Source organism: Neofelis nebulosa, chromosome 3 (genome assembly GCF_028018385.1).
Source record: "Neofelis nebulosa isolate mNeoNeb1 chromosome 3, mNeoNeb1.pri, whole genome shotgun sequence".
Taxonomy (NCBI): domain Eukaryota; kingdom Metazoa; phylum Chordata; class Mammalia; order Carnivora; family Felidae; genus Neofelis; species Neofelis nebulosa.
Genome location: NC_080784.1, coordinates 195,473,012 through 195,581,750, shown reverse-complemented (window position 1 = coordinate 195,581,750; position 108,739 = coordinate 195,473,012). Strand labels below are relative to the sequence as shown.

At 44.1% G+C, this 108,739-nt stretch overlaps 1 protein-coding gene across 1 annotated transcript; it reads left to right on the top strand.

The window, feature by feature from the left end:
* Positions 1–38,878: 38,878 nt before the first annotated feature.
* Positions 38,879–97,367, top strand: CD38 (CD38 molecule). Its single transcript, XM_058723046.1, has 8 exons — positions 38,879–39,494; positions 78,372–78,501; positions 81,773–81,908; positions 87,329–87,414; positions 90,963–91,036; positions 93,079–93,171; positions 93,709–93,795; positions 97,049–97,367. Exons 1-8 carry the CDS (start codon positions 39,241–39,243, stop codon positions 97,110–97,112), a joined length of 924 nt encoding a protein of 307 aa, XP_058579029.1. The 5' UTR covers positions 38,879–39,240; the 3' UTR covers positions 97,113–97,367.
* The last annotated feature ends 11,372 nt before the right edge of the window (positions 97,368–108,739 follow it).

Below are 108,739 nucleotides of genomic sequence, written 5' to 3'. Positions count from 1 at the left end.
AAAAAAAGATTGTCCGAGGGAGGTAGAGCTGTTCCTCAAATGTGTAACCCTGAGCACAGGGCTCTTTCTCTCTTACCCCAGTGCCCCTCATCTCTAGGTGAGGCCCCCCTGGCAGTGTCTCTCCTCAGTTTTTGTGGACGCTTGACCAAATAGTCCCTATACAGTTGGAAAACTGAACAGCCTCATGATCACTGTGTATAACATAGACACACATAACAACCCCATGAATAGCTAAAAAGCATCTCAGGCTGCCCTGGGCTGGCCTCATCTCTCTCCCTGGGAATGACATCAAAGCCTCTTGACTAGTTCCCTCTGTCTCCCATCTCTTTCTCTCCTGTGTCCTTCTCTCCCACCGTTACCCCTCCCTCGTGGCATCCACCGGCTCATTGGCCCATTGCTGGTGATTTGGCAGGAGAGACCAGCTAACTTCCTTAACCACTGTCATCAGCTACCTTCATGATCATCACCATCATCATGACCATAGCTAGCATTTCATGAGTTCTTATCATCAGCCAGGCACTGTTGTAAATGCCTGATAAATGATTTAATCATTCACATAGTTATCATTACTATCTCATTTTGCAGACAAGAAAACTGAGGCTTGACACTTCCTCAAGGTCACAAGGCTAGTAAGTGGAAAGGAGTTTTTACAACTAGAGTTGGAGTGCTTGCCCATCTGCTGTACTAAATAAGATCCCACAAATGTTAAGGATCCCTAGATTCTGTTTCAGAACCATCTGAATGGACTCCTTTCTCAGTAGATTTCCAACCTTGCTATCCACGTATCGTCTTTGCTTTTGCTTTTCCCTTGCACTCTGACACAAAACAGTCTCTCTTTCTCCCAAACTGGACTTCTCTCCTGTCCATACTGGCACCTCTCTTGCTTGCCTTGGCATGTTTAACGACACCTGTCAGGGTAACATAATTTCTATCTCACTTCCAAGGGCTGATGTTGTCATATCCCTACTCAAACCGCCTGAGCATTGCAGGTGGAAATTAGACTTACAGTTACATGGAAACAAGAGTTTTCCATGCATATGAGCCTGGCTATTCCCAGTGCCAGATTTCTATTTTAGTAGCTGAGATCCCATGGGTTTTTTGAGAAACCTGGTGTGGGTGATTGAATTTGGGGGTGTTTTTTATTTTTATATAAAGGTTAGCCACTTGTAGCCTTCGGCATACAATATCAGACCACGGATATCTTCCTTTAGCTTCAAAGGGGGTTGGCCAAACATTTGGCCAAGGTTTATATAAGAAGGTGGGGTGGGGGGAGAGAAAGGAAGGAAGGAAAGAAGGAAGACAAGAAGGAAGAAAAGAAATCTCTGGAGTGTTTCAAAATCCTGCCCCAGTTCCTGCACCGTGACAACCCATATCCCATGACAGGCAGTAGGGCATTGTTACAAGATCAGGCAGGATGAACAAGCTTGCCAGAGCAACTTTTCTTCTCATTGAGGCCTTGGAGTTTCATGATTTCTTCTTCCTTGTGTAGATTCCAGCGTGACACTCCCAAAATGAACTCTAAGAGGTTTCCAGACCTTACTAGATACTGTGTTATCAAGAATATCATTTGAGTTCCCCTCTCTTCCCATTATGTCTAGCAACGCTAGATTAGACAAGGGTTCAAACAATACAATCCTACCGGCCACAGAGGAGGGAGGAAGCAGAACCAGCCTCAAAGGCATGTGATCTGTGCAGGGGCCCAGGGACTCCTCCTCAGAAGGGCCCAGCTTGGTCTAATGCTCTTCTGTTTCTGTCTTTTAAATTTTAAATTTTTGAGCAAGGAACCTAGCATTTGCGCTTTTCACTGGGCCCTGCAAATCATGTGGCCGGGCCTGAGTGGAAGTAAAGTATTGCCAGACAAAGGGGGTTTTATTTTGTCTTAGGTGGCTCTGTTTCATAGATAAGAAACAGGACAATGGAGGCTCTGGCTCTGTCCCCTCTTGGAAAACAATGCCTCCAGGCTTGACTACAGACCTCCAGCATAAAGGGTGAGGTCTAGCTCCTTTGGAGCACATTTCATACGCCTGGGGGCCTTCTCACCCTTTAAGTCCTATGTCTCCAAGAAAGAAGCTAGCCGTCTGCTTCCCCCTTTGCCCTTGAAGCCAGGATGCCGATACTTGATGTAAAGCTCACCAGTTGGGTGCACGTGCTTGAGGCTTCCTTTCAGGGGACTTGCGGCCAAGGAGTCAGACTGTCCAGAGGAAAGGACAGTGGTGGGCGGGGTCCTAATGGTGACACTGCTGTTTCCGTCCGAGGTGACTGTGCCGGTGGTGGGCTCAGGATCTCTGCTGGGCGGTCGGACATGGTTAATTGGGGCTTGGTTCCGAGTTGCACAGTCTGGAAGCTTCATCCCCTGGCTCTCCTGGAGATTCTATACTTGCTCTCTGCTTAAACTGGCTGGAGTGGATTCTGTTCCAAGTCCTGACTGATCAACTTGTAATTCTAATTAAAGGTCTCCCAGCCAAGGGCGAAGGGAGGAGATGACTTGGCTCAGCCATGTCTCCACATTTTCGTAGCTTATAGGGTTTTTCATTGGTGAAGAGGGGCATCCCCCATGTGAAATGGCAGTTTTTGCCCGTGTGCACAGAGCTGGATGGACTGCTTGTCTGGGCTTGTTCTGCTGGTCGTGAGGCCCTTTGCTGTGCACATTCTTTCTAAGCCCCGTGATGCACAGCAGTACTGAGGCTTCGGCAGTTAGCGGTTTGAGCCATCACCTCTTGTTATGTGAATCCTACCAGTCCCTCCTGCCCCACAGAAGAGGTGCTGTCATAGTCTGTTTGGGCTGCTATAACAAAATACAACAGGCTTGGGTAGCTTACCACGAGCAGAAGTTTCTTTTTCATTGTTCTGGAGGCTGGGAAGTCCTTGGTAAGTCCAAGGCACCATCGTGGTCGCGTTCTAGTGAGGACCCTCTTTCCAGATCCACAAGCTCAGGCCTTTCTGCTACATCTTCACATGGTGGGGCGCTAAGGAGCTTTCTGGAGCTCCTACATATGCACCAATTGCATTCACGAGGGCTCCACCTTCCTGGGGGCCTCCCAGAAGCCCCATCTACTAATGCCGTTACTTCAGGCAATAGGATTGCAACATGGGAATTTTGGGGGGACACAAACATTCAGACCGTAGCAGGGGCTGATGCCCGAACAAACTCAGAAGAGGCTTCACTGCTCTCAACTCTCCACCATTTCGCCTGAGAGGAGTCAAACAAACTCTATCCACGAAATGGTCTGACTCCCTATGGGTTCAGATGTGCTAATCTTCTGTTCCACCTTCTGTGTCCACCAAATAACTCCAGCCCATCATCTGGATCTCAGTTCAAGGGCCTCTCCCTCAGTGATGTTTTCCTTGACCAATCCTCCCAATCGAGGTCAGGTTCAGAGTTTTTTTTTTTCTTCCTTATTTCACTTTGTAATTACACGTGTGTTAAAAACAAAGGTGGGAATTGGAGGTGGCGTTAAGAAATATTTAACCATTGTGGTACAGCCTGGTCAGTCAGAGCAGACACCCAATGGCTTAAGCAGAAAAGCCACCAGCCTTAACAATTGGCCCACCATGTTGTGGGTACCAACAGCAGCCATGGCAGGGATGAACTAACTCTGCTCATGGCTGTATCTTCAGCCCCTGGCCTAGGGCTTAGCACTTAAAAGATGTTTAATAGATGTCCAGTGAATAAGTTATTGTTTTCCGTTGTTGACCTTTTTTTTTTTTAATGTTTATTTTTGAGAGACAGAGAGAGAGAGAGAGAGAGAGACGCAGAGTGCCAGCAGGGGAGGGACAGAGAGAGAGGGAGACAGAATCCAAAGCAGGCTCCAGGCTCTGAGCTGTCAGCACACAGCTCAATGTGGGGCTCAAAACTATGAACTGAGATCATGACCTGAGCAGAAGTTGGACGCTTAACTGACTGAGTTACCCAGGTGCCCCTTGACCCTTTTCTTTCCTTTTTTTTTCTCCTTTTTTAAGATTTTATTTTATTTTTTTAGTTTACATCCAAGATAGTTAGCATCTAGTGCAACAATGATTTCAGGAGTAGATTCCTTAATGCCCCTTACCCATTTAGCCCAGCCCCCCTCCCACACCCCTTTCAGTAACCCTCTGTTTGTTCTCGATATATGAGTCTCTTATATTTTCCCCCCTCCCTGTTTTTATATTATTTTTGCTTCCCTTCCCTTGTGTTCACCTGTTTTTGTGTCTTAAAGTCCTCATGAGTGAAGTCATATGATATTTGTCTTTCTCTGACTAATTTCACCTAGTATAATACCCTCTAGTTTCATCCACGTAGTTGCAAATGGAAAGATTTCACTCTGTTTGATTGCCGAGTAATACTCCATTGTATGTGTGTGTGTGTGTGTGTGTGTGTGTGTGTGTATGTGTGTGTATATATATATGTGTGTGTGTGTGTGTGTATATATATATATATATATATATATATATATATAATCTTCTTTATCCATTCATCCATCCATTGTTGGACATTTGGGCTCTTTTCATACTTTGGCTATTGTTGATAGTGTTGCTATAAACATTGGGGTGCATGTGCCTCTTTGAAACAGCATACCTGTACCCCTTGGATGAATTACCTAGTAGTGCAATTGCTGGGTCGTAGGATAGTTCTAGTTTTAGTTTTTTGAGGAACCTCCATACTGTTTTCCAGTGTGGCTGTACCAGTTTGCATTCCCACCAGCAGTGCAAAAGAGATCCTCTTTCTCCGCATCCTCGCCAACATCTGTTGTTGCCTGAGTTGTTAATGTTAGCCATTCTGGCAGATGTGAGGTGGTATCTCATTGTGGTTTTGATTTGTATTTCCCTGATGATGAGTGTTGTTGAGCATCTTTTCATGTGTTGGTTGGTGTCTATTCATGTCTTTTGCCCATTTCTTCACTGGATTCTTTGTTGTTTGGGTGTTGAGTTTGATAAGTTCTTTATAGATTTTGGATACTAACCCTTTATCTGATATGTCATTTGCAAATATCTTCTCCCATTCTGTCGGTTGCCTTTTAATTTTGCTGATTGTTTCCTTCGCTGTGCAGAAGATTTTAGTTTGATGAGGTCCCAGTAGTTCATTTTTGCTTTTGTTTCCCTTGCCTCTGGAGACGTGTTGAGTAAGAAGTTACTGCAGGCAAGGTCAAAGAGATTTTTTCCTCCTTTCTCCTCTAGGATTTTGATGGCTTCCTGTCTTACATTGAGGTCTTTCATCCATTTTGAGTTTGTTTTTGTGTATGGGGTAAGAAAGTGGTCCAGGTTCATTTTTCTGCATGTCGCTGTCCAGTTTTCCCAGCACCACTTGCTGAAGAGACTGTCTTTTTTCCATTGGATATTCTTTTCCTGCTTTGACAAAGATTAGTTGGCCATATGTTTGTGGGTCTGTTTCTGGGTTCTCTATTCTGTTCCACTGATCTGAGTGTCTGTTTTTGTGCCAGGCCCTTTTCTTTAAATTCCACTTTTGCTTCATGACTTTCTTGGACCTAGTATTTTGGACCTTCTGAGACTTCCTAGGGTATGGATACCAGTTAGCTTTGTTCCGTGAAGCTACTTGGCACCTCACTCAGGCACCTGATGGAACAGTAGATTCCTTCCTTCAAGCCAGGACACCCTGTGGCTCCCTGGGGGTACCACCTACACAGAGAGTGGGTGAGGTTGGAAACGAGATCAAGCTCAGAATAGGTTAAGTAAACAAACTATGGGAGAAAGAATGGAAGGGAATGAAACCCAAGAAGATCGGCATGTGGTGGAATGTTCGTTAGTGTGGCCACTGGGATGGTTTATGAGTGGTGTCAACTTCTTGGAGAAGTTGTACCCAGCTGGGTACCATCAGACCATGTACCTTGTCATGACCCACATGTGCCCTACTCTCTCAGCCCTAGGGGTCTTGAACATGCTGTCTCTCTGCACTGATTTTCCTTCCTGCTCTGCCATCCATTGGGCAGACTTTTTTAAAGATCTTCCTCCAGCATCATCTCCTCATTGAATCCTCTGGCACTCTCTCCTATCGGAGCCTTGGTTGTGATTTGCCTCTTTCTCCCCAGCCCCCTGCGAATTCCCCTAACATGGTCCATCTCCACTGTCTTGTCATTATTTGGGACTATGGCTTCTTTGAAGACTCACCCATCTTTGCATCTCCAGCCCAGCCATGCCTGGATGAAGTGTACATTCCACAAGTGGGTTTCATGAGAGAATGGAGATGTGGATGAACTGGGTGGGTGATTCTTTAATATTCTTTTAATGTAATTTTATTCATGTATTTATTTTAACTCAGCTCTACGTCCAACGTGGGGCTTGAACTCATGACCCTGAGATAAAGCCTCACATGCCCTGCTGACTGAGCCGGTCGGATGCTCTTTAACTTTCTTTCAGTGTAAGTTTTGTTGGAGGAAGTCAGGGATGGTACGAGAGGAGATTGAAAGCATCATAAGAAACAAAAAGCATCATGGGTCATACTTTTCTGTATTTATGCTCTACACCCATAAGTGTATATGACATATGATTAGTGGGGGCTAGGGAAGCAGAGCAGAGGGTGACAAGAGACACAAGAACTTGGAGTACCTAGAAAGGAAGAGAAAAGGCCCCAAGTGATTTCTAGTCCACAGTTTGTGTCGGGGCCAGCAGCTTCTCAGGCTAATCCCATGGAAGCCCCAGCCAAGGCATCTCTTGGGCCAGGCTTGGAGAACACAGTGTTCACTGCCTTTCAGTTGCCTGGGTTACTGGTTGGCCTGCACAGTCACTCACAGCACACCGGCCTGTGACTTATTTAGATGCTGCCAGTGATCTAGCAAGTAAATGGGTTTCTGTGGAAAAAAAATGCTTCATTTAGAAAATAATAATAACTTTCCTGCTTCCTGAATCTAAAGTTAATAACACCTGCTCACTTGAAAGATTTTCAACAATACCAACAAGGTGGTGTTTTGGTTGACATTAGGAATGGAATCGAGAGCAGAATCATTAAATGTCACATTCTAGGCTTTCTACACATTAAAATGCTGATTTCAGTCATAGAGTTGCCTCTTGACTGGTCTCCTGGCTTCTGATGCATTTTCCCTCCAGCCAAACTTCTATAACACTGCTTGAGCAATCATCCTGAGCAAGGGTCAGCCCTACTTCAAAATCATCAGTGCAAAATAAAACCATTTTTATTTTTTAAACATTTTTAATGTTTATTCATATTTTGAGAGAGAAAGGGAAAAAGAACATGAGCAGGGGGGTATAGAGAGAGATAGAGACTGAATCTGAAGCAGGCTCCAGGCTCTGAGTTGTCAGCACAGAGCCCGACGTGGGACTCGAACTCACCAGCCATGAGATCATGACCTGAGCCAAAGTCAGATACTTACCGACTGAGCCACCCAGATGCAGCTCTAAAAACCTGTTTTTAAAAGTAACATTCAAGATCTTTTCATTTGACCCCAAGCTGCCTTTCCAGCCTTGTGTCTCCAGGGACCCTTCATGTTCTCCAGGTGCCCTCTCTCAGCTCCCCATTCTCACTCAGAGCATCCACATCTGGTACCTTTGCTCACCTCCTCCTTGATGCCTCACTTTGTTCCAGTCTCAAATGCATTTGTTTTTATGTCTCTCTTGAGGACCGAGTCTTGCCCATTTGTCTTTGTGTCTGTCACCGTGCTTCACCCTGACCAACCATGACCCAGTGAGCACTTGCTATGTGAAGGATGTGAGAAATAGGTCCACCAACCCAATCAAAGGAGGGACATGGAGACTCAGAGCACAGTGAAGTGAGGCTTTAATCAATGTTCTTACATGAGTGGGTGTCTGATGGACAGGCACACCCAAGGCAGTTACAGCAGACAATTTATCTCCTAGCATGTAAGTCCCTCCCCTGGTTCCTCATTGGCTGAGCACTACAGAGGTACTGCCTTATCAGAGAGTCGCCTCTGCCCAGGTAAGGCAAAAAATAGTCTGATTGGAACAAATGTACATTCCCTGAGGTGATGCAGAGACTTTCAGTCCCTCCTACCTTAGTTCTTTGGTGCATGCTCATTACAAAGTCCAAGAAAATAAGCCCTTGAAATGGAGAGGAGAAGAACCAGGAAGTGAAGTGTCTAAAGGTTTGGGACTCCATTATGTGGGAGGACGGGTTTGTACATATTTCCCATAGGTTGTAAACCCATTGTTAACTAGACAGCACAGTTTTTATTTGGTATTTGTGAAAATGAATCATTTCCCTTACTTCTCACAAAGGAATCAATGTTGAATATTTAAAATTTAGTAAGATTATCAGGTTTGAGGAATGTAAAGAAAAAACCTCCTCCTGTGTTTCTCCTGTGTACACAGAACACTTCACTTCTGACATTCTGGTCACCAAACATGTGGGGTTTTTTCCACATTAACCAGTTTTCTGACACCAGTTGGGTGACCTTCAATTCGACTGAATTCTGACACTATCTACCTGGAGATACCTTCAGATTCTACACGTTAAGGGTTCAGTCCTACAAGACTGTGCCCCAAACCCTCTTTACACCAATCATGAATCCGGATTGTCACCTGTGCTTCTGATTGAATTGCTGTAGATCAGCGGTTCCCATGATTTTCTCCTTGGGTTAAATTAATTTACTAGAGTGACTCACAGAACTCAAGAAATCCATTTACTGGCTAGATCACTAGTTTCATACTCAGGATATAACTCAGGATATAACTCATACAGGATATAACTCAGGAACAGCCAGGTGAAAGAGACACATAGGTCGAGGTATGGTGAAAGGATCGGGGGCTCCATGCCCTCTCCAAGTGCTGTTTTCCCCCTCATCTTCATGTGTTCAGAAACCTGGAAGCTCTCTGAACCCCATCCTTTTGGGTTTTTATGGAGGCTTCATTTAATAGGCATGATTGATTAGGTCATTGCCATTGGTGACTGATTCAATCTCTATCCCTTTTCCCCTTCCTTGGAGTCAAGGGATGGGACTGAAAGTTCCAACCCTTCCCACACCTATTTGGCTCACTTGGTCAACCCCTAGGTGTGGTCCAATGTCACCTATTAAAATAACAAAAGACACCTTAACCCCTCTCAGGATATAGGAAATTCCAAAGGTTTTATAGTGGCTTTTTGCCAGGAATGGGAGGAAGACCAAATATTTATTTCTTACTATAAATCATGATAGCACTGGGAACCAAGTCAGGTGGCCGCCCAATATTGTGGCTGACAGCATGTGTTCTGGGGTCTCACAATCTGGCCCAAATCCTGCCTTTATGACTTGCTAGCTGTAAGACTTTGGGCAGATTGTCTATACCTCTGAGTCTTTCATTGTAAATAGTAATTACAAGTGCTTAAAACAAGGGGTGTCTGGCTGATTCAGTTAGTAGAGCTTCTGACTCTTGATCTTGGGAGATGTGAGTTTGAGCCTCACACTGGGTATAGAGATTACTTAAAAAATAAGTATGTAGGAGAGCATAGGTGGCTCAGTAGGTTAAGCATCCACTTCTTTGTTTCAGCTCAGGTCATGATTTCACGGTTCATGAGTTCGAGCCCTGCATAGGGCATGGAGCCTGCTTGGGATTCTCTCTCTTCCTCTCTTCCTCTGACCCTCCCATGCTCTCTCTCTCTCTCCAAATAAATAAATAAACTGAAAATATAAGTAAATAAATTTCTGAAAACAAACAAATGAAGTGCTCAGAATGAAATGAGTTTGTGTGTATAAAGAATCCAGAATGGTGTCTGGCAGGTAAGTGAGCACTGTGTAAAAATTCGTGGCTAGTACTGTTGTTATTCCTACTATGACCCTGTTTTACAGAGGAGAAAACGTGAACATAGGGAGCTTTCCTTTCTTGGCCAAGATCCCACAACTTCGGTGCCCCTGAGAGGTCCTCCTGGTCTGGATGGCAGTCAGCTTGAGCTGAAGCAGCAACGCCAGTCGGCTTTTTCATGAGCTGACACATCCACTGCCAGCACCACACCAGCACTCAGCGGGAACTTGATGCATGTCGGCTGAGTGAGTGATAAGTGATTTGACCATAGGAGAAATGCTCATGGAAGGCCCCAGAGCAGAAATAGGCAGGTCTGTGGGAGAACTGGGTTCTGATCTTCTTTGTTTTGTTCTGGGTCTCTGTGATAGCCACCCTAAAAGGTGGTCATTCCCTCTTGCACAATAGACTTGATAACAAGGGACTTTGGAACTTGAAGAGGAAATGGTAGAAACCATGATGGTCAAGACACTGCCCACTCAGCAAGTCTGAAGACACAAGTAGCTTTAACCTGCACAGCAAGGCAGGGCTCTCTGATGGGAGCTGACTCAAAGCCTACAAGCCCGCCTGGCTTATTCAGTCCATGTCAGTGTTTCCAAAAAGCTTCATAGGTAGCAGGATAAAATAGAAACCCAATCTGGAAAGGAATTGCAGACAAATTAGGAAAAACTATCGCCATCTATGTGAGGCCTTCTTTGCTAAGACATTCAATCTGCCTGGTGCATCCATCAAGGTAGTGGAGGGACATTCACAGAGACTGGAGAATGTGGGAATGTTAATCAGGGAGGACCCAGTTTTAAAGCAAATGATGATGCTGGTCAATAAAAAGGAAGAAAAAGAATGAGAAAAAAAATCCAAAAAAAAAAAAAAACCCTCCTGAATATTGGTGGATTTAAAATATATTTGGGAAAGCACAGGTCCTCAGTCAAAAAGCATGCCAACCCTTTTCCAATGGTCTTCAAGGATATGAAGTGGGAGTGATCATATCTTGGTTGTCTGATAGGTTACGTGTCTGAAATTCACCCTGGACACAATTATTATCGATTAACTTGCGTCTGCCTCAAACTCGTATTTTGTTAAGGCAGCCCCAGCAAACCATTAATGAATGTGTCAAAAGGAAGGTGTAGAAGCACACATGTGCTGAAGTGAAAACCATCATTCATGATTCCTTCTTTCATGAGATCATGAAAATCGAGGTTTGCAAATGGTGCCAGGTAGATGTGGGTGAATATACAGTGTCACTTGGAGAAGTGATCGTGGACCCCACTCCACAGGGGACTGTCCAAAGCAGAGCTGATCCTGCTCTTAGCGCTTATTCTTCTGTAATTCCTCAGTGCAGAAAGTGGAACTCATGGAAAGGAATCTTCATCGAAAACTTTGCAGTTGTTGGAAGCTAATTAACAGGCTTGTGAAATGCAGAACTCAGCTTCACACTACACAGGGGACTTTTGGCGCCAAGAGGAAGGGGGAACTGCAAGCCTGTGCTGGCCAGCAGGGCACCAGTATTGTTGAGACTGGGAAACTGCTTTTTTGAGACCTGGTGAGGATTCTGAATATTCACGTTAATAACCAATGAAGCAAGTTGTAGAATCTGAACTTTGCTAATTTCACTACAATTATTCATTACTTATAGCATTATGTTTTTGTGTTTTCTTGGTAGAGTCGATCTTAAGATATGTCCCAATAATAAGAAATGTATATGTACTAAATTACTTTACTTAGCATTCTAGGAATATAGTTCTTTCTTTCCCTCAAAGATATGGATTGCAGCAGGTTCTCTAAAGCATATTTATTCATTGTTATGATATTTTGGTACCTTGAAAGTCATATTGTCACATAGCTGTTAAAGGGTAGCAGTCAAGATTACTACCCAAAGTCTTCATTGAAATGACCTGTTTATTTGCGAAAAATGCACAATGCTGAAAAGCCAATCCAAGTGTGTGAATTTCCACCTTGTGCAGAAGTAGAAGGGATTTAATTTGGCTTGTACCAGCTGCATCTGCAGGATTTTGTGATACAAGTGTGACATGATTAACTCTAAGATGGTTCTTGTAAAATTGTACTGTTTGGGAAGAACTTGTACATAGTTAAAAGCTCTCAGAAGAACACATTAAACTTGGATTCTGAGCGACACAGCGATCTGTACAGAATTACAATCAGAATGAAGTTCTTTACTGCTGCTGCCGTTAAAAGAATTCAGGGGACATGGTGTGGTGGTTGGGGGTGGGGAGAAAAAGAGAGAGAGACTCTCCAGACCCTCACCAACTGATCACTAAATTGGTCATGGCTCTCTCTTTTTATGTGTGTGATGGAGACACAGGGTGTTTGGGGATTGCATGGTGGAGGACCTAATCTAGTCTAGTGTCAGGGAAGGAAGACTTTCCAGAAGGAGTGACCTATAAGTTGAGATGGGAAAGATAAGGGCTCTTTAGCCAGATGAGAAGTGTGAGGGGTGAGTTGGAAATATTTCCAGGTAGGGAGACTTACATGTGCAAAGGTTTATATCCTCAACTACTCAGTTTGTTTTAAATGTTTGCACTTTATTGATTTATAAACTTATATATGCAGCCAAAATTACTGATTATCTTAGGACTCTGGGAGAAGTAGGGACACATGTCTTACATCCAAGGACACAAGACTGTTTTGAGACTCTGCTGGTCCTCTCTCCTCTAATGGATTTGTCAAACAAGGCTGTCTTAGATGAGCACGAGCACCAATGGAAATTAGCTATCATTATTTAACCACTGGATTGTCAGGCTTCCCACTAGGGGCCACCCCTGTCTAACCAAAGGTGGATAAGCCCCCGAGGATGTCACACACATGATGTGGTAACCTTGCCCAGGAGTAAACATGGTCCAAGAATTCCTTGCTCTTAACACTTATATTACGAAGTTCTTCCTTTCTGAAAGAGGGTGACGGAGGTTGGGAGGTGGAAACAGGAGAGCCTAGTCTGATAAATAGGGAGAAATGCTGAGAAATTCTGTCCCTACCCCGGATAGCCTTCATGAAAAATCACAGTGAGAGGTTCTGGGAAGCTCTCAAGCTTCACAGGGGCTTACAATGTAGTGTGTATATGTGTTATGGTTGAAGGGGAGCCATAATCAACAGTATTTTTTTTTTTAAAGTTTTTTTTTGGGGGGGGGCACCTGGGTGGCTCAGTCGGTTATGCGTCCGACTTCAGCTCAGGTCACGATCTCGCGGTCCGTGAGTTCGAGCCCCGCGTCAGGCTCTGGGCTGATGGCTCAGAGCCTGGAGCCTGCTTCCGATTCTGTGCCTCCCTCTCTCTCTGCCCTCCCCTGTTCATGCTCTGTCTCTCTCTGTCTCAAAAATAAATAAAACGTTAAAAAAATTTAAAAAAAAATTAAAAAAAAAAAGATTTTTTTTTTTTTAATTTTTTGAGAGACATAGAGAGACAGAGCACAAATTGGGGAGGGGCAGAGAGAGAAGGAGACACAGAATCCAAAGCAGGATCCAGGTTCCGAGCTGTCAGCACAGAGCCCAAAGTGGGGCTCAAACTCACAAACCGTGAGATCATGACCTGAGCCAAAGTTGGACGCTTAACCGACTGAGCCACCCAGGCACCTCATAATCAACAATATTATTGATGGTATGTGTCGATGGTCCACAGCAGGGGCCAAATTTGGCCCATCATTTGCTTTTGTACAAAAAATCCACGAGGTGGTTTTGCCTTTTTAAATTGTTGGAAAAAAAAGCAAAAGAAGAACAATATTTCATGACATCTGGAAATTACATGATGTTCAAGCTTCAATGTTCATAAATAAAGTTTTGTTGGAACCTAGCCATGCTCCTATCTGTGGCTGCTTTCAGGTTACAGCGGCAGAGTTGAGTAGTTGTGACAGAGATTGTGTGGCCCTCAAAGCTGGAAGTATTTATTATCAGTCCCTTTACAGAAAATGTTCCCTGACCTATGGTCCGAAAGTCCAAGAAGGTCAGCAGTCCCTGACCCAGCTGCTACTCTGGGAGAATCACGGACAATCTGGTTGGTGCATGACGCCTCCACTTTCTACTTTCTTCTCTGATGCACGATACAGACAAATAATATTTTATTTTCTTATAACATCTTCAGCTCAGCTCTGTGGTCACACTGTGACAAGCCTGTGACAAGTTGTGAAAAGCAATTTCTCAGGGAAGAGGAGGAGGTCCTCCCTCCCACTGGCTTTTGCTGAACTTTTTTTTTTTTCTTGAGAACCTAAAAATCAAAGAATCCCTTTCATTACTTGAGGCAGATTTAAGTCTGTTGACTGATTTTAAGTTGTTGAATTTCCTCAAAAGTAGACCCTGTGACAGAGTAAATACTGGTGGTTGATTTGGAAGGTTGTTTCCAGAAAGCACTGGTGAAGGAGTGGAAGTGAGACTAGAAGGGCAGGAAGCCAATCCAGGGTTACCAAGGGAAGGCAACTGGAGTTTATTTCTGCAGGCAGCATAGGACATACTTCCGAGTGTTGTACCTGAGGCGGGAGGAGGTTGAGACATTTATTTACCAGACACCTGCTCCATGAGGACATCTAGCCTGCACTGTGGTTACAGCTGGCTGCCGCAGCAGAGATGCATCAGGGGAATCATCAAAAGACCATTGCGTAACTTTACATTTAAAACCATATTTGGGGCACCTGGGTGGCTCAGTTGGTTAAGCATCTGACTTTGGCTCAGGTCATGATCTCATGGTTTGTGAGTTCGAGCCCTACATCAGGCTCTGTGATAAAAGCTCAGAGCCAGGAGCCTGCTTCAGATTCTGTGTCTCCTTTTCTCTCTGATCCTGTCCCACTCCTGCTCTCTCTCTCTCTGTCTCTCAAAAATAAATAAAGGTTAAAAAAATTACAAAAAAACCCCCAAATTCAGGGGAGCCTGGGTGGCTCAGTTAAGCATCCAAATCTTGGTTTCCGCTCAGGTCATGATCTCACAACTTTGTGAGTTTGAGCCCAATGTCAGGCTCTGTGCTGGCAACATAGAGCCTGCTTGGGATTCTCTTTCTCTGTCTGTCTGTCTGTCTCTCTCTCTGCCACTCCCGCACTCGTTATCTCTCTCTCTCAAAATAAATAATTAAACTAACAAAACAAGGGGTGCCTGGGTGGCTCAGTCGGTTAAGCGTCCGACTTCAGCTCAGGTAATGATCTCGCGGTCCATGAGTTCGAGCCCCGCATCGGGCTCTGGGCTAATGGCTCAGAGCCTGGAGCCTGCTTCCGATTCTGTGTCTCCCTCTCTCTCTGCCCCTCCCCCATTCATGCTCTGTCTCTCTCTGTCTCGAAAATAAATAAACATTAAAAAAAAACCTAACAAAACAAAACAAACAGGGGTGCCTGGTTGGCTTTGTTGGAAGAGCATGTGACTCTTGATCTCGGGGTCATAAGTTTGAGACCCATGTTGGATGTAGAGACTAAAAAAAAAAAAACAAAAAACAAATTCAGACTTACACAGAATTGACTTGTACAAGAGTTAAATCTTTTTAGAAAACTGTTCTGCAAGTTATCTGTTCTAGGGGTACTATAATTTACATTATGAAATAATTTTTCTTATTTAGTTTAATGCTGTCAAAGCCTCTAAAATACAGGTTACAACTCTAGTAACAGCTGTATCAGCAGAAAATCCTTCTCAAAACTTAGATGATCAAAATTATTTGTGATACGGAATTTGCCAAGAGTGACTGACAAGCTTCAGTTAAATGGGTTGACAATGAAGTTGCTAAAAGTATGAACTTTGATGACCTGATAAGTGAATTTTCAGAGAGGTTGAGCCATGGCTGTGTTTTGGGTGTTGCAATTGTGCAACATCTGGTATTGATCTGAGATCTGAGTATTTCCATTCTTCCAATGTGCAGTAATTCAGATAAATGTCCAAAGGTCCCTTTGAGAAAGCTTTGGGGAAATCATGATTTTACATGCTTGCTGTGGCATTATAGGCACCTTCTTCCCCTAAAATGATTGGATGTGGGTCTGAGATTCCAGATACAAGTCTGGGAACTGGGTGGTAGGTTGTGACCTTCCACAGTAGTAGTTGACATCTGCCTTTGGCTCAGTTGATCAGTTTTGATGGTAAAGGTGGAATGCATCTTCACTGAGTGCCCATCTCTCTTGCTGTAAGGAACTATAGGATCTCATAGTCTCTGTCTCAGATTCCTGCCTGTCAGTTCCCCATTAGCCATGTTGACTTTGTTGCCATTATGGCGGTCATGTATGCCTTGCCTCTGCTGAGTGCTGCCTCCCAGGCTCTGCTATTTCTTCTTGGCTCTAGGAAGCCCTGTCTCATAACTACATCCCCACCATCATCCCTGGCCTTCAGCACACAGTCATTCCGAGCTTCTCCATGAGGCCAATATCCTCATTACAAGCACATTCTTTCCTGCTTTAATAAATCATAATAGTCCTGTTCTTTCAAGCATGCCCATCTCTCTGAGCCTTTAACCCCACCCAACCCCTTTTTTACTGCTCTGCCAAAGTAGAGTAGTAGATACATCTTATTTACTTCAAGGCATCTTTTTTTCCTAGGTTTCAATGAACCATTCCAACAGTGTTATTAAGACTGACTCTCGGTGTCCTTGCTGGGCTGTTAAACTTGAGTGGTAGGACAGTGCTCCCTTACAATACATTCTGTCTTATCCAGTTTCTATGTTCCATATCACCATGCCCAGTCCGGTACCATGCTTAGGCATGTTTTCCCAGTTCTTGGCCTACATATTAGGCAGATCCTGTAATTTTCCTGGTTAATAATTCCTTTTCTACACGAGGGCAAATTCTCCCCCCGGGTGCATGCTTGAGCCTAGTTATCAATCTAGAAGCAACTAAGGAATGTAGATCCTGGAGAGGACAAGCATCATCTTGCAATGTAAGGCCTGTGCTGGTCTCCAGGTAAAGGGAGTTGCTACCCCCCAGGAAGGGGGAGAGAGCTGCTCCTACCAACTCTGGGGGCTCAGAGATGTCCCCATCCCAGGTCTCAGGGCCCTACACCTTCCTTATCAGGGAAGGATGTCTACCAGGATGTGAATTTGGACTTCTTATCCCTCTGCTCTGCTCCACAGTGAACATGCTCACTCATAGTACATCTAGATGTTCAGCACAGTTTGTCCTGGGCTACCTTCCTGTAGGGAATAAGGGTCTCCTTAAATACACCATAGAGGTCTCCTGACTTCACACCATGCCCCGAGTCAATGGCTAGCTGACCCTATTCTGTCATTTCCTTCCCTTAGCACTTTGTGGCAGTGGAAAAACCATCAACTAACTCCACATCCCTTATAATCACCCTTTTGCTTTCATCTCTCAGTTGTTCAAACGGTGTGTAAATCAACGTACCCATTTCCCCCAGCACGTCACAGTTTGCCTCAGTGAGGGTCGTAGTGATGTAATGTGGTAGTATGCCAGGGGAGGGGGGCTGAGACTGGGGAGGGAAGAAGCCAGTGATGGATGGATTGCTAGGCAAAGTGTCACTGAGGGCAACTAGAAATGAATCCTGCAGGGAGTTTGGGTTGGCAGGGTGGAATATTCCTCAGAGTTATCTCAGTGGAGGCACACGTGAGCTGAGGCCTTTCTCCTTCATTCCTGTCAGTCACTGGTTGAGCGCTGCTCCCAGGGAGGATGTTAATCCCTGGGCGTGTTCAGGCTGCCCTGAGCGTGGGCAGAGCAGGTTTTGGAAGTCAGAGAGGGCTCTGGGGCAGAGTTACAGGTGCTTGTCGGAAGTTGGGCGGGTATGCCCAGAGATGATTATTGCCAAAGGGACACGCATGAGGCACCAGCATTTTCTGCTATAGCCAGACTTTTTGTCACTTGATTTAATGCTTCCCAGTTGACAGTTTAGATTTTATTAATACATTTACTTTATTCAGAGCTTCTTTCTGGGATCTTTTTAATTTTGCCCCTACCTCAAAATTCTTTTATGCTTCTGGCTAAATCCATGGCAGACTTCCTATTCTATCACTATCTTGGTCACTTCCTTATTGTTTTATTTATTAGATTAACAAATCTAAGAGAGAGAGGGGGGGAGCAGGAGAGAGGCAGAGACGGAGACACAGAATCCAAAGCAGGCTCCACGCTCTGAGCTGTCAGCACGGAGCCTGACACAGGGCTCAAACTCATGAACCGTGAGATCATGACCCAAGCCAAAGTCAGGCACTTAATCTACTGAACCACCCAGGTGCCCCTCCTTATTTTTTTAAAGCCAATAATACCTTTGGAAATACTTTCTTCAGTCAGAACTGAAGTGTTTCCTTGTTTCACAGTATAAGAAGCCCAGTAGATTATAACAAAGGCAGTAGATGCGGAATGCACTAGCAAATGACAATAAAGGATATTTAGCAATCCACTCCTACCTCTTCAGCTGGAAGACTTTTTAAAAATTAAAAAAAAATGTTTGTTTATTTTTGAGAGAGTGAGAGAGAGAGAGGGAGACACAGAATCCAAAGCAGGCTCCAGGCTCTGAGCTGTCAGCACAGAGCCCGACGCGGGGCTCGAACTCACAAACCGTGAGATCATGACCCGAGCCGAAGTCGGGTCAGATGTTCAACCAACTGAGCCACCCAGGTGCCCCCTCAGCTGGAAGACTTTTTTTTTTTTTTAATTTTTTTTTTTAACGTTTATTTATTTTTGAGACAGAGAGAGACAGAGCATGAACGGGGGAGGGTCAGAAAGAGAGGGAGACACAGAATCTGAAACAGGCTCCAGGCTCTGAGCAGTCAGCACAGAGCCTGACGCGGGGCTCGAACTCACGGACAGTGAGATCGTGACCTGAGCTGAAGTCGGATGCTTAACCAACTGAGCCACCCAGGCGCCCCGTGGAAGACTTTTAATATGTGTCTCTGCTCAGAACTAGAGATATGTTTATTAATTATTTGTCAAAGAGAGCAGGATAAGTAAGATATAGATCTCAAACTCAAAGAGCTGCTGCCAGGGCTGTGCTGTCCAATATGGTAGCCACTAGCCATTTGTGACTACCAAGAACCGATATACGACCAGTCCCAAGTGAAGCGGGCTGTCAGTGTAAGATAAACACTATATTCCAAACACCGAGTACAAAAGGGAGAAGAACATAAAATATCACATTCATAATTTTTATACTGACCTCATGTTGAAGTGACAATGTTTATTTATTTCTTTTTCTGGGCACCCTGCATAACACATGCACACAATGCTCACTTTCCTGAATCAGGCTGTGCTTCTGTCCCTGGCTCTCATTTTTAATCTCACTGCATAAGCTCCGATATTTCTTATTTTTCACATATCGGATGCGTTCCTCTTTTATAACAGTTCATGGTAATGGGGGAAGGCGGCTTGTGTCAGATAAGGAAGTAAATTGCTACCAGTTTAGAAACATGCTAAAAAGCTTTAGTTTCGTCCTCAGAGCAATGGGTTGCTACTGAAGACTAAACGACTCTGACAAGGGAGATGTGTGGTCAGATTTGTGCTTCAGTCGCAAATTCACTAACAAATAGCACTGTGTGTCTAAGGGTTCTGGGCACTGTTCTAAGTGCTGGGATTACTTCAGTGAGTGGACCAAAACCCCTGCCTTCTTGGAGTACACATTCTAGTAGGCGGTGGGCATAAGCAATAAGTCAGCTCGTATCAAGTAGTAAATTGTATTTTGCAAGGTGATGCATACTATGGAGAAAACTATAGCAACGAAGGATACAGCAAGTGTTGGGCTGGCCTAGGGTTCTAAACACAGAGGTCAGGAAAGGGTTCACTTAGATGACACTCAAGCAAAGACGCAAAGTTGTGGAGGGACGAAGCTGTGCCAGTATCTGTGGAGAGAACATTTTAGGTAGAAGGAAACAGCAGAAGCAAATGCCTTGTTGCAACCCCATGTCTGAACTATTCAGCAACAGCTAGGAGGCCAGGGTGAGAGGATCACTGTGAAGGAAGGGAGGAGGCCAGATCAGGCTGGGTCTTGCAGGCCATTTCACAGACTTTTCTCTGAATGAGATGAAAAGCTGTGAGAGGGCACTGAAAGGGGCCTTGCAGGGGTGCCTAAGAGGCTCGGGTGCCTAAGTGTCCAACTCTTGGTTTCAGCTAGGGTCATGATCTCACAGTTTGTGGGATCGAGCCCCGCATGGAATTCTGCACTGACAGTGCAGAGCCTGCTTGGGATTCTCTCCCTCTCCCTCTTTCTCTGCCCCTCCCCCACTTGCTCTCTCTCTCTCTCTCTCTCTTTGTCTCTCAAAATAAATAAATAAACTTAAAAAAAAGAAAAGAAAAGAAAAGAGCCTTCTGGCTATAGTGTGTTGATGCTGAGGATGTTAACCAAAGAGAAATCACTAGGAAGGTAAAGTGTTATCCTGTTAGAGTTGTAGGTGGCAATGGATGAAACTCCTCCTTCATCATATCCTCCTCTAATATGATGTCATATCCAAAATACAGTACACTGTACTCCTCTTCCAAAAGTCAGACCGTCTCTGGAGCTCAGATAAGTCTGGGCTGATGGCATGGGGCTTCCAGAAGTCTGCTTGTCGGGGAAATTGTCAGATAATCAAGGAGTTCTGGAAAGTGGAGGAGAATTAGATGGTCGCCATGTTTGTAATGGAGATGGTCTTTGTGTGTGCGTGTGTGTGTGCAGGTGTAAGAACTAAACTTCCTGGTTGGCCCACTACCAGGCCAATTGGTGTCCTTTGTCCGGGTGTAATCATGAATAGCATCCTAATCAGCTAGGGAGAGCCCCGGGGAGAGAGAGTGTTGTGAGATACAGAGTCACGAATGGCATGGTGCGGGGACCCAGCTTTCAAAAGGTGACCTAGCCACGGCAGAGCTGAAGATTCTCAGCGAAGGTGGCCAAAGACAATGGGGGGACACAACCAAACTGCCTTGCAGAAAGGACCAGAGTCTATAACAGTCAGGGTCCTAGCAGACACAGATGATACACTCAGATTAAGATACTGTGAGGAGAACTGAAGAAAGCACCCCTTACAGAGGCAGCGATAGTGTGCTGGAACACACGGAGGCCTGAAGGGAAGAGCGGATGGGGGTGACCACAGGGATCTGGAGGGAAAGGGTCCCCTGGAGAGGTCATCTCTAGGGGAGCAGCGCCCTTCTGTCAGTGAATCCAGCAGGCACAGCCCTGCAGGGAGGGAGCCAGTTGGGGCAATGCTATGGTCTGAGTGTTTGTTTTCTGCCACTTCAAATTAATATCTTGGAATCCTAACCCCTGAAGACAACAGTATTGGGGTGTGGGCCTGTGAGAGGTGCTTAAACATGAGGGTGGAGCCTGATGAATGGGATCGTATCTTGTAAAGGAGATTCCACACAGATCTCTCACTCCTTCCACCATGTAAGCACTCAGCAAGGAGGCACCAGCTATGAACCCGGAGGAGGGCCCTCGCCAGAACATCCCCAGTGCCTCGATCTCGGACTTCCCAGCCTGTAGAACTGAGGGAAAGAAATTTCTGTTGTTTATAAGCCCCCCGATCTTTGGTGCTTTGTGACAGCAGCCCTAAAGGACTCACTGTCCTTCCTCTCTCTGGGAGAGCCTGTCGGCACAGAGAGCCAAACGAAGAGAGGTGAAGCATCTAGAAGGCCAGCGGTGCCTGGCTGACTCAGTTGGTAGAGCGTGAGACTCTTTATCTTGGGGTCATGTGTTTGAGCCCGATTTGGGGTGGAGATTACTTAAAAGAAAAAGCATCTAGAAGGCCAGATGGAAGATGTGCAGCCTGCAGCCTCTTCAGTGTAGTCACCAGTGGTGATTGAGCAGGAAAGGAAAATCTGGATAGAAGCCATGGGGCTGTGTGAGCAGAGATGAACCACTTGCCATGAGGACCTGCAGAAATAATGAAGGGGAAGACTCTCTGAGAGTGGCTAATGCTCTGCAAAACAAGGAGAGGTTTCAAAAGCTGCTGAGGTAGAGCTTTTGGGGGGTCACTGTGATCCCATCGTGAAGAGGCCAAAGGGACCCAGGGAAATGGGTATGTTTAGCTTGGGAACATTTCTGGATTTCCAAATAGTCTTCTGTTAGGCGTACACATATTCATGAGTGCTTCCTTTCTGAGGGACTTATGATAAATATTTATACTTCCTTTCTGGGGCTCTGTTCTCAGTGCCCCTGGGGTGGCTGCAGGAGGGCCAATGAGGAGAGGGAGGATATTGTCATTAGCTTTGTGTGGTTTTGAATCACATGAAGAAGGAACAAAGGATAGGCGGCTGTACACACACTGAATTTTGTTGGTTTCTCAGCTGGAGGGGCTTTGATAAGCATGCCCGATAAGAGGTGAGACCCGTGCTGTCCCCAGTGGTCCATTTTAGTAATATAAACAGCTATTTTTGTCTTAGATCATATCTGACGATGTTCACATTATTTCTGAAAAGGCAATCTATACACGTGGCTCGTAAATGGAAACAACAGCAAAAGCCTCATTCCCGCCCTGGATCTTTCGGTTCCTCCACGTTTCACTCTGCTGACCACTTTTTTCCTTGCTGGAGACACAGCACTTATGGATAAACATTAGGACTCCCTATCTTTTCTTACACAAAAGGGAGCACTCAATCCACAATACCTTGTGTCTTGCTTTTTTCTGCGTACTAACATATCCTAGACATTATATCAACACCTAGACAGATTCCTCACTTTTTTAAAAAAGTATAGCTACATAATATTCTGTAAGGAAGTTGTTCCATAATTCACTTAACCCATTCCCTGTCTACAAATTCAATGCCTACTGCGTTCAATTTCCAAATCCGTGAAGTAAGTATGGTAGTATAACCTCCCTCAGGGGGCTATTTTCAGGATTTAATAACATGATACATGTAAGAGCCCAGTGGCATGTTCAGCACCTGCTTAATGCTCGGTTAATGTTTCCTCTTCCTGTTTCCTTTTCTTCCTCTTTCCCCTCCCGTCTACTTCCATTTTTTCCTCTTCTCCCCCCCCCCCCCCCCCCCGCCATTCTCTTTCCCTCCTCCTCCTAAGAGTGATGAAAAGCAGCATATGAACAGTTCTGCCTACGGAAACAATTTTCCCTATTTCCAGGTCCAGGAGGAGTTATGGGGAACAGTGCCAAAAAGCCACCGTGTCATTGGATAGTACCATAAACTAATACATGCTAAATATACCTCGTTTCCTTGTCTTTTTCTTCCCCTTGGTTTTTCCCCAGCGGCATCAAATATGAAATGGGCTGTCTTCACATCAGATCCAGGAAAATTGGACAGAGCTGCATTAAAGAATGTAAACTTCCATAAGGGCAGGAACTTTTTAAAAACATTTCTATTGAGATATAATTCATGTACCATAAAATTCATCCTTTAAAGTATACGATTCAATTTTTTTTTAGATTTATTTTGAGAAAGAGAGAGAGAGACTGAGCAAGTGGAGGAGGGACAGAGAGAGTGAGACAGAGAATCTGAAGTTGGTTCTGCATTGTCGGCACAAAGCTGGATGCTGGGCTCGAATCCACGACCTGAGATCATGACCTGAGCTGAAGTTGGACGCTCAATCAACTGAGCCACTCAGGCGCTTCTCACTGGCTTTTAGTATATTCATAGTTCGGCAACCACCACACAGTCCAGCTTTAGAACATTTGAATCAATCTAAAACGAAACCCCATCGTCTTCACTACTCATTCCCCTAACATACAGCTGTAGGCAACCAGGAATCTATTTCCTGTCTCTATAGATTTGTCAGTGCTGGGCATTTCATATAGATGGAGCTATACGATATGTGGTCTTTTGTAACTGGCTTTTTTCACTTAGCATCATGTGTACTAATTACTAATTCAAATATTAACAATAAAGTATTAACCAACAATAAATTATTAATAAATCCAACCAGCCAAATATCAATGATACATTAACCAATTTAATTATTAACGATAGATTATCAATTAATAACCGATTATTAATTAAATAAATAATTATAAGCAGTAATATAATTAATACATTATTCATTAACTAGTATTACATTATTAATATTAATGATATTTGCTTTTTAATTTTTTTTTAACGTGTTTATTTATTTTTGAGACAGAGAGAGACAGAGCATGGATGGGGGAGGGGCAGAGAGAGAGGGCGACACAGAATCGGAAGCAGGCTCCAGGCTCTGAGCCATCAGCCCAGAGCCCGATGCGGGGCTCGAACTCACGGACCGTGAGATCGTGACCTGAGCTGAAGTCGGACGCTTAACCGACTGAGCCACCCAGGCACCCCGATATTTGCTTTTTAAAATGACATTTGCTTTTGAGTGATAAAGTTATGAGTCATTTAATTTTCTTCGTACTCTTCTTAATTTTCAAAGTTACATAGGAGCATGAGATAGTTATTATAGCTTGAAAAAAGTAATTGTAGACCTGTTACTTTGCAAGAAGGGGTATCTTTCTAAAACATAAATTTAAATTTTATTTGACTACTAATTACTTACTAAAATCAGCAGAATTTTATTTTTTTTTTTTTAAAAATTTTTTTCAACGATTTTTATTTATTTTTGGGACAGAGAGAGACATAGCATGAACGGGGGAGGGGCAGAGAGAGAGGGAGACACAGAATCGGAAACAGGCTCCAGGCTCTGAGCCATCAGCCCAGAGCCCGACGCGGGGCTCGAACCCACGGACCGCAAGATCGTGACCTGGCTGAAGTCGGACGCTTAACCGACTGCGCCACCCAGGCGCCCCTAAAATCAGCAGAATTTTAAAACTCTTTAGGGTGAAAAAAATTTAGCTTCAGAACACACTACAAAATGACCAAAATGTCCTTTAGTAAGTGAATGGATAAATAAACTTTAGTACATTCAGACAATGCAATTATTCAGTACTAAAAGGAGATGAGCCGTTAGGCACGAAAAGGCATGGTGGAACCTTAAATATCTATTACTGAGTGAAAGAAGTCAATCGGAAAGGCTCCACACTCTGTAATTCTAATTATATGACATTCTGGAAAAGGCAAAACCATGGAGACAGTAAAAAGATCAGTGGTTGCCAGAAGTTAGGGGCAAAGGAGGAACAGAGGGGCACAGAGGATTTTTAGGGCAGTGAAGCTATTCTTTGTGACACTGTAATGGTGGACATAGGTCATTTATACGTTTGTCAAAACCCTTGCTATTTCTAGGATTCAGAGCCCCGGGAGCTTTGTATTTTCTGCTCAATGTTGCTGTGAACCTAGAACTGCTCTAAGAAGTTAAGTTTATTTAAAAACAGAACAAAACAAAACAAATCAAGGGGCCCCCCGGGTGGCTAAGCATCAGTTGAGCGTCTGACTCTTGGTTTTGGCTCAGGTCATGATCTCATGGTTTTGTGAGTTCAAGCCCCGCATGGGGCTCTGTGATGGAGTCTGCTTGGGATTCTCTCTCTCTCTCCCTCCCTCTCTCTGCTCTTCCCCTGCTCATTTTTTCTCTCTCTCTCTCAAAGTAAATAAACGTAAAAAAAAAAAAACCCAACACAAAAAATAAATAAAAAATTTTAAGGCAGTAAATAATATTCAGTACCTTCACTTTCAGTGAATTTTATCTGGGGCTTTGAGTTTTGCTTTGTTTTCTTTTGAGCCTGCTCTCAAGAGTACATTCCTTGCAGTTGCCTCTTAGATATTCAAGAATGTGCTCTCCTCCCAGCTGAGATATTTGACCTTTAGCCTCTCTGTGTTGGAATAGAAGAATGGAAAGCCCAAGTGTCCCAGGAAATCAAGTAAACATCTGACAAGAAAATCTGCTGAGAAAGTTTGGGCATGAATTTTGGGGTGCTCTGGGTGGCTTGAAAAGCATATGTGGGATGACCGATCTATAAACGGCCCAAGTTGTTAGGAGTGGGCTAATCTGACATTAATCTGCGAGCTTTCCTGTTGTTTTTGAAATTTGGCCTCTATTCACCCCTCTTCTGCTGACAATATCCTGACTTTCCTCTGGGGAACTTGGTGGCTGCTGGGCTCTCAGCCCAAGTGCAGCTCCACTCCCCCAGGTCAGGCAGCTGGAGACTCAGACCCAACGTAATCAGAGCACATCAGCCACAGGATGCAGGTTTTGAACTAAAGGCAAGGATTTTCTTTCTTTTTTTTTTTCTCTTTCACCCCAAATAGCTATCATCTCTATCTATCTCTATCTTTATCTCTATCGTCTCTATCTCTATCTTTAGATTTGTATATATGTATATATATATATATATATATATATATATATATATTTTTTTTTTTTTTTTTTTTTTTTTAAATTTTTTTTTTTCAACGTTTTTTTTTATTTATTTTTGGGACAGAGAGAGACAGAGCATGAACGGGGGAGGGGCAGAGAGAGAGGGAGACACAGAATCGGAAACAGGCTCCAGGCTCCGAGCCATCAGCCCAGAGCCTGACGCGGGGCTCGAACTCACGGACCGCGAGATCGTGACCTGGCTGAAGTCGGACGCTTAACCGACTGCGCCACCCAGGCGCCCCTTTTTTTTTTTTTTTTTTAATGTTTATTTATTTTTGAGAGAGAGAGAGCATAAGCAGGGTAGGGGCAGAAAGAGAGAGGGACAGAGGATCTGAAGTGGCTCTGTGCTGATAGCAGAGAGCCTGATGCGGGGCTCAGACTCACTAACCGTGAGATCATAACCTGAGCCAAAGTCAGATGCTTAACCACTGAGCCACCCAGGCGCCCTTCAAGTATACATATATTTTAATTTAAATCCAAGTTAGTTAACGTATAGTGTAATATTGGTTTCAGGAGTAGAATTTAGTGATTCATCACTTGCATACGACACCCAGTGCTCATCCCAACCAGTGCCCCCCTTAGTGCCCATCACCCATTTAGCCCATCTCCCCACCCACCTCCCCTCCAGCAACCCCTGGTTTGTTCTCTGTACTTAAGAGTCTCTTATGGTTTGTCTCTTTTTCTGTTTTTATTTTCTTTTAAGGCAAGGATTTTCTTGCCTTAAGTGGCTGGAACGATGTAGGGGGTGTGTGTTTGCTTGGCTACCAGACAGCCTGGTGTAGAGGAGCGTATATTCTGGAGCCCATTGGGCAGGTTTGAATCCCAGCTCCCCAATTCACCTTGGGTAAATCACTCATCCTCTCTGGGCCTCAGTCTCCTCCTGTAAAATGGGGCCAAGTGTACTCCCTCACTTGTGGGTTGTTATTGGGGTTGAATGGTCATATTTGTAGGACCCGGCACGGTGTTGCCTCCCCAGCGTTTTCACTTGGGTATCTCATTGACATCTCAAATGTAACCTGCCTCTAATGAATTCTTGTACCAGAGTCTTCCTCAACTCAGTAAATGACAACTCCACCCTTCCAGTTGTCTCAAGCCCAAAGCCTTGGAGTTGTCTTTGACCTCTCTTTTGGTCTCTTTACTCTGTAAAAGATCCTCCCAATTCTACCTTCAAAAGACACCCAGAATCCAACCACATCCACAGATGCCACCCTGGTTCAAGCCACTGTTATCTCCTGTCTGGATGACGGCATCATGGCCTCCTAAGTGGTCTCCCTGCTCTGCTCTTGTCCCACTTCAATTTATTCTCAACAAGGAGTCACAGTGAGTCCGATGAGATGCAAGTCCGGGAATGTCTTCTGCCGTCGCTGCACACACACCGCCCCATCTCTGTTCTCATCTTCTTTCCTCCTGCTCTGTCTGCACCACGCTTCCCGTATTTGGCCTCTGCTGCTCCCTCAACACACCAGATGTTCAGCACTTGCACTTTGTTTCCCTCTCTGCTGGAACTCTGTGTCCCCAGATGTCCTGTGGTTACCTCACCTTCCTCAGATCCTTCCTCAGACGCCACCTTCTCAGTGAGAACATCCTGGCCTTCCACCTGACGTTGTAATCCTCTCCTCTAATCCTTATCCCATCCCCTGCCTGTTTCATTTCTTATCCCTCATCAACACCTCACATACACTATGATTTACTTTTTTATCTTGTCTATTGCAGGTCTGACCCCCCATTACAATTTTTTTAAGTTTATTCTTTATTGTTTATTTTTTAATTTAATTTTTATTTTTAGTAATCTCTACACCAGTGTGGAACTCGAACCCATGACCTGAGACCAAAAGTCATTTTCTTTTGTGACTGAGCCAGCCAGGTGCCCTAGGACAGAATTTCTTTTTTCTTTCTTTCTTTCCCTTTCTTTCTTTCTTTCTTTCTTTCTTTCTTTCTTTCTTTCTTTCTCTTTCTAGATATATTTTTAGGTTTATTTATTTATTTTGAGAAACAACATGAGCGGGGGAGGGGGGTAGGCAGAGAGAGGGAGGGAGGGAGAGAATCCCAAGCAGGCTCCATGCTGTCAGCGCAGAACCCAATGCAGGACTCGAACCCACAAACTGTGAGATCATCACCAGCCCAAATCAAGAGTCAGATGCTTTCTAAAAAAAAAAAAAATTTTTTTAACATTTATTTATTATTGAGAGACAGAGAGACACAGAGCATGAGCAGGGAAGGGGCAGAGAGAGAGGGAGACACAGAATCCGAAGCAGGCTCCAGGCTCCGAGCTGTCAGCACAGAGCCCGATGCGGGGCTCGAACTCACAAACTGCGAGATCATGACCTGAGCTGAAGTCAGACGCTTAACTGACTAAGCCACCCAGAAGCCCCTACTTTTTTTTTTTTTAAACCTTTTTATTTAAATTCTAGTTAGTTAACCTACAATGTAATATTTGTTTCAGGTGTACAATATAGTGATTCAACACTTCATATATCACTTGGTGTTCGTAACAAGTATACTCCTTAATCCCCATCACCTATTTAACCCATCCCCACACCCACCTCGCTTCTGGAGGTGTTATATATAACATTTTATTGATCGCTTCATCATTGATGAGTAGGTTGCTTCCACAACTTGGTCATTGTGAAGAATGCTGCAGTGAACATGGGTTTGCAAATCTCTCTTTGAGATCTTGTTTTTAATTCTTTTGGGTATACACCAGAAATGAACTTGCTGGATGATATGGAAGTTCTGTTTTTAATTTTTTTTTTTTGAGGAAACTTCATACTTTCTATATAGTGGCTGCACCATTTTACATGCCCACCAACTATGTGCAAGAGTTTTTAATCTCTCCACTTTCTTGCCAATACTTGTTATTTTGTGTAATTGTTGTTTTAATATTAGCCATCCTAATGGTTTTGATAATCTCATTGTGGTTTTGCTTTGCATATCCCTGATATGCCTGTTCCTCATTTGTATATCTTCTTTGGAGAAATGTCTATTCCAGTCCTTTGCCCTTTTCTTTAAAATTAAAAATTTATATCCAAATTAGTTAGCATATACTGTAACAGTGATTTCAGGAGTAGATTTCCTTACTGCCCCTTACCCATTTAGCCCATCCCCCCTTCCATAGCCCCTCTAGTAACCCTCTGTTTGTTCTCTGTATTCAAGAATCTCTTATGTTTTGTCCCCCTCCCTGTTTTTGTATTATTTTTGCTTCCCTTCCCTTGTGTTCATCTGTTCTGTGTCTTAAAGCCCAGGACTGAATTTTCTTAAAGCACTGTATCCTCAGTCCCTAAAACAGTCCACAGAACACAGAAGGTGCTTAGTGAGTATTTAATGGATGAATGGAAGAATAAGTGAATGAAAAAAAAAAGATTTGTGTTAAAGTGTGATATTCATCAACACACAGTTTTGTAGTGCCTACTAGGTACCAGGGACTTGTAAGTCATTAGAATCATACTCAAGAAAAAGACTGTTTCAGAGTTCATTTACAGTCTAGTGTGGGGAAAAAGGCGATGAGGAAACCATCCAAATCCAAAAATAGAAGCAGGAAGTATAGGATGTATGAAACCTCAAGAATGACAGCAATGAGAAAGCTCATAAAAGATGTCCAAGGCATAGGGTGTCTAAGCTGTCAGCTGAAAGTTCAGGAAGAGCAAGTAAATAGGTAATGAGGGTGGAGGGTGGAGAGAGTTGAGAACTTACTCGATCTGTTAGGCTGAGGTCAGCCTGAACTGAGAGAGTGGTTGAGAAGTTGACTTCTCATGCATTCACACCTCTACCGGTTTAACTAAACAAGCAAGCCAGTGATGCCCAAGTGAATGAAAAGCATTTCAAGGCATTCTCCAAAGTTCTACTAATTCTTGTATCATTGACAATGCAGAATAAAGAGCGAATTCAGCTCTGCTCATTTGCTGGATGTGGGAGGAGAAATCATAGCTTTCCTTGTGAAAAGGAAAAAACTACTAGAAAAAAACAGATCATCGGCTGACATCAATGAGTGTGCTTCTCTGTTGTTTTTTGTTTTTGATATTCAGCATCTATTCACTTTTTTTTGTGTGTGTGTGTGACAGAACTTTAATTTGAGGAGGTGTAAAACACCTTGAGAAGATAAACACCTTCCTAGGAAAACAAGTCCACCCCAAGTTGTTCAGTGATGCTCAGAGCCTCATGGTTGCCACAGACCCATGCTCAAGAACATGTTTCCAAAAGGCCCCACTCTAGATCACAAATCCTCTGCCAGCACAGGATCAGTGTGCCAACTCTGAGCCAGCACATAGTGGGTGCCCTTTAACTATCTGTTGCCTAATGGCACAGGGGTAGTGTTAGCTGGACAGTCTTGAAATGAGATTGTCTGGGTTCACAACCCTTCTTGACTAACTTAACTTTGGCCAAAACTGTTTACCTTTCCAAGTCTCTGGTTCCTCATTTGTAATACAGAAACAATAAACTGTTTACATGACAGCAATTGCTGTAGGGCATTGTACACAACGTATTTGACATGCGACAAGGTTAGCAATTATTGCTGAAGGAGGAAAAAGAAGAATTATGTAATTAACCCTAGCCTCTCCCATCTTTTCCCTTCAACACTGCACTTCACCACTCAGCAGATGAACAACAGATGTTGATGGATGGGTTATAGCTGGGGAATCTGTTGAAGACCTTGGACCTATTAGTTTCTCTATTCCTGGTGGATGATCAGTCTGTTGTCACTGGGTTTTTTGAAAGCATTGCTTGAATGCCAATTTCATACCAGGCATTGATCTGATGTTAGGGGCTCAGTGGTGGACAAAGATGGGCATTGGTCCTGTTCTCATGGAGTCAACCTTCTAATGGGAGGTGTAAGGAAAGGAAGAAGCCCCATTTCTAAGAAGTTGTACCAGGGTTGTTCTTTACAGGGTCTTACAAACAGCCCAAGACATGGGGAGATATACAGGATCAGATACTCAGCTCAAAGCTACCAAGGGGTGCAGAACGGGGATCTGAACCTGACTCAGTGTTTTGGGAGAGGAGACAGAGGCTGGCAGGACCAGTGTTTTGGGAGAGGAGACAGAGGCTGCAGGAACCACAGTGAAGTGGAAAGAGCAGAAATTTAAAAAAAAATGTATATATGTATATATAAAATATCAAATAGTATATAGTATAGCTACTTTTATAGCCATCAGAGATTAAAAGAAAGGCTAGAAGAAAAGATACCAAAATGTTAAAGGTAGTTGGGTTAGGGCTTTGGAACGCGGGTGAGGACATTTTTCTTCTTTTTCTCTTTCCAATTTGTAAAATGTGATTGTATTCCTTGAATGATTTAAAAATAGCTAATGAAGGAAAGAAGAGAGCTCAAAACCCACGTGCTAGGACCCACACTTCCATATGCCAGCTATGTGGCTCAGAGGTAGTCACTCCTCTCGTGCCCTAGAGTTTTTCAAGATCCTGGCAGTCCAAGAGGATGTACCAAGTGGCACTCACACTAGCATTGCCCAAGAATGCAGGTTTTTCCACATTCACACAGTTACACTCTCGGACTTGGCTTTGTCTTCATTTCTGGTTTTGAATCAGCAGTGATTTGGGAGCACTTCAGCTTTTAGTTTCTCCTTCTGTTAAATGTAATGAACCTTGGAAAACGGAATCTAAAACGACCCTGCAGTCTTTTACTCCTGCAAAGTCATTTCCTTTGTGAACCTTCTCATTTGGTATTTCTCTTTCTGCAAGTGAGGTGTTCAGCTACAAGTGTCAGACACTCTAGTATGCCCTTGGGGATAAAGATTACAAATGCAAAAGAAAGTGACCACCCTCCCAGGACGCCATCTAACTGTGTTCTGATTTGGGGCAAGTTGCACTTTTGAATTTCATTTTTTTCCTCTGAAAAATGGACACAGTGTAATGCCTACTTGTCAGGTTAAAGTAGGGATTGGGGCGCCTGGGTGGCTCAGTCAGTTGAGTGTGCAACTTGGGCCCAGGTCACGATCTCATGGTTGGTGGGTTCGAACCCCACATTGGGCTCTCAGCCGTCAGCACAGAGCCTGCTTTGGATCCTCGGTCTCCCTCTCGCTCTCTGCCCCTCCCCCCCCCAAAATAAATAAGCGTTACAAAAACACTTTTTAAAATTTTTTATATTTATTTATTTTTGAGAGAGAGACACAGACAGACAGACAGAGAGACAGAGTATAAGTTGGGGAGGGGCAGAGAGAGAGGGAGACACAGAATCCAAAGCAGGCTCCAGGTTCCGAGCTGTCAGCACAGAGCCCGACACGGGCCTTGAACCCACAAACTGTGAGATCATGACCTGAGCCAATGTCAGTCGCTTAACCGACTGAGCCACCCAGGTGCCCCCAGAAAAACTTTTTTGAAAAAGTAGGGATTACCTGGGATAACAGACATACCTAAGACAGGCTGGGCACTCGACACATGGTAATGTTGTTATTGTGGACTTATTTGCACATAGTTACAATGCACTGAGGCTCCAAAAATGGTGTATTTTGACATTCATTCATTCAATCAGTATTAGGGACCTTGTGCCAGGCACCATGATAGCTTGCTGAAGGGACAGACATAGACTGGCCTTGAGGAATCCCTGTGTAGAACAGTAAGAACACAGCCTTTCCGATCAGGTAGACCTGAGTGGGCCCTTCCCCTTGGGCAAGTAATCAAAGCTTCTCTGGAGGACAAGTTCCTCTTCTGTAAAATGGGCTTAAAAATATCTGTGGGTATCACTGAATTATTTTGAGAGTTGAATCAGGTGACATATACAGAGAACTTAGCCGAATGTCTGGCATCTAGCAAGAAGCCAAAAAATAAGTACAGTGGTCCCCTTAACCACGGGGCATGTTCCAAGACCCCCAGGGGATGCCGTTGGCACTGAACCCTATATTTATTCTATGTTTGTGCCTATACATACACACCTATGAAAACGTTCAATTTGTAAATTAGGCACAGTAAGAGATTAACAACAATAATTAATGGTAAAATAGAACAATTATAACAATGTACTGTAATAAAAGTCATGTGAATGTGATCTCTCTCTCTCTCAAAATTGTTATTGTATTGTACCCACCTTTCTTCTTATGTTGATGCCTGCGAGATCAGAGATGCAGGGAGGTGAACGGTGCCGGCATGTGAATAGCGCCAGCCCGTTATTGACCTTCTGGCGATTTTTCAGAAGGAGCATCTGCCTCGGAACACGGTCACCACTGGTAATTGAACCTGGGGAAAGTGAAGCCATGGATAAGTTGGGGGGATGGCATGAGTAGTGTTTGGATGGCTGCGTGCAGACAGGAGAGATCCCAATGAATCAGAGTAGATTCTAGGAGGGCTTTGGAAAGAAAGCGACACTAGATCACACTGTTCAAGGACAAAGAGAAAGTGGGGGAAGGCATTCAAACAGATCTGTAGGGATCACTGCAGAGTGGATCCTGGGACGTCTGGGGGCACTAGGCCTTTTGACCCCGGAAACCTACTTTTTAAATTTGCTGACACAAGAATATTTATTCCAAAATTTTATGTCATAACAAAGGAGCAGAAAATCTAAGTGCCCACTGATATGGGTCTAGTTAAACAGACTTTAGTAAGCTATACAGTGGAATCCTAGAAGTCACTTAATAGAATTAAGTACAGCAATGTGTGCTGATAGAGAATGTCTTCAACACATATCACTATGTGAAGAAAGCCTGGTGCACAACAGGACATACGATACGCTATGATTTTTATGAAACTGTGACAGCTTGCTTCTCTGTATCTACATATCTGTATGAATGCTGCTTGTTCCTTACTATAGTAAGAGGCAAGTCCAGGGAAGCAGAAAGAATGATTTTCTGCACATATCACTTTGTTCTATTTGACTTGCACTTCATGTATATTTATTATCAAAAATAAACACCCTTTCGAAAGGGGCTGTTTTGTGGCAGCTCTTCAAGATTTTACAAGCCTGAATAATAGTGGACTGCTCGGTTCAGCAAGGAATGGGTGCCAAGCTTTGTTACACATGAAGTGATTTTGTTTTGTTTTGTTTTCTTTTGTTTTGTTTTTATGAGTAGATTTATTGAAGATTGAACCTACATTGTAGAACAGGAACTATTATCCCACCAATACTTTTTTTTTTCCAATATATGAAGTTTATTGTCAAATTGGTTTCCAGACAACACCCAGTGCTCATCACATGAAGTGATTTTGACCTTGCACCGTCTTTATATATATAAAAGGACATTTGTGCTTAGGACAAGAGTGTCGAGGAAGCGAGATGATGAGCAGAGAAGAGGATGCTCAGCAAAACCAACATTTCTCATCCCATTTCCACATAATTTTGCTTAGATCTGGGATTGTGAGAACAGCTCTATGAATGCAGTTTAGAAAGGGTAGAATAATGGGTGCCACGAATAAAATTTTGGTTGGTCATTCATTTATTTATTCATTCAACAAGCCCTTGTGGATGCCACTTTGAGTCCTGGGACACTAAGGTAATAAGCTTCAATTCCTGCCAACCTAGCCGAGCAAACTCGGAGCAAACTCCGAGTCTTGTTGGGAGGGGACATCCAGAAAAAATTTTCAGAGGATGTGTTCCAGGGCTGGGCTGTCCAGACCAGAGCTTTGGAGAACAGTACTGGCCCGGGAGATCTATGGGTATCTGTGTTATTCTGTTAGGAAAGTGTTCCATTTGGAGATAGAACCCAGTTTGGCAGCTACATGGGATTTGGATAGGCTACCTGAGGACGTCACATGAAGGAGATCAGTAGGAGTTAGGACGGGGAGGCAATGGCAACTTTGAAGGCTCCGGGGAAGATCTTGGGCTGGTTGGGGACAGAGGGAAGTCTGGCAGTTCTGGAGCGCCTTGGGGTTGGGGACAGACGTGCCCGTGCAGGCTGGGGGAGTAGCCAGGGGCTCATGCACTTCTTGCTAGGTCGAGAACGAGTGGAGAGGTGAGGTCATCAGGATGATGCTTCAAAAGTTACTTCTTTACAAAGGTTGGCTAAAAGGAAGCCACCCCCCTGTCTGTGGTGGAAAGGATGATAGAGGAGGTGGGGAGGGCAGATTTGGGGAGATGGGCTGGGAGCTCTTCCTAGGTGAGAAAGAAGGTAGACTTTCTCTTAGACTAAGCCAGTGGTAGTGGAAATAACAAAGTGGATACTTAATGAATAGTGTGTAGGCAGAAGGAACCAACTTCTAGGTGGGTATGTGGGATGAGGGGAAGGAGCGCAGAAGATTTGAGCCATGGAGTGGGGATGTGGATTCTTTTTGCCAGATTTCAAAAGACCAGAAAAGGAAGGGCACCGGGCTGGCTCGGTCAGTAGAGCATGCAACTTTTGATCTCAGGGTCATGAGTTCAAGTCCCACATTGGACATAGAGCTTATCTAAACAACAACAACAACAACAACAACAACAACAACAACAACTAGAAAAGGAGACGGGAACCGGTTTGAAGGAGGAAGGTGAACAGCTCAGTTTTGGAAGGAGCGACTTGTAAGTGGAGATGTTCCCTCCTCTAGCAACATTTTGGCCTCCTAAGGACCTCCCCGGACCTGGGCTCTCCTCTTCAGTGTCTCAAACCCTCCTTCTGCCCTGACTTCAGTTTCTGCGGGCCTTTGGAGAGATGGCCCATTATTAAAATCCCATCTTTGCTTCCCTCCTTGCTTTTCTCTTACTCCATTGTACTTACCTGGGGTGATCGGCTGATCGGTGTCCCCCTTGCCCCACATTTCAATGCTGAAGGTGACTGGATTTGGAGACGGGGCCTTGAAAGAGGTAATTTCAGTCAAAATGAGGTCATTGAGGTGGGCCCTAATCTGATAAAACCGGTGCCCTAAGAAGAAGAAGAAATTGGAATGGAGATACGGGGACACACAGAGGGGACACCGTGTGAGGACACAGCAAGAGGGCAGCCGTCTACAAGCCAGGGAGAGAGGACTCAGAGGAAATCAGCCCCATGGATACCTTGGTGTGAGGCTCCACAACCGTGAGACAGTAAGTTTCTGCTGTTTAAGCCGCAACAGGCTTTGTGGCTTTGTGTGTCTGCGCTGGCAAACCCACAAACCCCAGCCTCATCACACCTCCCTCTCTGCCTACTTTCTGCCCTTTCTACTAGGCAGCGGGGAGCAGCTAGACAAGAAGAACACCCCCTCACTGACTGGCCTTTCTTTAAATTCCTGACCGCCTAACGACACCCCGAGACCATCTCTCATTTCCTTACTCCATCCACCCACTCTGCTCGCCTCCTGCGTTCTACCAGCTCTCACCCACTCATTTCACTGAGAAGCGCTCACGAGGGTGTCCACGTGTCCCTGCCGGCCAGTCCACTAAGCCGTGTTCTCTACCTTCCTTCTGTGGGGCAGCTGGACTCCCACCCACACCATCCCCCCGCCGTGCCTCAGTTTCCTACCACCTCCGCATGAGCTTTGCAAATTTTAAGCTTTTCCCAGCAATTCTCCCCTCTTCTGCATTATCAGCTGTTGCCTGTCTCTTGGGTCACCCAGTTATCCCACAGACATAAGGTTGTAGGTCTGTCCTCAGAGACAACATTTTGTCCTCCTGCTACGTCCTCATTTCTCTATCCGTTTGACAGAAAGTCTTCAGGACGAGCCATCAAGATCACTGACACGTCTTCCTCTCACACACTCTCATGAACCTACTCTCATTGGGCTCTGTCCCTCCACCTTCCTCTGCAATGGCTCTTGTCAAGCGTGCACCGGTAGCTCTCTGTCTGGTCTCAGGCTGTTGTCTCAGGGGTCGCCCTCGCCAGCATCCTTTGCCCGAGCCCTCCTCATCTTCCTGATCTTCAGTACTCATTGAGTCTCTGAAACTTCTGTTTATCCCCTTGGCTTCAAAAACTGTCTGTAAGGGGGTGCCTGGGTGGCTCAGTCGGTTGAGTGTCCGACTTCGGCTCAGGTCATGATCTCGCGGTTCGTGAGTTCGAGCCCCGCGTCGGGCTCCTTGCTGACAGCTCAGAGCCTGGAGCCTGCTTTGAATTCTGCATCTCCCTCTCTCTCTGAACCTTCCCCGTTCATGCTCTGTCTCTCTCTGTCTCAAAAATAAATAAACGTTAAGCAAATTTATTTTAAAAAAAATTTTTTTTAACGTTTATTTATTTTTGAGACAGAGAGAGACAGAGCATGAACGGGGGAGGGGCAGAGAGAGAGGGAGACACAGAATTGGAAGCAGGCTCCAGGCTCTGAGCCATCAACCCAGAGCCCGACGCGGGGCTCAAACTCACGGACCGTGAGATCGTGACCTGAGCTGACTTAACGGACTGAGCCACCCAGGCGCCCCTGCAGATTTAAATAAATAAATAAATAAATAAATAAATAAAAACTGTCTGTAGGGGGCGCTTCCTGGGTGGCTCAGTCGGTTGAGCATCCCACTCTTGATTTCCGGCCAGTCATGATCTCACAGCTTTGTGAGATCCAGCCCCGCGTGGGGGCTCTGTGCTGACAACGTGGAGCCTGCTTCGGATTCTCTCTCTTCCCCTCTCTATACCCCTCCCCTGCTCGTGCTCTCTCTCTCTCTCTCTCAAAATAAATAAATAAACTTAAAAAAATAAAAATAAATAAAAACCATCTGTATGGTAAAGCCTCCCATATTTATGTTTCCAGTACTGACCCCTTGAATTCCAGATATTTTTACCCAAATAGCTACCTGATGTCCCCTACTTGGGGTCTACTGAACATCTCAAACTCACCTCCCAAACCAAATTTTTGGTTGGAACCTTTTTTCCCCAAACCAAATCTATCTCACCCCCAGTTTTTCCATCACTATAAATGGCAGCGCTGTCCTTCCTTTGGTGAGTTACTCAGACCCAAATTCCTGGACTGCTCTTTGACTCCTTTTTCTTGCAATCCCCCTCCCCCATCTGACTCCACAGCAAATCCTTTGTTGCTGCTACTTTCAAAACGTATCCAGGATCCAACTGATTATTTTCTTGACTCTCTTGTTACTACTCTCCTGGTCAAAGTCATCATAACTGGTCTCCACCTTTCCATCCTTCCTTCCTTTCCTACAATTTATTCTCAGCGCAGAAGCCAGATTGAGCATTTAAAACGTCAAGCCAGGGGCGCCTGGGGGGCTCAGTCGGTTAAGCTTCAGACTTTGACTCAGGTCACCATCTCATGGTTTGTGAGTTCAAGCCCACTTGGGGCTCTGTGCTGACAGCTCAGAGCCTGGAGCCTGCTTCGGATTCTGTGTCTCCCTCTCTCTCTCTCTGCCCTTCCCTGCTTGTGCTCTGTCTCTCTCTCAGAAATAAATGAACATTAAAACAAAATTTTAAATGTCATGCCTGGTCAAGTCACCCAATGACCTTGAATGTGTTCAAAATAAAATTCACAGTCCAAAAAGTCCTTATCCTGTCCCACAGGGCTATTAGTGATCTGGTCCCCTGCTACCCTCTGAACTTCTCTCCTGTTCCGTCTCCCTTAACCCTGCATTCCAGCTCCAATGGCCTCCTTGCTGCTGCTGCAACAGGTCAAGGGCTTTTTTTTTTTTTGCCTCAGAGTTTTTGCACTTCACCCTCTGGAGAACTTTTGGCCCAGGAAGTCCTGTGGCTTGATTTTTTACTTTCCTTAGGTCTCCGCTGAATGTCACAGATGGTCTTACTGCTAAGGAACCTTGAGAGAGGACAGGCAGGGCATATCCGAGACTAGTCAGTCGATTATTTATTGAACCACCACTTGGAGTGCTTACGGCATGCCAGATACTTTTCCAAGCACATCCCATGGGTTATGGAAGCAGGTGGTAATAGCTAACATTTATTGAACACTCAGCCTGTGCCAGGCATGGTGCTGAGCACATTGTAAATGTGAACTCTCTTAACCCTCACCATACCCCATGAAGTAGATGCTGCCATTATCCCAGTCTTCAATCTGAAGCACAGAGAGATCAAATAACGTGCCCAGTATCACTCCAGTAGTGGGTAGAGGTGCCGAGTTTGAACCCAGGTTTCATTACTGATGCCACTTGAGTTAAGGGACGAGGCTTGAGTGGAGCTTTTGAAGAGGGCTGAGCAGGCATTTGTCAAACTTGTCAAGTAGAGGTAGGGCACCCTCCCTCTCCTTCTCCCCCCACCCCACAGACAGCATTGCTTATGGGCAGGTGCAGAGGTAGGCAGCCGGCCTTCACACTTTCCAGGAGGGGGTGTGGCTAAATTGTAAAGTGCAAGGTTGAACAAGGGAGCTGGTGGAGAAGCATAAGGATATATTGTGTTTTTCCGGGGCCTGCAGAGAAAGCTTAAGGAGGCCGCTTCTTCCTGCAACTGCAAAGCGTGGTCCTTGTCGGCTCAGGAGTCTGGAAGTGAGCGGCGGCGGTAGTCGTAGAGGCCTTTCAAGTCCTTGAAATCCTTATTTGTCCTGCCGGCCAAGGGACTTTGGAAGAGGGGGCGGGGGTGGGAAAGGAAGCCGTGCAAGATAAAGGGGAGGTGCATTTTCAGAACCGGGCTAGCTCCGTCCTCGCTTTCGGACCGGCCGCGGGTGGTCTCTCCTGCAACTTCGCGAGCGGACCCCACGGCGGACCCCATGGCCGACCACAGGTTCAGGCCCGTGTCCGGGGAGAAACCCTGCTGCGACATTTCCAAGAAAGCCCGGATCTGTTTCTGCGTGGTTTTCGGTCTCCTGGTCGTGGTGATCATCGCGGTGGTGGTGGGGATCGTGATGTGGCGCCAGCCGCCCCAGCACCAGGAGTGGAAGGGGGCGGGCACCACCGCCCATTTTTACGAGATAATCCTCGGACGGTGCTACACCTACACCCAAATCGTGCGACCCGAGCTGGGGTGAGTCGGCGTCCGGTGGCGCGCTGCGGGGCGCGGCGGGGCACCGCGCGCGAAAACAAAGCATCTTCTATTCCGCCGGAGAGCCCGCCGGCCAGTGCCGGCTGGGGAGCGCTGGCCTTGACGTTCCGCGCCGCTCGCGGGAGCGCCTGGCGTGGGCACCTGCGCGCGCGGGCGGGCGGGGAGCGCGCGGTTCCGCAGCCGATCCCTGGGCGCAGACGCCCGCCTTCTGGGCAAGGTGCGCGGCGCCGGCGGGGCCCCCCTCCGCGCTCGCCGCCGCGCTGCAGGCGCGCAACTGGTGGGCGCGGAGGATCGCAGGCGCTCTCTGCTTTGCAGGGGACTTCTGTGCGCGGGCTCTGGCCCGGAGAGTTACCGGTGACACCTGCCTGGTTAGGAGGCTTCTGGAGCCTGCAGGTGTGTGTGTGTGTGTGTGTGTGTGTGGCGGGGGGAGCGGGAGGGGAGGGGGGAGGATGGCATCAGAGGGGCCAGACCACTACAGTGAGTTTTATTCATGAATATAAAACAGCACTTCTTGGCGCCCCCAGGGATAAATGGGACAGAGAGCTCAGTGACAAAATTAAACCAAAACACTAACTTTGGAACGTGAGATAAAATTTACACTGTCAGGTGCATCGGTTCGACGCATCGGTACCCACCCTGAAAACACCACCCACATCAGTCTGCGGAACCTTTCCAGAGGGTTCCTCTTTCCTCCTCCCACCTAATCACCCCCAGAGGGAACCGCTTTCTTGACTTTCATTCCCAGGGTTTGGTTTCACCCACAGAACTGATTTTTGAAGTTGTGCATGAAGTAGAACCAGCCGGAAGCAAAAAGCTACTTCTCAGGCTGCCAAAGGCGGGCACGGGAGCCACAATTTCTGTTGGGAGTGTGGGATCGCGCAATGAATTCCGCCTGCAAACCACCGGCAGCCCGGGGAGCCGAGCGGTAAAATCCGCACCCCAACCCCCCACCCCACCAGCCTCCCCGCGCGCTTTCCGCCCCCCCCCCCCCCCCGATTCTTGCACATTTTTTTTCCAGGCCAACGATTGCCGGGGTCGGTCCGTAGTTGAGGCGTTTCCCTTAGGCTACACTTAAAGTGTTGCTAAAATCAAGCGCTATCTATCCTGACTTGGTAATGATAGACGCGGACGTTTAAGTTTCATTTCATGTAACAGTTTTAAGATTTCTCTTGTTCAATGTAAATTCACGCTATTGGTTAGATTATCATCACCGGGTAGCAAGCCTCAGGCTCCGTAGGGACCACGTGACTTTTTAAATGTTTGTCAAGGCGCCGGGTCAATATTAAACACACACACACACATACACGCAGACACTATGCAAATGGGTTAATAATTCATACGGTTCCACGTGTTTGTCACTTAAGAAATATGAAATCACCGAGTCCCGTAACAACTAACTGTGTGAGGCACTTGACTGCCGCCCCCATTTTAGAAACGAAGAAATTGAAATAGAGAGTTTGAGTCAATCGCCCAAAATTTGGATCCAGAAACTGGGCTCACCCCCTGTGCTATGTTGCCTATGTATGTCCTGTATGTAGAGTGACCGCAGAATTTACTATGTCTGGGACGTTTTGAAGACAAAGGGGATGCTGTTACTAATTATGCTGAGTCCATAGACTTATACCAGAACATATGGTCACTTTATCCTCGGAGAGTTTAAGGACACAACTTCGGGAATGACACTGGCTGGGGTTTAAATCTCGGCTCTGTCAGTCACAGTGTAGTTTTGGGCAAGATACTTTCTCTGGGCTGCAATGATCTCAGAATGGAGAATGGAATGATGTGGAAATTCTTCCACATGTGGAAATTCTGAGGATTAGGAGGAATAATCCCGATACATACAAAGTGTTAATGCTATTGTTTTTGGAAAGGCAGTATCACAGTCACCTTTTAACAATAATAAATAGAGATCAAGGCCAACATGAAAATGGATACCTAGTATTAAAGCTATTTAAATTACAATTCAGTGTATCCGTCCTCCAGTGACGGAATTTATGTTGTTTCTTTTTTTTTTTTTTTTTTTAAGTTCATTAATTTATTTTGACAGAAAGAGAGTACAAGCAGGGAAGGGGCAGAGAGAGAAGGAGAGACAGAATCCCAAGCAGACTTCACACTGTCAGCACAGAGCCGGGTGGCAGGCTTGAACTCCCAAACCTTGAGATCATGACCTGGGATGAGATCAAGAGTTGGAAGCTTAACCCACTGAACCACCAGGTGCCCCAAATTTATGTTGTTTCTAATTTTTTGTTTTACTGTTATTTTTTAAAAAATTGAACACATGGCCCTGGAGATCTTTCCGTGTTAGCACAGGTAGATTTACCTCATTATTAAAAAAAACAAAATTTTTTTTTTAGTGTTTATTTTGTTTTTGAGAGAGAGAGAGAGAGACAGAGAGAGAAAGAGAGAGAGAGAGAGAGCATGCATAGGGGAAGGGCAGAGAGAGAGGGAGACACAGAATCTGAAGTAGGCTCTGAGCCATCAGCACAGAGATCATTACCTACAACCTTATGTCTGTGGGATGACTGGGTGACCCAAGAGACAGGCAACAGCTGTCTTAACCCACTGAGCCACCCAGGTGCCCCTGATTTATCTCATTCTATAGGGTAGAGGTAACTATTTCGGTCCACAAAAATTCGTTTCCAATTTTCTTTTTTTTAATTTTAAAAATATTTTTATTTATTTTTGAGAGAGAGAGAGAGAGAGAGAGAGAAAACGAATGAGCGAGTGAGGGGCAGAGAGAGAGAGAGAGACACAGAATCTGAAGCAGGCTCCGGGCTCTGAGCTGTCAGCACAGAGCCTGACGCAGGGCTCGACCCCAAGAACCGTGAGATCATGATCTAAGCCAAAGTCAGACACTTAACCAACTGAGCCTTCCAGGCACCCCAAAGAAATTGAATTTTTAATTTAAAAACTACCAAGAAAGAAATCTCCAAGCCCAAGTGGTTTTAATGTAGAATTCTTCCAGATATTTAAAGAAGAATGAAAACCTATCCTACACAATTTCTTTCAGACATGAGGAAGAAATAATTCCCGATTTTTTTTATAAAGCTAGTATTGCCCAAACCAGACAAAAACATAAAAATAAAAAAATGAGAAAAGAAAGAAAAGAAAACTTCAGATCAATATTCCTCATAAATACAGGTACAAAAATTGTGTTTTTTAAAAAAAAATTTTGACATTTATTTATTTTTGAGAGACAGAGAGAGTCAGAGTGCAAGCAAGGGAGGGGCAGACAGGGAGGGAGATACAGAATCCAAAGCAGGTTCCAGGCTCTGAGCTGTTAGCACAGAGCCCGATGCAGGGCTTGAACTCACAAACTGTGAGATCATGACCTGAGCTGAAGTCTGATGCTTAACCAGTTGCCCCTATTTATTTCTTCTTACGGGCATTCCTTATATATTGTAGGTCATGTATATATAGTATTTTCTTTCTCTCTGCTTGTTGTCCTTGGAACACTTATAACTTCTGTTGCTCCCCTGACTCTTGAGACTTTAACTTCAAGGTTATGACTCTGGTCACTAATCTCCTTCTTTCTATGTTGTTGAAAGTCTGGCATGCTATTTCCCATGTAGTCATACTTCTCAGCATCAGAAATCTTTTCCCTGATGAATTCTGAGATCATTCCTGCGATCCTCTTTTCCCATCCACTCCCCGCTGGGTCAATGTTCCCTGCTTTGGTCTTTTATACTGGGCCAGAACTTCACTTTATGTCAATTATTCAACCTTGTAATTCCATTTTGACCTGGTATTTCTAGTTCTTCTTACCTCTGTAGGTCTTTATTATAACTACGTGTTAATATACACAAATTTGACATGTTACGTGATCCCAGGCAAAACAAAACCAGTATCAAAAACAATGTATATGACAATCGTAACTATATAAAACTGAATGTAAATGGAAGAAAGGCAGTGAAATACGGTACTGCTGGGTTAAGGGAATTGTTAACGGCTGATTCTTATTATTCCGCCACTGATTTTAGGCCTTTAGTAAGTTTCTTGTAGATTTCTTTCCTTATTATTCTTCAGTTTCAAATGGTCTACAATTGGCATCTTGCTTATCTGTGACTACATAATAAACGACTCCAAAACTTAGTGATCTAAAGCATAAAGCATTTCATTATTCTACATGACTCTTGGATCAACTGGGCTTAACTGTGTGTTTCTTCTGCTCCTTGTGATGTTGGCTGGGACTGGAGTTATTTGGGGGCTCAACTAAGTTGACATATCCAAGATACAGGGGACATCACTCACATGAGGGACACCATGGAGGGGTCTGCTGAAAGGCTGGCATTACCTGGGATGCTGGAAAGGTGGACTAACTATCACAATGTCTCTCTGCTGTCTCAGAGTCTGGGAGTCCCAGCACTGATGTTTTGACCCTGTGAACATGGTTTACTGGCAGCCCCTGGATGTGATTACTGCCTCGTGACCATTTCTTAGTTTGATATTCTTTTACCAGGAAAGACTAAGAATGAAAAGCAGCTTTATTTTCCAACCCAGCAAATCCTGACTTGGAAATGTTTGCTCTTGATTCTGTCTAAAAATGAATCTGTACCTTATCGTGTGTGGTGAAAAGAAATGAGGTGCGCCTCTGACATTCTACCTGGAAATCTCCTTAGGCAAATTCCTAAGTTCCTCAAGTATTTCTATTACTGCCGACGACAGTGTTACCACAACCATCTAACATGGGTCAACTTTTTCTTAGGCTCCAGTGACAGTTTCCTTCCTGTGTGTCCAGCCTTTAGGAACAGTCCCCTTAAGGTCTTTCTGTCTTTCTTTTTTCTTTGTAAAGTTTTATTTACTTAAGCAATCTCCACACCCAAGGTGGGGCTTAAACTCAGAACCCTGAGATCAGCAGCCCTACACTCCTCTGAGCCAGCCGGGTGCCCCTCCCTGAGGTCTGTCTTACCCCAGCCTGCCACTCACTCCCAATGCTGGTGCCACGCTGTGGTAGTCGGTGTTCTCCAGGGAGAGGGAGAGAGTGAGAGAGAGGTGAGGAGGGGCGGGGATGGGGGGAGAGGAGATGTTTATTTTAAGGCATTAGCTCCCACGATTGTGGCAACTGACAAGTCCAAAATCTGAAGGGGGTGCAGACAGGCTAGAGACCTAGGGAAGAGTTGATGTTGCAGCTTGGGTCCGAAGGTTTATTTGCTGGCAGAATTCTCTTTTTCTTGGGGGAGGTCAGTCTTTTTCTTAAGGCTTCAGCTAATTGAATGGGGCCCATCCACATTATGGAGGGCAATCAGCCTTACTTAGAGTCCATCCATTTAAGTGTGACATCCACATGTGTGTGACCAAATATCTCGGTCAAGTGTACACAGAGAATGAGCGATCATGCTCATGTGTCAGGGTTCTGTTACAAATCACCTCACTTCCGGGTTCCACTTTCTGTTTTGGTTACCTATCGCCGATAAACTACCCTAAACTGTAATGACATAAAATGACAATCACTTACTATCTTTCAAGATGCTGCGTGTTGGCTAGCATCAGTTGGATGATCTGCTTCACTGAAGTCATCTGGGGGGTTGAGTCGACTGGAACGCCCCAGACGTTGTACTTGTGTGGTGGTGTTGTGGTGCGTGGGCACAGCGGGGATGGCCAGGGCTCTTTTTCTCTGTGTCATTTCAGGGCGTCTCCTCCTCACAGCCCCCCCACATGACCTCACCATGGTGCAGCTACGTGTCTTCAGAGTTCCTCAACTCTTTCCAGGGGAGCCTGGGTCTAGACCCCTAACTAGCACAGCGTCTCTTCCACTACATTCTTCGGGTTAAAACGGTCACCAGGGCAATGAGAAAGAATGAAATATGGCCCTTTGTAGCAACGTGGTTGGAACTGGAGGGTGTTATGCTAAGTGAAATAAGTCATACAGAGAAAGACAGATACCATATGTTTTCACTCTTATGTGGATCCTGAGAAACTTGGCAGAAACCCATGGGGGGAGGGGAAGGAAAAAAAAAAAAAAGAGGTTAGAGTGGGAGAGAGCCAAAGCATGAGACTCTTGAAAACTGAGAACAAACTGAGGGTTGATGGGGGGTGGGAGGGAGGAGAGGGTGGGTGATGGGTATTGAAGAGGGCATCTTTTGGGATGAGCACTGGGTGTTGTATGGAAATCAATTTGGCAATAAATTTCATATATTAAAAAAAAATAAAAAAATAAAACGGTCACCAGGCCTGTCCAGGTTCAAGAGAAGAGAAAACAAGCTCTACTCTGTGATGAGAAGAGTAACAAAAATTTTGTGGACAGCTTTAGTCCTTCCTGTATCTTTATGTTAGCTTTTAAATTTTTTAAACCACTTTAAAAATTTATTTATTTATATATTTATGTATTTATGTATTTATTTATTCATTTACTTATTTTTGAGAGAGAGCAAGAGGGAGAGAGAGAGAAAGACCTCAAGTGCGGGAGGGGCAAAGGGAGAGGGAGGGACAGAATCCCAAGCATGGAGCCCAACGTGGCCTGGTCCCAGGACCATGAGATCATGACCTGAGCAGAAATCAAGAGTCAGATGCTTAACCAATGGAGCTACCCAGGGATCCCTTTATGTTAGTTTTAAAATTTTTTATTTCTTTCTTGTCTTTTTTGTTCTTCTGTGACATCGATTGCTCTTTATACATTATTACCTTTTATTAACTAGATTTAACAATGATAAAAAATGGTACATCCCTCCTGGAATATAAGCTCATTGAATCTAGGGGCTTTTTGTTGAGTGGTATATATTTATGACCTAAAATAGTGCCTGCAATACAGTAAGCAAAAATAGTTAGTTGAATTAAATGAACAAGCCAGTATATTACGAATAATAAAAACAAACAGAGCTGTAATAAATATACCTCCCCAACAAACTTCCATACCATTGCTCCCAAATCCCCATCAATCTCTATTTTGGGCTAATAGAGCATTGATGTTTCTTTTATATAATAGCTTCTCAGTATTTCTTTGTAGGTCTTTGGACTTTATCTTCTTTATATGTTCCTTTTCCTTCATTTTCCTTTTCCAAAATCTCTTACCCCCATACAAATCACTTTCTGTCAGTCTTTTAGTGTGGGTAGGCAAGTATTGAAACTTGTCCCTGCTTATCAAGATGGAACTTCCTTAAGTTAAACCAGGGGCAGAACATTCCGGAACAGGTGACACCTGGTTCTGCTGTCTCAAGGTCACACCCAGGAGCTGCATTATGACCCAAGATGGCCCTGTGCACGAGACCTAAGAGACGTGTGGCCAAGACTCACCAGAGTGTTATCAGATGCTTAGTGCTGACAATTTGGAAATATTGGTACTGTGGGAGACTGTCACCTGTCCGGGCAATAGTCAGGAGCCAGGGAATGTGGGTGGAGGGTGGAGCAGAGTCTGCAGGTGGAAATGGAGAGCCAGCACCCAGGGAGAGATGGGCCTCCAGGGAGGTAGCCAGAGGTGTAGTTCAGTTCCAGGAATCTTACTGCCTTGGAGAAGACCAGCCCTCCCCATGAATTTCAGCCATTGATGATAGCTGCTGGCTGTTCAGGAACAGGAGAGGGCCTTCTTCTGATAGTTCCCTTCTTCCCTGCCCCATACAAGCTTGGGTTCCTGAGGGAAGATACCGTTTTACTCACCCCTGCATCCTCTTTCATCCAGCACATTGCTTGTCACATTATAGTCCCTTGGTAGATGCCCGCTAAGGTGAACTCAGTGAAGTCCTCATCATGCTTGTTGAAACATAGACATACACAGTATTTAGAGACTCAATCAGAGAACATTCTTCATCCATCTTAACTTGCTTTCTGATGATCACAGAAAGATCATCTGCCCTGTGCCTGCATTGACTATTATTTCTGATTCCTTTTTCTTCATTTCACAATTTCTTTTTGTTTCTCCTTCCTCTTCAAAATTTCTAGCAAGATTTCTCAGGGACCAATTCTTCATTTTCACTTCCCCATGACTCCCATTTGAATGACTACAGCATTTTATTAACTTCTACTCAGTGAAATTTATGAGTCCACAATGTACAAAATACAAATTCCTACAAACACATAATAAAGATGCACGGTGCGCCTGATGCTGGGGCTCCTGCGGGGGGAAGTGGGGTTCAGAGAGGAAGAAAACACCAGTCCTGCTGTCCAGGGTCCTGAGGGGAGGTCTGGGAGGACTGAGGGGAGGTCTGGGAGGACTGGCCTGGAGACAGTGCTGCTGGGCAGTGTGATTTGTAATGGCACATGGGTGTGTACGTGGATGAGAGTGGCTCCTTGGAGGGAGGGGTGGTTTCTGTGCTCTAAGCCCTTCGCTAGATTCTGTGGGGGTAAGAGGTACTCAAGTACCTGTCAAACAAGAAAATATGTGAATTGCTCTGAGCCAAGTGCCTGCACCATGCCACAGAGTTTCAGACATGAGCACCATCCACCTGGTGGACCAGAGTTGGGAAAGACTTCATGAAAAAAGTCACGTATGAGGTCTTACTTTTACCATAGAATTTCAGCAAAGGGTGTTCTGAAGAGTGTGTGTTAACCTGTTGACTGAACCTGGGAGACAGATAAGATGGTACTCTTGGAGGAAGACTGGCCAATGAATGGACCAAAACTCTTTAAAGGCTGTAGGACCTTGGCAGGACCCCACTGGTGAGAGGGTGTGAACCTCATGTTGGCCCACGCACAACCTGGACCCTCTCAGTGTGTGAGAGAATGAGCGTGAGTGTATTTGCACAGGACAGAATTCTAGCATGTTTTCCCTGTGGGTGATGGGATGACCACCAGCTCAGTGTCTGTATTCCCAGCTAGACCCTGAACATCATTAGAGCAGAATGAAGTTCATGGCCTCACATTCACCTGTGTGTCCTCGATGCTTAGTTCTATCATGATTATGAGGCTTCCTTTAACCCCATTTTTCATTCTGGGGCTCTGAAACAGAGACCAGTAGCCAGAGTCTTAGATGCACCTGACTAAACATGGAGGGCAAAATAGGGAAAGTGAAATTGGTTTCAAAGTGTAGGCCTGGGTGCTGCTGTGATTACAAATGTGGAAGTTGGGCCACAGAGCTGAGTTATCTCTGGAAGGAAGGGTGGAGTACAAATGCAAACACAGTGTGTTTAGAACTTCCAGACTTGAGCTGCTACCAGGACACCTGAGAAAATGTAGCTCTGGGGTAGAATCTTCCAGAAGAGGAGGCTGCTTGAAAGTCTTGGGAACACATCAGATGGCTGAGTAAGGAAGGATAGAGGTAAGGGAAGAGGGAAAAGGAGAGACGTTACTTCTGTGATTTGCTTTAGAAGTTACTAGAAAGGTCACGAGTGCTCACTGCTGACATCCAGTCCGTGCTTCTTGTTCTGGTGTTATTATTAACAGCTGTGGGAAGTGGCAGTATTCCTCCTGTAGAAAACTTGTTCTGTATCACAGTGGACACTCATGACTTGTCTGCTTCCTCCTTTTGTCTTTGGAAAGAAAGCCCTTGAAAAACAGTTGCCAGAAGTCCATTTAGAAATTTTGAACAGAGAAAGATTGGGAGTCAATGTTTATGGGCTGTCTACAATGTACTCAGAAATTTATATATATTTTTTAATTTACCTTACTTATTTTATTTTTATTTATTTATTTTATTATTTTTTGCTTCTATTTTTTAATTTAAATGTTATTGAAATTTAAATTAAAAAAATTTTAATTTATTTTTGAGAGGAAGAGAGAGCAAGCGTGGGAGAGGGGCCAGAAACAGGGGGAGGAAGACACAGAAACTGAAGCAGGCTCCAGGCTCTGAGCTGTCAGCACAGAGCCTGATGCAGGGCTCAAACTCATGAACTGTGAGATCATGACCTGAGCTGAAGTTGTATGCTTAACCAACTGAGCCACCTGAGAGCCCCTAGAATATTATTTTTTAACTTATTTATTTATCTATTTTTTTTTTTTTTTGGGACAGAGAGAGACAAAGCATGAATGGGGGAGGGGCAGAGAGAGAGGGAGACACAGAATCCGAAACAGGCTCCAGGCTCCAAGCTGTCAGCACAGAGCCCGACGCGGGGCTCGAACTCACGGACCGCAAGATCGTGACCTGGCTGAAGTCAGCCGCTTAACCGACTGCGCCACCCAGGCGCCCCTTTATTTATCTATTTTTGAGAGAAAGCATGAGTGGGGGAGGAGGAGAGAGAGAGAGAGAGAGAGAGAGAGAGAGAGAGAGAGAGAGAATCCTAAGCAGGCTCCACACTGTCATTATGGAGCCAATTTGGGGCTTGAACCCATGAACCGTGAGATCATGACTTGAGTTGAAGTTAGACACTTAACCGACTGTCACCCACATGCCTCTATTTAAATTTTAGTTAATTAACATACAGTGCAATATTGGTTTCAGGACTAGACTTCAGTGATGAATCACTTACATACAACATCCAGTGCTCATCACAACAAATGCCTTCCTTAGTGCTTATCACCCATCTAGCCCATCTCCCACCCATCTCCCTCTGTCACCCATAGTTTGTTCTCTACCATTAAGGATCTCTTGTGCTTTGTTTCCCTCTCTTCTCTTCCACCCACTTCTCATATATTTGTCTGTTTTATTTCTTAAATTCCAAATATGAGTGAAATCATATGGTACTTGTCTTTCTCCAATTGACTTATTGTGCTTAGCATAATACATTCTAGCTCCCTCCACATCATTGCAAATGGCAAGATTTCATTCTTTTTGATGGCTGAGTAATATTCCATTATGTATATATTCATATATATATATATATATATATATTACATATTCTTTTTAAAAAAAATAATTCATTGTCAAGTTAGCTAACTTACAGTGTATACAATATAGTCTTGGCATTAGGAGTAGATTCCCATGATTCATCCCTTACATACAACACCTAGTGCTCATCCAAACAAGTGCCCTTCTCAATGCCCATCACCCATTTTCCCTGCCTTCCCAACCCCCCACCCCCATCAACCCTCAGTTTGTTCTCTGTATTTAAGAGTCTCTTACGGTTTGCTTCCCTGTCTGTAACTTATTTTTCCTTCCCTTCCCCTATGGTCTTCTGTTAAGTTTCTCAAATTTCACATATGAGTGAAAACATATGATATCTGTCTTTCTCTGACTGGCTTATTTCACTTAGCATAATACCCTCCAGTTTCATCCACGTTGTTGCAAATGGCGAGATTTCATTCTTTTTCATCACTGAGTAGTATTCCATTGTATATACATACCACTTCTTTATCTGTGCATCAGTTGATGAACATCTGGGCTCTTTCCATAATTTGGCTATTGTTGATAGCGCTGTTATAAACATTAGGGTACAAATGGGGTACAGGACTCCTGTATCCTTTGGATAAATTCCTAGTAGTGGTATTGCTAGGTTGTAGGGTAATTCTATTTTTAATTTTTTGAGGAACCTCCACATTGTTTTCCAGAGCGGCTGCACCAGTTTGCATTCCCACCAACAGTGCAAGAGGGTTCCCCTTTCTCCATATCCTCACCAGCATCTGTTGTTTCCTGAATTGTTAATTTTAGCCATTCTGACAGGTGTGAGTTGGTATTTCAGTGGGGTTTTGATTTGTATTTCCCTGATGCTGAGTGATGTTGAGCATCTTTTCATGTGCCTGTTGACCATCTGCATGTCTTCTTTGGAAAAGTATCTGCTCATGTCTTCTGCCCATTTCTTCACTGGTTTGTTTGTTTTTCAGGTGTTGAGTTTGGTAAATTCCTTATAGATTTTGGATACTAATCCTTTATCTGATATGTCATTGTAAATATCTTTTCCCATTCCGTTGGTTGTCTTTTAGTTTTGTTTATTGTTTCCTTTGCTGTGCAGAAGCTTTTTATTTTGATGAGGTCCCAGTAGTTCATTTTTGCTTTTGTTTCCCTTGCCTTCAGAGACATGTCAAATAAGAAGTTGCTTCGGCCAAGGTCAAAGAAATTGTTGCCTGTTTTCTGCTCTAGGATTTTGATGGTTTCCTCTCTCACATTTAGGTCTTTTCATCCATTTTGAATTTGTTTTTGTGTATGGTGTAAGAATGTGGTCCAGTTTCATTCTTCTGCATGTCGCTGTCCAGTTCTCCCAGCACCATTTGCTAAAGAGACTGTCTTTTTTCCGTTGGCTACTCTTTCCTGCTTTGTCGAAGATTAGTTGGCCATACATTTGTGGATCCATTTCTGGGTTCTGTATTCAATTCCGTTGGTCTATGTATCTGTTTTTGTGCCAATACCATACTGTCTTGATGATTACAACTTTGTAATACAGCTTGAAGTCTGGGATTGTGATGCCTCCAGCTTTGGTTTTCTTTTTCAGCATTACTTTGGCTATTCAGGGTTTTTTTTGTGGTTCCATACAAATTTTAGGATTGTTTGTTCTAGCTCTGTGAAGAATGCTGGTGCTGTTTTCATTGGGATTGCATTAAATGTGTAGATTGCTCTCAGTAGTATCGACATTTTAACAATATTTGTTCTTCCTATCCAGGAGTGTGGAATGTTTTTCCATTTTTTTGTGTCTTCTTCAATTTATTTCATAAGCTTCCTATAGTTCTCAGCATACAGCTCTTCTACTTCTTTAGTTAGGTTTATTTCTAGGTATTTTATGGTTCTTGGTACAATTGTAAATGGGGTTGATTCCTTGATTTCTCTTTCTGTTGCTCCATTATTGGTGTATAGAAATGCAACTGATTTCTGGACATTGATTTTATATCCTGCGACTTTGCTGAATTCATGTATCATTCTAGCAGCGTTTTGGTGAAGTCTTTTGGGTTTTTCATGTAGAGTATCATGTCATCTGTGAAAAGTGAAAGTTTGACTTCTTTGCCAATTTCGATGCCTTTTATTTCATTTTGTCGTCTGATTGCTGAGGCTAGAGCTTCCAACACTATGTTAACAACAGTGGTGAGAGTGGACATCCTTGTCTTGTTCCTTATCTCAGGGGGAAAGCTCTCAGTTTTTCCACATTGAGGGTGATATTAGCTGTGGGCTGTTCATATATGGCTTTTATGATGTTAAGATATAGTCCTTCTCTCTTGACTTTCTTGAGAGTTTTTATTAAGAAAGGATGCTCTACTTTGTCAAGTGCTTTTTCTGTGTCTATTGACAGGATCATACGGTTCTTACTCTTTATTCTATTAATGTGATGTATCACATTGATTGATTTGTGAATATTGAACCAGCCCTGCATCTCAGGAGTGGATCCCACTTGATCATGGTGAATAATTTTTTTTTTATATACTGTTGAACTTGATTTGCTAGTATCTTGTTGAGAATTCATTAGGGATATTGGTCTGTAATTCTCCTTTTTAGTGAGGTCTTTGGTTTCGGAATGAAGGTAATGCTGGCTTCATAAAATGAGTCTGGAAGCTTTCCTTCAGTTTCTATTTTTTGGAATAGCTTGAGAAGAATAGGTATTAACTCTGCTTTAAATGTCTGGTAAAATTCCCCTGGGAAACCATCTGGCTTAGGACTCTTATTTGTTTTGGAGATTTTTGATAACTCAATTTCTTTGCTGGTTATGGGTCAGTTCAAATTTTCTATTTCTTCCTGTTTGAGTTTTGGTAGTGTGTGTGTGTGTCTAGGAATTTGTCCATTTCTTCCAGATTGTCCAGTTTGTTGACATATAATTTTTCACAGTATTCTTTCATAATTGTTCATATTTCTGTGGTGCTGGTTTTGATCTCTCCTCTTTCATTCATGATTTTATTTATTTGGGTCCTCTCTCTTTTCTTTTTGAGAAGTCTGGCTAGGGGTTTATCAATTTTGTTTATTCTTTCAAAAAATCAGCTCTTAGATTCATTGATTTGTTCTACTGTTTTTTTTTTTTTTTTGTATTCTATATTGTTTATTTCTGTTCTAATCTTTACTATTTCTCTTCTTCTGCTGGCTTTGGGCTTTCTTTGCTGCTGTGTTTCTAGTTCTTTTAGGTGTGTGGTAGGGTTCTGTATTTGGGATCTTTCTTGTGTCATGAGATAGGCCTGGATTGCAATGTATTTTCCTCTTAGAACTGCCTTTGATGCATCCCAAAAGGTTTGGACTGTTGTGTTTTCATTTTCATTTGATTCCACATATTATTGAATTTCTTCTTTAATTTCTTGGTTGACTCATTCATTCTTTAGTAAGATGTTCTTTAACCTCCATGTACATGGAGGCTTTGTAAATTTTTTCTTGTGGTTGATTTCAAGTTTCATAATGTTGTGATCTGAAAATATTAATGGTATGATCTCACTCCTTTCGTATTTGTTGAGTGCTGTTTTGTGACCAAGTATGTGGTCTATTTTGGAGAATGTTCCATGTGCACTTGAGAAGAATGTGTATTTTGCTGCTTTTGGATGGAAAATTCTGAATATATCTGTTAGGTCCATCTGGTCCAGTATGTCATTCAAGGCCACTGTTTCCTTATTGATTTTCTGCCTACATGATCTGTCCATTGCTATAAGTGGAGTATTAAAGTCACCTACAATTACCGTATCTTTATCAGTGAGATTGTTTATGTTTATGATTAATTGATTTATGTATTTGGGTGATTTCATATTGGGGGTGTAAACATTTACAATTGTTAGCTCTTCTTGATGGATAGACCCTTTAATTATTATATAATGCCCTTCTTCATCTCTTGTTACAGTCTTTGGTTTAAAATCTAGTTTGTCTGATATAAATATGGCTACTCCAGCTTCTTTTGACATCCAGTAGCATGATAGATCGTCTCCATCCCCTCACTTTCAATCTGCAGGTGTCCTCATGTCTAAAACGAGTCTCTTGTAGGCAGCATATAGATGGATCTTGTTTTCTTTTCTTTCTTTCTTTCTTTTTTTTTTTTTTTTTTATCATTCTGATACCCTAGTCTTTTGATTGGAGCATTTAGTCCATTTACATTCAGAATGGTTATTGAAAGATATGGATTTAGTATCATTGTGTTCTCTGTAGGTTTCATGCTTGTGGTAATGCTTCTGGTCCTTTGTAGTCTTTGCTGCTTCCCACTCACAGAGTTCCCCTTAGGATCTCCTATGGGGCTGATTTAGTGGTCATAACCTCCTTTAGTTTTTGTTTGTCTGGGAAAGACTTTATCTTTCCTTTTATTCTGAATGACAGCCTTGCTGGATAAAGGATTCTTGGCTGTATATTTTTCCTATTAAGCACATTGGATATTTCCCGCCACTCCCTTCTGGCCCACCAAATTTCAGTGGATGACAGGTCTGCTGTAAACCTTGTGTGTCTATGCTTGTAGGTTAAAGCCCGTTTGTCCCTAGCTGCTTTCAGAATTCTGTCTTTACCTTATGTTTTGACAGTTTCACTACAATATGTCCTTGTGTTGACCTGTTTTTGTTGATTTTGTAGGGTGTTCTCTGTGCCTCCTGGACTTGGATGTCTGCTTTCTTCCCCAGATTAGGGAAATTGTCAGCTACAATTTGTTCAAATAAGCCTTCTGCCCCTTTCTTTCCCTTTTCTTCTTCTGGAACTCCTATGATATGGGTATTATTTCACTTCATTGAGTCACTTAGGTTTCTAATTCTCCCCTCGTGGTCTAGTAGTTTCCAATCCATCTTTTTTTTCAGCTTCATAATTTTTCATAATTTTATCTTCTATTTCACCTATTCTCACCTCTGCTTCTTTCATCCTTGCTGTCACTGCATCTAGTTTATTTTGCATCTCATTTACAACATTTCTTAATTCATCGGGACTATTTCTTAGGTCCTTAATCTCTATAGCGATAGAGTCTCTGCTGTCTTCTATGCTTTTTTCAAGCCCAGCTATTAGTCTTGTGACTATTATTCTAAATCCTTGATCAGATAAATTGTTCATATCTGTGTTGAGCAATTCTCTGGCTGTTATTTCTTCCTGGAATTTCTTTTGAGAATTCTTCCACTTCATCATTTTGGCTAGTTTTCTGTCTTCTATGTGTTTTAATAGCTTGTTATATGTCCTGCACCTGAAAATACTACTATATTAAAAAGGGGTCATACACTGTCCAGGGCTTGGCACTTTAGGAAGTGTTTTTAGAGTGTGTTGTGTGTACTCTGTTGCATTTTTTGTTGGTTTATCTCACTGCTCATAGTGGTGGATTGGTCCAGGTGTGTTTTGACTTGTTCATTAAAGTAACCCTGGAAAAAAGGAAAAAAGGAGGGGAAGGAAGAAGCCTTATCTTATACAAAGAGAGAAATGACAGGGGCAGAAAAAAAAAAAAAGATCAGGCAGAGAATCAAAGAAACTATAGGGCTTAATCCAGAGATAGAGAAAGAGAGGAAAATAAAGAAGAAGGAGATACAGAAAAGGTGTAAAGAGAATAGAATAAAAGTGCCCGATGAAACAAAGAAACACCAGAACAGAGAAAGAAAGAAGACGAAACAATAACAACAAAAAAACAGACAGACCTACAAAACCACAGGACAGTTGTCTGTTGGTGCCTTGGAACTGGTGGCAGTGCTGGTCTGGAAGAGGGGCCCTCTGGTTCCGTCAGTGTCAATCTCACTCTGGTCGATAAGCAGTTAGCAGACCCGCAGGGGCAGGGTTTGGTGTAAGTGGTCCTGCCTCCACTGGAGGCTGTTGTCCTGCTCCCTGAAGTCCCACCTTGTTGGTGATGGGAAGAAAAATGGTGACAGTCTCTCCTCCCTGGACTGAGTGTCTCAAACCATGCTGCTCAGGCAGCCTTCACAGAGTAGCCCAGGCAGGCTGGCTCGCCCTGATCCACAGTCTCCTGCAGCTCCTAGGTGCTTTGCTTGGATTCAAACCCCTATGTCTTAAGGTATCCTCCCCAGCCCGGGTCTAGGGGAGTGCCACTCTGCCCAGCTGACAAAGGGCCTCTGGCTGGTGCCTGCTGGGTCTTTTGTCCATGTGTGGGCAATAAACCCTCTTCCCACAATACTCAAGGGAAGGACTGCTCTCTCCCAGTGTGTCCTTGAGATTACTGCAGAACCTGTGGCCGGCTCCCCTCCCACTCAGGTGCACACACACAGCCAGCTCTGGTCTGGAACAAGTTGTGCACCCCTGAAAACTCTGATCTTTAGCTCCTAAGGCTGTTTGCAAGGTAGAAGCTGGCTCTGTCCGTATTTTTCGTCCTCCCATCCATGGTCCAGAGAGGTTTTTCTCTTGTCCAAATACAATCCCACACTTACACAACCTCTCTTTCTCTTCCATTTTTCTCTCCACTAAAGGGGATACCCCCCTCCATGCCTATGCTTCTCCTTTTATCTCTCCTGATACACAAACACACAACTCTGTCCTGCCAACCTGTCTCTGTATGTCTGTGGGGATGTTTCTGTCACTCTGGAGCCTGGATTCCTGGTGTTCCAACTGTTCTGGCCTCAATACTGCTGTGTTTGAGGGATGAGGGAAATTCCAATCTTCCTACTTCTCCGCCAGCTTGACTCACTGCTTATACCACATCTTTATCCATTCATCAGTCGATGAACATTTGGGCTCTCTCCCTAGTTTGGCTCTTGTTGATAAAGCCGCTATAAACATCGAGGTGCATGTGCTCCTTCGAATCTGTATTTTTGTATCCTTTGGGTAAATACCTAATAGTGCAATTGCTGGGTCATATTGTAGTTCTATTTTTAGTTTCTTGAGGAATTTCCATACTGTTCTCCAGAATAGCTGCACCAGTTCACATTCCCTGGGTCTTTTGTCCTTGTGGGGGCAATAAACCCTCTTCCCACGATACTCGAGGAAGGGACTGCTCTCTCCCAGGGTGCCCCTGAGATCACTGCAGAGCCTGTGGCCAGCTCCCCTCCCGCTCAGGTGCGAAAGTTGGTTCTTTTTAAACTTTATCAGAATCGTGTCAGAAAAGTCTCGGGATGCACATCCTGTGGTTGGGGAAATGGAGCCTGAGAAAGGTTAAATAATTTGGCTTACCCTACAGTCAGAACAGGCTGGGTAATTTGTGGGTCCCAGTGCAAAATGAAAACGCAAGACTCATTGTTCAAAAAGCAAGAGAAAGCTCTTACTTTCTTCTGAGGTCTTGTCACACTGGTCAGATGGTTTTTACTTGCTATTTAATGTTGAGATCCTTGGACACTGGGATTCTTGCAGGGACAAAGCTGACCCTCCCAGGTACCTGGGGCCACACTCTACAATTCAGCTGATCCTTACCCTCCTGCACTCATGCTCCTGCGGGGGGTGGAGGGTGGCAGCCGGAGAACCTTCCCTCCCTTGGGAGGTGAGAAAACAGTAAGAGGTCTGAACAAAGCTTCAAGCCCCTGGTTCAGGCTTCAGTTGCCCATTGGCCTTCTCCTACAAGACACAAAGCAATGATAAAATTATTGAGAATTTCTAGACAGCAACTGCAGAGCATTAAACTCCAAGCATGGGAACTTTCTGAATCCAGGGCCCCATGTGACTGCTTTGGTCAGATGTCCACGAAGTCGGTTTTGTAGTTAGTACATGGCAGGGTGGGGATTGAAAGTTGTCTTCTTTCCATACTTGGGATCATCAGACCCACCAGACTGATGGAGAAACTGAGACATGGAGTGATTCTTCTAAGGACCAGGGCTGGTAAGTGCGAGAGCTGGTTTTTGAACTAACTGCACAGCCTGCAGCCATTGTATCCTACAACTTCCAAAAGACTGTGTTCTCAGCACATCTCAGGGCCTGAGGCAGCCCATTCCTAACATAGGAGCATTTGTGTAGTCTCCTGATGGAGGCATCTGTTATTTTGTCTGTCTCAAAGGTGAGTCATGAGGCCGCAGTGTGAGGTCCTTGGGCTCCCCCTTTTAGGGAAGCAAGGTCCCAGAGCCCAGAGCATCGTCGTACTGTACTTACGGATCTCTGCAGGTAAAGCAGCAGAATGCTGTGTCCTGCCTGGTGGCCAGAACATTTTCTTTGTGGCTTATCTCTCCTCTTGAACCATCACCTCCTAGAGCTGGGTCAGGAAAGATGGTAGTGTATGCTCTGCTCTCCTAATCCTGTGCCTGTGGAAGGCATTGCTGAGTGATCCCAGCACACCGGGTGAGCCTGGCCCAGCCTCAAAACTGTCTACACAGCGTGCCACATAGATGCCTACAGTTGGCCGGAGTTGGCCGGAAAGATACATTCCAAGAGATCTATTCGTCATTCTGTGTCAGAATTGTGTTGCTTGTCAGCCTAAGTAGGTCAATGTAAAGTCTTATTTATCCCACCTGGGAAGAGCCACCATCATCCCATCTGTTTTCAGTCCTAGGTGCTTAAGTTCAAGAGTGACTAACAAGTGAGTTGATCCTGAAGTGGGGGCAGCAGGAGAAGAAGCTGGATAAAGAAGTTTGAGGGCCTGGGGCTGCTTGGCTTGAAGAAATCTGATGTGACAGAGTATGGGTGACTTGGGGGTCTCTTTTGGGTGAAGAATAGTCTCGATGCCAAGGGATCAGGCGGGTGTTGTGTTGCTCTCTCTGTAAGGCAGAATCAGAGCCTCAAATAGCAAAAAGTCAAGAATAACAGCCAACATTTGCACAGCTCCTCACGACTGGAATTTATGTGTCAGGGTAGAAGTTTCACCAAGTTAAGAATACGCCTTTCATTAATAGAAGCAACGCATGCCAAAGATTTATTTACTCATTTATGAAGAAATCAGTAAAATGATAACGTCAGTTCAAAGAACACCTTGGGGGCACTAAGAATTTATACATATTTAAAGTAGAATATTAGATAGGTTAGGCACAAAACTGGTTAATGCTCTGCAAGTTAATTAAAAGCCATAACCTTTGGGATGTATCTTTTCTATCAGACAAAAATTATTTTCATCTTTAGCCAACAGGATGTATATTGTTACCACCTAACTTCATAAGCTTTGATAGTGAATAAAAATAACAAAGATACATTCTGCTAGATAATTAAATAACTGTCGGGGAAAACCTATCAATTGCCCGTTAAGACATTGAAAGGACATCCTGCCCACTCGAAATTGTAAATATTTTCATAACACATTTATCCCATAAGTATTTCTCAAGTTCCTGTTATGTCCCAGAAACTCTTCTCAATCCTGGGGAGAGAGTAGTGAATAAAACAGACTACGCCCTTGCTCACATGGGTTTTTATTCTAGTGGGATTGGGGTCCAGACAGTGAATAAAGCAGGAAAATATACCGTGTGGCAGATGATGGAAAGTGCTATAACGTGGGCTCGGGGGTGGTGTTAGGTACAATAATAAAATAAGAAAAGCTTCACTAAAAGCTGACATTTTAGCAAAGACATGAATAAAGAGGGAGAGCAAACCCAGAAATGTCTGGGGGAGAGCCTTCTAGGCAAAAGGAAGAGGTGCAGAGGCAACGCGAAACAGCACAAGCCCCAGTAGGATTGGAAGTTTTTGTTATAGAAATGTTCAAAAAAAAAAAAAAAGGCAAAACTAGAAAGAATAGTAGTTAACCCCATTTACCTAATACCCATCCTTAATGATTATCAACATTTTGCTGTCTTATTTCTTCAATCTCCTCACTTTTTTTTCCCTCTAAAGTACTTTAAAGCAAATTCCAGACTTCATGTCATTTTGTGTATAAATACTTCAGTCCGTATCGCTAACAAAAAAATGACATTTAAAAAACATAGTTGAAATGCTATTGTCATACTTGACAAAACTTGATTTTCATAGTTAAAAAAAGGTTTTTCTTTTTCCACTTATCCAATTTATGTATGGTGCAATTAAATTATATAATTAAAACAAGTAAAAACATATTTACAAGTTTGTGGGTTTATTTTTATTTTTATTTTTTAAGTAGGCTTCATGCCCAAAGTGGGGCTCAAACCTACAACCCTGAGGTCAAGAGTTGCACGCTCCACTGACTGAGCCAGGCAGGTGCTGTAAGACCAAGTTTTCTTTAGCATGAAGATGTTAAGAACAAAACGGGAAGCTGGATGAGATAAAATCAAGAATTGATTTCATGTGCACACATGCGCGCGCGTGTGTGTGTGTGTGTTTCGCGTGTGTATGTGTGTGTGTTTCAAAGACTCCGGGTTTGGTAGGGGAAGAATAATTTTTTTCATGGATTTTTGTAGTTGACCTCAGTGGGGAATAGGGCATCATCTTTTTCAACAAAATATCACCAGTAAATATCTACTCTGAAAGGATGGGATGATGAGAATCTTGTTTTGAAGACAAAAAAGAAAGTGAAAACTGACATCAGAAATTTCAAGAATAAATGGAGAAAGACAGTAACTTTCTTTGTCCTTGCAATGACTTATTTTTTCCTAATTACAAAAATAAAACAAGCCTATTAGAGTATATTCAGAAAAATACATAAATATAGAGAAGAATACAAAATCACTTGACCCCCAAAATGGAATTCTAAATAGTGATGAATGCCACAATTACCAAAAAATAAAAAATAAAAAATAAATAAAAATAAATAAATAAATAAAAAGGGAAGTGTCGAGCTGCTTAAATGGATGGTTTCAGAATAAGCAGTTTTACAGAGCTAATTTAAATACCTTGTATAATATGATATTTACAAAAATTGCTAAGGTCCAGTTTTCCACTTCCTAGTAGGATGTATCAAATATGAGGTATCCACGTGGTAGAAAGTTATCTACATCTTTGGTCCTTGGATGCTTCGAAACAGTAAAGTCTGACTTGAAGGGACATTAGAAATTCCCCAAGGCATATATTTCTTTGGTCTCCATCCATGTTTGCCTTGATTCTGTTCAAATGTTACTTTTATTATGGCTATCAAGCAAATATTATAGTTATTGTGGTGTTGGGACCGCACAGTTTATTTTTGTTTATTCTTTTTTAAAGTTTATTGATTTATTTTGAGAGAGCGAGTGTGTGAGCGGTGGAGAGGCAGAGAGAGAAGGAGAGAGAGAGAGAATCCCAAACAGGCTCCATACTGTCAGCACAGAGCCCAACACCGGGCTGGATCTCATGACCATGAGATCATGACCTGAGCCGAGATCAAGAATCTGACGCTTAAGGAACTGAGTCACCCAGGAGCCCCTCATAATTTAAATATTATCAAATTCATAATAAAATTTCCCTCCTCATTATTGCATCTCCTGGGAGTAAGAATTGATTGATGAATGAACTTATCCAGAGCAGTGTCAAAGTTGGCAGTAACCAAATCTCCTTGGGAATTCTTCAAGAGCAAAGAAAGACTAAAAACATACAGACACTGAGAGATGTAAAATTTCAAAGAAGGTGTGAGACTTAGGTCAAAGATGGTCGATCACATTTCATGTTTTAGCACTTTCAGATGCAATTTCTTCAAAAGGACTGTTGAACTGCCGGATAGGAACACATCCATTTACCACCACCAATAGCCTCCTTTGTATTTACCTGGCTAGATGACGTCATCTTCCCTCTCAAGGGACGTCTTTTGCTTTCTTCAGTATTCCTTATTCTCACGTCAGTATCTCCTCTAGATTTGTCTTTTTTTTTTTTTTTTTTAGGCTTAAAGAAATAATGTGTGACCGGGAAAATCAAAATACACCTCCCTTCAATTTCCCTTCTTTCTCAGAGGCAAATGCTGCTGTGTGTCTCTCTTGCATCTTTTTAGAAATGCTCTCTGGATATATAAGCATTTTTCCCATATTCTCTCCCCCGCCCCACACATTGTCCCCTCTGTGCCTCACTCTTCTGTTTTCATTTTACAGTTGTATCTTGATTATTAGTGTAGTTCTGTCTCATTCTAATAGTTACATCATATTCCAGTGTATGGATTTACCATATTTTAGATTTGTACTGATGGGCAATTGATGTTTTTTAAAAAAACTTTTGTAATATCTTACAAACAGTGCTGCAATAAATTCTTGTGTGAGATAGAATCTTGAAAGAAGAATCATTAAATTCAAGGCTATACCATTTTTAATTTTGAAAATAGCCAAATTTCTATGAGGCAAATCACCTCTTGAGGCAATAAAAGTTTCTGTTTTGCCATACCTGTACAATATAGGGTGCTTTCAAACTTTCTGATTTTTTTTATCAATCTGATAAGAGAATATGTTACTGCATTCTGATTTTAATTATTTATTTTGTGTTTTGCCCTGCAGAGTAAGCTTTGTTTTTTCCCGTTACCAATGTATTTTGGTAATCGTAATCATGTTGTTTTAGAGATTTATCCTTGTGGATATATGAGCTCCAGTTCATTTATTTCAACTCGTGTATGAGATCCTGCTGAATGACCATATCTTACATGAATTAATCTATTCCCTTATCCTCAGTTTCTGCTGGCATAAACAATGCCAGAACACAAGTCTGCTCGTGCATATGATTTCCTCCTAAGGCATTTAGCTAGAGATAGAAATACTAAGCCAGGGGGCGCCTGGGTGGCTCAGTGGGTTAAGCGTCCGACTTCGGCTCAGGTCACAATCTCGCGGTCCGTGAGTTCGAGCCCCGCGTCGGGCTGTGTGCTGACTGCTCAGAGCCTGGAGCCTGTTTCGGATTCTGTGTCTCCCTCTCTCTCTGCCCCTCCCCTACTCATGCTCTGTCTCTCTCTGTCTCAAAAACAAATAAACGTTAAAAAAAAAAAAAGAAATACTAAGCCATGATGTATGTCATCTTCCCCTTTATTGAGTGTATTAGTTTGCTAGGACTGCAGTAAGGAAGCACCGCTAGCTGAGTGGCTTAACAAATGTATTGTCTCACATTTCTGGAGCCAGAAATCTGAAGTCAAGGTGTCAGAAGGGATTGTTCTTTCTGAAGGCTGTGATGAAGAATCTGTTCCATATCTCTGTCCTAGTTTCTAGAAGCCTCGGCTGTTCCTTGTCTAGTATAGGCCATTTTCCCTGTGTCTTCACATTGTCTTTCTTCTGTGCGGGTCTCTCCCTGTGTCCAACTTGCTCCCTTTTATGAGGATCCTGGTCATATTGGACTAGGGTCCACCCCTATCATCAGCTTAACTTGAACATCTTCTAGGACCTTATTTCCAAATAAGTTCACAGTCTGAGGTCGTGGGGGGACATCTTTTGGGTGGACACAATTCATCCCATAACAGTGAGTGTACCAATTAAGATGCTTTTGGCTACAAGTAAAAGAATACTCAGATGAATGTAGTTTACTTATTTACTTATTTAAAATATTTTTTAACGTTTACTCATTTTTGAGACAGAGAGAGAGAGAGAGAGAGAGAGAGTGCACGTGCGCACACAAGCGGGGGAGGGGCAGTGAGAGATGGAGACACAGAATCTGAAACAGGCTCCAGGCTCCGAGCTGTCAGCACAGAGCCTGACTTGGGGCTCTAACTCATGAACCGTGAGATCATGACCTGAGCCGAAGTCGACGCTTAACCCACTGAGCCCCCCAGGTGCCCCTGAAAGTAGTTTAACACAAGAGGTTTTTACAGACACACATAACCAGCCAACCAGAAGTGACGTGATCCTAGAGTCCGGTTCAGCTGCTCAGTGATGGACCAAGTCTTCTTATTCACTCTCCCATCTCCCTGGGTGGCTTCTGGTCCCAAGATGGCTGCTGCAGTTCCAGCTATTATGTCTTTCCTTATAGAACGATGCCCAGGGACAGAGAACAGGAGGATGGCAAGAATGCCCCCATTTCAAGTCTCTTTTTATCAGAGAATAGCATCTTTCTCGGGAGACCTCTCTCAATTGCCTCTGTGCTGAATTTCATTAGCCAGAATAGAGCCACCTGGCTCCCCAAACTGGAAAGGATGCTTGTGAGCTATTTGATATTTTGAATCAACATGATAGGAGGCATGCTTTGCCAAGAGGGAAGAAGAGTGAGGAAAATCTGTTTGGGCTGGGAACCAGCAGTGTCTGCCATATTACCTACGGCCAGACTGGTCTCCACATTTGTGGTGTCACCTGACTTTCGGAAAAGTCCTTGTTGCTCCGTCCTCACCATCGCTCGGAACAATTTTGCGCATTTTTTGTGGGTTTAGTTTTCATTTTCCTGATGACTAACACAACTGAGCATCTTTTTATGCAATTACATTGGCCGCTCTGGGGTGTGTGTGTGTGTGTGTGTGTGTGTGTAAAGTACCTATTTTTGTATTTTGCCTGTTTGTATGTTGAATTGTCTGTCTCCTCTACACATTCAAGATCCTAATTTTTTGTTAGTTTTGCAGATTGCAAATATGTTCTCCCAATCTGTGTCTTGACTCTTGACTTTATTAGATTCCTTGTATTACTGATGATTTTAATGTAATCATATTTATCTTTTGTGGTTGTGCCTTTTGTACCCTATTTAAGAATTTATTTTCTCAGAGGTCACAATAAAGGTCACATGTACTCCAAAAATGTTAAACATTTGCTTTTTGCAATGAACTCTTTTATCCACTTGGAATTCGTCTTCGTGTGTGGTGTAAGGTAGGGACTTAATTTCATTTTTTCCCCACAGATGGATAGTCAGTTGTGTGAGTACTATTGATCAAACAATTCATCCTTTCCTAAGGGCTTTATAATGCCACTTCTGTTTGCATTTCAGACCTGTTAGCTTGTTTCTGGGTTCTCTAATCTGTTCTATAATCTATCCCTAAACAACTACCACATTGTTTACATCACTAATGTCTTGATATCCAGCAGGCACTGTCTGATTTCTGTTACTAGATATTAGTTTACATTTTTTGGGAGTACTTATATAAACAGAATCATATCCCGTGTACTCCTTTGTGTCTGGCTTTTTCATGGCCTCCATGTGATGTTTTCGAAATTCATCCCTGTTGTATGTATTAATAGTCTGTTCCCTTTTATTTCTGAATAGTAGTCCACTGTGTGTTTATATACCTGAACTTGTTTATCCATTCCTCTTTTTTTTTTTTTTTTTTTTAATTTTTTTTTTTCAACGTTTTTTATTTATTTTGGGGACAGAGAGAGACAGAGCATGAACGGGGGAGGGGCAGAGAGAGAGGGAGACACAGAATCGGAAACAGGCTCCAGGCTCTGAGCCATCAGCCCAGAGCCCGACACGGGGCTCGAACTCACGGACCACGAGATCGTGACCTGGCTGAAGTCGGACGCTTAACCGACTGCGCCACCCAGGCGCCCCATCCATTCCTCTTTTGATGAACATTTGGCTTGTATTTCACTTTGGATATTGTGAGTAAAGCTCCTATGAACAAAGTTTCTGTGTGGATATACAGTTTTGTTCTCTTGGGCAACTACCCAGAATTGAAATAGCAGAGCCACATGCTTTAGCTATTTAAGAAACTACTAAACTGTCCTACAAGGTAATTGTATAGTTTTACATGTTCACCATCAGTGTACAATTATTCTAGCTGCTACACATTCTTTTTTTTTTAACCTTTATTTTTGAGAGACAGAGACAGAGCATGAGCAGGGGAGGGGTAGAGAGAGGGGGAGACACAGAATCCGAAGCAGCTCCAGGCTCTGAGCTGTCAGCACAGAGCCTGACGTGGGGCTCAAACTCATGAACCATGAGATCATGACCTGAGCTGAAGCTGGCCGCTTAACCGACTGAGCCACCCAGGTGCCCCTAGTTGCTACACATTCTTACTAACACTTGATATTATCAGACTTTTACACTTTTAGCCATTCTGATGCATTTGTAGTGGTATTTTTATGGTGCTTTTAAAAAAAAGTTTATTTTGAGAAAGAGAGAGAGAGATGGTGAGCACACAACCGGGGGAGGGGCAGAGAGATGGGGTAAGAGAGAATCCAAAGCAGGCTCTGATCTGTTAGCACAAAGCTCAACGTAAGGCTCAATCTCATAAACTGTGAGATCACGACCTGAGCCAAAATCAAGAGTTGGACATCTAACCAACTGAGCCACCCAGGCACCCCTTATGGCACTTTGAATTTGCATTTCCCTCATGACTAATGGTGTTGAACATTGTCTCGTGGGCTTATTGAAGTATGCTTTCAAATCTCTTGCCAATCGTAAAAAAAAAAAGTTGGTTTTTGTTCTTACTATTGAGTTGTCAGTTTAGGTATTCTGGATGCAAGTCCTTTGTCAGATGTGTACTGAAAGTTTTTCTTTCATTTTGTGACATGCCTTTTATTCTTCTTTAATGGAGGCTTTTAAGGAATCAAGTTGTTTTTTTTTTAATCTTGATAAGATCCAACTTGTTCACTTTTTCTTATATATATCTTGCCTGACTTATGATGGGGTTACATCCCAATAAACTCATCATATATTGAAAATACCATAAGTCAAACATGCATTTATTACACCTCACCTACTGAACAGCATAGCTTAGCCTAGCCTACCTAAAGTATGCTCCGAATTCTTACATGAGCTTACAGTGGTCACAACAGAGCATCAGACTGCATACCTCTGGCCTGGGAGGAAATCAAAATGCAAAATTTGAAGTACGGTTTCTACTGAATGCATATCCCTTTTGCATCAAATCATAAGTGGAACCATCGTAAGTTGGGGACTGTATAGCTTGTGCTTTAGGTCTGTCCTCAACTCCTAGTTAATTTTGTGTAGGGTATGAAGTAAGGTAGATTTCAGTTTTCTTTCACATATGAAAATCTATTTGCTGTCGCATCATTTATCGAAAGAGCTTTCCTTTCCCCATTGAATTGCTTTGACACTTTTGCTGAAAATCAATTGATCATGCCTTAGTCTGTTTGGACAGCTATACCAGAACACTATAAATCAGATGACTAATGAACAACAGAAATTTCTTTCTTCTTCTTCTTCTTTTTTTACTTTTTTTTTTTTTTAAAGTGTATTTATTTTGAGAGAGACACAGGCAGTGTGAGTTGGGGAGGAGTAGAGAGAGAGGGGGAGAGAGAGAGAGAATCTGCCAGTGCAGAGCCTGATGTGGGGCTTGTACTCCCAAAACTGTTAGTTTATGACCTGAGCTGAAATCAAGAGTTGGACAACTTCACTGACTGAGCCACCCAGGTGCCCCCAGAAATTGATTTCTTACAATTCTGGAGGCTGGAAAGTCTAAGTTAAAAGGCCAGCAGTCTCAGTGTCATTGCATTTGGAATTAAAACAGCCCTTCCCTGATGATAATTCAGACAATCAGTTCTCAGTCTTCATATTCCTTGGCTAATCAAGAGCATCTGACACAGTCCATCACTTCCACCACCTTAATACACTTTCTTCACTTGGCTCCCAGAATAACCCATTCTCCTGCCTATTGTCCTACATTCCAATCTTTATTGGGTTTTTCTCCCCACCTCTTCTGTCAGATTGCCTCAAGGCTCAATCCTTGGTCATCTTCTCTCTTTTGTATTTTGGTTGCTGATTTCAGGTAGTTTCATGGCTTTCTCTCTCCTGAACTTCAGGATGAGACACCCGTCTGTTTAGTCCACAGCCTCACTTGCACATCTAATAGAAACTTCAAGCTCAGCGTGTTTGAAACAGAACTGATCAATGCCATCCCCACTAAACCTCTCCATCCCAGTTCATGGCAACTCCATCCTTCCAGTGTCCCAGGCTACGAACTTTGGAATTATTATCGACTCCTTATTTCTTTAACACCACACATCTAATCCATTAGGAAATTTAAGGCTAAAGGGAATCTATCACTTCTTACCATCTCTCCTTCTACTACCCTGGTCCACATCACCGCAGCAACTTGCTCACATTACTGGTCTAGCTTCCTCTTTCGGACTATACTCACTGAAGCTGTCAGAGAAATCCTTTGAAACTTAAGTAATATCATGTGCTTCCTGCGCTGTGGATCCTCTATGGCTTCACGGTTCTCCATGTGTAGAAGCTCCATTCCTGACAATGGCTCTGGGAGCCCCACCCACTATGCCTTCCTTTCTGTCTACTGTCCACTTGGCTTTCTCTGCTCCAGCCACCAGCCGTACTGGCTTCTTTGCTGTTTCTTGAACATATCAGGCATTTCAGGCCAGATTAATGGAATTAGTGACTGCTAAGCTTTCCTGAAGATTTTTTAAAATATAATTTATTGTCAAGTTGGCTAATATACAGCGTATACAGTGTGCTCTTGGTTTTGGGGGTAGATTCCTATGATTCATTGCTTACATACAACACCCAGTGCTCATGTCAACAAGTGCTCTCCTCAATGCCCATCACCCATTTTCTCCATCCCCTCCTCCATCAACCTTCAGTTTGTTCTCTGTATTTAAGAGTCTCTTATGGTTTGCCTCCCTCCCTCTCTGTTTGTAACTATTTTTTCCCCTTCCCTTCCCCCAGGGTCTTCTGTTAAGTTTCTCAAGTTTCACATATGAATGAACACATATGATATCTGTCTTTCTCTGCCTGACTTATTTCACTTAGCATAATACCCTTCAGTACCACCCATGTTGCTACAAATGGCAGGATTTTATTCTTTCTCATTGCTGAGTAGGATTCCATTGTATATATAAACCACATCTTCTTTATCCATTCATCAGTTGATAGACATTTAGGCTTTTTCCATAATTTGGCTATTGAAAGTGCTGCTATAAACATTGGAGTACATATGCCCCTATGAAACAGCACTTCTGTATCCTTTAAATAAATTTCTAGTAGTGTTATTGCTGGGTCATAGGGTAGTTCTCTTTTTAATTTTTTGAGGAACCTCTACACTGTTTTCCAGAGTGGTTGTACCAGTTTGCATTCCCACCAAAAGCACAAGAGGGTTCCCGTTTCTCCACATCTCGCTAGCATCTGTTGTTTCTTGAATTGTTAATTTTATGACTCACTATGACTGGCGTGAGGTGGTATCTCAGTGTGGTTTTGATTTGTATTTTCCTGATGATGAGTGATGTTGAGCATCTTTTCATGTGTCTGTTGGCCATCTGGATGTCTTCTTGGGAAAAGTGTCTATTCATGTCTTCTGCCCATTTCTTCACTGGATTATTTGTTTTTCAGGTGTTGAATTTGATAAGTTCTTCATAGATTTTGGATACTAACCCTTTATCTGATATGTCATTTGCACATATCTTTTCCCATTCTGTCAGTTGCCTTTTAGTTTTGTTGATTGTTTCCTTTGCAGTGCAGAAGGTTTTTACCTTGATGAGGTCTCAATAGTTCATTTTTGCTTTTATTTCCCTTGCCTTTGGCGATGTGTTGAGCAAGAAATTGCTGCAGCTGAGGTCAAAGAGTTCTCCTCTGGGGTTTTGATGGTTTCCTGTCTCACATTTAGGTCTTTCATCCATTTTGAGTTTATTTTTGTGTATGGTGTAAGAAAGTGGTCCAACACTTTCATTCATTCATTTCATTTCATTCATTCTGTATGTTGCTGCCCAGTTCTCCCAGCACCATTTGCTAAAGAGACTGTCTTTTTTCCATTGGATACTCTTTCCTGAAGAGTTTTTTAGGTAAGCTCTATGCCCAATGTGGGACCTGATCTCCTGACTCCGAGATCAAGAATCCACAGACTGAGCCAGCCGGGAGCCCCAAGAGTCTTCTTCTGTCTTAACACCCTACTTGCAAAATTCTGACTTCCTCAGGGAATCTTGCTGGTTGCTCTCTTCGCCCACAAGGTGGCAATCTTTGCCTTCAATTCAGGCTCCCTCAGTCTCAAATTAAAGAATTAACCACTGAGTTAACGGGCTCTCGTGTTTTCTTTGGGCCAAGACAATGTTCCCTGCAGGACTTCACGGCACGAAAAGTTATAGAATGAGTGTAACTACCCCTTGAGATCTAAGTGTTTTTAGGGATGAGGATTTTAGGCTGTGAGAGCTTTCTTGGGGGAGCAACATATTACGTAGTTGATGTTGCTTTATTGGTGGGGACTTTGAAATAGAACTATTATTTGTGGGAAGGGTGACAGCATATCCTGAGAGGTGACAGCACCAAGTTAGGAAGTGTGAAGTAGGCTGACAACATACAGATTTAACCACCAAATGTACTGGTTTTCACCTTGGTATAAGACTTTAACTCTCTGCCCATCTCCTGTACCCTATTGGCTTTATCCCTTCGCTTGGGAAACAAGTGTCTATTCTGATCTGTACCTTTGCATGCGATCTAGGGAAAGGACAGCCCCTCTGGGGTCTTAGGTCCTCATTTCTGTTAGGAACAACTTCACCTCCTGTGGGGGGCAGCATTGTTCAGAGAAAGAGTGGAGTTTGGAATGTCAGATAGGTCTGCCCCTTGCTAATTGTTCGGCTTTGGTCTTGTTGCTAAACTCTGAGCTTCAGTAGCTCTAATGATAGGAACTTCCCCACAGGGCTAGTGTGAGATTTAAATAGTATGAGTTAAGGAGTAAGCACAGTGCCTGGCACATGGGGAGCACTCTGTGGTGGTCATACACTTTTCCTTCTTCCTTCGAGTGCTCCCTCCTGCCTCTGGGCTCCTGGAGACAACTGCCAGGGTAGGTCAGAAGTAGGGAGAAGGGGGGAGAAGCCAACAAGAAGGGTCGACTCATGGGGGATAGGGCAACTGAGGAACTGTCTGGGGTCTGCTGGAAGGAATAGAGTGGTAGGAAGGGGGAGGATGTGCCACTGACCTTGAATCCTAAGGAGGCAGGCAGAGAAATACTGTCATGGCTAAGACACCAGCTCAGCCTGCAGACTTTCTTACTAACAAATCGAGTCTTCCAGAAGCTGCTTTTGGAGCTTCTGCCAAGCATAAACACTGATTAAGGCATGCTGGTTTTCACAGGCCCTCTGATTCTTGAATATCCTTCTCAAGATTGGAGGTTACTGTCATTGTCCCTCAGCCCAAGACCACCAGGAACAAAGGGCAGTTGAACAAGATGGGCTTCATCTCTCTTTCCAAGAGTGAGCCTTAGTACGAGGGCCCCCAGGGCAGGGGAGGGTTCAGTGTGAGCATGTTAGAAAGGATTGATAGGATTGGAGCTTGTTTTATGATCTTTTGGGGGAAAGAGGCTGGCTTTGCCTGGATGCTGCCAGGGAGCACAGGGCAAGGGGGTCATTCTGTGATAGGGTCTGCCAGGCTGCAAGCATGAAGCAAAGCCAAAGCTGTCACTGGTAAAGAGGGAGCAGCCACTGATACTTACTACAATACAAGGGTATTTGGTCTGTGTGCGTGTGTGCGTGTGTGTGTGTGTGTTGTGGATATTGTCTGTTGACATCACAGTCTCAGGGTCACAGAGAGGCTTTATTTGATGTCAGGTGCCCTTGAATTATGTTCAACAGGAGAACACCAGTACAATGCAATTCTCTTTTTCATCGCCAACATCTCCATATATAACCTTGTGCTCTCTGGGTCCCCAGGAGGAAGGAACTACAGCAGCTGGGCTGTGATGGCTTTACTTAATTTTGGAAGAAGGGATGATCCTGAGGGGAAGAAAGAAGGCAAGCGAGTGGGCTAATGGTCTGGTCAACTGGACCTCCAGGTAGATAGACTAACACCATTTGCTAGAACGAAGCGGCCTATGTCGTGAGTCCCCTTAACAGGATGTCCTTGGTTAAAGATGACTTAGAGAAAATTGATTCATCATCTGTGAGGCGTGATTCCCTGGAAAGTCATGTAAGCAGTGGAACTCTCTGGGTAATAAAATGGAGATATTTCATCCTTTTAATCCTTCTCGTTGTGTAACGAACCCTACAGAACCCAAAAGGTCACTTCATGGTGTTATCCGTGATTCTGGGCCAGAAAGCATGTGTCTCATGCAGGAAGGCAGGCAGGACACCAGGGGCGATATAGGAAGTGGCATCCCTTCCTCCCTTCCTTTGACTGAGCCTCTCAATGACTTGTCTCCTTGATATGATTCATCAAGTCTGACTCTGAGTATGATCTGTGATGAGGAGTGATTTGACAACCCAGTCTTGCTTGAGGATGCAAGAAAATCTTTAAAGTGGAGACAGTTCCACTGGAAAAAGTCTGTGGCCCTAACCCCTACCCCTCCTCATATATCACATCACTGGGCCTTGAGTGGTGGGGCCAGGGCATCTTGCCTGATTACATGCTATTGTTTTTAACAGGATGAGGGGTAGAAAAGACACTTTGTAGCTAGCAGATGTGAGGGAGGGCGCAGAAATGATGGGTGGTGACGGAGAAGACATCCTCTTCTGTTTCTGCTGGATACAGGAATTCCTAAGGTGGTATGTTTTCTTTAAACCCAAGTCCTAGGCTTCCCAAGATTCTCAAGTGTTTGGTCTAATTGCTCAAGCTACTCTAAAAGAAAATAAAAGTTTTGTTATGATCGCTATTGTAATATATGTTTATTGTAGGAAAAGTCAAAGTATAAGGATGGGACGATTACAAGGCAACCTTATACTCCTCACAACCAGATATAACTATTTTAAAACATGGTTTGAGGGGCACCTGGGTGGCTCAGTTGATTGAGCGTCTGACTCTTGACTTCTGCTCATGTCATGATCTCACGGTTTGTGGGTTTGAGCCCTTCATCCGGCTCTGTGCTGACAGAGCGGAGCCTGCTTGGGATTTCTGTCTCCCTCTCTCTCTGCCCCTCCCCCACTTGCTGTCTATTTCTCTCTCTCAAAAAACAAACAAGCAAACAAACAAACATGGTTTGATTGCGGTGGTTTCTTTTCCTTTTAGTTTTAAAAAATTGGTTGTGGGGCACCTGGGTGGCTCAGTCGGTTGGGCGTCGGACTTCGGCTCAGGTCATGATCTCACGGTTTGTGGGTTCGAGCCCTGTGTCCGGCTCTGTGCTGAAAGCACTGAGCCTGGAACTTGCTTCGGATTCTGCGTCTCCCTCTCTCTCTGACCCTCCCCTGTTCATGCTCTGTCTCTCTCTGTCTCAAAAATAAACATTAAAAAAAAATTAACAAAAATAAATAAAAATAAAAAATTGGTTGTGATTTTGCTATATCTTCATTTAAAAAAATTGAACTTCCCTTCCCCCCTTTTTGGCTGGCTTGGATAATCCATTGTTAAATTTTTTCTTTTAATGTTTATTTATTTCTGAGACAGAGAGGGACAGAGCCTTAGGGGGGAGTGGCAGAGAGAGAGGGAGACACAGAATCCGAAGCAGGCTCCAGGCTCCGAGCTATCAGCACAGAGCCCGACGCAGGGCTCGACCTCGCAAACTGTGAGATCATGACCTGAGCCGAAGTCGGTCGCTCAACCGACTGAGCCACCCAGGCACCCCTTGGATAATCCATTTTTATTGTAAACCAACAATACAGAAAAATATGAGGTGAAAGTGGAAATTTGCCTTTATTTTTCTTCCAAGAGACAACCCCAATTACCAGTTTGGTGTGCATCTTTTTCCTGTTTTCTAGAAGGTGAGGTCTCCTTTCATCACTTACCATAAAATAAATATCCCCCAAGTGATTCCAAGCTCTGTATAAATACGTTGTTCAAAGGCTGCTTTGTTTTCCACTGAGCAGAGACACCTTTTGACGCCATTCCCTTCTGTTGGCTACACAGCTCTAATCTCTGGAACCCATCAAAGGCAGCAAAGCCAGAAAGGGGGCACATAGAAACCCTGGGCGGTTACAAATATAGATAGATTTTGCATGCCACAACAACAGGGGAGCCCACAAAGAAAAATCATTTTCAAAAAAGAAGACTGCTTAACATTTAATCAAGGAGTTTTTGTTTTTGTTGTGTGGTTTTAAATCCCGTGCCTATCCTCTGTAGTAGACAATTAGAAAATATTCCACTATTTATTGTGTTTTCAAGTTTTAGTGCCTTGGGCAAAAGTCACCGGTGCTTTGATTGTAATTAGTTCTGGTCTTTCTCTGCCCTCAACCATCATCTGAGTGCCTTGAGGATAGCTCTGTGCCTGGTGGGAGGCTCTCGGTAGGACCCCGGGAAGTATTTGTGGAAGGAAAGAGTGAGTGATGAAGCAGCCCAAGTGTCCACGGTGGGTAAACGGATACCCAGAATGAGGTGTAAGCCTATAGTGGAATGTTGTTGAGCCTTTGAAAGGGCAGGGGATTCTGACACCTGCTACAACACGGGTAAGCTGTGAGGACATTGCACTAAGTGAAATCAGCCAGTGATGGAAAGACAGGTACCCACAGTAGTCAAATTCACTGAGATAGAAAGTGGCAGTGCAGTTCCCCTGGGAGGAAGGGGGAAGGGGAGGCTTCTGAAAAATTCTCAGTTCTACTCTTTCCACCTTTGCCATTCTGACTTGGTTGGCCTGGAGTCGGTCTTTTCCGAAGCTCTCGGGTGATGGTCAAGTGTGGCCAGAGCTGAGAGCCACAGGACCCGATGACTTCCCACAGTCTGATCCGGGCACAGACAGCTCTTGGGAATAGCCCTGGGGCTCACAGTCTCTATCCCAGGCAGCAGGTCTGCCTGGAAATAGCACCATTTTGGAATGGAGAGCCATTTTTAATGCAAAAAACAAAACAAAACAAAACAAAACAAAACAACAACTTCCAGAAATGGCTCTTCCTTCCATGCTGCTTCTTCAATTTTTTTATGTTGTTTTTATCTTATATTTGAGAGAGAGAGATCAACAGAATGTCAGCAGGGGAGGAGCAGAGAGACGGAGACAGAACCTGAAGCCGCCTCCAGGCTTCAAGCTGTGAGCGCGGAGCCCGACGTGGGGCTCGAACCCATGAGCAGTGAGATCGTGACCTGAGGTGAAGTCAGCCGCTCAACCGACTGAGCCACCCAGGGGCCCCCCATGCCGCCTCTTCAGTCAGAGGCGCACCTCCATCTCTGTTGGACACAGACGTTCCTGAGGCCACCTGTTTCTTATAACCGGCCAATTTACTCGGAGCAGCTTGGCTTGGCTATCATTTGATCTGATGGAACGGTGCTCTACCCAGGGGAACAAACATGAACACGGGGGATTCTTGCAAAGAAGCCACACTAATGAACTTGAGGCTCCTTTCCGCATTGACATCTATAAATGAGTACTGCAGACACCTCCCTATAGTGCCATCCCAACGCCTTTTTAATTCTATATATGTATTTATGCCGATCAAAACAGTGACTGGCACGTCCAGGGTGCAATGTTTACTTTTGAGTTTAAGGATAAAAAGAAACTTCAGGGGCTCCTGGGGGGCTCAGTCACTTAAGCATCTGACTCTTGATTTCAGCTCAGGTCATGATCTCAAGGTCGTGAGATCGAGCCCCACATTGGGATCCGTGCTGAGACTCGGACCCTGCTTGGGATTTTCTCCCTCCCTCTCTCTCTGCGCCTCCCTGTGCTTGTGTTCTCTCTATCTCTCAAAATAAAGAAATAACACATTTAAAAAAAAAGTAGCTTCATAAAGCTTGACCCCAGACTTCTGATTGCTCCTCCTCATTTTCTCTCAGTTGTGGACACAAGGAGGCTGTGATCTCTGAGACAGAGAAAGGGAAGGCAGTTAAATCATAAACTCTTCTCACGTCTGCTCCTTCTAGACAAGGAGCTCCGTTAAATTATTATCAACCTGGGGATCCTTGAGCCCAGAAGGTAGTGTCTCCTGAGCTGGGGGTCTACATACCTAAGACACAGAAAAACAATTTTAGAGGTTCGTGAGTTCTCCCGGAGGCTCCATCAAGTCTTTGGTGATTACATAACATGTTCATAAAAAACATCTGGTAAACAGTGGGTTCTCGGTGCACGTTCATTTCTCTTTCCTGCCAGATTTTTTTTTTTTTTTTTTTTTTGTAGTGGAAAATTCTCTTGCTCTTCATCTCAGGGAGACATCTCTCCCCCTCCAGGCTTTGTCTGCCCCAAGTTCTGCAGATGCTGGTAGAAGAATTGTATGAGGGAGTTGGAATCCGGAACAGGACATTGTTGAGAAGGCCACTGAATTAAATTAATGGAAGTAAAACATGATCCCCCAAAGTGACATAGCCACCAAACACTTTTCCTCTAAACTTGCCTTGATGGTGCCCCATACATTTTGATTGACATTGAAGTACATAATGCAATAACCTGTTTTCTTTGAAATGTGCAGTGTATGGAGAAAGCCAGATGGATAATGGTTTCCTGGCCCAGCTTTGGAAGGCAAGCCATGAGGCAGTTGAAATGTCCTGTGCAGACTGGGGAGTAGAGGGATCTCGGCTTGAAAGAGCCCTCCACGAAGCCTGCAGGTGTTGTGTGTGAGCTCATCGAATTCTCTCGAACCTCCCATGAGTGAAGTGATATGACCTCCCTTTCACAGATGGGGAAACTGAGGCTGGAGTGCTTTTCTAGCCTGCCTTCCAAGGCAATGCTGTAGTAGGGTGGTGGGAGCCTGACCTTCAGGGTGACACAGACTTGGGACCTGTCCCGGCTTTCCCACTCACTCATCCTGTGACCTCTGACCGGTTCTATAACTTTGGAGCCTTCAAGTTTCCTCATCAGTAAAATGGGACAACGGTAGGATCTCCCTGTGACCAAGGCCCTTTCTTCTCTAGAATCGAAGTAGTGATTTTAGCTCTGCAATGGCCATCAAGGTGAAAGATTGCTTCTCACCTTCCTTGGCAGCTAGGTGTGGCCTGTGATAACATCTTAGCAAATGAGATGAGAGCAAATAGAACATCTTCTAAGAGCCTGTCCTTAAGAAGCAGCCCACGTGCCCACTGCTGCTGCTGCTTTCCCCTCTTCTTCCTTCTTTCTCTTCCTCTTTCTTTTCCTTAATCTTTCCTGTTGGCTGGAATGTAGTCATGATGGCTGGAACTGAAGTAGTCATTTTGGACTGAGCAGATGGGTCTCTGATATGTGCAATGGCATAGAAATCCCAGATACTGGCCTTGAGCTTGAGATATGAGCAAGAAATAAAATTCTCTGTTGCGTCCCTGCAATTTTAGGTCTTACTAAGTTGAATCAAATACTGATACATTTGCTCAGAGAAATGATAGGAGATTAGATGAGATATGTATGTGAAATATATATTAAGCCCCCAATAAATGCTACCTTTTGTTGTCATTGTTTATTACTACTACTACTACGAAATTATTATTATTATTATTGCCTCAGCCCACCCAGCTACCGGATGACTGATCTGGAATTCTGTCCTGTGGCTTTTGCATATCAAAGCCATTACATTTTACAGGCTGATTCTTACTATGAGTGGAAGATCAAGGAGACAATCATATTGCCTGCGGACAAGGGGATGGGCAGTACTGTTGCCCTCTGGGTTGGGTTTGCATCCTAATCTGACCCCAAGGGGCCGGGTGTTCTCACCACCCCAGGTGCAGGACATACTAACTCTGTGTGCCCTTCCGGGCCCTGTGAGGATGAGCCCCATTCCTAAGTTGGCCCAGGAGGTATATGGGCCACGCCTGCCTCTATGGGCTGCAGATGACTGCTCACAGCCAGCAAGGTCTGAGCAAGGGGCCCGAAAAGAAAGACAGGAAATATTATTGCTGATGTTGCGTGAACCTTTATTCTGTACTGGGCAGTGTGCCGAAAGGATTTACCATGTGTTTTATTTAAGCCCCCAAAGGTTGGGGTTTATCCTGATCGTGATACCTGAGCGCTCCCAGGGGAGACCCACCTCTTTGTCCCGAGGAAATGATGGGTTTCTGTGCACCTGCTAACAGGAACACAAGGGATTTCAGCTGCTGTCTTCTTAGCCCCTCTCTGTGCCCCCATCCCTCCTCCCTCCGCTCTTTCCCACCCACCTGCCTCCTCATGGCTGGGGGCTGTCTGGAGGGGACGAGGAGTCCGAATTCTATTTCAGAGACTTCTATCTTTAGGGCCAGCTCAGAATTTTCTAGTGGTGGCTCAAAAAAAAAAAAAAAAAATCAGATGAGACCACTCTCATGCTTAAAATGATCCAATGGCTTGCCAGTAATTAGAGTAAAATTTGAGATCATTTCTTTGGTCCAAAAGACCTAAGTGATCTATCGCCTGATGATTTTTCTGACCTGATTTCTTACCACTCTTTTCCTTCTTCCTTTCTGTGGCAGCTGTGTATTTCAGGGCCTTTGTCCTTGTAGTAGCCTCCGTCTGGAATGTTCTCCTTCTCATCATTCAGTCTTAGCTTAAATGATCTTTCAGGGACACCTGTCCTGACCAGCCTCCCTAACCTGGTCATTGTATCCTGCTGTCGCCCCCCCCCCCCCCGCCCCCTTGATTTTCTGAATACTTGGAATAGTCCGTACCGATTTTGTTAACATATTTGTTTGTTTGATTACTGTCTGTGTCTCTAACCGGAGAAGCAGCTCTGGGAGAGGCAGGGACGTTGCAGGGTGGGGAGGATAACGGTCATCTCTTAAAAAATGCTGTCCGGATGTGCGTGAAGTTCTAGGCATGCAGCCCGTGCTTCGTAAATGACACGTGCCCAGGTAATTATGTTCAAAACCTAACCTTTCATGTTTTGTTTTGTTTTCCGTGTTTTGTCTCACAGACATAAAGATTGCCAAAAGATAGGGAAGGCATTCACAAATGCATTTCTTTCTAAGGATCCTTGCGGCAGCACGGAACAAGACTATCAGCCATTGATGGAGCTGACGAATCAAACTGTACCTTGTGACAAGGTAACGGGATAGAGTTATTGATTTTTTTTAAAGTTTATTTATTTATTTATTTAGAGAACCAGCAGGGGAGGGGCAGGGGGGGTGGACAGAGGATCTGAGGTGGGCTCTGTGCTTACAGCCCCTGATGTGGGGCCCAGACTCATGAACTGTGAGATCATGAGTCAAAGTCAGATGCTTAACTGACTGAGCCACCCAGGCACCCCGAATTATTGATTTTTAAAACTGAGGATAAAAAAAGGTGCCTGGGTGGCTCAGTCAGTTTAACATCCAACTCTCGATCTCAGCTCAGGTCGTGATCTCAGGGTTCATGAGATTGACCCCGCATCAGGCTCTGTGCTGTCAGCTTGGGATTCTCTCACTTCCTCTCTCTGCTCCTTACTTGTGTGTGCACTCTTTCTCTCAAAATAAATAAACTGCAAAAAACAAAACAAAACAAAAAACAGGGGGCGCCTGGGTGGCTCAGTTGGTTAAGCGTCCAACTTCAGCTCAGGTCATGATCTCGCGGTTTGTGAGTTCGAGCCCTGCGTCGGGCTCTGTGCTGACAGCTTGCTCAGAGCCTGGAGCCTGCTCCGGATTCTGTCTCCCTTTCTCTCTGCCTCTGCGCTGCTCACATTCTGTCTCTGTCTCTCTCAAAAATAAATAAACATTAAAAAAAACCCAACAAAGCAAAACAGGATAAAAGCCAAAGGAAGAGACCACAGGACCAAATTTTGGCCAGGATGAGGGAGGAGAAAAATCTAGAGGTTAGGGTGTATGCGTGGTTGGCCGAGATGGCGTCTGTGGAGATTTTGCGGCACCTGGATACCATCTGGATTTGGGACATCTGAGGAAGGAAATTAAGAGAGAACCGGGGACAGGGAAAGTGGAAGGAGACGTGACCAAAAATCAGGCAAAGCAAACCTCTGGGAAACCCAACCAACCCAAACAAAAAGGACCCAACTTTATATAACTGCGAAACTCTCCCTTGACCTCTGACGATGATGATGATAATTCATAGCCACCCTGCAGAATAAACAAGTCAAGAGTCAACACCCCCATTTTACTGGTGAGAACACTGAGACTTGGTGAGGTTAGGCGGTCAGTGACTGCTCACGTTTGGTGGCCTTGAAAGTGACCAGTTGAAATGTTGGTAGCCTGGGATTTGGAGCCAGAGAGGCCTGGGGTTTATACATAGACTGTACTGGAACAAGTGTGGAATGGCGTACAACTTTCCTCAAGTCAGCATTTAAGGTGAAAATTCAGTGCACCCCAAATCATCTTTGTGTAGCCTCCGAGCCAGGCACCTATTATAGCCTCTCATCCCCTCGGTGGAGAGCTAGGGTTATTCCAGAGAGCCGGCCAGGTGCACCGACACGGGGCATACAGAAGAGCTGCTTGGCAAATAACCCCAAGGATCCCTAACTCCGCAACAGACCCGGGACTAAGCACTTTTTATTTGTAATTGTCTCATTTCATCTCACGTCCTCGGGTTCCTTACAGTCACTATCGATACCATTTTACAGATGGGGAAAGTGAGGCTTAGTGATGCTCTGGCTGCCCAGGGTCAGACAGCTATAAGTAGTGACGCTGGTTTCACAGGGCATGTGCCTCTGGGGCCCACGCTTCAAACCACGCCCTCCACGCCGTCCTATCGGGAAGCAGTAGAGGGGCACCTGGGTGGCTCAGTAGGTTGAGCCTCGGACTCTGGATTTTGGCTCAGGTCATGATCGCATGAACCATGAGATAGAGCCCGAGTTGGGTTCTGTGCTGACAGTGTGGAGTCTGCTTGTGATTCTCTCTCCCTCTCTCTCTCTCTCTCTTTCTCTCTGCCCCTCAACCCCTCACAAAATAAAGAGATAAACTTAAAAAAAAAAAAAAAAGAAGGTGCCATTTGCAACTATGTGGATGGAACTGGAGGGTGTGATGCTAAGTGAAATTAGTCAGAGAAAGACAAATATCATAGCACTTCACTCATATGAGGACTTTAAGATACGAAACAGATGAACATAAGGGAAGGGAAGCAAAAAGAATAGAGAAACAAGGAGGGAGACAAAAGCATTAAGAGATTCTTTTTTTTTATTTAAAAAAAATTTTTTTTTAAAGTTTATTTATTTTTGAGACAGAGAGAGACAGAGCATGAACGGGGGAGGGGCAGAGAGAGAGGGAGACACAGAATGGGAAGCAGGCTCCAGTCTCTGAGCCATCAGCCCAGAGCCCGACGCGGGGCTTGAGGCTCGAACCCACGGACCGCGAGATCGTGGCCTGAGCTGAAGTCGGACGCTCAACCGACTGAGCCACCCAGGCACCCCAAGAGATTCTTAAATATGGAGAACAAATAGAGTGTTACTGGAGGGGTTGTGGGAGGGGGGAGGGGCTAAATGTGTTAAGGGCATTAAGGAATCTACTCCTGAAATCATTGTTGCACTGTATGCTAACTAACTCGGATGTAAATTAAAAAAAAAAAATAAGTAAAAATTAAAAAAAAATTAATTTAAAACTAAAAAAAAAAAAAAAGGGAATAGATCCATGGGCTGAAGATTGTTCTGGTATTTGACCTTTACAAGGGACCCTAAAAAAATTTACCGTATTTGTTCTTTCCTTTCTCTCCTTTTTCTTTGTGGGAATAGGAAAGATTTGGGGAAGGAAACAGGGTTCTGGAGCCCTTTAAGAACCCAAGAGTGGGGCGCCTGGGTGGCTCAGTCGGTTGAGTGGCCGACTTCGGCTCAGGTCACAATCTCACGGTCTGTGAGTTCGAGCCCCGCGTCGGGCTCTGTGCTGACAGCTCGGAGCCTGGAGCCTGTTTCAGATTCTGTGTCTCCCTCTCTCTGACCCTCCCCTGTTCATGCTCTGTCTCTCCCTGTCTCAAAAATAAATAAAAAACGTTAAAAAAAAATTAAAAAAAAAAAAAAGAACCCAAGAGCACTTCTCCCAGAAAATAGCACGTAGACACAATTGTTTTGCAGATGACTTTAGGAATTTCCTAATGTCTCCTCCAGATGTGCTCTAGTTCTGTGTTTATTGTAAGATTCTCATCCGTGGCTTTCAGACTTTTTTTCACTGCCGCCAAAAATAATAATGTGACCTACAAAACGCACACACACACACACACACACCCTCCATCCATGGACGCAGAACACAGTGATGCACTCAGCAACGCTCACTTTTACTCTAGGGGTTTTACTCTGGTCTTTTCTATTTTTCTCTCATTTAAAAAGATGTGGATTTTGTTTTTGTTTTTGCTTTTTGACTCACTGAATCACTCTCAATAACAGGTTGTGTTTTTCTTTCCTAGACCCTCCTTTGGAGCAAAACAAATGAGCTGGTGCACGAATACGCATGGGTCCAGCGGGAGCTGTTCACCCTCGAGAACACACTGCTGGGTTACATGGCGGACGGCCTCAGGTGGTGTGGAGACCCAGGCTCTTCTGGTGAGGGTCTGGGCTGTCTGGCGTTGCAGGGAGTGCAGGGCGAAGGAGCCCTGGGCTCTGCCAGGGGCATCGGTGCGGTGGGAGGAGCCACAGGTACCTGCCCTGATGCCATGTACACACTTAACGATCATTCGGGTTCCCGTAAAATAGCGTTCCTTAGATCAATTCAGCGTTGGGAAAAAAACTGATTTGCGAGGCTGGGCCCGTCTGTGCTCCCTGGTCTGTCCACTCTGAGAGCAAGGGTAGCCTGCTTCTGACCTGGAGGTGTTGGCTCTCTGTGAGGGCATCATTCGGGACTAGAGAACGGCAGAGCGGGCTGAGGCCCGAGAGGGAGCCAGGCCACAGCCCTTGTTCCACGGAACGGCCACGGCAGCAGGTGGATGGGCTCCTCCACGTCTCAGGCCGGCGCGTGGCTCTGCTGTCACTGTTCAGAGGTCGCCTTATCTTGCCCAGAAAGACCCAGGATGCCTCACTGCGGGGAGGTGCTTTCTACCCAGAAAACTCTATCGAGCCCGTTTTTACTTCTTTGTGCTTTTCTTTCTCTTTTTATTTATACGGTGGATATTTTTATTTTATGTTGTTTTATTCTTTTTTTTTTTAATGTTTATTTATTTTTGGGAGAGAGAGGGAAGGAGAGAGAGAGACAGAGGGCAAGCAGGGGAGGGGCAGAGAGAGAGAGGGAGACACAGGATCCGAAGCAGGCTCCGGGCTCCGAGCTGACAGCACACAGCCCGACGTGAACTCACAGACCGGAGCGCAAGGTCATGACCTGAGCCAGGTTCGACCCTTACCTGACTGAGCCACCCAGATGCCCCACTTATATTATTTTGTTCTTATTTTTATTGCTTTTGACTGTTTAAAAAAAAACTTATTATGGTAGCTTCTTCTTCCCAGGTTTACATTATTTCCAATTATAAAAAGGCTGCATGCTTATTTGCCAAGTACAGAAGTGTTTAAAGAGTGCAGGTCACCTTGTACCTTCTCCAGTCCTCCATTTCCATGTTATTTCCCGAAGGGGACTGTCGTCAACAGTTCGGTAAGAATCCTTCCACACATGGCCCCGTGCTCACATAAACACATGTGTTAAAAAGTACGCATACACGATCTGCAAGTTTGCTTTATTCGTTTAGAATTAGTAGATAGAAATTACAGCCATATTTTTTCAAAAGCCCTCACGTATCTCCTCTGGGGATGGTACCGTAATTTATTTAACCCAATCTCCAATTGATGGACACGTAGGTTGTTTTTAGATGTTGTTGCTTAGCAACTGTTGCTTCTGTGCACAACAGACACTCACATGCTTACACACACCCACACTGGCACACACCCAGGGCTCACATACAGCCGCGTGCTTGTGGAAGCACTTTGGACAGATACATTTCTACAAATGAGATTTCAGTGCTGAATACACTGTGGTAGAAACAGATACATTTGTCATTCAAAAGGAGATCACCATTTACACTCTCATCAGAATCTGTTACATTACTTATTCACCCATACCCTTGCCAACACTGGATGTTCGCACTTATGAAAATGCTCTTGCCAATCTGATAAAGAAATAATACGTCGGCTTATTTTGCACTTCTTTGGTTGCGAGGCCAATCGTGTTTATATATTTCATGGTAGATATTTCTATTTCTTTTATAAACTGGCTGTTCATATATCTTGATGATTTTTATTGGATGCCTGTTCATATATCTTGACTATTTTTGTTAGTTCTATATGAATTAATAGTAGTAGCTAGTACTTATTGGGCACTTACAAAATCCCAGCCTTTGTGCTACATGCTGTGTGAGTATCCACTCAGTGAGTCCTTCCTTACAGCCCCAGGAGGTCCCGTGATGATCCTATTTTACAGATGAGAAGCCTGAGGCTGAGGGCTGTTATATGATTTTCCCGTTAGTAAGTGCTCCCTGAGCACTAACTCCCTGAGTTAGTAAGTGGCAGGGCTGGGAGCGAACCCAGGCTTCCTGGCTGGAGCCCTTGTGTCTTAACTGTGTGTCATCTCACCTCTTCTCTGGAGTCCTGGTGGAAACCCTATTTTTGTCAGTTTGTATTTTTCTTTTAATGCTGTTTGTATTCTGTCTTCTGCTGTACAGAAAGGCAGTGAATCTGCCGACCCTTTCCTATTTGGCTGCTGGGCTTCAAGTCGAGGTTAGATTTTCCTCCGTCTAGATTGGGGACTCTTCATGTGTGTTCGTTCCATTGTCATCAACATTTTTGCCCCTGTTGAGAGATGATTCAAATTTAATTTTGAATGATAATTTAGTAATTATTTACATCTGTGCATGGAAATGTTTCCTTTTTTATTTGTGTGATTTTGTTTTTAAAGCATACCCCCCCCCCTTTTATTGCTTATTCTTGAGAGAGAGAGAGAGAGAGAGAGAGAGGAAGAGAGTGCGCGTGCATGAGCTCGGCTAGGGGTGGGGCAGAGAGGGAGACACAGAATCCGAAGCAGGCTCCAGGCTCCGAGCTGGCAGCACGGAGCCTAATGCAGGGCTTCAACTCAGGAACCATGAGATCATGACCTGAGCCAAAGTCAGATGCTTAACCAAGTGAGCCACACAGGCACCCCCACGCATGTACTGCCCCTTCTAAAAAGGATACCACTCGGGGCGTCAGGGTGACTCAATCAGTTCAGCATGCCGACTTTGGCTCAGGTCATGATCTCATGGTTCACGAGCCTGAGCCCTGCATTGGGCTCTGTGCTGATGGCTCGGAGCCTGGAGCCTGCTTCGGATTCTGTGTCTCCCTCTCTCTCTGCTTCTGCCCCCCACCCCCACCCCCGTACTCTGTCTCTATCTCAAAAACAAATAAACATTAAAAAAAAAAAAAGGGATACCACTCCTATTGGACTAGGACCCACCCACACTAATGACCTCATCTTAACCGATTATATCAGCAAAGACCCTTTTTCCAAACAAGGTCACGTTCCCAGGTACTGAGGGGTTAAGTCTTTAACATATCTTTTGAGGGCACAAAATTTAACTCATCACGGGAGGAGGTAGAAAGACGGCTGCTTCTCTAGGGTCAGCTGTACACATATCCACAGAGGAAACTGCTGCCCCATGCCTGCCTTTTGGGACAGAAGAAAGTTCCAGGGCCTCTCGTCATGCACCTGCCCTGCCTGCTTGATAATTCAGAATTGAAGTCAGACGGCTGCAGATTCTGCCCTCATTCTCACTCTGCCCTCCGTCCCGTATCCAGTCAGTCACCAACGTGTTTGCCTTTTCTATCGCCATTTCTGCTGCCTGAGTCCAGCACTCGAACGCACCCTGCTTTCTTGGTGGGACTGTTGTAAGATTCTTACTGCTCTCTCCTTACCTCTCTGGGCTGGCCTCCAGGTGGCCACCACAGTGGGATGGTTTCTGTCTTTGACCTGAAACCTCAATTTCACCTCTAGGATAAAGTCTAAGTTCCTTAGCATGGTCTGGGCTCTGTCTTTCTTATGCCTTATCATCCATCATTCCCTCCTCAACCGTCTGTTCTGGTGGTGCTAATCTAAACCTGTTGGGCCTTTGCATGTGTCCTCTCTGCCTAGAGCACCTTTCTGTCTGGTCTGGACGAAGACTCCTATTCCTCCTGCAAAACCTAGCGCAGCACCAGCCTTCCCAAATGGTGCTGCATACCCCCTCCAGCCCAGGTTGATCTTTCTCCCATTGATTTGGTTGTATTAGATCACGTGGTCTCTGAAAGCAGGGCTTCTATCGGATTGGTCTCTTTATCCTCGGGACCTAAGTCTCAATGATTGTGCGTGTCGTCAAGTGCAATGGATAAAACAGAGGAAGTATGTACACGTACACACGTACAGACACAAGGGAATATTATTCATCCTCTTTTTTAAAAAAGGAAATCTCGGGGCGCCTGGGTGGCTCAGTCGGTTAAGCGTCTGACTTCGGCTCAGGTCACGATCTCGCGGTCCGTGAGTTCGAGCCCCGCGTCGGGCTCTGGGCTGATGGCTCGGAGCCTGGAGCCTGCTTCCGATTCTGTGTCTCCCTCTTTCTCTGCCCCTCCCCTGTTCATGCTCTCTCTCTGTCTCAAAAATAAATAAAACGTTAAAAAAAATTTTTTTTTAAAAAAAGGAAATCTCATTTGCAACAACACGGAGAAATCTCAGGGCACTTTGCAAAGTGAAATAAGCCAGACACATGACAAGTACTGCATGATATCAATTATATGTGGAATCAAAAAACAAACAAACAAACAAACGAAAAACGTCAAACTCCTAGAAACAGAGAGAAAAGTGGTTTCCAGGGGCTGGGAGGAGGTGTGGGATGAGGGAGAGGTCGGTAAGAGGGCACAGACTTCCAGTTATGAGGTGAATGGGGTCTGAGGTTCTAATGTACTACAGTTGCTAACACTGTATTATCTAATTGAAATTTGCTAAGACAGTAGAAGTTAAATGTTCTCGAACACACAGCTCACACACACAAAGGTAAATGCGGGAGGTGATGAATGTGTTACATTAACTCCACATGGGGGAATCTTTACACAATGTCTCTATGTATATGTCTCTATGTAGGATCCTCACATTGTACACTTTCAATGGCTTATAATTTTAGGGGGCGCCTGGGTGGCTCAGTTGGTTAAGCGTCCCACTTCAGCTTGGCTCATGATCTCACGGTTTGTGAGTCTGAGCCCTGGTCAGGCTCTGTGCTGACAGCTCAGAGCCTAGAGCCTGCTTCGGATTTTGTCTCTCTCTCTCTCTCTCTCTCTCTCTCTCTCTCTCCCCCCCCCTCCCCACTCACGCTCTGTCTCTGTCTCTCAAAAATGAATAAACGTTAAAAAAATTATAAATATCTTACAATTTTATGTGTCAATTATACCTCAAAAAAATTTTTTTAAACGGTGGTGCATTAAGGCAGATACATTTGGGGGAGGTACCTCAGAAACAATTGTGCTCGTGCGCTGTATCTGCTGTATCTCACCAACTCCTGAGCCTGTCTCGATGGGGGAGAGTGAGTGTAGATGGACTCGGGGGCTCTCTGAGCCTGGGGCTGTGGAGACTGCATCAGGAGGGGAAGGAAAGCTGTCAACAAGGGAGCTGGCAAGAAGCAGAGGGATATTTGGCAAGAGTGGCTCCTGCGGGCCCAGCGTTAGCTCTACTTTTTCCTGGACAAGGGGATAATGCCGAGGGCTTGTCTCTGTCAGATGAACTTCAGCTGCAGTTTCCCAGAATCATGACTCAAACCTTGTCATTGTGTTCCTGTCTGGGATTTGGAGGGTAAGGTAAGGACTTGGAAGGGATTCAGGGGCATTTAGTCAAAGTGGGGCGAGAGGAGTCCATTGTCCGTCTTCCATCTTGGCAGCCATGCCATTGGAAAATGGCTCCACGGTGATCAAACAGCCTGGGAGGAATGGACTTTAATTATACCCTTTCTTTCCTACTTTAATTATTCTCTATAAACTATGTCTTTTAGAAATGAACTATCAATCTTGTCCAGACCGGAGGAAAGACTGTAGCAACAACTCTGTTTCTGTATTCTGGAATACTGTGTCCAAAAGGGTAAGTACCAAAAGGGAAATTTTAGCATTTTGGCGACTGAAGAACTGAAGAGGTCATCAAGTCAGTGGTTGGTGTTCATTCTCTTTGGACCACAGGCTCATTTAGAAACAAAAGTTTAGGATTCTTCCTTGAGAAAAAATGTACCAAAGCACATATCAGAATACTTTCACATATAATTTTAGGGCATTCATAGAGGTCCCATAGGCTCTAGATGATGAGTCCTTGCTCTTTTCCATTTTTGGGCTTTGCTGCCAGGAACCTCCAGCTTGGTTTAATCCTCTGGTCTAGGCATTGACCTATCTTAGATTCCTGGGAGAGTCTGAATAATCAACATTTACAGACCACTTACTGTGCACCAGATACAGGCATCTTCATGTGGGTTAAAAGCTTTCACCCCCAGAAGAATCCTATGAAGTGGGTAGCATGAGTATCATACTCATTTTCTAGACAACGAAACAGAGGTGCAGGTAAATAAACCGTCTACTAAACGTACGTAGTAAGTGGCAGATCTGGGAGTTTATCCCAAATTGTCTGACTCCAAAGCCAGAATTCAGGCGAGGAAGGACTCATCCCTTCCCCACTGCTATCTATTTCTGACTTCACTGTAAGCTGCCTTGGGACATACTTATTTTTCTTATAAGTTGCTTCTTTGCAAGTGAACTAAGGAAAATGGGAAAGAAAGGAGGAAAGAAAGAACCGAAGGAGAGAAAACGGGAGAAAGTAAGTCTATACTATTTATAATTCTCTGGAACTGAGTGTAGACATCTGAGGAGCTGGGGCAAGTGAAACTCACATTTGTTGAGTGCCTATTTATGCCAAGTCCTGGACCAGGAGCTCTGCCTGTGTCTCCTCATTTAATCCTCACAGTAGGTGCTGTGGGAAGGTGCAAATCCCCATGTTACAGGTGAAGACACTAGACTCAGAGGTTAGGTGACCCATCCAAGGTCACTTGGGCTAGTAAGTAGTGGAGTCAAAAGCCTCACACCCTTAAGGAGATTCTGGTAAACTCTGGCATGGTGGAGATGAGGGGCTAGTCTGGGATTTGAAGTAAGGAGACCATTTAAACTTGGACAGATTCTTTAAACCGTTCTGACCTTCAGATTCCTCACTTGCCAAATGGGGATGAGAATAATACCTGTCCCATGGGGTTGCTGCTATGTCGAAATGCCACTATCTTCGCTAACTCAGAATGCATTCCTTTAACAAATATTTGCTGAGTACCTACTAAGTGCTGTATAATTATACACAGGCACTGTAGAGTTTGTTGTTATTGTATGTTTGCTTGCTTGCTGTTTCTGAGAGAAGTTCCTATTTATTTTCTCCTTCTCTGATATGTTTTGGGACAGTGCTGTTGTGAACAACTTTTATTTTTTATTATTTTTTTAATTTTAATTTTTTATTTTAGAGGGAGAGTGTGAGTGGGAGAGGGGCCGAGGGAGAGAGAGAATCCTTTTTTTTTAAGTTTATTTTTGAGAAAGAGAGAGTCAGAGAGAGAGAGAGAGAGAGAGAGAGAGAAAGGAAGACAAAGATTGCCAAGCAGGCTCTGTGCCTACAATGCAGAGCCTGATGCAGGGCTTAAACTCAGAAACCATGAGATGGTGACCTGAGCTCAAATCAAGAACTGGTTGCTTAACCGAACAAGGCACCAGGCACCTTGAGAGAGACAGAATCCTAAGCAGGCTCCACACTCAGTGCAGAGCCCAACAGGGGGCTGGATCCATGACCCTGGGATCGTGACCTGAGCCGAAATCAAGAGTCAGACGCTCAACCAATTGAGCCACCCAGGCACCCCTGTCACATTTCATATGTGTCAAGCACCTACTTGGAGCTAGGAGCGAGCACAGTGGTGAAGGTGACCAAAGATGCCCTGCCATCCCCTGGGGCCGCAGCTTTCTGTTGGCCAAACGCTCGTAGATGTGCATAGACAACCTTGTTTTATCAGACAAGGTCCTTTCTTTTTTAAAAATTTTAATGTTTCTTTATTTTTGAGAGACTGAGAGAGACAGAGCACAATCAGGGGAGGGACAGAGAGAGAGGAAGACACAGAATCCGAAGCAGGCTCCAGGCTCCGAGCTGTCAGCACAGAGCCAGATGCGGAGCTTGAACCCATGAACTGCCAGATCATGACCTGAGCTCAAGTCAGATGCTTAACCAACTGAGCCACCCAGGTGCCCCAAGATCGTTTCTTTTTCTGACAAAAGAGAGCTGCTTGGGGTTTGAATCCCCACTCTGCTTCCTTGCTTCCAAGTGATGTGACCTTGGGGCAAATTAACCCAATGCTTATTTCATGGGGACTCGAGTTTTTGGTACCCCGGAAGGACTCTGTTGACTTAGCACTTTGATTGGTACTAATGGGCCTCTTTCTACTTTGTCCGAGTAGAAAAACAGAAGCTGCACTGGATTCTAATAATTTGGTTTCAGATTGTTCAGTGGTGTTTTCTCACCTGCAGAATAAAGGCCAGGTTCCTTGGCCAAGCATTCATGGTGCCCTGAACTCACTTTTCGACCCAAATTGCACATCCACTGAGGGTTTCACCAAACTACTCTTTTCTCAGACCCCTTGGCCTTTCTGTTTGCAGCTGCCTCAGCCTTTACCAGGTGAGATCCTATCTGTCCTGCTGGACTTAGCTTTTGTTGGCCTCTGGGATGCTTTTCCTGTTCCTTTCCTAATCTCCATCGCTGAGTATTTGGACTTCCTGCTTCCATTTCCCTCCCTTCACCTTCCCTCTTTTCCCTCCACAGATTTTCTCTGGGCGCCCATTCCGTGCCGTGCACTAGCTCTAAGACTCCAGGGCTGTGGTGACAGGCAGGACAGCCAAGGTCACAGCTCTCAAAGAGTGCTCATTACTGGCGACTGAACCCACAATGAGCTCATTGGCACAGTATCATACAGGAGTGGACCTGAGCTGGTCCCAGGGGCGTGGGGGGTGCTTCTTGGAGAGAACACATAGATTGTTTTGCTTCATTCATTTTGTTTTTCAGCACCTGGCAAAGATTCCAGCTGAACGTTTATTGCATGAAGAAATAACTCCCTGCTCAATGATATATTCGTTCATTCATTCTCTCTTTCCCTTTGCACCTGTGCAGGCCTGTGACACCTTCTCTCCTCAGTTTCCCCTTTTTTTGTGTCCCCTTTTCCTTTGCCCCTGAATTGTCCACGCTGCTCTCCCTAAGGGAAATATGCAGCGTCTACAGTGCATGGCACCAAGAAAGCACTTTTGTCTTCCTCCTCCAGCAATATTTCTCTTACTCCCTGGACTTCCAACTTCTGAGCCATCAATTTAACGACACTGTCGACAATAATGTTGACCTTCATTGTTCAAACACAGATGGGAGCATCTGCTTCCAGAATTCTCATCTGAAGCAGAATCCTGCCAATGGCTTGGGATGAAAATTACATCCACCTGGCATTACTGAGCTAGACACACACAGGCTACTCCCTCCTTCACCAGCTAAAGCCGAGAGTTATTTTGGAAGGAGCTGCTGGAGTGTGGCAGTGAAATTTGTGTGCTGAGGAATGGCCAGCTTCTTGTCTTTTTCCTTTTAAGTTTGCAGAAGATGCCTGTGGTGTGGTCCATGTGTTGCTCAATGGGTCCGTCCATAACAGCTTTGATGAAAGAAGGTACTCGTTTCTTTGCATCCTATTTGCAAGTGTTAGCACAGCCTCCTCGTAAATATTTCATCCCTAGAAGAATATGCTTTTCATGGTTAAGTCAGTACTGAAGATTTGGGCTGAAAAGGTAAAATGTTTGTTTTCTACGGAGAGATTTGTCTAAGTCAGTGTTTTTGTCTGGTGTCTCCTTTTCATAAAATCCTCTAAATGTCCTAATGGCCCTTGCACTGTGTCCAGTCCCTCCTCTTGGCTTTTTGAGGCCTGGTGCAGTGTTCTGAGCTCTCCCACTTCCCACCTTTGTTCATGGGGTTCCCTCATGCCTGGCTCCCCTCCCCGCACCCACCTGTTTAATCCTCTCCATCCACGAAGACCTGCCTGGTTTGACTCCTCTGTCCCCTGTGAAGAGTGGGCATCATAGTTGAGCAGTCAAACCACTACTGGGCTGGGTTCTTGGCCCTTAACTATCTCTATAGGCATTGCCCCTAACTTATGATAGTGTTAAAAGTAGGGGCTTTTAACTTCCATATTATGATAGTGTTAAAAGTAGGGGCTTTTTTTTTTTAATTAATTTATTTATTTATTTTATTTATTTATTTTTTTTAACGTTTATTTATTTTTGAGACAGAGAGAGACAGAGCATGAACGGGGGAGGGTCAGAGAGAGCGGGAGACACAGAATCGGAAGCAGGCTCCAGGCTCTGGGCCATCAGCCCAGAGCCCGACGCGGGGCTCGAACTCACGGACCGCGAGATCGTGACCTGAGCCAAAGTCGGCCGCTTAACCGACTGAGCCACCCAGGCACCCCAAAAGTAGGGGCTTTTAACTTCCATATTATGATAGTGTTAAAAGTAGGGGCTCTGGTCTTCCTGTGTGACCCCTGGGAGCCCCTGTGGCATGCACCTGCAGAGGTGTTGATGATTTGAAGATGAACTGAGATAACGTATGGAAAGTGCTGAGCTCTGTGTCTCACAACACAGAGACGGCTCAGTGAGTCGCAGCTATTACTCTCTCATTTAATCTGCAGCGCTGAACTGGGCCACACCAATGCCTTCCCTCTCTGACCTCTTTCTATACAGTTTTTACCACATGGTTACTTTTCCAGCCTTTGTTTGCCACTCTTCCTCTGGATAAGGCTGGATCGAGAGGAGGGGCAGCTATTGATGTGCTCCTGACACTCTGGGTACCCCAAATTAATTTTCCTTCTCTCCGGTTTTGATATTGACTTCTGCAAAGAAGCATCTGTCTTTTTGTCTTCTTCTTTTTTTTTTTTAGAGTTTTTTTTTTAAGTTCATTTATTTTGAAAGAAGGAGAGCACGTGCACGTGCACGAGCCGGGGAGGGGCAGAGAGAGAGGGAGAGAGAGGGAATCCCAAGGATGCCCAGTACTGTCAATGGAGCCCGACACAGGGCTTGAACTCACGAACCGTGAGATCATGACCTGAGCCAAAATCAAGAGTTGAACACTTAACCGACTGAGCCACCCAGACGCCCCATCGTCTTCCTCTGACCCCAAGCTTGTAGGCTTTTGGGTGAGAGCGTCAACATTCCGGGATTTCATAATCTGATATTCGGGGTCCAAGTTCTTGCCGTAAGAGTGGCAGCTGTCCGAGACCAGTGGAGAAGAGTTTAGGACTGGGGTCAGAGCAGGGCATCTGGGGCTCTCAGAGGAGTGCATCTCGAGCCTCACTGAGTGTGGGTCGTCTGGGGACTGTTTGGCTGCAGATTCTGATTCAGCAGGTGCTGGTGGGCTGAGATTCTCTAGGTCTAACTAGGTCCCAGACGATGCTCAGGATGTTGGTGGGAGGCTCCTCTTTGAAGAGCAAGTGCTTGAAGAATCATCATCAATGTCCCGATGAAGAATCTTATTTTGAGAATCCTGTTCAGCGAGGGTCACGATGAATGAGAATGGCCGTTTCTAGTGCAAATCATGGGTCAATCCCACAACGCAGGCTCGGTCCAGTGGTTCCCTGCCTGCTGGTTTTTGACGAGGCCTGTGGTTGGGTGAACGATTCCGTTTGGGGTTAACAATGTTCTCTGCCTCTTCTTACCTTAGCACTTTTGCACGTGTGGAAGTCTTTAATTTGCATCCAGAGAAGGTTCATACGCTACAGGCCTGGGTGATGCAGGACATCAGAAATATTTCCAGGTATATGTTACTACGTTGTGCATGTATATTCTCAGGGTTATCTTAGGAATCAGTCCAGGGAAAAAGCCACAGTCACAAGAATGCATTGAGAACAGGTTGGCTCAGGAAATGATGGGCTCAGCATTCGGCCCATCGCAACAACCTCTCAATTTCATCGCTACTCCCCTGCTGGCCTGTGAGCTCTTAAAAGCAACTTCTGAGGGCACCTGGGTGGCTCAGTCGGTTAAGCGGCTGACTTCGGCTCAGGTCATGATCTCGCGGTCCGTGAGTTCGAGCCCCGCGTCGGGCTCTGTGCTGACAGCTCGGAGCCTGGAGCCTGTTTCGGATTCTGTATCTCCCTCTCTCTGACCCTCCCCCATTCATGCTCTGTCTCTCTCTGTCTCAAAAATAAATAAAGGTTAAAAAAAAAAAAAAAGCAACTTCTGCTTCCACTTTTCCCAGGGGCTTGCCCAGGGCTTGCTACCTAGAAGAAACCGAGAGACTCAGGGAATGGTTGCAAGACCTTGTCATTTAACTCTTTTTTTCTTTCTTTCCCAGTGACTCGTGTTCGGATGCCTCCATTAAAAATCTGAAACTGATTCTAAGCAAAAGGAATATTACATTTACCTGTGAGAATAATTACAGGTAATTGACTTCTGGAAAAAAAGAAATGGCTGTCTTGCCATCTATAGGCATTTTTTCCCCCTTTCCTCAGCCTCTTCTGAGCCAGGAGGGCAGTGGGAGCCCCTCTCGGGCCTTGATGGTGATCTGGGATGATGACCTTTTCCTGGCTTCCCACATGAGAGGCCTGACACAGGGGTGCAAACCTGCTGACTTGCAGGGGAACAAAAGCACGTTTTGTCAAATGCAAAGATTTTGTACAACGTTTGTGACATGGCAATATTTTGCATGTGAAGTTTCTTTAGTTGGATCTCAGCATAGATGCCTGACTCTTGGTAAGTTGCCACATGGAAGTCTACCAAACTTTATCTTTCATAAATTAGAAAATGCAAAAATCTTAATTTTTTTTTTTTACCAGTAATATGTGTTTATTAGGGAAAAGTTTACAATTACAGATAGGTATATATTTTTAAAGTCATCGGCAACTTTGCTATCTAAACTGGGACCCTCACTCATTTCTAAGCAGGGACTCCTTCCAGAAGCATCTTTGGAGATTTTCCCATAAGTGACGGCTTACAATAAGACTGATGCAGAGAGTAAAAAATTCTCAGAGAACACAGAGGTTGGAATCTGAGAACCCTTTTCCTGTCTCCTTCTGTCACCACCTTCTCCCACCAACCCTAGCAGAAAGGCAGAAGGACAGATTCCAAGAACATTCACTGAGGGCTTTTGTCTCAAAATGACCTGAATTCCCCCTCAGTCAGCTGGCTGCTCTCTGGAAACTGCTCTCTGGGAAGAACACACGCTTTCCACCACAGTCAGATGGGAAAACAGTCAGAACAAAGGGACAAGAACAACTGTAAAAGAAACATTGCAGACATCTGACCCGTCTAAGTTACTCAAAGATGTGTTGTGTCGGGAAAATGGGATGCTAAAGACCTAGGAGAAGATTGGGGAATGGACCTGGGTCTCATCCTCAACTATCCTCAACATCCTTCTCCCCTCCCCCCTCATTTTAATTATTCCCCTTTCTTGTATTAATGGCCATCAGTCAGCCTCATTCATGCCTACTGCAGACTCCAGTTGAGCTCACTCGTTCTCTACCTGGGAAGATGCGAAAGCCTACCTTCCATCTGGACTTGGCCCACATCAAAGTGGCCAACATCAAAGGAAGTGATTTGTAAGCCAACACCTGTCATGCTGAGCATCAGCTCATGTGACCTCAAACTTGGGGGTCATATTTGAAGTCACTGGTCCTTTTCTCCAACCATGAGGCTGTAATATATTCAGCATGATTCTTTAAATTACCAGCTCCTCAGGGCCCCTTGTATGGTAAGAGTTCTGTGGCTTTTCAAGAAAGCTGCTTGTCCCCACAGGAGCCTACAGCGAATATCATGCATATCGACATATCCTGAAGTTGAAATCACTCCATGTCAGACGTACCTTCCAATTTAGCCAACTTTTGTCCAGCTGTTTTGGTGTGATTGTTTAATAGGCAAACAGAAGTGTGAATACATTTATATAGATCAGACTTCCTGTGGATTCTGCTGTTACCCCTTTATAAATCCCACCTGGGGACGAATACTATTAACCTTTGGCTGTATCCCCTTCACGTCCTTTTCCTTTTTTCTGCATGCACACACTCACAGTCCTGATGCAATATGTACAGGATTTCTTCACGTTTTCTTCAGGATTCTACAGGATTTCTTCATGTTTTAACCAGGGGAATCAACAGAAGGCTAACAGTACTTTTTTGGATTACTGGAAAAATGTCAGTGTGTTTTTCTGTTAGTGCCCCCTTGTGGCATATTTTTTAAGAACCTAAAGGGTGCACTACTCCCTGTAAGTTACTTCAAAATATACTCTGTCTCTATCCATCAGCATGTTGTCCAACATATCCAAAGTGTGTCCATTTTATTGGAACACTGGATATGAATATTTTCATATTTATGGAGAGAGAGCATCTTAACAGCATAATTGCTGCTTCTTTTCCAAAATTGAGTTTCCCCAAATTAAAAACTAGTTAAGGAACGTATTCCTGTTCTCCTCATTTAGTATAAAGCAAAGGTGCCTTCAGAATCTTAGCCACCTTCTCAGGTCTTAGAAGGATTTCTTTAAATTTTTTTTTTCAACGTTTTTTATTTATTTTTTATTTTTGGGACAGAGAGAGACAGAGTATGAACGGGGGAGGGGTAGAGAGAGAGGGAGACACAGAATCGGAAACAGGCTCCAGGCTCCGAGCCATCAGCCCAGAGCCTGACGCGAGGCTCGAACTCACGGACCGCGAGATCGTGACCTGGCTGAAGTTGGACGCTTAACCGACTGCGCCACCCAGGCGCCCCGAAGGATTTCTTTTCCATAGCAGTATCTCCTTAAGGAAAAGGACACTTCCCCCCTCCCCCCCCCCCCCCCGAATGTATTCACGTGGAGAATTCCAGGTTACCATATTGGTGAGGATTGGAGCCACTGTGTCCAGCTGGTCATGATAGTTGGCTAGAGACAAGCCTGAGATGGCCCATCCCAGAAGCCCAGGGGTGCTGGTTGCTGCCTCTAAAGATTTCTCTCTTTCTTGACTCACATTTAACAAAATCAGGTTCAGCTACAATTTAATGGACCACAATCCTCACTATCCACTCTTCTCCATAGACCAGCCACTCCCACTGGACCCTATTGATTTGTTATCTCATTTTCATGAAACTGAGAGGCCCTCACTGGCTAGATTCGTATCTAGGATTTGTTCTGTGCAAACGGTGTGCGGTCTTCCTCCTGGTGGCCACCAGCCTTCCTCCAGAGAGTCTTTACCCTCTCTCTATCTCTGACCCTGTGGCTCAATCCTCTCTCAGGAAGCTTCTGGAGAGAAGAAAGCAAATCAGCAGAAAATATTGGAGAGCCCTCATCTCAGGCTGCTGCCTCTGTTGTTTCTGGTCATCAGCTGACATTCATAGCACATACTTGTGACATGTTAGAGCCAGACATTTGTTTTCATCTCCACACATTGTCATCAAACATATCTTCTCAGTATTTATTTCTCTGGCTTTACAAGTGACATGAAACCAGATTGGGCCACGCTTTAAGTTGTTCACTCCTGGATTTGACCTTTCTCTGTGCTGTCACTGCAGAAGAGGAAATTGTTTGGATGTTGAGTGGTTCATGTATTCTTTTGTTGCTAATGAAGAGGCTATGTGCACTGGGGAATTGAACCATAGATATACTGTACTGCCTCTTGATCTCCTGTTTTTGTTTTTGTTTTTGTTTTTTTCCCTCTCCCTTGTCATAGGCCTATCAGGTTTCTTCAATGTGTGAAATATCCTGAGCATTCATCTTGCAGATCTAAGATATGAGCCAGTCAGCATGGTGGTTTCAGATCTTTGAGTCTTGTGGTCTGCATCAGCATGGGTAACTCAGGAGACACGCTACTGCTGGGAAGCTGAGGACTTGGGGGGGATCTTCTGTCATGATGCCAACACTAGAGCTGGGAGCCTTTCCCCCAACGTTTAAAAATAACTTATGTTATTGGAATAGTTTTTACGTTGACTTTCTAATACTCATGAAAAAATTATGGTATGAAATTAAAACGAAAATTTTATGTTAAATTATTTCATTTTAATTTTCATATGTGCTTTTATGTTGTTTATATGTTGGTAGCGGCCTTTTTTTTAATGTTTATTTATTTTTGAGAGAGAGAGAGAGAGAGAGAGGACAGAGCATGAGTGGGGGAGGGACAGAGAGAGAGAGAGGGAGACACAGAATCCGAAGTGGGCTCCAGGCTCTGAGCTGTCAGCACAGAGCCCAACGTGGGGCTTGAACTCACGAACTGTGAGATCATGATCTGAGCCGAAGTTGGCTGCTTAACCGACTGAGCCACCCAGGTGCCCTGGTAATGGCCTTTGTTTTGAAGATGACCACCCTAAAGCTTTCTTATTGATACAGGTAATTAAGGGAAGGTAAATACCGACACTTCTCAGAAATGATACATTTCTGAATGAATGACCTTGTCTCAGGATCTTATTTTGTATCCTTTCTACACATAGTTAATGTATAAATGCCATGGTTATGGGTCATGTTGGGGAAAGAATTCTGTAGGATAGAAGCCACCCATGTGTTTTACCTCCCACTCTTCCAACAGCCTTATGAGGTTGGTATTATCATCTTCCATTTAGTAGACTGGAAGTGGAAGTTCAGAGAGATTATATAATATGCCTAAAGTCATACATTTAGTTCAAGGTGGAGGCTGGATTTCAGCTCAGCTCTGTCTGACTCTAAATATGTGCTTTCTTTCTAGGCCTATAAAGACATGCTTTATGTTCTTCTCTAATAAATGCATGTGAGTTTAAATTGAATATAATAGAATCTGAATTACGATTTTTATGGATGGCTTCAAAACAAATACATTTTTCTCCTCTTTCTCCTCCTCCTCCTCCTCCTCCTCCTCTTCCTCCTCAGTGTCTTACCTATATAATAGGCAATTAAAACATATATTTGTTTCCGATACTGGCAATTTGTTGTCCCTTTCTTTCCTGATTAGTTGTGCTTGAGGATTTATCACTTTTATTACTCTTCCAAAGAACTGACCTTTAGCTTTGTTTTCTCTTTCTATTTAATTGTTTTTCACTCTTCTCTTTATTATTAGGGATATAACAGTTCTTTCTAATTTCCTTGGGCTTCTTTATTCAGCTTCTTTCTTTTTAATGTTTACATATTTATTTTTGAAAGAGAGAAAGTGAAAGAGAGAGCAGGGGAGAGGCAGAGAGAGAGAGGGAGTGAGTGAATAACAAGCAGGCTCCATACTGACAGCACAGAGCTTGACGCAAACTCATGAACCATGAGATCATGACCTGAGCCAAAGTTGGATGCTTAACCAACTGAGCCACCCAGGCGCCCCACTTTATTCAGCTTCTTAAGATAGAAGCTTAAGACAAATCACTGATTTTCAGCACACTTTCTTTTCTTATTCATCAGTTAGTACTATAAATCTTCTTCTCAGTGCTGCTTTTGCAGATCTTAAGTTTTCATGTGTCTCTTTTTATTATCATTCAATTAAAAAATATTTTCTACTTTAATTGTTATTTAGAAATGTGTTGCCTAATTTTCAAACATCCGGAGATTTTCTAGGTTTTTCTTTCTTTCTTTCTTTCTTTCTTTCTTTCTTTCTTTCTTTCTTTCTCTTTCTTTCTTCTTTCTTTCTTTCTTTCTTTCTTCTTTTCTTCCTTCCTTCCTTTCTTTCTTTCTTCCTTTCTTTTTTTTTGTGTAGAATTGTTGAATGAAGAATAAACTAATCTGAGGGTCTTTCAGGGAACACATTAGATTTATTGAAAACAGCATGAATTTTGGAGGCAGGAGTTTCTGGGTTCATATTTTGGTGTCGCTCTGTTATCTTGAATAAAATACCTAATTTTGAACTTTGGCTTCCTTGCCACTCAAACAAGGATTATAATTTACCCCCATGAAGGTGTGGTGAGGACTAAAAGATGACAACAGTCAACAGTCTTTCACAGTGCCTTGTATGTAAGCAAGCACTCCACCAAGTTTGACCACTTTCTGCCAGCCCCTGGGTGGCAATCCAGTGTCTTTCAGGAGCCATGGCAGTTACAGCCACTGTGGGCAGTCCACGGATCTTTACTGGCCCCCGTGTCCACATAGGCACGTCCTATGGGCTTTCATTTGGGCTGGACATGAAAATGGGTGCTCAGGACCAGTTCTGATTAAGACTCAGGCTTGCCCCAGGATTCAATGAACTCCACCTGCAGCCTGTCTTCAGTGATAGGTCCCTGCTAACCCCCTGGGTGACCTGGTTGTTTTCCTCTCAGGACTCTCTTTGCCTTACTGATGGGTATGCTTGCTGATTTCTGGGCTCTCGAAAGTACTTTCCTTCTTCACCAGGATATTTCTTGAAGTGTCAGAAAAATTTTGTTCTTTATGTCCCCTTCTAGATAAAACAGATTGAGCAGTAGTCAGTTTGTGAGAGGCTTCCCCCAAGAAGACTCATTTGAGTGTTCAAGTTCAAAGCTGGGGGAGACTAAGCAGAGGCAGCTGGGGAATTCTTTCCTTGTGTACCATCTCTGTATCTTCATTCCCATGATGCCCATCCCTGCTTCCTGTCTGCGGTTCCAACTTTGGGTATCTTTGCCACTGACCATACAGCCGTCTCTAGCCCTAGGGACTTTCTGGTCCACATACATAAATAGATCCTCCTTATCCCTCTTCTTATAAGTGACATCTTCAACTGAGTTTCTTACTGCTCATAGTCTCATTCTTTACTCATCGCCCCATTCTATCCGTGTTTGCTCTAGAATATGCTCTTACCATCCCAACTTGTACCCGCTATCATACTTAATCTGAAGGCTGGGATCCAGGACCCGAGTTCCCTTTTCTCACACCAGAGGGCTCACTACTTGCCTTCTGTAGTAGTCCTTGACCTTATAATATTTGCGACACACTTTCAAATACAGTTCTGAAAGTTTAGGTTAAATACTTGAAAGAATATACAGACACATAAACCCACACTCGACCCATGTCTGCACATTCCCTGATACAAACGACCCAGTGGGAACACCGTTGATTTACTTCCTGGCATATCACTTCTCCTTAAAACAATTCCTAAGACTGTGATTTGAATTTTTCAGGTAGAATCCATACCACACAGAAGGGTTTTTGTTTGTTTGTCTGTCTGTCTGTTTGTTTGTTTGTTTTTAAAGGCAAGGATGAATGTTATGCATGGCAAATTAAAACTGTGTATGCAGTAAAATGTTAAAGTAAGCCTAGAGTATGTCATAACTTTAAAAGGCATTATGTGAATGCATTGTTAACCCTGGCATTTTCCCATAGTTTTTTAAAAAATTATGAAGCAGTTAATTTATTTATACCACTCAGAGTTGTCATTTTAATATATGTATATTTTTTAAAGCAATTTACCAGGAACTCAGTAGCTGGGTGTGCTGCCCTGAGAGGCAGTGATTAGCTGGCCCTCAGCAATCACTCACAAGGCACAGAAGGCTTTGAACTGGTCCCTGGCAGAGCATTTATCCTTGAACTTGATTCATATACGTGCGCAGAGCCATTCATCCTCTGATCGACGTGCAAACAGAACAAGGTAGTGAAAACCATGGAATTAACAGTGACCCATTGGGCGAGTTCGTGACTTCTGTAAATGTCAGGCTCAAAATATACTTATAACAGACATGAATAAATTACACCAACAATAAAAGAATAATACAAGGCTTTGTGGAATTATTCTTTTAAAAACAGTTATTTCCGCAAATACCAGAAGATCTGATATATATGTGGAATCTAAAAATGTCAGACTCCTGGGGTGCCTGGGTGACTCAGTTGGTTTGAGCATCTGACTTCGGCTCAGGTCATGATCTCACAGTTCGTGAGTTTGAGCCCTGCGTCTGGCTTGCTGCTGTCCACACAGAGCCTGCTTTGAATCTTCTGTTCCCCTCTCTCTCTGCCCCTCCCCTGCCCGTTCTCTCTCTCAAAAATAAATAAAACATTAAAAAATTAAATTAAATTAAAGTGGTGGTTGCCAGGGGCTGGGGGTGGGGAAAGCAGGCAGACAAACCTGGTCTTTTAGGTACAGGAGGAATATGTTTTGGAGACCTAATGTATGGCATGGTGACTATATAAATAATACAGTATTCTGTGCTTGCAATTTGCTAAGAGAGTAGATCTCAAGTGTTCACACACACACACACACTGTGTGAGGTGATGGATATGTTAATTAGCTTAATTGTGGTAATTGTTTCACAGTGTATACATATATCGAAACATCACATGTATACCTCAAATACATACAATTTTTGTCAGTCATACCTCAATAAAACTGGAAAAAAACCACAGTCAATTCTGGGCTTGAAAAAAGAATTAAGGGGGTGCCTGGGTGGCTCAGTCAGATAGGCTCGGGTCATGATCTTAAGATTCGTGATTCGAGCCCTGCCTTGCGCTCTCTGCTGTGAGTGCAGAGGCCGCTTCAGATCCTCTGCCCCCCTCTCTGTCTGCCCCTCCCCCACTCTCACTCTCTTGCTTTCAAAAATAAATGAGCATTAACAAAAATAAAAATAAAGTGAAAACTCAATTAAAAAAAAAGAGAGTTAAGAAAACTGGGGATACACTCACTGCCAAAGGCATTAGTTTCTCTCACGAGCCCCATCCCAAGGTGGGGGAGTTGGGCAGTTGGAAACAGGATGTTTCATCATCCTGAGTGTGTCTCATGAGTAAAGTAAACGAGGTGGGAATCGATACCCAGAAGAGTCTGAACTTACAGTCTGTTGAAAAGCCAAAAGTCTTCATTCACCCCTCTTTATCCTTGAGACATCAAGGAAGGAATAGCGCTGTTTGCTTTCCAGCAACAATCTCTGCTTTAAGAATCACATGATGATGCACTTTTGTTCTCTATGAAGAAAACTCACCTTAAGACCTCCCAGTAGTTTAATGTGATGGCATAGCACAATGTGTGATTCTTTTTTTTTTAAATGTTGAATTTTTTTGTCAACTTATTTTTTTTAAGTTTTTATTTATTTGAGAGAGAGAGAGAGAGAGCGTGAGTGAGGGAGGGGCAGAGAGAGAGAGAGTGAGGGAGAGAGGATCCCGAGCAGACTCCACACTGTGGAGTGAGGATCCTGACATGGGGCTTGAACTCATGAACCGTGAGAAGGTGACCTGAGCCAAAACCAAGAGTCGGATGCTTAACTGACTGAGCCACCCAGGCTCCCCGTGTGATTCTTAATAAGGTACATAAACATTTAAAGGCTGAATGCACAGTGCAGATCTGCAGAGAACAGAAAACTGATGTGTGGCACACCAAGCACTTCACATTTTACATCAGCCAGTGATCTCAGCCACAACAGAATACAACTCTAGCTGGAAATAGATTGCTAGACAATATCGATAGCTTATGGATTCTCCAAGAGGGCAAGGAAGCAGTCTGGAAGCCTCTTAGCTAAGAACCACACCCCAAATTACTCCACAGACTGATCAGGTAGAGAAGTTGTTCTTGCCCTGAGGACCCATGGCTGCCATCTTACCACTGCCAGATGTGGCCCCTGCTGTTTCTGGGACTAGAAGTCCGGTGGCGTCCCTACCCTTATCTGTGCGGGATACATTCCAGGACCCCCAGTGGATGCCTGAAACCATGGATAATACCAAGTTCCATATATACTAGGTTTTTTCTTGTACATAAATATGGTAAAGTTTATAAATTAAGCACAGTGAGAGATTAACAACAATAACTATTATTAAAACAGAGTAATTATAACAATATGCTGTCAATAAAGTTAAGTGAATGCGGTCTCTCTCTCAAAATACCTTGTTGTACTGTACTCACCTCTCTTCTTTGATGATGTGAGATGACAGAATGCCTGCATGATGAGATGAAGTGAGGGGGATATACAGGCATGTGACATAATGTTAGTCTACTGCCGACCTTCTGACAACAGGTCGGAAAGAGGATCATCTGCTTCTGGACTGTGGTCAACCATGGGTGACTGAAACCACGGATGAGGGGGGACTACTGTAACCAGAGTGCGTGGTGGATGGCAGGTGATGCATGGCACCTGCCTCCTTGGCTCACTAGCCTCAAGTTCATGGCTGTGCAGATCCGTCTGGGCTTGATACATGTAAAATGCTTAGAACAGAGCTCAGTTTCTCTACCTATAAAATGGGGTGATAATAGTGCCTGCCTCTTTGGGTTATTTTGAGCATCAAACAAGACGATAGATGTACAATTCTCAGAATAGTGTTTAACACATAGTAAGGGCTCTATTAAGGTTAGTTTTTTAAAAAAAAAATGTTTATTTATTTTTGAGAGAGAGACAGAGCATGAGCAGAAGAGGGGCAGAGAGAGAGGGAGACACAGAATCCGAAGCAGGCTCCAGGCTCTGAGATGTCAGCACAGAGCCCTACATGGGACTCGAACTCACAAAACTGCGAGATCATGACTTGAGCCGAAGTCGGCCGCTTAACCGACTGAGCCACGTAGGTGCCCCAAGGTTAAAAAAAAAAGTTTGAACTGTTTTTATTCTGGAGGCAATTCCTTGGCAAACCTGTTGTTTAGAAGCTGAGACCCTGGGGGCAATGGAGAAGAGGGTAGGGTATGGCCATATTGCCACCCAGCATGGTCATTCCATCCCAAGTTGGATGCTGACAAACAATATCAACAAAGCCTCCCTGCTCCAACCTCCCCACTGCCCCAAGTCTAAGAATTTGACATTTGTAATATTTATGCTTCAAGCCAACCAGGAGTTCAACAGCCTCCCCTGACATGGCCAACCCAGTGGCTGCTCTCTGGTGACAGTAAAGGTATGCAGCTCTCCTTGGTAGATGAAATCAGAAGGAAAAAGGTGCTGGATGTAGACATTGTTTCCCAGTGTAATGAGCAAACTGAAAGAACATTGGAAAAGGGTAAGACCTAGAAAAAATGGGGTAGCCAACACAAGCCTTCACTTAGAAAGGAATAAATCTCCCTTTGTGAATGACACAATAATTAGTTCAGTTTCCTCAGAGCTGCCTTCCAGGAATTTCCCTGAATGGGTAGCATAATAAGACCCATGTTGACTGTTGGACAGAGAAAAGCTCCTTTGGGAGCCACTAAGTCTCAGATTACTCTTTGTTGCTCAGAGTCTTATGACTTTGGCTCATGGCCAAAGAAGTCTGGAGCTTCTCCAGGCACAGCTTGGTTGGGCTGGTGAGGTGGGAGGAAGGAAGCTCTGTGTGGTGGTGTTAGGTGTCCTCTCTGCTGTCAGCTTTCTAGAACATGGGGATGAGTCATTGAGTCTGTGCTGTGAGATGGGTAATTGTGAAGATGGGTTATTTTTTCAGGGTCACCCATGACCATTACCGTGTCAAATACTTTCACAATGAAAGTAACAAAGTAGACGTTTCTGTAATAATATATTACAGAATCATGAAAGAATTCTGGAACATTATGGCTACAGAGCAATGATTCCACTCCTTCCTTTGACAAGGGAAGAAAAATCCTTCTTTTTCTGGGTGTTGAGTTGTAGGCAGTAGCCTCAGAGTCAAGGTTGTCCCCGTGGATGTCTCCCTTCTTTTTTTTTTTAATTTAAAAAAATATTTATTTTTCAGAGAGAGACAGAGTGCAAGTAGAGGAGGGGCAGAGAGAGGGAGACACAGAATCCAACAGGTTCCAGGCTCTGAGCTGTCAGCACAGAGCCTGACATGGGGCTTGTACTCACAGACTATGAGATCATGACCTGAGCCGAAGTGGGATGCTTAACCAACAGAGCCACTCAGGCGCCTGTGGATATCTCCCATTCTTATCACAAAGCCTGAGAACTCACAAACAGGAATGGTAGAGATTGCTGACTGTTGCTTAATATCCATTATTTCCTCCTTTCTAAAAATAAATGGTATTTCCCCACCTCCATTATTAACTGGGAGCATGGTTTCCAACCACAGAATACATTCCCAGCTCAGTGGCTGGGTCTGACCAGTGGGATGTAAACGGACATGATTAATGCAATTGACTGGTGGCCTTAGAGACAAAGGCACTTGCCCCAGATTTTCCATGTCCTCCCTTCCCTTTGCTGGAAAACAATAAAACTCCAGTAATAGCCTTAGAACTAGAGATGGAAGCCACAGGCAGAGGGCAGCAAGCCCCTTCCCCAGCCCCATCCATTTTCATCCTTAATCTCATCCCGAATCTCATTCCAGGATGCAAGACTTGATCTGCTTTATCTTCAACCCTGGGCATGTCATAAAACTCAGAAAGTATTTGCTCCCATCTCCATGATACCCTGTTTGATTCTTGCCTTGCCTCTGCAACTCAGTTCCCTCTTCCATGTTTGGCTTTGCTGGCTGGTTCAGCCTCACTATTAAATACTTGATTTATTGTTTATTCATTCAGTCACTGCTATTAGTGCATCCTTTTCTGACTGCCAGGTGCTAGGGACAGAATATTGATAGAAACAGACAAGGGCCATCTTCATGGAGCTTATGGCCGACTCTCTGTCGATAAAGAGGGGAGGCTCTTTGCTGCAGCTTTGGCCTGGAACTCATTACCCTGCCTCACTTCACAGTTGCTCACTGTGTTGACTGGGAAACTGGTTTTTCAAGAGAGCTGAAGATGACATGGTTAGCACCGTCAAGGATCCAGATATGCTCCATGGGCCAAAAGCACACTGCTGGATGGCAGGAAGCAGAGGATGAAAACTTCCCAAAGAGAGGGGATTGATTAGTTTTCCTTTAAAATGGTTTTATTAGCCAAGTTCCCGTTTCTTCAAAGTAAAGCCATACAGATAATAAAAAACAAAAATGAAATCATTGATAAGCTTACCACCCAGGGGTCATCTTATGCATATATTGTACATTTTCATGTAAATCACATTTTTCATATAAATCACACGTTTCCCCACATTTTGGAATTTCTGAAATCAGGATATGTCTTAGAATCGATGTTTAAAAAGGAGCATGTCATGATTTAATTGGCAGTATCTTTCTTCTTAATGATGAGTATATTAATGGCCCATCTTGCATCTGATAACATCCAACATTTAATGAAATAGGTAACATGTTTAGAGAAATGGTATCACCCTCCAGTGACTTGAATTTTCCAATATGTTGTAAACATCACACAACTCAATAGAGCTCTATATTGTCATTTTTTTGTTTTTTGTTTATTATATTTATTTTGAGAGAGTTAGAGAGAGAACATGTGTGCATGCAAGCAGGAGAGGGGCAGAGACAGAGGGAGAGAGAGAATCCCAGGCAGGCTCCGCACTGTTAACGCAGAGTGCAACATGGGGCTTGAACTCATGAACCATGAGATCATGACTTCAGCCAAAGTCAAGGGTTAGATGCTTAACAGAGCTACCTAGGTGCCCCTGCATTGTCATTTTTAATTGGCACGATATCCCACGATGTAATTGTACCATAATTTGCTTATTCATCCCCTATTTTGCTACATTTATTTATTTCCATTAAAAAAATAACCTTGGGGCGCCTGGGTAGCTCAGTCGGTTGAGCGTCCGACTTCGGCTCAGGTCATGATCTCACGGTCTGTGGGTTGGAGCCCCGCGTCGGGCTCTGTGCTGACAGCTCAGAGCCTGGAGCCTGCTTCTGATCCTGGGTCTCCCTCTCTTTCTGCCCCTCCCCTGCCCTCACTTTGTCTCACTCTGTCTCTCAAAAATAAATAAATGTAAAAAATAAAAATAAAAAAAAAATAACCTTAGTGGAAGAGGCTATATGTAGTGGGGGGCTGTGCATATTTGGAGCTAGAGGTTATATAAAAACTTTCTTTACTTTTATTTCAATTTTGCTGTAAAATTAAAACTTCCCTAAAAAATAAAGTCTACTAAAGAGAAATTAAAAAAAAAAACAGGGGCGCCTGGGTGGCGCAGTCGGTTAAGCGTCCGACTTCAGCCAGGTCAGGATCTCGCGGTCCGTGAGTTCGAGCCCCGCGTCAGGCTCTGGGCTGATGGCTCGGAGCCTGGAGCCTGTTTCCGATTCTGTGTCTCCCTCTCTCTCTGCCCCTCCCCCGTTCATGCTCTGTCTCTCTCTGTCCCAAAAATAAATTAAAAAATGTTGAAAAAAAAAAATTAAAAAAAAAAAACAAACAAACATATTATGAGCAATGCAAGTCAAAGCAAGTCACATGGCCAAGCCCATGTGACCTTGTTGATGTGTCCTTTCTGGAACATTCCTTTGGGAGTGGTTGAAGAATTTATGAATTAAGGGGCCTCCAAGTCTACCCAGAACTACTGGGAGATGCAAGACAGCTGGCGACTCCCCTCAACTTTGGAGGGACAGGCTGCACGTCCCTCTCAGTGGCTGGTGCCCTTCAGGGTGCTGGTGGAGGCCAGGCTGGGCAGATGGAGCCTGCCAGAGAGATGGAACCTGAAGGGAGGCTGTGTCTCAACTAGAGAGCCATTTTTAAAATAACAATCCCCGCCCCACCCCCCTTTATAACTGAGCAGTAAGAAGAAAGGTAACCAAGATCAGTGGTAACTGGGGAGGCTTGTGACCCTGCTTGTCTGCAGGCCTCTCACCTGACGACATTCTTCCTCCATGTTCCTCAGCCCCAGCCTTGGTAGCTTCCTTGGTGCTTGCTCTTGCCATCACCCCTCAGCACGCACTGTCTGTGGCCAGGCATATTCTGTCTGGCAGTAAAATTCAGTCGTTGAATAAGGCTCTGGGGCCCACTCTGGGCTTGAATCCCACTGCACCTCTTATGAGTTGTGTAACCTTGGCCAAAGTTCTCTGGGCCTTGGCTTCCTTAAGTGTAAAATGAAGAGTGCCTGGCTAGTCACATGGATTCAATAAATAGCTCTTTTGTTATTGTTGTTATTTTATTTTTTTAGAGCTTATTCTCACATGGAGCCCCCATTTGAAAGAGGGTGAGAGTGAGAACAGGAGTGGTCCCAGAGGATAGCATGGAGTCTTCACCAATCCCAGGCTCCAGGACTGTGAAGATTCCAGCTCTTTCACCCACTGTCTTAAGCTTATTGAGCTTTAGTTTCCTGGTCTGTAAAATAATAACTTAGCTTGATGAATTTTAGTAAGGTTGAAAATTAGTAAAAATTAGATTTATCTTCAAGTGACAGAAACCCCATAATAACAGTGGGTTAAATCTGATAGGTGTTTATTTGTCTCTCATGTAAGAGCCCAAAGGAGAAGGTCTGCAGCTGTTAATATGGCTCTGCTCAGATGGTCCTCGGAGACCTGACCTCCTCCCTCGTCACTATGATGCATCCTCTTGGTTTCATGGTCCAAGATGGATCCCAGTCATCAAAATCTTGCTCTGTGCAGTAGGAGGGAGGAAAAAGGACGACAAAGAGCCAAAGAGTAAATTCACACTGTCTCTTTTTTTGAACAAGATAGTCAGCTTCTCCTTTGAAGCTTTGAAGCCAGTATTTTTTTTTTATTTTTTTAAATACGAAATTTATTGTCAAATTGGTTTCCATACAATACCCAGTGCTCATCCCAACAGGTGTCCTCCTCAATACCCATCACC

Coding starts and splice junctions, on each gene's coding strand:
- CD38 (XM_058723046.1), top strand. CDS start 39,241: ATGGCCGACCACAGGTTCAGGCCCGTGTCCGGGGAGAAACCCTGCTGC. Junction 78,502..81,772: donor AAACTGTACCTTGTGACAAG/GTAACGGGATAG, acceptor TTTCTTTCCTAG/ACCCTCCTTTGGAGCAAAAC. Junction 91,037..93,078: donor AACAGCTTTGATGAAAGAAG/GTACTCGTTTCT, acceptor TTCTTACCTTAG/CACTTTTGCACGTGTGGAAG.